This window comes from Rhinopithecus roxellana, chromosome 3 (genome assembly GCF_007565055.1).
Source record: "Rhinopithecus roxellana isolate Shanxi Qingling chromosome 3, ASM756505v1, whole genome shotgun sequence".
Classification (NCBI taxonomy): Eukaryota; Metazoa; Chordata; class Mammalia; order Primates; family Cercopithecidae; genus Rhinopithecus; species Rhinopithecus roxellana.
Genome location: NC_044551.1, coordinates 164447939 through 164591243, shown reverse-complemented (window position 1 = coordinate 164591243; position 143305 = coordinate 164447939). Strand labels below are relative to the sequence as shown.

Sequence of the window (143305 nt, the reverse complement as noted above, 5' to 3'; positions counted from 1 at the left end):
CATTACGTCCTTTGGCAAATCTGTGCATCAGTCAGGATAAGCAAAGCCATGCTTCAATAACAGAGAACCCTTAACTCTTAACGAGGTATAGCAGCAAAGCTTGACTTCTTCCTCATGTTACGTGTTTGCAATAGGTCATCCATGGCTTCTGCTCCATGTCTTATTTATCCAGGACTCAGGCTAAAAAAGCAGCCACCATTTCAACAGTCATTTCAGTCGTCGCCATGGCAGAGGGAAACCGAGAGCTTTGGCAGGTCTTGCCTAAGCAATTAAATGCTTCAGCTCATTTGTCTGACTCATTAGTCGTCCAACCCAAACATGGCGGCTGGGATGTGTGAGCCTATCATGTGTTCAGAGGACGAAGAGCTAAAAATATTTTGTAAGGCAGGGTGCCATAGCTCACACCTATAATCTCAGCACTTTGGGAGGCTGAGGTGGGAGGATTCCTTGAGCCTAGGAGTTTGAGACCAGCCTGGGCAACATGGCAAAACCCTGTATCTATAAAAAATATAAAAATTAGCCAGGCATGGTGGTGCACGCCTGTGGTGCTGGCTACTTTTGGGAGGTTAAAGCAGGAGAATCATCTGAGCCCAGGAGTTCTAGGCTCCTGTGAGCCATTATTGTGCCACTGGACTCCAGCCTGGGCAACAGAGTGAGACCCTGTATATACATATTTTGTAAACAGTTTAATGACAGACAGCACACCCTCTGTGCATCTGAAGCCCTAGGTCCCACTGATCTGTCCGTGATCACTGCCCAGCACGGGCCTTGCTGACGTTATGTTCAGCTACTGCTGAGCAGCAAGAAGGAAGGAAGAGAGGGAGGAATGGAGAGAGGGAGAAAAAAGGTTTTGACATGTAAAAAGTGTTGGAGGTGGTTTTCCAAAGCAGCACTGACAATGGAACACAGTGGAAGTCCCATAAACATGTGCTGAACACAACTGAGTTGACTTTCATTTGTCTCCTGGTTTTGCCTTGTTTTTGGTCGTGCGAAGCCTGGGGTCAGGTGTGTGGTTGGCGCTCGTAGAGCCAACCTGAGCGGTCAGATCACAGGGTTGGCCTGGGTGCCCACAGACAAGCCTGGGTGTCAGGGGACACCTCGGTGCTAGGTTGGGTGCCAGGGCTGCGCTTCCCTCCCCTGCCCTTGGTAAAGGTACGGGCACCACTGCAGCTGAATCCCGGTGAACCAGGGCATGCCTCGTCCTGCACACCGTTGCATTCACTCGCTGTGTTCTGGAAAGTTCTGTCTGAGCCAGTATCTACTTCCTGCCTCTAACCAGCCCCTCTGGATGACACAAGGCCTATGACCTTGCTTTTGTTTTGGTTTTATCCTTGAATTAGTTTTGACTTGTTGCATGCAAGTCTCAAAACAGTTTACAAGAAAGAATGAGGATGGTTCCAGGTACGGTTGGATCCAGGGGTCTGAAGCCATGCTCTGCTTCTCGATTTGGCTTTCTTCTCTGTTAGCCTCATCCTCAGACTGGCTCCTCCCCACTTGGAAGCCGTGACCTGTGAGTCCAGGCCTCTGCCTAGAGCATAAAAAGGGTTCAGTAAATACCCATATAATAAATGAAATACATGTGCAGTAAATGACGGCCCCCGGCACTCCAGGTTTATATCCTAATGGCTCAGCAACTTCAGGGAAAAGAGAGAAACTTTCCAAACCCAAGTCCTTAGGGCCCACTCTGATTAGTCTGGCTTTGGTTTGGCTCATATATTTGTCAGCATAGGCTAGACTTTGCTATGGTAACACATAAATCCTGAGATCTCAGTGACTTAACATTATAAAATGTTACCGCTCATGTCACAGTCCAGCGTCAGGGGGATGGGAGCCCTTCTTCAAGTAGCGACTAACATGTCTGGGCTTCTCCCATTTTGTGACCCTAACATCTTCAGTGCCAGGCCTCGAGGCTATCCCAGAAAGGCAAAGGAGACAATGTCACACCTGGGAGATATCACGAGGTGCAGGCCGGAAAGTGGCATGAGTCACTTCTGCCCATATTCCATGGGCCACAGCTGGCTCAGGGGGACAAGCATGTGGCTTGGGAAACCCCTCGTGTTGTATTTTGCTGTAGGCCACATGGCACGCTCTGAGCTGATCACTGAGACCAGGACGTCCTTGCTGTTATTGACCAGACCGAGGCTTCCTGCTCACCCCTAAAGTCCAGGGAGTGGCTCAGCCCCATCAGACTGCATGAGCTGCCCGTGGGGGAGGGCTGCACCCCTGCGGGAAAATCAGGGCACCTTTCCCAGAGAGGGGAATGGCTGTTGGGTGAGCAGAAATAACGCTGACCACTAGTCCCCAGGTGACGCTTCTGGCCTCCCCCTTAACCCCATCAGGGCCAGCATATATACACTGAGCACCTCTGCAGGGTCGGGCTGGCAAAAGGGCCCTGAGCAACTTTGGCTTTATTTAAACTATTCCCAAGTAACTTCCAGGTGCCAGTATCCATCAAAATCTAATTTAGTGAGAATATTCAAGAATTGTTTTCATAACACAGACTCTAGACAGATCCAAGACTTGCCATAATGTGCTCGATACCCTTAGAGGAATATGTATTTTCACAGCTTACAGAAACCGATTATAAAACTCATACACAGGCTGGGTGCGGTGGCTCACGCCTGTAATCCCAGCACTTTTGGAAGCTGAGGCAGGTGGATCACCTGAAGTCAGGAATTCGAGACCAGCCTGGCCAATATGGCGAAACCCCATCTCTACTAAAAATACAAAAATTAGCTGGGCGTGGTGGTGGGTGCCTGTAATCCCAGCTACTCAGGAGACTGAGGCAGAAAAATCACTTGAACCCGGGAGGCGGAAGTTGCAGTGAGCTGAGATCGCGCCACTGCACTCTAACCTGGGCGACAAGAGTGAAACTCCATCTCAAAAAAAAAAAAAAAAAATGAGCAAAGGACATTTTTCCAAAGAAGACATGCAGATGGTGAACAATCACATGACAGGATGCTCAGCATCACTAATCACTGGGGAATGTGTGATAGTCGATTTTGCATTTCCATAAAGAAGTAACTGAGGGCTGGACGCGGTGGCTCACACCTGTAATCCCAGCACTTTGGGAGTCTGAGGCGGGTGGATCACGAGGTCAGGGGATGGAGACCATCCTGGCTAACACGATGAAACCCCGTCTCTACTAAAAATACCAACAATTAGCCGGGCGTGGTGGCGGCGCCTGTAGTCCCAGCTACTTGGGAGGCTGAGGCAGGAGAATGGCGTGAACCCAGGAGGCGGAGCTTGCAGTGAGCTGAGATCGTGCCACTGCACTCCAGCCTGGGTGACAGAGCGAGACTCCGTCTCAAAATTAAAACAAAACAACAACAACAGCAACAACAAAAAAACCAGAAAAACAGAACAAGGCAAAAGCCATGGGTGTGGCTTCTGAGATGAGGCTGTAAGGCAGTGGCTCCTCCTCACTGGCTCCTGGTCTTACCCACTGTCCCTGTCTTACCCACTGTCCCCCTTTTACCCACTTCACTGGCTCACTCGGATGAAGCCAGCAGCCATGCTGTGAGCTACCCTGCGGAGAGGCCAATGTGCTAAGAAACTGAGCATGGCCTGTGGCCAACAACCAGCAAGGAACTGAGCTTCTCAGTCTGACGGTCTGTAAGTTTTGCCAACAACCATGTGAGCGGGCCTGGAAGCAGATCCCTCCCCAGTCGAGCCACCGAGCCTTGGGATCATTGGTTACACAGCAGGAGATAGCTAAGACGACCTCGGGGAGTATGAAAAGCTTGTGTGGTTTTTCCTGAAATGAAAATACTTTTATTTATTTATTTATTTATTTATTTATTTATTTATTTATTTATTTATTTTTGAGACGGAGTCTTGCTCTGTCACCCAGGCTGGAGTGCTGTGGCCGGATCTCAGCTCACTGCAAGCTCCGCCTACCGGGTTCACGCCATTCTCCTGCCTCAGCCTCCCAGGTAGCTGGGACTACAGGTGCCGCCACCTCGCCCGGCTAGTTTTTTTGTAGATTTTAGTAGAGACGGGGTTTCACCGTGCCACCGCGCCCGGCCTATTTTTTTTTTTTTTTTTTTTTTTGAGGCGGAGGCTCACTCTGTCACCCAGGCTGGAGTGCAGTGGCGCGATCTCGGCTCACTGCAAGCTCCACCTCCTAGGTTCACGTCATTCTCCTGCCTCAGCCTCCCGAGTAGCTGGGACTACAGGTGCCCGCCACCGCGCCCGGCTAATTTTCTTTTTGTATTTTTAGTAGAGACGGGGTTTCACTGTGTTAGCCAGGATGGTCTCGATATCCTGACCTCGTGAGAAAATACTTTTAAATATTACGTGTTGAGAAGATGTGCTCTAGACGAGAGGGGACAAAGTGATCAATCACAAGCCAAAATCAACCTGCAGGTGGGTTTGCTGTGGGTTTCCCCTCCGTGGATGTGGGATGGCCGACACCGCGTGTCCCCTCCTGTGGACGTGGGATGGCCGACACCGCGTGTCCCCTCCGTGGACGTGGGATGGCCGACACCGCGTGTCCCCTCCGTGGACGTGGGATGGCCGACACCGCGTGTCCCCTCCGTGGACATGGGATGGCCGACACAGCGTGTCCCCTCCGTGGACGTGGGATGGCCGACACAGTGTTTCTTTTTTTTTGAGAGGCAGTCTCGCTCTGTCGCCCAGGCTGGACTGCAGTGACACAATCTCAGGCTCACTGCAAGCTCCCCCTCCCAGGTTCACGCCATTCTCCTGCCTCAGTCTCCCGAGTAGCTGAGACTACAGGTGCCTGCCACCACACTGAGCTAAAGTTTTGTATTTTTTAGTAGAGATGGGGTTTCACCATGTTATTCAGGACGGTCTTGACCTCCTGACCTCGTGACCCGCTCGCCTTGGCCTCCCAAAGTGCTGGGGTTACAGGCGTGAGCCACTGTGCCCGGCCCAGTATTTCAAAACATTTTGCACCAGCATTTAGAACTCAGGAGAATCACATGCACACTGAGATTGCTGGCCTCCCTTAACAAGCTAGAAGCTGGGCAGCTGCGATCCTCATTCCTGCAGGGCAGCTACCAGCGGAGGTTGATTGCGCTGTGCTGAATTCAGGCAGGCGCTCTCTGTTTGTCAGAAAACACGCTGCTCTGGGCCAGGCACAGCAGCTCACGCCTGGAATCCCAGCACTCTGGGAGGCTGAGGCAGGTGGATCACCTGAGGTCGGAGTTCGAGACCAGCCTGGCCAACATGGCGAAACCCTGTTTCTACTAAAAATACAAAAATTAGCTGGGAATGGTGGCGGACGCCTGTAATCCCAGCTACTCAGGCGACTGAGGCAAGAGAACTGCTTGGAGCCGGGAGGTGGAGGTTGCAGTGAGCCGAGATTACACCATTGAACTGCAGCCTGGGCGACAGAATGTGACTCCATCTCAAAAAACAAAACAAAACAAAACAGAACAAAAAACACTGCTCCTTATGGTGCAGAAGCCAAATGCCAGCTGCAACATATTGCATTTCTACCACTTCTTATGATAGAGTTAAAAGAATGTTAAGATACAGTGAAACACTGTTGCCACGCCTCCATCAAAGGACAGTGAAGACTGACAGAGTCCAAAGTCCAGACAGAGCCCAGCGGGATGGCTCATCTCTACTCCATGAGGTGTCTGCTGAGGCTGGAATGCCCAGGGCGGGGTCTTCATTCATCTGTTTGGTGCTTTGGCTAGGACTGCTCCAATTGCCAGGGGTGGCTCAGCTGAAGCCTCGGTTCCCACTGTTGGTTGAATTCTTTGATCCTCCTCATAGTCTCAGGACGTTTTCCGTCTCCCAGTGGCCTTTGTGGAATCTTTCCAGCAGGGAGCCAGACTGCTTACATCTTCCTTCTGACCTCACAGCTCTCGAGGGTGCAAAAGTGGAAACTGCCAGGCCTTCTCAAGGCTTAGGACTGCAACTGGCCCCGTGTCACTCCTGACTCATTCTGTCGGTTAAGGCAGGCAACACAGGCTCAGCGCATATTCTAGAAGAGAGGACTACATGAGGGTGTGCATGTTGAGAGGCATGACTCACTGGGGACAATCGAGGTTGCAAAATGTGTCCGTGCTTCCCAGGAACACTTACAAATATGCTATTGGGGAACATCCTAGATTTTTTCACTTCAAAATTAAAAGAAGGGAGAGAAGCTGACCCCAGAGAACAGGAAAACATGGAGCTACTTGGATTACACATTGAGAAGGTGAAAAATGGTCTGGAAGCTGCCACAGGGGCTATAATATTCCCAAATGAATATAAACCGCTTTTGCATAATATCACAATAAGTGGGCAAGGCAAGCACACAACCACATCAACTCCAAAGAGTCCCTCTCTGGCTCCCCTGGGACACAATTGCTGTTTTTTATTTATTTATTTATTTTGACAGAGTCTTGCTCTGTCGCCCAGGCTGGAGTGCAGTGTCACGATCTTGGCTCACTACAAGCTCCACCTCCCGGTTCAAGTGATTCTCCTGCCCGAGCCTACTGAGTAGCTGGGATTATAGGTGCGTGCCACCAGGCCCAGCTAATTTTTGTATAATTAGTAGAGACGGGGTTTCACCATATTGGCCAGGCTGGTCTCAAACTCCTGACCTCGTGATCTGCCTGCCTTGGGTTCCCAAAGTGCTGAGATTACAGGCATGAGCCACTGTGCTCGGCCTTTTTTTTTTTTTTTTTTTTTTAGACAGAGCCTCCCTCTGTTGCCCAGGCTGGAGTAGTGTCGCAGAGCCTCCCTCTGTTGCCCAGGCTGGAGTAGTGTCGCAATCTCGGCTCACTGCAACCTCCACCTCCTGGGCTCAAGCGATTCTCCTGCCTCAGCCTCCTGCGTAGCTGGGATTAGAGGTGCATACTATCAATCCTGGCTAATTTTTGTATTTTTGGTAGAGACGGGGTTTCACCATGTTGGCCAGGCTGGTGTCGAACTCCTGACCTCAAGTTATCTGCCCACCTTGGCCTCCCGAAGTGCTGGGATTACAGGCATGAGCCACTTCACCCAGCCCATGATTGCTTCTCAACCCAGTGACAACTTAACCTTCCTTGTTCTTCCCATCTCCTTGGTAAACGATATGAAGAATCATCAAACTTCCCTGCTTCCTGATGGCACCCAGTTCAGAACCCACTTACACTCCTGAAAACCCTCCTCGGCTCACCCAGCATGAGCCCACATCCTAGAGGCCTCTCCCAACTCAGCCCTTCGTCTGTGTGCACTCCCTAGTGGCAGCCAAGCTTCAGTGAGGGAATGGTCCTGGTGGTCCTCTGCTGGGGCAACCTGTGTTCATACAATCTTCACTCATCGACTTTTACAGTCTGACCCACACTTCCTCCTTTCTTCCCAAGGCTTCAAGCTGCCCCCTCCCAGGGTCCAACTCCATTTCCAGCACTCAGGCCCCACAGGACTAGCCTAGATACACAGACCTCCCAGGATGGGCAAGCACTGTCTTAGCACTGGCCAGAGGGGCAGCTTCCGAAGGCCCGACCTCAGCACATGCGAAGGGAAGAGTGCCCAGTCGGACCTGGAAGCCTTCTGGGTACGCACCCCTGTCTGAGGGGCACACCTGCCCACTCTCAGGGTAGGCTGCACTGGGGAATTGACCGACCTCACCTGCTGGGTCGAGGTCAGCCTCTTCACTCGTGTCCCCAGTGAGGGACAGGGCCCAGCCCTGATCAGGGATATTCTGGTGGGAGGTCAGCTCTGAAGAAGTCACGGGAAAAGAATGCTAAACTCAGGGAAGCAAAAGGCAGAACTGAGGGTGGAGGTCAAACCCCATCCCTGATCAGAAGAGAGGACAGGATCAATGGGAAAAGTAGGAACAAGCTGAAGCCCCACAGGTCACTCTGGACATCATGGCTGAGGCCACCCCCTGTGCCCGCCATGGGCAGATGCTTTATTCTCTTTCTTTTTTTTTTTTTTTTGCCCCGCCTCACTCTGCCCCGTCCTGCCCCGCCCCGCCCTGTCATGCTCCGCCCTGCTTCACTTCTTTTCTTTTCCTTTTTTTTTTTTTTAGATGGAGTCTCACTCTTGTTGCCCAGGCTGGAGGGCAGTGGCGCGATCTCAGCTCACGGAAACCTCCACCTCCCGGGTTCAAGCAATTATTCCGAGTAGGTGGGATTACAGGCACTCGCCACCACGTCTGGTGAATTTTGGTATCTTTAGTAGAGATGAGGTTTCACCATCTTGGCCAGGCTGGTCTCAAACACCTGACCTCATGATCCACCCGCCTCGGCCTCCCAAAGTGCTGGGATTACAAGCGTGAGCCACTGCACCCGGCCTCTTTTCCTTTCTTTTTGACAGAGTTTTGCTCTTGTTGCCAAGGCTGGAGTGCGATGGTGCTGTCTTGGCTCAATGCAGCCTCCACCTCCCAGAGTCCGACTCCATTTCCAGTGATTCTCCTGTCTCAGCCTCCCAAGTAGTTGGGATTACAGGCACATGCCGCCACCACACCTGGCTAATTTTTGTGTTTTTAGTAGAGATGAGGTTTCACCATGTTGGCCAGGCTGGTCTCAAACTCCTGACTTCGTGATCCGCCCGCCTCGGCCTCCCAAAGTGCTGGGATTACAGGTGTGAGCCACCACGCCAGGCCTTTTTCTTTTTCTTTCTTTCTTTCTTTTTTTCTTCTTTTTAAATAGAGACAGGGTTTTGCCATGTTGGCCAGGCTGGTCTCAATCTCCTGGACTCAAGCAATCCATCCCCCTCAGCCTCCCAAAGTGCTGGGATTTCAGGTGTAAGCCACTGTACCCACCTGGCAGATGTTTATAAATGCCCCCACAAGCCTCTGTTTCGGGGGTCTCAAGACCACCCTCGAGTTTGATATTTCACTAGAAGAGCTCACAAGACTCAATAGCAGGCTATATTCACAGCTAACCTTTATGACAGAGAAGGATACAAAGTCAAGGTGACAGTGAAAAGATATGCCCAGGAAGTCCAGAGAGGCCAGCACAGGCTCCAAGCCTTTCCTCCCTTGGGGTCACACAGGACACACTTTTCTCCACAGCAGATTGCTGGAGGGACACAGGAAAAATGTCTCTGCCCAGGGAAGCCCACGCAGGTCTCAGGATCCCAGGCTCCCGCAGTGGGCTCTGCACATAGGCACCTCCTGCTGTGGCAGCCAAAACTCAGGACCCCTGAGGTGAGGCCAGATACATCTGCTTTCTTGGTATTTGCATGAAACAATCCTGATGGCTGGGTGCGGTGGCTCACGCCTGTAATCCCAGCACTTTGGGAGGCCAAGGCAGGTGGATCACGAGGTCAGGAGATCAAGACCATCCTGGCTAACATGGTGAAACTCCGTCTCTACTAAAAACTACAAAAAAAATTTGCCAGGCATGGTGGTGGGCGCCTGTAGTCCCAGCTACTCAGGAGGCTGAGGCAGGAGAATGGCATGAACCTGGGAGGCGGAGGTTGCTGTGAGCCCAGACCGTGCCACTGCACTCCAGCCTGGGTGACAGCGTGAGACTCTGTCTCAAAAAAAAAAAAAAAAAAAAAATCCTGACATGTGCTGACAAACTAATACCATTCAGCCATGTCCACCGATCTGGACATACACAAAAGCATCGAATTTGGAGGGCCACATACCCAAGGTTGTCCCAGGGTCAATCTTAGCTCCAGGCCCCCGTGGAAGCACACAAGGGTTGAGCAACCCCACGTGCTGTGTTAAGTCCTTCCTCACAGCATCACAACAAGCTTGCTAGGAAGAGTATTGGCCTATTTACAGATGAGGAAGCTGAGGCTCAGGAACACAAAGTGACAGGTGTGGCCAGGTGCAGTGGCTCACACCTGTAATCTCAGCACTTTGGGAGGCTGAGGCTGGTGGATCACGAGGTCAGGAGATCGAGACCATCCTGGCTAACATGGTGAAACTCCATCTCTACTAAAAATACAAAAAATTAGCCGTGCATGGTGGCAGGTGCCTGTAGTCCCAGCTACTCGGGAAGCTGAGGCAGGAGAATGGCGTGAACCCGGGAGGCAGAGCTTGCAGTGAGCTGAGATCGCGCCACTGCACTCCAGCCTGGGTGACAGCGCGAGACTCCGTCTCAAAAACAAAACAAAAACAACAAAGTGACAGGTGTGACTTGAACCTAGGGCCGGAGGGGAGGGCGCATAACAGCTAAGAGCACGGACTTGGAGGACAGAGAAGTCTGGTTCCTGGTGTAGGTGCTGCTCTGAATCCCACTATTGCCACAGGCAATTTCAGCTCGTCTGTATAACAAAAATAAAAATAATGACTTATCTCAGAGGACTGTTACTAGAAATGCGTGAAATAGTTCAGTGAGGCCGGGCGCGGTGGCTCATGCCTGTAATCCCAGCACTTTGGGAGGCCGAGGCAGGCAGATCACCTGAGGTCAACATGGGGAAACCCCATCTATACTAAAAATACAAAAATATTAGCCCGGCGTGGTGGTGTGTGTCTGTAATCCCAGTTACTCAGGAGGCTGAGGGAGGAGAATCACTTGAACCTGGGAGGCGGAGGTTGCAGTGAACCAAGATGGCGCCACTGCCCTCCAGCCTGGGCGACAGAGCGAGACTCCGTCAAAAAAAAGAAAGAAGTAAGAAGGAAGAAGAAAGGAAGGAAGGGAGGGAGGGAGGAAGGAAGGGATGGATGAACGGTGCAGTAGAGGTGCTTAGTGCAGTACATAGCACACTGTGTGTGAGTGACGCATGCATATGAGCTATCAGGATTGTGGCGATGGTGATGTGATAAGGAGAAAGGAGTGAGGAGGTGAAACTGCTCACCAGGGCATCTTTTATGCCCTGGTGAGGTGGCAAGATGTGCACCTTCACTCCAAGGGGACTGCCCCAGCTCAGTTTGGGGCAGCCTGGCCTTCCAGCCCCCAGAGCCCCTCCCCACTATGTCGGGAACAGCAGATGAGGTCTGGAGAGGTGATCATGGCAGCCACCTTGAGACAGGTCCAGGCCATGGGTCCTGGCTTGTTGGCACGTCAGCTCTGATGGGGTCCACAAGGAAGGGAAGCTGAGGGTTTGGTAGGCGGAAGAGCAGCTTGAAGGGCTCAGCCTGTGCACGTGGGGTGTCTGGGCCTGGGGAACCCTGGGCCCCCATTGGTCTGTTCTCCTGTGCCCAAGAGGGGAATCAGTTCTCAGGGCCTGCAAACTGTTCTAAGGCCCGGGCCTGGGCTTTGGAAGTGTGTCCCCAGGTGTTTATTGGGGGCAGGACTCCAATAAGATCCTCTGCATGGCTCACCCAGAAGGGGTGGCAGTTCACTGAGAAGCCAGGTTGGTGCCACCATCCAGCCTGCAGAGGGGCAGCTCGACTCAGGCAAAGGGAGTGGGGGATGTCTACACCTGGCTCTGCCTCCCGTGGGTGGTCACGGTGGGTCTCTGGGCCTCAGTAACCTCATTTGTAAATTGGGGCCGTGTTTCAGTGAAAAGCAGAGGATGCAGATGGCCAGTGGAGGCCACGTCAGCCCACAGACTTGTGTTAACTGGCCCTCATGGAGCATGCTCACATTCTGAACTAGTTGCCACATTTTAACATCAGAAGGCATTTACTTAATACCTGAATTTCCAGCCTCTCTTTAAAGATGGGGTGGGGCCGGCTCTGTGGTCTGGCCACGTGTTCCACAAAGCCACAGGTGGGTGGTGCTGGGCAGCACCCACCCCTGCAGATAAGCTCCTCCTTTCCCAGTTGGCCACAGCCCCAGCGGCTACTGATTCTCCAGCACAGGCCACCATGGTGACTCTCCCCACGGGAGTCAGAAGAGCCAGGTCGCACCCAAGCCTCCCCAGCTCCAGTCAAGGCTCCACCAAGTCCCAGCCATGCCCTGATCATGCACAAGGCAAGTCCCCCTCCCACCATCCATCTGTGGACATGTGCAGAATGGGTGGGGGTTGGGAGGGGGTGACTGCAGAGGCCCTGAGTGGGGCCATGCCGCTGGGTCCTCACCTTTCTCCTTCATGCCCAGGGTGGGGATAATGGAGCCCTCAAGGCAACCTGAGAGAGGTTGGGCAGCCTGCCCCTTGGCCTGGGGTTTGTAGCCAGAGTGATGAGCACTTGGAAATGACAGATACAGGGGGACAGGTGGGCCAGGGATGGGCAGGAAGGAGCCTTCCTCACTGTCAGAGTCAGGTGGCCTCAGGGACCTCCCTGGAGGGGAGGGCTCCCCATCAGAAAGCTGGCAGGGTGGGGCCTCACCTGTCATCCTTGGGCACTGGGGACCCAGAATGTGGAGTGCTTAGCTGCACCGAATCTGTGCGGCTCTGGGGCCCCTCTGGGAGGAGAAACAGAAGCCGGGGGCAGATGGGTCAGCATGGCCAGGGTCCCAGTCCTCTGGCCCTTGAACTTGGCCTTTCCCAGACAGCCCTTCTTGGTATCCCAGCCTGGAATCCCTTCCCTTATCTTTCTTTGGCACGCCCCTTCAAGACACAGTGGACAAATTTTCTCCTTCCAGACGTTTCCGTTGACCCACAGGCTGAATAAATCCCTTTCTTCTGGGTGCCCTGTGTCTTGGATCCTTGGACGTTCCCCACTCTGCTCCTGGCTGGCTGCTCTGTATTGTGATAAAATATTCACATGACCACGTTTCCACCAGGGATCCCGGAGGCAAGGGCCACCCACTGTGTCCCCAGTACCTACGCCTGGGCCTGGCACACAGAAGTGTCAAGTACTTCTCATCCATGGCTCACGGGGTGGGGCCGGCATGTCCTCCTTGAGCCGCCCATGTCCCTGTGCTCCTTGCGCAAGCTGCAGGCCCACCCCCAGGAGCGAGGCCCTGTGGCGTCAGGGCCCATGTGCAGCGGGCCCAGGGGACAGGAGGGGTCTGCCTGACCTCAGAGGGGTGTGTGCGGGACGAGTGTGAGGTCATGCTTGTTTACGAGGCTCTGACACAGCACCGTCATTTCCTCCCTCTTGGGCTGCACAGCCCTCCTCCCGGCTCAGCCAGCCTCTGACTTACTCACTGGCTTCCCGCACCATTGCTCTGGACGCCCATGTCTCCTGGCACATGGGGTCAGAGCTGTTTGTCATTTGCAATCAGGAGCGTCAGGGAAGTACTTTGGCCTGAGGCTGAGAGACCCTCCCAGCAGCTGTCTTACAGCCCCACTGCAGCTCAGCGTCTCTGCGGGACGGGGACAGACTTGTGGAGAGCCCACCCCAGGGCGCTCCCAAAAGGAAATGGCTGGAGAGACAGAGTGGGGATGGCCGGCCCTGGTGGCCCTATCCCGCCCTTAGTGCTCATGGGCCTCTCAGAGAAGGGCCCACGGGGCCCAGGGAAGGGGGTCCCAAGGAATGAGTGCCAGAGGGGCCTCAGAGAGAGGGTGGGAGGGCCGTCAACCTAGATGCAGGGAAACAGTGGGGTGCTGGGGAGACCCCTCCCATGGCCCAGGTTGGAGAAGGGCCAGCTGGCAGGTGTCAGCACAGGGACGGGGTGGAGCGAGAGGGCCCTGGAGTTTTCCGATGAAAGTGGGAGGGAGCCCAATTCTACTCCTTTCCCCTGGGTTCTGCCGTTTGCAACCAAGTGGAGTCCTGACTCCTTCAACCTGCTGGAACTAGAGTCTGAGGCCCAGGAGATGGCTAGGCAGGCAGCAGGCAGCACAAAGGCACGAGTGCTGTCCCTTTTGGTGCAGGCACGGCCACTTTGTGGTTCCTGGCAAAAAGTCTGACAGGTCCTCATACCTCAAGAACGAGTTCTTTTGTCTGCCAGGGTCAGAGACTAAGCCAGGCCATGTTAAAAAATAAGACATTTGCCAGGCGCGGTTGCTCACGCCTATAATCCCAGCACTTTGGGAGGCCGAGGCGGGTGGATCACGAGGTCAAGAGATTGAGACCATCCTGGCCAACAAGGTGAAACCCCATCTCTACTAAAAAAAAAAAAAAAATACAAAAACTTAGCCGGATGTGGTGGGGTGTGTCTGTAGTCCCAGCTGCTCAGGAGGCTGAGGCAGGAGAATGGCGTGAACCCGGGAGGCGGAGCTTGCAGTGAGCTAAGATCGCACCACTGCACTCCAGCCTGGGCAACAGAGTGAGACTCTGTCTCAAAAAAAAAAAAAAAAAAGATATTTACTGCAAAGATAGCATAGGGAATTCTAGTTATTCTCTGGCTCTTGATTTATTTATTTATTTATTTATTTTTAGATAAAGTTTACAAACAGTAAAATGCACAAATCTTCTTCTTCTTCTTCTTTTTTTTTTGAGACAGGGTCTGGCTCTACTTGCCCAGGCTAGAGTGCAGTGCTGGGATCTCGGCTCACTGCAACCTCCATCTCCTGGGCTCACGCCATCCTCTCACCTCAGCCTCCCAAGTAGCTGGGACTACAGGTGCATGCCACCACGTCAGCTAATTTTTTGTATTTTTTTTGTACAGACAGGGTTTTGGCATGTTGCCCAGGCTGGCCTTGAACTCCCGAACTCACGCAATCTGCCTGCATTGTCCTCCCAGAGTGCTAGAATTATAGGCATGAGCCACTGCGTCTGATCCCTGAATAAATCTTAAGTACACAGGTGGTGAATTTTCTTTTCTTGTCTTTTCTTGTCTTGTTTTTTCTTTTTGAGATGGAGTCTCACTCTGTCACCCAGGCTGGAGTGCAGTGGTGCTATCTCTGCTCACTGTAACTTCTACCTCTTGGGTTCAAGCAATTATTCTGCCTCAACCTCCCAAGAAGCTGGGACTACAGGCGTGAGCCACCATGCCCGGCTAATTTTTTGTATTTTTCATGGAGACGGGGTTTCACCATGTTAGCCAGGATGGTCTCGATCTCCTGACCTCGAGATCCGCCCACCTCGGCCTCCCAAAGTGTTAAGATTACAGGCGTGAGCCACTGAGCCCAGACAATTCTTGTATATTTAGTAGAGACAGGGTTTCACCATATTGGCCAGGCTGGTCTCCTGACCTTAAGTGATCTGCCTGCCTCGGCCAACCAAAGTGCTGGGATTACAGGCGTGAGCCACCGCGCCCGGCCTCCTTCCTCTTTCTATCTAGGCACTGGACATGATGGCTGGAGTCCCAGCAGCTGCCTTGGGACCCTGAGGATGCCACCTGCTGAGCATGGTGGAGTAGGAAGGTAGAAGGAGCCTGGCAACACATAACCACCACCCTGCCTGTGGCCTGCCTAAACCCAGACTGCACTTACATGAGGTCCAAACGCACTTGTCTTGTTTAAGCTACTGTCATTTCCTGAATATAATTTTCAGCTGGGAAGAGTAACAAAGGCGCCAGCTCACCCCACTGCACGGATAGGATGGTTCTGTGGAGTTTTTCGCACTACGTGCCACTTGCCCAGCACGTACTGCCTGCTGCGGGCCAACCCGAGGAGAGAAGAAGAGGGCTGCACAGGAGGCCAGGGCCCATGCTATCCAGCCACGTAACCCCCATGAGGATGCATGCAGCATCAGCCATGCCGTTTTAGGCACCCTCAGGCTGTCCAAGACACCTGTCATCTTTAGGGGGTTGCCCTAGACATCGTAAACCTAACCTTCTTGGGACCTAAAGGCCACAGGTGTCTTCAAATCAAGACCCTCCTTTGCCCAGATTCTGGCCAGTCAGCCTCTGAACCAAGATCAGTGCCTCTAGTTCTGCAGTGGGCCTCTCCCTCTCCAAATCCCAGACTCATTTCGGTGTGACTGGCATTCCCAGCAGGGGAACAGTTGCCCATGACTGTAGGTCCAGCCCTGAGGCCCAGGACAGCAGGCTTGGCCATCTGCAGCCAGAGCTGCTGGGGCCAGGAATCTTGGCCCCTGGCAGAATGGGGACTGCCCTACGTGTGCTCTTCCAGCTTCCTATGTCTTGCTTTCAGTGCTCAAAACCACCAGACAGAGACGCCTTTCCACTAAAGCCTGAGTGGCTGGGGGCTGCTGTCTCCTTCCCAACCCTACCTGCCGCACAGACACCTTTGGCTGGACGATCGTTCCATTCTGCACCTGCACAGAGATACTGCCCCCTTCTAATTGTGGTGTTGACCCTTACTGAGAAAGTTTCTTCTCTCTTGCCAGGTGTTTCCCAGCAGCGCTGACCCTACCCTCCACTTCTCAGTGACAGCTCCTGCTTCATCCAGCTTCCTGCATGCCCTGCTTCCCGCCATGGCCCACGTGTGGGAGGCAAGGGGCCCTCAGGAATCTCTGGGATGGCCGTAGCATAAAATCACATCACACTGACTTAAATAGCAAAAGGAATGTATTCAATCATGTACCTGAAAAGCCCAGGGGAGACTTCAGTGAGGCTTGTTCCAGCTGCTCTGACAACTACCACGGAGAACCCAGCGCTTTTCTCTCTGCTCTTCCTTCCGTGCTGACAGCGTCCTCCTGGTTTTCCTTTGGGGAACGGTCCTCTCCCCTGTGGTTCAAAAGAGGCCGACCTCACAAACTGCAGAGGTGAGGGCTCCACTCACCAGCACCTCCCCACCCCCGCTGAGGGCCCCAGCCTGGGACCAAACTGGCCTACAGGAGCCCTGGGCCAGGAGAGGAGGCCGTGGAAGGCATAGTAAGGGGTAGGACCTGCAGGCCAGAGGACCTCAGGCACAGAGTTTCCGGGAGTAGGCCTTCACGGAGGGGCGAAGGTGAAAGAGAGTGTTTCCTATGAGGGCGCAACCTAAGCAAAGACATGGGGGAGTGAGACACAAGGTGGGATGCAGGGACAAGCTACAGAGACACTGCTGCCAGGAAGGACGGGACAGGGCCCATGAGGGGGGCCACCAGGAACCAGACGGTGTCAGCAGGGAGGTGCTCACAAGCCCCAGCTTCAGCAAGCACACCTGGATCTTTCTCACGGCAGGCTGTGTCCTGACCACGTGGCCTTTGCTGCAGCTTCTCCTTCCTCCCAAGGGACCCCGTCTCTCCCTCCAGCCCTGCCAGCACTGCTCCCGCCAGCCCTGCTCCCATTGCCCTGGACTGGTCCAGCTGCTCGGCTGTGCTCCAGACCATGTCTGGAAGTCATTAGCAGACAGTGGGGGCCTCCTGCTGTCTGCACCCAGCCAGGAAAGCAAACAGAGCTGGGGGTGGGGGGGCATGAAAGGGTCCCCGGTCTTGGTCCCGAGGAGACAGCTGGGAAAGGCAAAGGGGGGTAGGGGCTGTGAGACTCACACTTTGGGCAGGGAACTGAGAAGACGTGCAGATTTGGGGGCTGTGGTATCTTTGCAGAGGAGAAAGGGACCTGCACTGGGCTCAGCTGGCAAGTGATAGGAGGCAGCAGTGACAAACGTGCCAGCAAGTCACCGTGGCCACAGCTCTGTCCTCACAGAGGAGGACACGGGGGCTTAGAGAGGTGAAAGGGTGCCTCGGGAGCCCTTGATGGGGATAATGCAGGGTTCCCCTGGGCTTTCTGGGACCCTCCTCTGACCACTATGGTAACACGGGGGCACTGGGAGAGGTGAACCCCCAAGGCTGGAGTGGAGAGGCAGCTGCACAAGCAGCACCCTGCTGAAGACAAGGAGGAATGTGGAGGCCTGGCCCAGGGTGGGTGGAGGCTGGGGGTACACCTCGGATCCTCGTACTGCTCTGAGAAACAGCGCTGCTTGGACTCCCTCATTAACCAAGAAATCTGAGGGTTCTGGTTGTCAGACTGAACTTGTGTCTACAGGAATAAGCAGAGATGGGGTGGGAGTCAGGCTCTGGCATTGCTTGGGGGGCCAGTCGAGGCAGGTGCCTTGTACCCATGGCTTACTGAATTGTCACCACCACCTGGGGTAGCATTAGCCCATTTTACAGATAGGAGATTGTGGCTCGGAAACAAAGTCACCTATGCAAAGTCACAATCTGAGGACTGCAGCCACCTGGGCCCTCAGGCTCCCTCAGGGCTGGATAAATGGGAGGGGCAGCAGTCAGGTGTGTTCCTGAGAATGAGCAGGAAGGGGTCGGGCCAGCCCGCAGGGCCTTCACCCCGTAGGAAGCCCACTCCCACCTATCTCCCTCCCCGCTGGCACATTCTCGGGGTAGGGATCTTGTTCCCGGCCCCGCAGGGGGACCTTTCCTGGCGCCTTCTTATTTAAGGTCAGGGGCACAGGCTTGCAGCTGGAAGGACCAGGTGCTGGAACTCTGCTGAACAAAGTTGCTTTTCTTCCGCCAGGAAAAGAGTGAGGGAGTGAGGGCCAGGCCGGGGGCTCCCCACCAGGGAAGGAGGGGCTTGGCCCAGCCAGCGGCTCCACCAGAAGAAAGCAAAGAGTTCTCAGACCGGGGCCTTCTCTGTTTCAGGGCCTACAAGTTCCAAGATTTGAACTGGTCTCTGTGTTCATCTTCAGTATTTTGGCAAGAACTGGCTTCCGGTTTTCAGGGTGGGAAGCTCCCCACATGTCACCAAGACGGCTCCAAGGCTCTTGAGCCACCTCCCCGGCTCACAGGTACCACCCTGAGGACAGAAACATCACGCTGCCATTAAAAAAGATATAATAATGCCGGGCGCGGTGGCTCACACCTGTAATCCCAGCACTTTGGGAGGCTGAGGCGGGCGGATCACGAGGTCAGGAGACCGAGACCATCCTGGCTAACACGGTGAAACCCCGTCTCTACTAAAAATGCAAAAAAAGTAGCCGGGCGTGGTGGCGGCGCCTGTAGTCCCAGCTACTCGGGAGGCTGAGGCAGGAGAATGGCGTGAACCCAGGAGGTGGAGCTTGCAGTGAGCCGAGATCGCACCACTGCACTCCAGCCTGCACGACAGAGCGAGACTCCGTCTCAAAAATATATATATATATAGAGAGAGAGAGAGAGAGAATATATATAGTGTGTATATATAATATATATAGTATATGTAGTGTATATATTATATATAGTATATATATTTTGTGTATATACATAGTGTATATATATTTCATATATACGCAATAAAAAAGCAATTTAAAAAGATAAGTTTCAGGTGGTGTTATCTGGAATTTTACCTGAAAGAGAGAGCAGAGAAACCGTTCAGAAGTATCTTTATGTATAAACAGGCCAATCTCTCCTTTGCAGACTTGGCAGCCCGCCAGCCCCCACAGGTCCAGGGTTTGAAGCTCCACTGAGAGTCATCAGGCTTGGTTGGAGCCAGGTACTCCCGACCCCCGCCTCTACCCTCCTTCCCAGCCCCACACATTCCTCAGGCGACATGTGCTTACTGAGCACCCACCGTGGGCCCGGCACTGGTCTAGAATCTGGGACTATAGCAGTGGATAGAACGGACAAAACGTCCCACCCTCGGAGAGCTGAGGCTCCAGTGAGGGGGGCAGACATAAGCACCCACCGTGTGCCAAGGGTGCAGGAAGGAGGGAGGTGTGACGACCAGGGTCAGGGCTGCAGGATGTACAGTGTTCAGTGTTTGGGGAAAGTCTCCAACATGGGAGCAAAGACCTGAAGCAGTGACGGAGAAGCCTGCAGGATCCCAGGGGCGGAAAGAGAGCTCCAGGCTGAGTGGGGAGAAGCCTGGCATGGAGAAGAAACACGCAGGGGCCAGCCGTTCTGTGCAGCTGCAGCAAAGCCACTGAACAGGAGGGTGGCCGGGCAGTGGGAGAGGGCACTGAGCTTGCAGCTCTGAGCAGACGCCGGACAACACCTGGAGTCCAAGTCTGCATGTGGAGAACACTCTTGGAGTGGGTTGAATTGTGACCCTCTCACTCCCGAAAAAGATACGTCCACGTCTCAGAACCTTTGAATGTGACCTTACTTGAAAAAAGAGCCCGTGCAGCTGTAGTAAATTTAATAATCTCAAGATGAGAGCATCCTGGGTGATCCAGGCAGGCCCTAAATGCAAGCATGTGTCCTTACAGGAGACACAGAGGAGAGACACAGGGAGGAGAGGAGACCCTCACGGACCACCGAGGTAACGACGGAAGTTATGCATCCACAAGTCAAGGAACACCTGAGCCGCCAGAAACTGGGAGAGACAAGGAGGGATTCTCCCCTAGGCCCTTGCTGACGCCTTGAGTTGGGACTTCTGGCTTTGCAGAACAGTGTGAAGATAAGTGGGTGTGGCCATTGGGTCACCCATTTGAAGCAGCTTGTTACGGCAGCCACTGGAAATTAACACCCACTGCAAGGGGTGAGGGTGTAGGTGGGGAAACCAGCATGGGGGGCGCACTGAAGACACGGCCACCCAGCTGACTCCCGAGTTCATCAGGCCTGCCATGGTCGGCATTTGTTATGTTTACTCACCACCTGGATGTTTTAAAAAAATGTGCCTCCCTGTTTTCATTTAAATAAACTTATTTTAAAATGCAGCATTACATCACTAAGTTAAATATAAAACTAGATTCATTTCCCATACATAGAAGGGAATCATGAACATTAATTCAACGAAAACAAAACTTACTCCACTCTAATGACATGTCCTGCTGCCTGCCAAGGTTTCTGAGTCTGTGGCCTCTTCTTTGAGTCTAAAACATAAAACAGGGCTAGTGTCAGGTAGGTGTCAATGGCAAACTGGCATCAGAGAGAGCTTCTCCTGCCATTTAACTCCACGCCCCTATATCCCCTAAGGTCAGCATCGCTCCCCTTTGCAGGGCCCGCACTTAGACAGCATAGCCCTCAAGGTGAACGTCCCCAAGCGCTGGCTGGCCCAGCCAGAGTAACTCTGCATGACACCAGCACATATAGAGTGGTGTTGGTGCTGTAAATCCAGCAAGCAAAGTTCAGACTGAGGCGTGGGGAATAGAGTTTTCATGATGGGATGAGGTGGGGTCAGGGAGGGATTTGCTGCCCTACGGAGGTTGGAAGAAGGCGGCTGGCTACCTTGTGTCAGGAAACTTGGGGGGTCAGGGTAGGGGAAGCCGCAGGAGCCAGGCTGGGACCCAGTGTTGACCCCTGTGAAGAAATGGTTGAAATTGGTGTGAGCTTTCCGTTAGGACAGTGGAGACAGTCCTATGATGAGCCCAGTTTGTTTGGTAGTTTTAAATGCTGAGAGAGAAAGTGAAGTGCACAAATATTTAGTCACAGATTGATTTGGCCCTGCATGGTTCTTAAGTCACACGCACTAACTCTGACTTGAATTTCTCAATCCACAGAGTCAAAAAAGCACGGAGCCTCAGAGAGATTCCTGTGACCCCAGCAGGACAGCCCTGGAGCCCTGCACTCTCCCTTGGGGCTTTTCTGAACTCTCCCCACACCTTGGCAGAGTGTTTTATTCAGCTCTCCACCAAAGAAGGAAAATCTGTGATATCTGAGAACATGGATGAATCCGGAGGGCATTATGCTAAGTGAAATAAGCCACTCGGAAGGGCAAATATTGCTGGATTCCACTCACGTAAGGTGTCTAAAATAGTCAAACTCATAGAAGTAGAGAAAAGAACCGTGGTTGCCAGTGACTGGGGCTGGGGAAACTGGGGAATTGTTTCTCAGTGGTTTACAAAGTTCTGTTACGCAAGATGGGTAAGATCTAGAGATCACTATGACTTAGTGCCCAGAGCTTATGATTCAGAATTATACACTTTAAAATATGTTAGTCAAAAAAATCAGCCAGGTGTGGTAGCACGCGCCTGTAGTCCCAGCTACTCGGGAAGCTGAGGCAGGAGAATCGCTTGAACCTGGGAGGCGGAGATCACAGTGAGCCGAGATGGCGCCACTGCACTCCAGCCTGGAGACAGAGTGAGATTCCCTCTCAATAAATAAATAAATACATATATACATAAATAAATAAATAAAATATGTTAGGAGGGTGGCTCTCGTGTTGGGTTCTTACAAAAATAAAAATAAAAGAACGCAAGGAAAATTTCAGAGGTGATGGATGTGTTTAGTACCTTGGCTGTGATGGTATCCCAGGTGTGTTTATATCTTACTCAAACTCACCAAGATGAATACATCAAATGTGTGCAATTTTTGTATATCAGTAATACCTCAACAAAGCTTTAACACAAGCCAAACTCTCCTCCACTTACCATATTTGAATGTGCTCCAGGAAACAGATCCTCAAAACAGTCTCTGGGATTTGTTTGCCCACGTATTTGAGGAACACACAGATCACACCTCTTTGCCAGAGAGAAATGGGACATGGGACATCTGGCCTGCGGTGGCATCATGATGACTCAAAAGATGGCTGGTATAGCAAGAGATAAGGAGGCCAAACCTTTGGAACAGCAACTGGCTGTCACCCTAGTTGCTATGGCAACCATGGCCCAGGGAATAGTATCTACCCTACAGCATCATTTTCCTAAATGTGGCCCCATTCACAGGCCAGTGTCATCCACTGCTTATGTTGGTCAGAAATGAGGCAAGTGCAGAAATTGATTCAGTTTGGAAACATCTGTAGTATTTTGGTACAGCTGCAACATCTCAGTGCATCGAAGAGCATCACCAGTGTTCTCATCTTATTGCGTGAGACGCAGACCTGTTTGGGCTTTGTCGGGCTCACATAGGGAGTCTCCCGCGGTGCAGGCCAGCCCTCGTCACACACAACGGGACTGTGGTGTTACTACCTCTGAGGTCTTAAGATCAGTCTTTACTGTGACCCCACAGTATTTAAAATACAGAACCCATTTCTTTCTTTGAAAGATAATTTAAGCTTAACACTGACTTACGGAATAAATTGTTGGAGTGGCTACAATGAAGCATGAGAGATGAATTGTGAAAAGATAGCATCACTTGCTTCATTCCAGATACAAATTCAAAATGAATTCACTTTAAAATCTCTGCAGTCATTTCTGTCAACACATTTCTGTATGGCTAGCTTCTGCACCATTAAAATTACTGAAACAAGAATAGGAAAACGGAGATATGTATTATCCCTGAGGGTAGTGCTGTGCCGATTCAGGCTAGGTTAGAGAAGTTAACAAGCAAGGAGCAAACTCATAGCATCATCTCTTATAGTCACCAGAAATGGGAATCACTGTTGGACTCCTTTTTGTTTACAGTTGCAAAATAACAAAAAGTTACTAATACAACTATGATTATTTATATTAATCACCTAATGTATGCTTTCAGTGAATATATCATTTTTGTGATTTTTAACCATTTTTTTAATATGCTGTTTGTTCTAGTTATATTTATGGAAAAGTTACTTTATATATGTCTAATCTAATATTTTATCTGTCTTGTATTTACCTGTCTTGTTTTAAAATTTTTTTAGTAGTTCTTTTTTTTTTTTTTTGAGACGGAGTCTTACTCTGTTCCCCAGATTGCAGTGCAATGGCGCGATCTCAGTTCACTGCAAGCTCCGCCTCCCGGGTTCAAACAATTCTCCTGCCTCAGCCTCCCGAGTAGCTGGGATTACAGGCATGCGCCACCATGCCCGGCTAATTTTTGTATTTTTAGTAGAGACGGGATTTCACCATGTTGGTCAGGCTGGTCTCAAACTTCTGACCTCGTGATCTGCCAGCCTCAGCCTCCCAAAGTGTTGGGATTACAGGCGTGAGCCACTGTGCCCGGCCTAGAATTTTTTTTTTTTTTTTTTTTTTTTTTTTGAGACGGAGTCTTGCTCTGTCATCCAGGCTAGAGTGTGGTGGCCTGATCTGGCTCACTGCAAGCTCTGCCACCCGGGTTCACACCATTCTCCTGCCTCAGCCTCCTGAGTAGCTGGGATGACAGGTGCCCGCCACCATGCCTGGCTAATTTTTTGAACTTTTAGTAGAGACGGGGTTTCACCGTGTTAGCCAGGATGGTCTCGATCTCCTGACCTTGTGATCCACCCACCTCGGGCTCCCAAAGTGCTGGGATTACAGGCGTGAGCCACTGCGCCCGGCCGGACTTTTTTTTAAATGACCTTCCCCCACAGAAAGCCTGAGCAGTGCCATGCTAGAGTGTCCCCAGGAATAGGCAGAAACTGACAGCTGAGCACATCCAGGTGCACACACAGGGGGAGGACGGGAAAGCGCCACGGCAGCCTTGATGGTGGTTTCATCTCCCCGGCAGCAGGGCACATGTGGCTGAACACCACGCCCAGGGCCTGACTGCAAAGGTGCAGAGTTGCAGTGACAGTTGAATGCTCAGTGTTGCTGGGGTCCATTGCACACAAGAAAGACATAGGACCCTGAGACTTGGGAGAGGGACAGGTCAGATAGCCACAAATGAGATGGAGAACCCTGAATCCTGACTCCCTGAGTCTCTCTGGACAGCAGAGGCAGTCCTCCAGCCCAGGGAACTGGCCTCCCCGACGGAAGAGCCTTTCCATGATTCCGTGATTCTGCCTGTGCATACCTGCCCCCGCCCGGAGCCGCTGTGCCCACAGTGCGAACTACATCGTGCCACAGCCAGACAGAGAGGCAGAGTCCCTGACTGCAGAGGACAGAGCCGGGACCCCCAAGGAGTTCTGTGACCTTGCCAATCCAGACCATCAGGAGCCCAGAGACTATGGTGAGTGGATGGGAGAAGGGAGGATGGATTCCAATGCATTTGGCCAAGGGGATGAAATGTGAGATTCAGTCAGCCCACAGTCATCGACATGGATGCATCCTATGATCCTGCTGGATTTGATGTGCCTGCCGGAGAGGAGGGAGAGATGCTGTCGGTCTGTGGGTTGGCTGATGGAAGCTTTCAAGGAACATGGCTGAAATGTTGGAATATCCTGGGACACTAAGGAGTCTGGAGGCCTAGGAACATACGCATTTGGGGGACTTCCTCCACTGTGGATGCCCTTGGGTGGGTATTCACAGAAGCTGCCAATATCATCATGCTGTGCCCACTTCAAGTGACTCACCCACACAACTTGCCTCCAGACCACCTGGCCCCCACATTTCCAATCTCATTTCTTCCAGATCCTGCCCAGGCAATCAAGCTGTTTGCCACTGCCCAGGCTGGGTATTTGTAGTGAGATTTTTGCCCCAGGTCTCCCAGCAAAGCAAAGGCTTGGGCAGCCAGGTTTTAACCTGTTCTTTCTCTCCTGTGCCACCACTCACTTTTTTTCCCTGCTATCACATGTGAAAAACATGGGTGGTGGCTAACATTTTTGGTTTCCAGTAGGACCAAACCAAGGAGCCAAACCCACCCCAAAATGACACTACGGCTCAGGGTTTAGCAAACTGTGAACCCAATTTGCTCTGCCACCTGATGTTGTAAATAAAGTTTTATTGACACACAACCACACTCATTTGCGTATGGATTGTCCAAGGCCACAGCCAAGTTGAGTTGCAACAAAGACGACATGAATCACAAAACTTCAATATTTACTATTCGATACTTTCTGGAAAAAGTCGCCCAACCCCAGCCGTAGCTATCAGGAATTATTGTGCCCCTCTTTGGGGACATAAAGTTTTACCTGAATGAACTGGGTGCTGAGGAGAAAAGGGGTGAGCTGTTTTGGCGCTCTTCCATCTACCCTTCCCCACCCACCCTCCGCCTTTCTCCATCCTGTTCTGTATTCCAGGAGGCTGGTTATGGGCCACGTGGAAGGGCTCTCTTTGCCTCTCACTTCAAGTGGGGTTCAGCCCAAGGGAGGTATTTAGCAGAAGACTGAAGGGAGAGAGAAGAAGAAAATCCTTCCTGCAGGGCCTCCTGCATCCCACAGCCGAAGCTCACAGCTTCTATCAGAAAAACTTCACATAGCCCTTTCAGCCTCAGAGTTCCAGAAACTTCTCTCTCCCATTGTTCCTTCTGGCCTAGAAACAGTAATGGTTCCCTGCTATTACTAGCACCAGAGTACTGCCTGTGTTCTCCCCACACCCTGTCCACACCTTCACAAAGGGTCTTCTACTAAAATCTTCTCAAACTACCTATTTTGAGGGTGCCACCTGTATCCTGCAGGATATAAAATGTAACTCTGCTTATTTTTTTCTGTAACTAATTTTTTCTGGAGATAAGAGTCTCACTCTGTTGCCCAGGCTCAAGTGCAGTGACTTAATCATAACTCACTGCAACCTCAAACTCCTGACTGAAGCAATTCTCCTGCCTCAGTCTCCTGAGTAGCTGGGACTACAGGCATGTGCCACCATGCCCAGCTCACTTTTTATTTTTTGTTTTTGTAGAGATGAGATCTTGCTATGTTGCCCAGATTGATCTCAAACTCCTAGGCTCAAGTAATTCTCCTGCCTCAGCCTCCCAGTGTGCTGAGATTACAGGCATGAGTCACCATAACTAAGCCTACAACTAAGTTTAATTTGAATTTTGTGCCCCATTCCACCAGGATGGAGTCCAATTTTAGTTTTCTGGTTATCTCCATTAGTTCAGGGTTTCACGCACACATGCATCACACACCTCTGCCCCTGCCTTCTCTAGAGTGACCCCACAACTGATCTGTGGGGTACAGTCCCAGCTTACTTCTGTTGTCTTGGCACAGTTAGAAACAACACCCCTCTTCACTCTCAGAGTCCCTGGTTTGGACAGCAAATTATGCGGTGACTGTATGTAGAAAGTGCTAGGTTGTTCTGGGGGGACGATCTTGTTCTCTGTTCATCATATCCAGCTAGCACCAGCCACACTGGCCCTTATGTAGTCTGGCCCTGAGTTTTCAGTCCTCAAAGTTTCCAGCAGCCTCCTCCTCCTCTCCTGACCACAGAGCCTGCCCCATTCTGTCCTCCTCAACTTCTTCTGCCTCCTCAGCTCCAGACACTTGGCATATCTCGGTGAACAAGACAGAAAAGAAAAAAATAAAATAAAATAAAACCCTGCTTGCAAGGAGTTTTCTTCTTTTATATTTTCTAAAAGATGTTTTTAGGCTATGAACTTTCCTCTGAATACCACTGTGTATGCATCCCACATCTTACAGATTTTAATATATATGTTCTTACACAGTTTCAGTTCTTTTCTTTTTTTTTTTTTTTTTCGGAGACGGAGTCTCGCTCTATCGCCCAGGCTGGAGTGCAGTGGCGTGATCTCGGCTCACTGCAAGCTCTGCCTCCCGGGTTCACACCATTCCGCTCCCTCAGTCTCCCAAGTAGCTGGGACTACAGGCGCCCGCCACCATGCCTGGCTAATTTTTTGTATTTTTAGTAAAGACGGGGTTTCACTGTGTTAGCCAGGATGGTCTCGATCTCCTGACCTTGTGATCAGTCTGCCTCGGCCTCCCAAAGTGCTGGGATTACAGGTGTGAGCCACCACACCCAGCCCACAGTTTCAGTTCTAAGGTCCTCTTCTGCTCTAGGATAATTTTTTTTTTCTTTTTCCTTTTTTTGTTTTGAGACTGAGTTTCGCTCTTGTTGCCCAGGCTGGAGTGCAATGGCGTGATCTCTATTCACTGCAAACTCCGTCTCCCCGGTTCAAGTTATTCTCCTGCCTCAGCCTCCTGAGTAGCTGGGACTACACCAGGTACCCGCCACCACACCCGGCTAATTTTGTATTTTTAGTAGAGATGGGGTTTCACCATGTTAGCCAGGATGGTCTCCATCTCCTGATCTTGTGATCCACCCACCTCTGCCTCCCAAAGTGCTGGGATTACAGGCGTGAGCCACCGTGCCTGGCCAAGATTTTTTTTTTTTTTTTTAACTATCCTCTTATTGTAACCAGAAAAGTATTTTTGCTTGGTTTCTATTTTTTTGAAAATACTTAAATTTATTATACAATTTTATGAACATTCCTGTTACCTTCTCTTCTGTCATCCTCACAAGTTATTGAGCTAGAGTATAATTCCCATTTCACATGTGAGTCAACATGTCTGGAGAGAGCTAGCAATGAAGAGCCTTGGGGTCAGAATAGAGATCCAAACCCTAACCCGGCAGGCTCAGAGCAGTCCTGTTCCCTGCCATGAGAGGGTTCCAGGTATGGAGGCCATGCCTGGGAGTCCACAGAAATGGAGTTCTCTGGGGGAAACACCTCCTGGGCAGCTGCTTCTCAGCCCTGGCCTGAGTTTTGCACCGTCTCAGTGGTTGGTAGCAGAGGAACGAGGCTGTGCAGTCAGGGATGTGCAGTTGCCCTGTCAGGCCTGATAAGTCACCTGATTGCCTCTGCCCAACCCCACTCCTCAGATCCCAGGGGCAGCCCTGGCCCCCCCTGCTTGTCCCTTCCTCTAGGAGGGAGGTTAGTAAGGCCCTGCTCACCCAACCGGGGTCCTCCCAGAAGGAGCCGGAAACAGGGTGGAAGCTTGGCTAAGGTCTGGTGATAGAAGCTGTGGCTTGGCCTGCAAGGGGTACTCCAGGGGCACCAGGCAGGGTCTGGGCGTCAGTCAAGTAGCCAGGTTGAATTAGATGATTGCTTTCTTTTTTTTTTTTTTTTTCTTTTGAGACAGAGTCTCGCTCTGTAGGTGACTGCTTTCAATGGAGCAGTCAGGAAGGCTTCTCTGGAGTAGGGACAAGAGCCACGTGGGATGGGAGGAAGCCTTCAGTCTGGGGAAACAGCAAGGGCCAAGGCCTGAAAGAGAAGCAGCGGTTTCTTGTGCCATCCACTCGCCCTGCCGTAGAGAATGGAGCTCACATACCGCTTGTGGCCCTGGAGATCACCCATGCCTGGCCTCCAGCTCGCCCTTTGTGTGTGCACACATGCAGACACACACAGGAAACCTCTCACACCATGACTGCCCAGGATACGCTGGGCCCCTCTGAACGCATCCCTAACTAAGTGGGCCCTGGGCAAGTTTAGGGGGTGCTGGAGCTCGTGCCAGACCCCAGAGTGCAGCCCCCACTGCAGGGCAAGAGTCTGTACCAGCTGGTAGCCACCTCAAGGGCCCTCGACCTGCCGGATGAGCCACACGAGGCGCCAAGCCTCTTGGGCCCCTCTCCCATCTGTCCAGTGGGTGGATTGGTCCAAAGGTCTGAGACTCTCTGTAGCCACTGTCTGACTCACTCGTGCTCCGAAAACCACCAGCACACAGCTCCTTTTCCTCCTCTGATGACAAGACAATTTCCCAAAATCCCTTTCAGCTGGGAGGGGTGACAGAAAGGCCATCTGGCCAACACCCATCCTTGCAGCCAGTGATCATTTATTTCCCAGCTGTGTGTTCTGAAGAAAATAATGAAGGCTCCGAATGTCACCGCAAAGGGTGGCTTTGCAGCTGTTCTTGGCAGTGACCCTGCTGCAGAACCCCCACTGATGGAGTGCCCTTCCCGGCTTCAGCCGCACCCGTCTGACTCCCCCAGGGACACTTGAGTTTAGCTCACGGGGAAGCAGAAGCAGCCGCCTCTCCCTATGGACAGCCTGCCCCTCCCTAAGCTGTGGCTCTGGGACCCTCTCTGGCCTGGCCCCTGCCCTGCCTGTAGGCTTCCTCACTGTCCTCTGAGCATGCACGCTGTGCCACGTGGTCTGCAGAGCCTGTTCTCTTCTGTCCTCGTGACTACCCGGGAGCTAGGCTTTCCAAGCCCCGTTTTGCAGATGAGGAAATCAAGGCACCAGGAGATGAGGAGGCTTTGCCCAAAGTCACAGGCCAGCAGGAGCAGGCACCCGAGTGCAGATCAGGCCTCTGGGCCTGGGTTCCTCTGCATCCTCCCCTTATCCCCACCCTCCACCTCTTCCCATCTAGGTGCCCCGACTCTGACCAGCCTCCAGCCCAGCTCCCTCTTTAAGCCCCAGATACCTATCCGACTGCCCATGTACCTCTCCACTGCAGAATGGGGTGTCCACTGGCACCTATTCAATCAGGCGCAACCAGGTTCCTCACCTCCCCAGCCTGCTGCTGTCTTTGTTCTGAAAGCCAGCCTCAGCGCTCCTGGTGCCCTCCAGGGCTGGATCCATGGGGCATGCCACGCTTCCTTCCCTTCCTCCCCTCACCAGCAGCTCTAGGACCCTGTTTGTGCTCCCCCGAAGCCTCCCGCCCACCCAGGTTCCCACTGCCCCAGGGATCTTCCTAAAGTGCAGGTTCCTCCAGGTCAGTTCTGTCTAAGGCCCTCCGCTGAGCCTCCCACAATGGAGGGCATGGGGAGGCACCGCCCAGCCCGCCCTGTCTGTGGGCCCCACACCCTAGGCTCCCGGGCTCCACCCGCAGCACCCCGAGGTTCCTGCTTCAACCCATGGGGCTCCCCTCCCCACACTCTTCCCTTTCGCCTGGCCCTGCCTGCTCTGACGTCCCTCCCCCTGGCCCAGGCAGACTCTTACACATTTGTTATGGACAAAAGGTTTTTTATAGGCTGGGTGCGGTGGCTCAAGGCCTGGCGTAGTGTCTCATGCCTGCAATCCCAGCATTTTGGGAGGCTCAGGTGGACAGATCATGAGGTCAGGAGTTCGAGACCAGCCTGGCCTACATAGTGAAATCCCATCTCTACTAAAAATACAAAAAATTAGCTGAGTGTGGTGGCGGGCACCTATAATCCCAGCTACTCGGGATGGTGAGGCAGGAGAGTCGTTTGAACACGGGAGGTGGAGGCTGCAGTGAGCTGAGATTGCACCATTGCACTCCAGCCTGGGCAACAGTGCAAGACTCTGTCTCAAAAAAAAAAGTTTTTACAGCCCATCATCCATGCCTTGGTCTGTTAACAGCATCTCAGATTTGTCTTGGAGATGTCCAGTCCACCCCACCCCACCCCACAATGGGTCCGAAGCCCAGACCTGTAGTGACCATACAGAGATTGGCTCAGGGATGCATGATTCCCCACACAACCTAAGGAAATCCCAGTCCTTCCTCTGAACCTTTGGAGACGGGTGCTCGCTGTCCACTGGGGTTGCTAAGTCAGTAGGATACAAGCCTGGAACTTCCAGGGCCACCAGGCAAAGAAAGCTGACCTAAAGCAGAACAGAGAAAAGCAGAGCTGAGTGACAGAGGGAAGAGGAGCCTTCAGTATCTGAGTGCCTGGATCCAGCCGTGCCTGCGCCTGCCCCATGAATTTTTCTGTTATGTGAACTAATTAAGTCCCCTTTTGACTTGCACCACTTTGAGTTTTTCTCCCAGTTGCACAGCATCAAGACTGGCTCCAGTGACCCTCTACTCCTAGGCATGGTGGCTGGCACCAGGAAGAAATACCTGGACAGAAGCCCCTGGACCCACTCTCGGGAACAGGACATTTCCTTTCTTTTTGGCTTCAGCTGATTTGAGGTGAGCTCTGCTCCACAGGCTTGAGGCCTGTGCTGGGAGGGACTCCAGGTGACACTCAGAGTCAGGGGACAGAAGCCAGGAGGAGAAGGCAGGAGCGGGCCACGAGAGCCTTGTGCTCAGTGGGGATCTTGGAGTCCATCACTGTGATCCATCGAGGCACCGCAGTCACACACTACAAGGATTTTCTTTTTTTTTTTTTCACTCTGTCGCCCAGGCTGGGGTGCAGTGGGGTGATCTTGGCTCACTGCAAGCTCCGCCTCCTGGGTTCCCGCCATTCTCCTGCCTCAGCCTCCCGAGTAGCTGGGACTACAGGTGCCCGCCACCACATCTGGCTAACTTTTTTGTAGTTTTAGTAGAGACAGGTTTCACTGCGTTAGCCAGAATGGTCTCATCTCCTGACCTCGTGATCTGCCCACCTCGGCCGCCCAAAAAGCTGGGATTACAGGCGTGAGCGACGGTGCCCAGCCAGGGATCTCCTTGTTGGCCAATGAGAGAACAGTGTGGCACCCAAAATGGTTTTCCAGGCAGCAGGTATAGAGGTACCTGGCATGAAGTCTCATGACAGTCAGGATCTAGGACCCCCGAGTGGGCAGTCACTGTGACCTGCCTACGTTTAGGGTCAGTGGGAGCCAAGACAGGGTTGGCGAGTCCCTTTCAGGAAAGTGGCCCCTGCCATCAGGATCTCTGCTGTGACTCCATCTATGCACTGGGACCACTTGGACATGCCAGACTGGAAGGCTAGGAGTCTGGAAGCTGGCTTGTTTTCAGTTATATTTGCTCACCAACATCTGCAGACTCATGAGAAAGTCCAAATCATTTCACTCCACTGATTGAGATCATGATGTGGGGCAGTTTGCACCCCTAGAGGACACAGAGTCCCTTGTTCTCCCTGCCCTGACTTCTCTGCCAAGGAGAGACTAGCCAGACAGGCTGGTGCCAGGAGGCCCGTGACCCCAACTCAGCAGGCTGGGCAAAAATGGGGGAGGCACCAGGGACTCCTGAGAAGAGCTGGTGGTGGGAGGGGAGGTCCAGCTCATTACGCTTCTGTAGGTGTGGTCCTGTCCAGCCTGTGAGGGCTCCAGGACAAAGGCCTGGCACATGCCTCCACGGCCCCCTGGACTCACAGCATTCCCCCTGCCCTGCTTAGAGGCCTGCCACTAGCCATTTTGCAGGCAGGACAGGAAAACCACGCTGCTTCTCGCAGGCAAGGGGCCAGCCTTTCTGCTTCCAGGAGCACCATGGTCAAGAAGCCTTTCCTCCAGATTCAGAGGTTCCCAGTTTTTTTTGGTTGAAGGATGATGAAAATGTTTCTGGAATTGATGGTGGTGATGGTTGCACAACTCTGGTCATATACTAGATGACACCGAATTGTATACTTAATTTTTCCCCACTTTTACTGTGGCATAATTGACAAATGAAAATTGTGCATATTTGTGGTGTACCGTGTGATGTTTTGCTACAGATAGACATTGTGAGATGACCACCACCAACCAACATCTCCATCACTTCACGTCGTTATTGGGGTTTGTGGTGTTTCGCTTTGTTTTTGTGGTGAAGGCATTAGCAATTTTCCAGTATACACATGCTGTACCTGAGGTCTCCAGCACACATTTCCCCCCTAACAAAACTGTACCCTCTCACCAGCACTCCCTATTTTGTACACTTTAAGTGGGTGAGTTGTATGTATGTGAATTCTATCTCAATAAAGCTGCTCAAAATAAAACAAAAACACAATGAGGATTACGCAATACAACAGCGTTGCTGTAGTCCTCTTTTTCTGCTCAGTAATACAGCCTGTGTCTGAGTCTCAGGGCTGCATGACATTTCCTCGTGGGCATGTTCCATTCTTCACATAACCCGTCCCTATTGATGGATGTGGGTTATCTTCAATGTTCGCTAAGTATAAACAGCACCAGGCGAACATCTTGAATATTTTTTGCCTGGTTGTTCATTATCCCATTAGAACATGTGTCAGAAAATAGACATTTTAAGGTCTTTCATACATACTGCCAAATTTCTCTCTAGAAAGTTGTACTCCCAGCACTTTGGGAGGCCAAGGTGGGAGGATCACTTGAGGCCAGGAGTTCGAGACCAGCTTGGCCAACATAGTGAAATCCTGTCTCTACTAAAAATACAAAAATTAGCCAGGCATGGTGGTGCATGCCTGTAATCCCAGCATGAGAATCTCTCGAGCCTGGGAGGCGGAGGTTGCAGTGAGCTGAGATCGCGCCACCGCACTCCAGGCTGGATGACAGAGTGAGACTCCGTCTGAAAAAAAAAAAAAGTTGTACCGATGGATACTCTCCCCAGCAGTGTATGGGAGTGCCGGCTGCCTCCGTCTGATGGAAGAGGAGAATGCCAGAGGCTAGAAGCTGCAGGGAGTCAAAGCTTGGCCCTGGCCAGCCCAACTATGGGGCCAGGACTGTCCCCACCCTGCAGCCGCCTCTTGCGTGCACTGGCACTTCTGCCCGTCCCTCCCTTGTCTTCACATCTCCTGCCACTCTGGGCTGTGGGCCCTGGGCTACTGCTTTTCCAGCAGCATGTGGTCCCCACACAGTCTCAGTGCCTGCTCCCGGCCAGGCAGGAAATGGATGTTCATGGGAGCACAGTTACATAGGGTTTGCAGGCTGTAAAGACACTTGCTACCCTCAGACCATCCCAAGATGGGAGAGCGAATGGCATGGGGAAGTTGTGAATGTTCTCATGGATTACATATTTTACAAGTCTTAGAAACATACTAGCCATGTGTAGATGCTGTTTGTACACTGATTTCAACCAACAAGCTGTAAAAAGATATTTTTGAGACAATCAAGGAAGTAGGAATAGGAAGTGAGTGTTAGATACTATTAAGGTATTATGAGTTTTGTTTGCTGTAATACTGGTATTGTGGTCATAAGAGTCTTTACTTTAAAATCCACACCATGAATTACAGGCATACCTGGAAGATACTTTGTGTTTGGTTCCAGACCATCACAATCAAGTGAATATCGTAATAAAGTGAGTCACACAAGTTTTTTGGTTTCCTAGTGTATATAAAAGTCATGTTTAAGCCAGGCACATTGGCTCACGTCTATAATCCTAGCACTTTGGGAGGCCGAGGTGAGTGGATCATCTGAGGTCAGGAGTTCGAGACCAACCTGGCCAAAATGGTGAAACCCCGTCTCTACTAAAAATACAAAACTTAGCCAGGCGTGGTGACGCATGCCTGTAGTCCCAGCTACTCAGGAGGCTGAGGCAGGAGAATCCCTTGAACCCAGGAGGTGGAGGTTGTAGTGAGCCTCTCGAGATCACACCACTGCACTCCAGCCTGGGCAAAACAGTGAAACTCTGTCTCAAAACAACAACAACAACAACAAAAGTCATGTTTACACTATGGTCTATTATTATTATTATTTTGAGACAGAGTCTTGCTCTATTGCCCTGGCTGGAATGCAGTGGCTCCATCTCAGCTCACTGCAACACCGCCTCCCAGGTTCAAGGGATTCTCCTGCCTCAGCCTCCTGAGTAGCTGGGACTACAGGCGCACGCCGCCATGCCTGGCTAATTTTGTATTTTTAGTAGAGACGGGGTTTCACCATGTTGGTCAGGCTGGTCTCGAACTCTTGATCTTGTGATCAGCCCGCCTTGGTCTCCCAAAGTGCTGGGATTATAGGCATGAGCCACTGTGCCCAATCTACTATAGTCTATTAAGTGCGCAATAGCATTGTGTGTAAAAAATGCACATATCTCAATCTTAAAATACTTTATTGCTAAAAGATGCTAACATAGAGACACTAAGTAAGTACGTGCTGTTGAAAAAATGGCGCCGATAGACTTGCTAAATGCAGGGTTGCCACAAAACTTCAATTTAGTGAAAAATTCAATATTTGAAAAATGGAATAAGGCAAAGTACAATAAAATGAGGTATGCCTGTATTAGCAAATCAAACCATATCAGGATTTGGTCCAGCAAAACAAAACAAAGCAAAAACTGTAGGGATAGATGGAGCAAGACAGGCCAAATGTTGATAATAGCTGACTCTGGGTCATGAGTACATGGGGGTTCGTCAGATTATTTTTGTGTATTGCTTGAAATTTTTCAAAACAAAAATATATGTGTGTATATATATCCTTTAAGATCAGAAAGATTTTCTGAAGATAACACTATTGAGAAAAGAAAGTCAAAAAGTGGTTTCCATTTACAAGAAAAGGAAGATGAGTTTTGTAAATAGGTCTAATTATTTCCAAACATAAGCAACACGTTGCCACATCCTCAGAATGGGGAAGCCCCATTTTATTGACTTGTCTTGTCTATGAATACATCTGGGAGGTGTTTTCCCTCCTAGAGTCATAACGAGCTCCCTTTATGTCAGCTCAGGCTGCGTAAAGAAAATCTCCACCCCTAACAACAGTGCCACTCACTGATGTGAAGGGATGGAGCAGACGCCAGTGAGCACTCATGGCTTCTCCAGCAACGGGCTTCCTGGTGCCTCATGGGCTGTGAGACCTGCACTCTCAGTGCTCCATGGCAAATTAAAGTTATGGTATCGGTCATTGCACAGATTGTGTAAACAGGTGGTAGTGCTACCAGCATCCCATGAGAAACCTCAAGGAACTTCACAAAGATCAGTGCTGAAAGACCATATCACAGGAAGGCTTCCCGGAAGGCAAGGGCCCACCTCCACCGTGCAGGGTGCATGAAGACAAGGAATGCCTAAGTGACTGGGCAGGCTGCTTGGAAAACCTCTAAACACTGCCAGGCCCAGGGCAGCAAAGGCCAGAGGAGAGGGTAAATGGTGCAGAAGTCCCTGGGGACAAGGGTCAACCTCGCCAGGCAAGCCAAGGCCCCCATCCAAGCAAGGAACAAAAAGCCCTAGAAGGCTGGGCATGGTGGCTCATGCCTGTAATCCCAGCACTTTGGGAGGCCGAGGCAGGCTGATCACTTGGACTCAGGAGTTTGAGACCAGCCTGAGCAACATGGTGAGACCCTATCTCTACCAAAAACACAAAAATTAGATGGATGTGGTGGTGTGTGCCTGTGGTCCCAGCTACTGGGGAAGCTGAGATGGGAGGACCGCTTGAGCCTGGGAGGTGGAGGTTGCAGCGAGCCAAGATCATACCACTGCACTCCAGCCTGGGTGACAGAGAAGTCTAGGCAAGCGTGGCTGCAGGAAGGGCTGGATCCAGACACACAGATCTTCTTTCCTGTTTTATCCCCACTCTCAGAGTCTCTCCACTTGGATCAAGTTGAAACCCCACAAGCAAAACCCCAGTCTTGCATTCTAACACCTTAGTAACTGTGTGGGAAAGAGATCTTCTCTTTTCTGAAGAGTCCAGCAAAACTCCTCCGGGATGACACATGCTGGTTCTCATCAGGCTGATTCAGGTCCCTGGTCCAGCCTGGAGCCAGACTGTGTTGATCGGCAGCCCCTCACGATCCAGCGGGCTGAGTGCAGAGAAGGGGTGATTCCACAGAAGAAGTCAGGGTGCTGTCCCCAGTGGAGAGGGAAACAGGCACAGATGACCCCCGCCACCCCCCCCCCACCTGTTGGTCACTCCAGAAGGTACCATTGCTGGCTCACTTAGTGGACACCCTCCCTAAGCCTCCTACCTGCACCAGCAGAGGCTGGGAGAGTCTCATGTCCCACCCAGCTGTCTAGACGCACAGGGAAACGAGGCCGTGCAGCAGGCAGGGAGTGGCTCCAGGCATGCTCTGGGGTCTGGTCCATGCCCCTTGGTGCTGGGCTGACGCTTGCTTGGGATGCCGCTCATTGCCTGTCTGCATGGCTCACCCGAAACCCGCTGTCTGGAGAGAGACACCAGAAGTGTCCTGGGTCCCAAGCCTTCAACCTCTGTCCCTGTCATGAGTTCTAAGAATTATAGCCAAATGCCACTGCGAGACTCAGAGGAGACATTCACCACCACACTCAAAGTGCTCCCTACTCCTCCTACCCACCCCCAAGCCCTGGATCTGTAGGACTTCTGCAGTATGTGGTGCCGCTGGCTCAGCTGCCTACAGGCCAGGCAGGAACCCCAGGCAGGTAGCACAGCCAGCACCCATTCTAGGCAGTGGGACAGGAAGAATTTGGAGGCAACCCCCTTGAAGAAAAAGCCACAGTCAGTACTTAGCAACTGCTGGACTTCTCACACTGGTCCTGAGACACTGGGAGTCCAAACTTCCGGTCCGGAGACACTGGGGGAGTGCAACCTTGGAGCTGTTTTTTTTTGGTTTTGTTTTGTTTTTTAAGACAGTCTCACGCTGTTGTGCAGGCTAGAGTACGGTGATGTGATCTTGGCTCACTGCTACCTCTGCCTCCCGGGTTCAAGTAATTCTCTGCCTCAGCCTCCTGAGTAGCTGGGATTACAGCTGCCTGCCAGCACCACCAGCTAATTTTTTGTATTTTTAGTAGAGATGGGTTTCACCATCTTGGCCAGGCTGTTCTTGAACTCCTGACCTCGTGATCCACCTGCCTCGGCCTCCCAAAGTGCTGGGATTACAGGCGTGAGCCACTGTGCCTGGGCCCAAACTTGGGCCTTTCTTACTCTCAGCTTATTAGACAAGAATGCAAGGAAACAGGTGGCAGCCAGAGTGACAACTGCTCCGGTTTGTCCAGGACTGAGGGGCTCCCTGGGACGTGGGAATTTCAGTGCTAGAACCAGGACGGTCCTGGACAGACACAGACAGCTGGTGCCCCAAGGTTGCAGCCTTGGACAGAGTGATTGAGGAGCACTCCTGGAAGGGAGCATGCAGGTGTAAGGGGCTGCCCAGCTGGAGCAAGGCCACTCCTAGACCTGAAGGGGCTGGACCCCAAGAGTGTAGCAGGGGGAGAGAAAACCAGACAGAACCTGAGGCCCATGGAAGAGATTCAGTCGCCTCCTGGAGGGCAAATATCCTGACCTCACTCCCTATCCTTCCTGGACCTCCTGTTGGGTGTCATTCGTTAGCCAAAGCCCCACCAGAAGCCAGAGGGCCCTGGACCCCTGATGAAGCCAGATTCACAGGGCACAGAGAAGGACGAGTGGGTGGAGAGGGGATCTGCAGGGGTGCAGGGTAAACATTGGCACAGAGGCAAAGTTAGGTCAAGAGAGCCAAAAGTAGGCCCCTCAGAAGACTGCAAACCTGCCAGGCCAGGGCCCACCCCTCCACAATCACCATGGTGGCTTGAGTGAGTGGCCCAGGTGATTCTGGGCTCCCAGGCCTGCATAGAGCAGCCCCTCTGGGGCATGTGCTCTGGGAAGCCTGGAGTTCCTCATACTCGGGGCTGCTTCCCCCGGGGCTCCTGGCCAGGGCTGCTGTAACCCCAGAGCACACAGGCATCTTCCTGGGAAATCATACAGACGCGGCCCTTTGCTGGCCACAGTACCCCTTGTGCAGCCAGCGCCCCCCACCTAGGCTGCTGTCCTGGAGGACTCTGGGCACCGGGCTGCTCGGGAACCCTGCTGGTTTCCTGAGCCAGGTTCTCAGGGCTTCCCACTGAGTGTGTGAACTCCTCACCGCCTGCCAACGGCAGCCACAAACAGGTCCATCCCATACAGCCCCCAAGCGGCACAGGGCAGACACCCTCTACTGAGGGTTGAACTCCATGGCCAGGCCTGGGTTGAGCACTGGCATTAAAGAAAGGAGCCACAGACCACAGCCCACAAGGCCAAATCCCAATCCTGGCCTGTTTTTCTATGCCCACCCAGCCAGCCAAGAGTGGTTTCATATTTTTAAAGGATTGTGAAAGACAAATCAAAAACAAAAACAAAAAAATGCACAAAGAAGAATATGCAACAGGGAAGAGATCTAATGTAGCCCACAGTGTTGAAACTCTTTACCTAATGAATCCCTGTCATCCACTCTGCTGGGCCACTGCCCAGCCTTCAAGCCCCAGGCAAGTGCTCCAGGGCTGGCTTCCGCTGGGGTTCTGTAGGGAGAAGTCCCCATCAACAGAAGAGGCTCCATGGGGCAGAGGGTCCAACGTGACCACAAGTGCCGCCCTCCCACCCTCGGCACATCTGAGCCACTGGGCCTTCCTCAGCCCTCGGTCAGGGCCGGGCTGCAAACCTCTGCCCCCAGGAGCACGTGGCTTTGGCCTTTCAGGAAAGGCCTATTTATAGAATAGGCAAATAAACACAATTTGAAACACCTACCTTTAATTATTCAAAAGAGGCTCTTACAGGCTTCCTACCCCCTCCACACTGCGCCCTCGCCTCACACTGGTCTCCACTCAGTGACCAGCCTCCTGCCTTTTTTTTTTTGGTGCCAGGAAGAGTCTTAAATGGGGTACATGACCTCAGTCCCCACTGAGAGGTGAAGCCGGCTGGACTTCCTGGGTCGAGTGGGGACTTAGAGAACTTCCCTGTCTTACAAGAGGTTTATAAAATGCACCAATCAGCGCTCTGTAAAACGCACCAATCAGTGCTCTGTAAAATGCACCAATCAATCAGCAGAATTCTAAAAGTAGCCAATCCGGGAAGGATTGAGAAAAGGGTATTCTGATAGGACAAAAACAGAACATGGGTGGGGACAAATAAGGGAATAAAAGCTGCCACCCTCTCCGCACCAGCCCGCAGCGGCCACCGGCTTGGGTCCCCTGTTGCCCAACTGGCACTCACCTTCCTTCCTTACATTACCTGCTTGGATCCTGTGGGCGTTTGGTTCTAGGCAAGGTGTGTGCAGGATCGGCACTGCTCACTCCCTGTGCCTTTTTTCTTTTCTTTCTTTTTTTCCTTTTTTTTTTTTTTTTTTTTTAAGACAATCTCACTCTGTCACTCTGTCACGTAGGTTGGAGTGAAGAGGTGTGACCTGGGCTCACTTCAATCTCCACCTCCCAGGTACAAGTGATTCTCCTGCCTCAGCCTCTCGGGTAGCTGGGACTAAAGGCACCCACCACCACGCCTGGCTGATTTTTTTTGTATTTTTAGTAGAGATGGAGTTTCACCATGTTGGCCAGGCTGGTTTTGAACTCCTAACCTCAAGTGATCCTCCCGCCTAGGCCTCCCAAAATGCTAGGATTACAGGTGTGAACCAGTGTGCCCAGCCTGGCCTGCTTTTCTTACCTGGCCTTTGCTTCAGCTGGCCTTACACCCAGCGTGCCCTTCCCTGCCCAATTTGCAGCTGAATGCCTTCCAACTTATAAAATTCAGTTAGAATTGGAATGTCACTCCCTATTTTCTGTGTGTGTGTTTGTCTGCTAGACTATGAGCCATAAGCTCCTCAAGGGTGGAAACTGGGTTGGTTTCCTCTCTACACGCCCGGCCTAGCACAGGGCAGGCACATGTAAGTGCTGAGGACATTTGGAAAATAAATGAACAGCCATACTTTACCTCCCCACACAGCCCGTGGATGTGAGGCCTCTCCCTGCTCCTGCAGGGACCCCAGCATGTGGATGTGAGGCCTTTCCCTGGACCCGTGGGGACCCCAGCATGTGGATGTGAGGCCTCTCCCTGGACCCCAGCATGTACCTTTTTGTCCCTGAGAAGCTACTTTGCCTGAAATAACTGAGTGATTGGCATGTGGTGAGCGTAAGTAGGGCCACACAGGTGAGGAAAGGCAGGTGTTACCTTCATCAGCTGTCTTCCCCGTCCATGTGGCTGCCACAACAGGACACCGCAGACTGGGGGACCTGTAAACAACAAGGTTATTGCTTACAGTTCTGGAGGCTGGGAAGTCCAAGATCAAGGCACCAGCAGATCTGGCGCCTCATCAGGGCTCATTTCCTGGTTCATGGGTGGTGCTTTCTCACTGCATCCCAAGGGACAAGGCAGCTCTCCAGGGTCCCTTAGGTAAGGGCACGAACCCCTTCACGAGGGCTCAGTCTTTACGACTGAAGCACGTCCCGAAAGGCCCTGTATCCTAATAGCATCATCTTGGGGGCTAGGATTTCAACATATGAATCTGGGGGGACACAAGCATTCAGTCCACAGCCCCAGCCCCTTTGTCTCAGCCAGAGAGTTAACAGGAACGGAGCGACAGGGGGTAGCCTGCCGCCCACCCACCACCGCTGTCTCACGGCCAATGCTTGGTGCAGTATCAGATTAGTGCTCGTCTCGCACAAACCCCCACCGTCACCTGGCCAAGCAGAGTGGAAAGCCCAAGTTTTCCAGGATGCCATGGCACAGAGGTGCATCAGGGACAGTGCTGATGACCCTGGGCAAGATCCCAGCTTTGCAGCACAATTTGAAGTTCTTTCTAACCAGAAGTCAAATTCCAGCTACAAAACAATGTTTGCAGAATGACTGTACCGTTGTTTAAATACTTTAAATACTGACTATAGGTGCAGAGGATAACATTTGGTGGTGGGTAAAAAGTTGAGTCATTAGCCCTTTAAAAACATTTTTATCCTCTCTTTCCTGAAATGAACATGTATTTCTTTTGTAAGAAAAAAGTTGGCCAGGTGCAGTGGTTCAGGCTCTGTGTGGTGGCTCACGCCTGGAATTCCAGCACTTTGGGAGGCCAAGACGGGTGGATTGCCTGAGCTTAGGAATTAGAGATCAGCCTGGGCAACATGGTGAAACCTAGTGTCTACTAAAATACAAAAAAATCAGCTGGGTATGGTTGCAGGCACCTGTATTCCCAGCTACTCAGGAGGCTGAGGCATGAGAATTGCTTGAATCGGGAAGGCAGGAAGGCAGAGGTTACAGGAAGGCAGAGGTTGCAGTGAGCGGAGATCCTGCCACTGCACTCCACTCTGGGCAACAAAGTGAAACTTTGTCTCAAAAGAAAAAAGAAAAAAGTTATAAAATGTATAAGTAGCCCTATTAAAAAAAAACAAAACCTACAATCATAAAAGAATACACGAGTTCAGCTTTGTGGCAAACCTCCTCCAGAGTTCCCACAGGAGAGAGAAAGAAGGTGAAACAGATCCCTGTCACCCAGGAACTTGAGAGAGAGGACACTGCGTAGCCCGGCCTGCCCTGATAACAGGGATGGGGTGTGGCCCTCTCTCACCTCAGCCCTGGGATGGTGGTGGGGGCTGGTGGTGAAGCCATCTCGGGGACAAAACCTGAGCTACATGACCCTGCCCCTTTCCAGGCCCCAGACAAGCTTCTTTTCCTTAGAAGGATTCCTGCCTTGGTTTCCTGCCTGGCTCTCCCCCTCTGGCTGTCTTGAATCCTGGCCCCAGATCAGTTTTCTCAGATTTTCCCTAACCGGGGATTTTGTGTGCGTGTGTGTGACCTACTCATACCCCATCCACCCTATCCCAGCCTCTCAAGATGGGCGGGGGTGGAGCGGTGTGGCTTCCTGCCCCATGCCAGGTCTGGCCCTTAGCCCTGCTATTCCCAGTGCCCCATCATCTTAAGTTTGAGCTGAGGATCGGCCTCCCTGAGGCAGGACACTCTGTCTGAGTCATGACACCTGTGATGTGTCCTCTGGGCTCCCTGAACCCCACCCACTGCCCACTGTGGGCACCACTCAGAGATTCCCCTAGGATTTCCCTCCCCACGCCATGGAGAGATCCAGTGCAGTACTCCCAGCTGCAGGCCTCAGCGCCCTGCACCCCCAGCCCCCTGGGCCCTCTGCTGAAGTTCAGGAGGCCCTATGGTCCCTGGGCTGGGCTGTGTCTCTGGGCCACACTGAGATATGCCTGGCATTTCTACATCTGGAAGGGCAAAAGGAGATCAGGAAGAACAGGTGACCACCCCAGGTCACCCTGCAGCCATAGCCCAGCCAGATTCAGGCAGAGCTGGGCTGGTGGAAACTGGTAGAGAGGACCCTGATGCCAGCATGAGAGTTGGTGAAAGTCCAGCCTGGACCCCACGGGAGTTGGAAGAGGCCCTCGCCCTACCACGGGCCCCATAACCCTCCCCAGACCGTAGTGGGATTGTCACAGGGAAAAGCAGCTGAACAGGGCCTGTGGCCAGGGGATGGCAGGTGCATTCCTCATCTACCTGGACAGCCATGGGACCCAGCTGGGCAGTTTGTGTTGGGGGTAGAGCCTGGGGGAGGGGAGAAGATCTCTGGGCTGTTCGGGAGAAACCAGATCAATGAGCAAATCTCCCAACTATCAAGTGCTTGCAAAAGCTGCTTAGGTGAAGCAGCCAGGTCTTTGGCTCACTTGCTGGCCAGAAAGGTTGAGGCACTCCTGGAAAGTGTGGCTGGGGCCGGCCGTGGAGAGCAGCATGAGCAGTGGACACTGGAACTGTGAGGAGCAGACTCCACACCCGGCTCCCCCTGCAAGCACAGGTATGGGGTCCAGCTGAGAGAAGCACCTAGGCATGGCCCTGCATCTTCCCTCCTTCAAAAGGGCCAAGCCTGGGCCCTCTGATCCAGACCAGGCCTCCTTTCCCGGCTGCCACCGGCTTCCTGCCTAACCATTCCCCCGGGCCTCAGACTTTAGTTCCAGCATGATCAAAGAGTCAGGACTCTACTTGGTTGCAAATGACAGAAGTCCCTTGAGAGTACCCCAAGCAAAGATGAGAATTTATTGAGCTCTGATACTGAGAAGTCCAGGAATAAATCCTGGTTTCAGATCTAGCTGGATCCAGGGGCTCTGATGTGTATCATCTCCATCCTCGATCCATCTGCCTTGCTCCAATTGCTCCACTCTTCAATGGCCTCTCTCCACCCCACTGCAAAAGTGATGAGAAGGTCCCCAGCATCATCAGGACATCCTCCTACCGGCCACACCACTCAGGAGAGGATAAGCCATCCTTTCTATTTAAAAAATATTTTTCTGTAGAGACAAGGTCTTAATATGTTGTCTGGGCTGATCAAGCAGGTCCTCCCGCCTCCTGAGTAGCTGAGGCTACAGGCACATGCCATCACACCTGGGTTTTTGTTTTGTTTTGAGACAGTTGCTCTGTCACCCAGGCTGGAGTGTAGTGGTGCAATTTCGGCTCACTTCAGCCTCCACCTCCCAGTTTCAAGCCATTCATGTGCCTCAGCCTCTCGAGTAGCTGGAACTACAGATGCACATTACCACACCCAGCTGATTTTTGTGTTTTTAGTAGAAACGGGTTTTGCTGTGTTGCCAGGCTGGTCTCGAACTCCTGGGCTCAAGCAAGCCCAAAAGATCTCAAACTTTTGCCCCCGCAAAGTGCTGGGATTACAGGCATGGGCCATTGCGCCCAGCGCACCAGGCTGCTTGTTTTTTTCTTTTTTTTTTTTTTTTTTTTACTTTTTGTAAAGATGGGTCTCCCTGTTGTTGCCCAGGCTGGTTTCCAACTTCTGGCCTCAGGTAATTCTCCCGCCTCGGCCTCCCAAGGTGCTGGGATGAAGAGCCAAGCCACTGTGCCAGGCCAAGCTCATCTTTTCTGCTAGTTTCCCTCATGTGCTGAAGCAAGTTGTCAACATCCCAGCCTGGGCCACATGCTGACCTCTGAACCACTGCCCAGGCTATGTGGCCAGGCCCAGGCCATCAACCTCCCAAATGACTCTCAGAGGGCTGGTGCTCCAAGCAGGAGTGATGCTCAGCCAGCAGCTGCTACAGATGCATCCCGGGGGGTGGTAGTGTGCACTCGTGCCATTCCTCACCATGGAGCTGTGACTCCTCCAGGAGGATAAAGGGCAGATTTGGACCCTGTTAGGACCCCAGGACTCCTGGGTTCTTGGTGCTAGCAAGACAAGGCGATGACATCACCCTGTCCCCACCTCAGTTACAACAGTGGAGGCCAGTCTGGGCCAAACAACCTGATCTCCACATTCAAGTTCTAGCCCTCACCCAGGGGACCTTTGCACCGTCTGCAGCTCCCTCCTTCCTGGCTTCGCTAGGCTCTGGACCACCTGCACCAGTGCAGCCCTGCCCAGTCCCAGGCAGAGCCTGGCACCCTCTCTGCTGCTGGCCCAGCCCCCTCCCTGTATCCTACCTGGAATTTTTAGCTCTCTGTGTAACCACGAGCTTAGTGTCTGATTCCCTTTCACTTGTAAGTGTCAGGAGAGCAGGGCCAGAACTGTTCTCTTTCATCAATAAGTCTCTAGCACCCACACCCTGACAGGCGTGAAGTGGGTACTTAGCAATGAGAGAAGGAAGGAAGGAAAGCCAGCCTGCATAGTGGAGGGTTGCCGGCAAACGCGGCGGCTCCTGAATCGCTCTGAGATATCCCAACAACACGACTCGCCCAAGCCCCCTCCTACACTGTCGTGGAGTCTGTTTTCTCAGCCCTCCAATGGCACAACCTCCTTCCCCCGGGGCTTGCAGAGTCGCGGTGAAATTAAGTCAGAAGAATGCTCTAGACGAGATGTAAAAATCTTTTTTTTTTTTTTTTTTTTTTCCACGACTGAGGAGGATCTGTTTAGAATTTCAGAATTTTCTTTTAAGAAAAAGAACAAAAAAACAACAAAAAAAAAACATCTTCAAAGTGCGCAAACGTTAGGCCGGTTCTCGTGGCCTTCCTCGGGAGACGAGGGGCCCAGAGTGCAGGGGGAAGGGGAGGGACGGCCGGGAACCAGGGCGGAGAAACGCGGGCCTTGGTGCCTCACTGGAGGGTCGGATTCCGACCCCAGGCGTGGGAACCCCCGGGACCCTCGCGGGCCTGCATCGCAGGACAGAGCTCCGGGAGCAGCTGGGCGCGGGTGGGGTCAGGGCTTCCTGGGGCGCCTCCAGCTTTGTTCACAACCTGCGGAACCCTCGCCTCCAAGTTTGGGCTCTGCGGTAAATCCCAGGTTCGAATCCTACCACTACCGCGGCGGTCAGGTTTTGGCAGAGTCCTTTTCTGCCTCCAGGAGCGTCCGTTTTCTCACCTTTCCGCCAAGCCCAGGAGTTCTCTCCATGCAGGGTGAGGACCAGGCTCAGAGTTTTGTGAGCTCTGAAACAAGCCTGTCACCCAGATGGGAGCGCGGCAGGGACAGCGGCTCACGCGGGTTTCCTGAGCTGGTGAATGGTGCCGGACCCCCTGCTCTGCGCCTTACACAGACCGTCTGACTTCTCAGCACCCCCGAGAGGGAACCTCCCTGGGTAGCCCGTTTCACAGATGGGAAAGCGGAGGCACAGCGCGATCGGGCCCTGCCCGGCTTCCACGCCTACTCAGTGGCTGAGTCGGGGTCCAAACTCGGGCGGTCGGTTGCCCTAAGCCCCGCTCCGGGATCTGCGCCCGGCGCCCTCGCCTTACAGTCTGAACGCGCGCCTGGGAGCCGCCCCTCGGCCCCCTCCCTGGCTCCTGGGGGCCGGGTCCCGCCGTTGTCACGACAACCGGGGGCCAATGGGAGCAGGCAGGCGGGGAGGCCCCGCCCCGTCCCCGCCCCGCTGGGAGGGCTCCGGGTTATAAGCGCTGGCGGCCGAGCTGGAGCCCGCGGAGCGCACGGAGCCCACGGAGTCGCCCCAGCGTCCGAACAGGCAGCGCCCCGGAGCCGCGGAGGAACCCGAGAAGCAGCCACGATGTGCGGTGAGTGCCGCGCCCGCCCGACTCGCCTCCTCCTCGCCGCCCGCGGGTCCTGGCGCCGCAGCCTCCGCCCGCGAGCAGGCGCCGAGGACCTGGCTGGGGGCGCCGATCTGCCCCGGGCCCCACCGAGGGGCTGTGGTCGGCCGGGCCTGCTGCCCCACAGCCGCGTTCCCGAGTGGCTGTCTCGGAGGTGTGGGCGGGGGATGCCCAACCCGACTCCCGGTCTCGGACACAGTGAGGGGGACCGAGGCCCGCTCCCCACGGAGGGGAGGGACTTGGTCCTGTCCGGCCTGGACCCCGTAACAGAGGGGTCCCCACCCCATGCCGACCGAGGCCGCTGTCCTCCACGTCTCCCAGTCGCCCACAAAGGCGGCCACGGGCAGGCCGGCGCATCCCGGGTGCGGGGCGCCCATCCCGGTCAGCCCGCCGCGCCTACCGGGGAGAGGAGAGGCGACCCCGCCCCGCCGTCCCCGCAGCCCGCGGGTCGCCCCCGCGGCGTCAGTGCGCTCAGGCAGGGCCTGCGCGCCCTCCTCGCGACCCCAAAGGAACCTCTGGTCCCTAGAAGGGTTGGTGCCGTGTTGCCCCCTCTTCGCGCGGGAAAGAGGCAGCCACTGCCGGAGCCTCGGCCCGGAGCCACGAGAGGGAGTCCGGGGCGGGGAGCGGGGCCGGGCGTCCGATTCCCGCGGCGTCCCGCGCTGTCCTGCGTGGCTGCGGGACCGTGGGGAGGGCGGCCGCGGCCCGGAGCGCACATCTGCAATTCTTTACTCTCCTGGCTGGGCCGCCTCCGCTGGCCGGGAGAGCGCCGGGAACTTCTGCTGGGACAAAAGGTCACTGTGCTCTTATTTTTTTTTCCTTGAATAGGATTCGGTTACCCATTCCAGCCGCCTGTGGCTGGAGGACCTGGAGGAACTTCTGAAGCCATGAAAGGCCTCTCTCTGACTTTGCTGAGGGCCGGGGTGGGGTGCGCCCGCGGTGAGCCCTGGCGGAGGTCTGTGCAGGCCTTGTGTCCGAGGCCAGCCGCTCAGCAGAAGGGAACCATCTACGGTGGAGCGGGCAGCCTGCTTCGGGTTGCAGCCTCACCCAGGCTGAACAGGCATCCGTTGAAATTCCTGAGCCCTCAGCTAAAATCTCATACTCCCAGACGCCATTCGCCATGTGTAGAGCTACCTTTGGGTGTTTCTGGGGACAGAGATGAGGCAAAGGTGGCAGTTTTGTCAGATGTCCAAGCCCTGCGGGTTCCAAACCTCTCAGTGTGGCTTTCAAGACCCTTGACCAAAGCTGGTGGCCTTGGAACGAGACTTGTGCAGGAGACCCTTGAACCAGGAGGGTCTGCCCCCCAGCACCAGAGGCTCTCCTTCCCCTTACTTTTTGGATGCTCCTCTGCCCCCACTGCCACCCCTGCCTGTCATCCTCCTTCTTACTGGCATCTGGTTTTTTCCCAAGTCTCTCTGAGCTTTGGGGGGGGGGGGGGGCTCTACCTCCTCCAGCTCACAAAATCACAAGTGTGTTTGTTCTGCTTCTTAAAGGGTCACACACACGTTGTCTCCTAGGGAAAGGTTGAGCTTGGGGTGTGACCACCTGTATCCTCAGATCTTCTGGTACTGACTTGTGGTTGTATGTGAGAAGGAGCTTGAGGTCCCCAGAGGACACCCAGGGCTCAGGAGTGGCTGTGGTCCATGGGGATGCCCACTCGGAGCCAGAATCAAAGAGTGCATGCTGGGTTCGGTGCCTTCTCAGAATTCTCAGATTTGCTGATTTGGGGCTGGGGGCAGGGTGGGGGAAGTGGGGAGGGCACAGCTCAGCAGGAAGTCGTGGAATCCCTGCATGGGAAAGTTATTTCCTTTTCAGGAACATCAGGAGAAAGTTTCAACTTGGTGCTAATGTGTCCTTAACATCTCTGACACTTGCTAAGTATCCTTTGCACAGGAGAAGCCATTCCTGGCTCAGAGCAGGCAGCAGCAGCTGGCTAGAATTGAGTACATTGGTCTGTTTTGGGGGTTGATGGTCTGAGTATGTCTGACAAGTGATACTGATTTTCCTTTTATGGTGGTTTTCTTTTGGCATGAATTCATTTCAATTTTTGAAAATTTAATCAATTTCTACAGAAAAAAAAAGTAGTGATTATGCTGTTAGTACAGGGATACCGCAAGAATCGTGAAGATGCTCCTAGAAAGAACCAGATAAGCTCTTCACTTTATGCTGGGGAAGCTGAGGCCCTGCGAAGGCTGTGCGCACCTGGCGTCTGAGCAGTCCTCGGGGCTCAGATCTCTTGGGCCGTTCCCACAGGGGCGGAGACCTAAGGCGCTTCCTTATCACTTGGCGATGACACTGCTGAGATTATGTCTTGCTGTCCTTTATCCTGCTGCTTCTTTCATGGGAAGCCAAGACTCGGCAGTAGTTGATCCTCTGCAAACAGCAGATGATTCTCAAAAACGTTCAGTGCACTGAGAATTTAGCTGAAATGACACTCTGAAAGTTGCTGGCATTTTGCTGACTTTCTGCGACAGAAAATTTACAATATTTCCTCCCTCTCTCTCTCCTTTCCTTCTCTCCTTCCTTTTTCATTCAGTGGAAATGCCCTGTGTTTTCCAGGCCTTGGGGGACTCGAAGATCCCATGGGTGTGGTCCTCCCCTCAAAGAAGGGGCAGGTGAGCCGCAGGGCCAGTCCAGAGACTGGTCACCAGTAGGGACGGGATGCCGATCAGGGCAGTGCTGCTGTGGAGGGAGGAACTTGAGCACGGGCTACAGCCTGGTAAAGTACTGGCTGAACCGGGAAGGCAAACATCTTTTTGTTTGGGTCACGGGGTTTTAACCTTTTCCTATATTAGTTACCAACGTACAAAACTGGGGGATTTCACATAAGTAGGTGGGAGTTTTGGCTTCTCTTGATAAAATCTGAAGATGAGCAACCCTGAGTCCTTATTTCCAAATAGGGCCTGGGTGACCCCTTGGGTGATGGACGCAAACTCCCCTTTTCTCCCAGTCCTTCCCAGCTGCTTCACTCACTGATGGGACTCTGCACAACAGAGGCAGGAGCTGACTTTCCTAGGAAGAAGGGGAGGGACCCGGGGCAGTGCCACAAGGGCCCAGACATAAGCACAAGCCCTGCAGAGAGGAGGGGGGTGGCGGGCACGCTGGGCTGGGGCACAGCATGAGCCAGGGTATGGCAGGAGGGAAGAGGCATGCATGGGGATTTGGCAGGAAGGATTTGTGCTTCCCATCCACAAATTTGTAAACCGTCCCTGTGCTTCCCATACTGCATAGTAATCCGTGAGGGAGAAAAAAAAAAAAAAAACCCACAATCACTGTGAAGAATTGGAGAATCTTTAGTTCTTGCCAGAAGGTGAAGCCCTTGCCTTGACATCACCATCTTTTGTCCTGGTTGGTGCGGTGGTCTCCATTGGCTGCTGTAACAAATGACCGCAAACTTGCTGATTTGAAACAACAGAAATGTATTCTCTCACAGTGCTGGAGGCCACAGGTCCAGAATCGGTTTTACTGGGCCAGATCAAGGTACCTCCAGGGCTGTGTATTCTCTCACAGTTCTGGAGACCACAAGTCCAGAATCGGTTTTACTGGGCCAGATCAAGGTACCTCCAGGGCTGTGTATTCTCTCACAGTTCTGGAGACCACAAGTCCAGAATCGGTTTTACTGGGCCAGATCAAGGTACCTCTAGGGCTGCGCCTCCTCCAGAGGCTCCAGGGAGAATGCGTCCCCGGCCTCTCCCAGCTCCTGGGGCTGCGCGTTCCTTGGCTTTGTGGCCAGGTTGCTCCAGTCTCTATGCTGGCTGCAGCCCTCCACTCTCTCCTCAGGAGTTTCCCAAGTTCAGAAAAACCTTCTATTTATACCTTTATGGTGTAGCGTCAGTAAACAGTGCTTTTCAATTGAGAGATTATTTTTGTATCTAGCAAAATTAGTTTATTAAGACATTAATTTGAGATTATAAATTTGAGAGAAAATTTTGAAAATGAATTCCACAATAAAACAATTGAACTATTTAGGTATTTTGTTTTTATTTTTAGAGGCAGAGTCTCACTCTGTTACCCAGGCAGGGATGCAGTGGGGCAGTCATGGCTCACTGCATCCTTGAACTCCTGGGCTCAAGCCATCCTCCCACTTTGGCCTCCCAAAGTGCTAGGATTACAGGCATGAGCCACTGTACTTGTCCCCTTCTTTTCTTAAAATTTTTTTTCTTTTAATTAAATTCTAGAGTATATGTCACTTCCCCCTTTGTTTTCGGTGAAACTGTAAGAATGAAAGGGACACTAGCAACTTTTCTGTTAAAAAATAGAAATGGCTGGGCACGGGGACTCATGCATGTAATCCCAGCACTTTCAGAGGCCAAGGCGGGCAGATCATGAGGTCAGGAGATCGAGACCATCCTGACCAACACGGTGAAACCCTGTGTCTACTAAAATACAAAAAATTAGCCAGGCATGGTGGCGCACACCTGTAGTCCCGGCTACTTGGGAGGCTGAGGCAGAAGAATTGCTTGAACCCGGGAGGCAGAGGTTGCAGTGAGCTGAGATCACACCACTGCACTCCATCCTGGTGACAGAGCAAGACTCTGTCTCGAAAAAAGAAAAAAAAAGAAAAAGAAACGTCCTGTCTGGGTGACCGCAGGAAGCAGAGTCTATTATCCCATGGATTCCAATGGTGAGGTTACTTTAACCCCTGGGGTCTGGAAGAGGCCTGGGGCAGGCTAGGGCTGTCTCCAGGGGAGCCAAGTCCCCTTTTTACCCTGAGCCAGGTGCCGGGTCTGCTCAGGGCCCCCGCCAGGCCCGCAGGTTCCTCTGCCTTTCTGTAAGAGCCTGGCGTGGGATCACATGCATGCGTAGCACCTCCAGCTTTGATCTTGTTTCTGCGAGGAGGTGGCAGGAATTGTCATCCCCACCTCACCAAGTGACCTTTCCTAGTGTATGAGAATGAGGGCTGGATGGTCAGAGAGGCCACAGCTCCTCAGCAGCCCTAGCCCAAGGCTCAGGGGACTCCCCACACCTGTGGGCCTCACCCAGGAGAGTGGACCTGTCCCTCTTCCCCCAACACACACAGGCAGGCCCAGGCACACACGTGCACACGCTTGGGAATTTCATGAGACTCATTGAGGCAGACATTCAACTTGGCCATACTCTTCTGTTGAGACAGGAAGTAATGCAGTTTGGGACCTGGGATATTATTTAATCTCTAGGAGGCTCATGGACTATAAAGGTCAGTCCCTTCAGTTCTGAGAAGCACCAGATGGTGGGAGAAAGACAGGCTCTGTGAGGGGACAGTCCCGGCCTGGGTGGGTGGTGACATAGCTCCCCAGAGCCAGCCTCTCCTGTGTGGAGCACTGGCTGGGCCTCTCCCTGGAACGGTCTCCTCACTTGCAGTGAGGGCTGGGCTTTCGTTGGGAAGCCTATGCTTGGAAAGTTGGAGAGATTTTTCAAAATAGCATCACCAGAATCAGAACATGGGCCCAACCTGGCTGCTGCGAAGTGGAGTCTTCCCCACCCCCCAGGCCGCAAACCCTTCCTCCCTCCACCACCACCCCGCCCACCCCCCAACCCCCCCCACTCCCCGCCGTCAGCACTCCAGGGGGTGTAGAGAAAATCCCAGGAATTCAGTGCCCTGGTGTGGCTGACCTTCTGGCTGGGTGTCCAGGGAATGTCACCTCCCTGCGCTGGTCATTGTCGTTATCTGTCACTTGGGGGTTGAACCCTGAGCTTTGGAGGCCCCTGCCTGTGTGCTCCGTCATGGTGTCTTTGCTCCTGACTTCCTGTGTGATCTCTCGGGCCTTGTACAGAGGAAGTACTGGAAGCCCCAGGTCATAGCAGTGAGCCGGGGCAAAGGGTCTACAATCTCCTCTCGGAGGGCTCATGGCAGGTCCTTCTGGAATCCCCTTGAGTTTTTCTCCGTCCCTCTCCTTTCGGGACCTTTCCCGGTTCATTTTGTGTATCAGTTTTGAGGATAGGGCCCTGAAAGACTGTCTGGAAGCTCTGGGTGGGTGACCACAGGGGACATGATCAAGCTGGGTGGTGGGGCCAGGGCAGCCTCTGCCCCCAGGCCGGGCCTTTCTCCAAGCCACCTGGGCTCTCCTGCCGGTGGGAAGGATGCTTGGCCCAGGGCCATCTTTGCAGAGGTTACAAAGTGCTCCCTTTATTTAAAAAGAACTCCAGGCTGCTATATCTCAGACTTTCCATGAAGCCTGATTTTCAGGCCCTCCTGCCTTCAGCTCTCCTGGCCTCTCAATCACAACCCTCTGCAGGTTCCTGGGAACCTGAAGGCACCTCCGTGTCCAGCCCCTCTGGGCGCTCAGCATCCGCCACCTGGCTGAGTCCATCCCTTGTCAGTTCCGTATGAGAAATAAGACTGCTCCTAGGTTTGCTAGGCCTGATGTCTGTTCCCTCTCAGTTCTGCAAGGAGATTTCCAAGCTAAGAAGAGTAACACAGAAAGGGGAGGACTTTCCCCCAAAGAAGTTTGGTGTCATTTGCTGCCCCATTCTCAGCTCACTTAAAATCCTGTCACCTGCCAGTGATGCCTACACCACGGGCAGCCCTGGGAGTCAAGGCCAGGAAAGAGCAGTAGATCAAGGCAGGAAGCGACAGAGGCCTTGGAAAGGGGGCGGAAAGATGGAAAAGGGGTTCAGAGGAGGGAAAGATCTTCATTTGGGATAGGGGGTTGGAAGAGGCATCACATGTGCATAGGCTTGGGGATCCGAGGGGTGCATGCACTGGGCTGAGGGCACGCTGCGGGAGTGGGACCCAGAGGGCAGACACTGCAGGATGGCATGGGAAGCAAGGCAGGCTCAGGCCAGACAGCAGGAGGGGTTGACTTCAGGCAGTGGTCCCCCGGGGCAGAGAGGACGAGAGAGGGACGTAGCTGGAACGTGCCTCACCATGGTCACCGAGGCCCTGGCGGAGAGGGGGCTGAATAGGAAGAAAAAGGTGGAGTTGGAAGCTGGACTGCCCCGTGGTGGGGTTCGGCTCTCAGGGGGCAGCACCTGTCCTGGACCCATCTGGTGCTAGGCGGGCATCTCTGCCGAAGCCAGGGACCCTCTGTGTGAGTTATGGCTCTCTCCTTGAGATAGGTTTCTATGCTGATTGTGGGGAGGTGGGGGTAGAAGTGGTGAGCCCAGGCTTGCAGTCAGGCAGACCTGGCTGTGAATTACTCAAGTCTTTGGAGGTGGAGCCTCAGATGCCATCTCTATCCCTGGGAACCACAGTTTCTTGGCACAGGATGTCGTGAGGATTAGAGGAGGTGAGGTTTGGGAAGGGTTGGCATGTGGGGAGCCCCTGTAGATGGTGGTCTACCCTGCAGGCCACGCAGCAGGGTGCTGGGGGCCTTCCCTGGGCCCTGGCTCATTTGATTAGAAGGCTGTCCTCATGCCAGTTCTGGGATCCTCATGGTGCATGGGGCCGGGGGTGTTGTGCGGGGGGACGTAAGCCTCTCTGTTTGAATATCTTGGGGTTAACTGAGAGCTCTGGTGGCGCCGTGCTCCCATTGTAAGGGGCTGGCACTTAGGGACCTCCTGCCTTTGTGTCCCTCTTGTCCTTGCTGTGGGTCCCAGCGTGCAGAGCTGCTTGTGCTTGGCAGACCGTGGCTGTCTCAGGCGCAGCGCAAAGGCTACCTTCTCTGGCATGCCTCCACCTGTTCATTTATTCGTTCACTCAACATGGATTTATTGAGCACCTGAGATGTGCCAGGCCCCGGGCCAGGTGCTCAGGACTCAGCAGTGGATGAGACAGATGTGGTCCCATCCTCCCGAAGGTTACAATCCAGCGGGGAGCCGAAGAAAAACACAAGGAAGCAAGTGCTGTGTCGAAAAACCAGGGCTATGTGGCTGGAAAAGGCGGCGGGAAAGGCTCGCATAGGGAACCTGTCTGCTAAAACCTGCAGAATGGGTCAGAGCCGCCTTTGCAAAGAGCTAGCAAGAGCCAGCTTTGCAAAGAGCTGTCTACTCCCACCCCAGCGGGAAGCCCTTTCCCCACTCCTCTGCGGGCTTGGGAGGTCCCTGTGCATCCCTGTCCTTCTCTGGAGCCCTCAGTGAGGCCCCCGATGGGTCCATCCCGGTAGCTTGCAGCACCCAGTACAGCAATGCGGCCTCGTGGGCCTGAGAACTATTTACAGATGAATTAAATCTTGATCAAGCCACAGCCAAGTAACACATTTGGTTTAACCATTATTTCCCCAGGCAGAAGGCCAAGATGAAATGACAGTAAATGGTACTATTTCCCCTTGATTTTATTGAATGATAATCTCTCAAGGGATAACTTCTCAAGCTCCTTGCCCTGTGGCAGGCACTATTGTAGCCATCACCCTTGTTTCACTGACAGGGAACCTGAGGTCCGAAAGTTCAGTGACTTGCTGGAGGCTGCACCAAAATCAAGGGGTGGAGCTGGGGTTCGAGGTGGGTTCCGGCACTGGCAATGGCCTCTGTGCTTCTGGCTGTGCCTTGGCTGGTGAATGGCAGTGGCAGGGAGGAAGCCAACCCAGGTGGGTGGCCCTGAGCTGGTGTTTTTAAGGCTGGGGCATGTGCTCAGGTTGCCCCTTCTTATAGCCCTCGTATGGCTGTTGTTCTTCAGGGGAGTGGAACTGGGGACCAGCTAAGTCAGGTGGGCCCGGCCCCGCTGGAGAGGTCGACGGGCAAGAGGGCCTGGCCAGGTCAGGGCTGGCATCCCCTGCAGAGGGAAGGGCCGTTGTGGTCCTGGTGCTTCAGACATGCCAGGAGGGTTAGAGCACTGGTGGAAAGCAGAACCAGACAGAGGCCCGGCCTGGCTGGGGGTCCCAGGTGCTGCGTGATCACTCCTCCTGTCCCCAGAAGCTCTCGGGTCCCCCTCACCGGAATGCCTGTGCCCCAGGAAATCAAGGTGAACCAGGCAGGTCTGTGTTGTGTACACCACTATCCAAACAGCTGGTCCATGTCAACCCTCAGGCCTTGGCTAGGACATCTCCCCGTGGATGGAATGAAGTCTTGGCCTATTTAGACATTCTCTGGCATCTAGATAATGGTGATGTTCTCTCCACCACCTCATTCATGTAGGAGCACATGGTCACGTATGATACTGGCACACGGTGAAACGTCTTAACCATATAAAGAGGACACGTGCAGTGGAAAGGAAGTTTCTGCTCGACGTCCAGTGACCTCAGAGGCTACCACTGATGGCCCTCTGGCCGTGGTGCCCTTCTAGAAATGCTCCATGCTCCTCCCCCAACCCTTGCATAATTTACTCATGTTCTGCAAGCTTCTTTTCCTCTTGGCACATCTTGGAGATTTACATTGCCTTCCAAGAGAATGCCAGCTTTCCCTTGCTCTGTTGAGAGCTTTCTCCAAAAGGCCGTGCTGTGTGGCTGCACTGTCTCTTGCCTGGCCCCTGCCAGACATCAGGCTGTCGCTAGTCTTTGACAACCACAAGAGCCCTGAGCAGCTATCCTCATACGTGTGCACACGCATCTCCGCGAAGACATCTGCTGGATACCTTCCTAGAAGCCCAACAGCTCTGGTCCACAGATGCGAACATTTTTAATTTTGAGAGATTGCCAAATTGCCTTCCAAAGAGAGTATGCGGATTTAAACTCTCACTGTCAAACTGTTTGATCTTTACCGACCTCATAGGTTTTAAAAAATGGATTCTCACTGTAGCTCTTATTTATGGATGGAAGGAATTCCAAAAGGGAATTCTGATGTAAACAGCAGGAGAAATTCCTGGGAAAGGAGCTTCATTTTATTTTGTGTTTTATTTTTAAATAATAAGAGCACAGTGTGAATGCTGTTTTATTCACTTGAGTGCAGTAGAGTGCAGGGAGGATCCAGCCAAGAGGATGAGCTGCAAAAGGAAAGAAACAGAGCTTCCTTCATGAAAGAAATGACTGAAGAGATGTCACTATGCAAGAGGGCTCATGGGGAAAATGAGATTTATGAGTTCTTGCGCAAAGATGGTGAAAACCACTCCTTGGCAACTTTTCTCACTGCAGTGAACTCCCATGCTGTGCCTGAGTGGCCACCGGGCCTCCCGACTGGGTACAGACCCAGCTGGTGGTCCTGAGGACAAGGACCCCTTACACCCCTGCTGGTGTCCAGTAGGCTGTCGTGGGTCCAAAAGTCAGAGGCGCCTTGCGGAGCCTGCCGAACGTTCTCGCCTGACATGCGTGCAGCAGTGAAGCCTGACTGGGAGGCGGGGAGCTGCAGGGGGGAGTTGCAGAGCTGACTCATGAAGCACTCAGGAACATCACTCAGATGCAAAACCTTTTCAGAGTTGGCAGTGGGTACATTTCTGAACCTTTGTGTCATCTGTGATGTCTGTCTGCCCTTAGGGTGGTACAGGTATAATTCTAGAACATTCCCAGCCCAGGATGCCAGGAAAGTTTAGTGTAAAAGACTCCAACAAAGATTTTGGGTTGTTCCCTCCCTTGCTTAACTGTGGTCTTTACATTGACCAGAATTGGACCATGTGCCCACAGGGAATTTTCTGGTTGTTTGTTTCTTTCTTTCTTTCTTTTTTGTTTTTTGTTTTTGAGATGGAGTCTCTCTCTGTCACCCAGGCTGGAGTGCAGTGGCACGATCTCAGCTCACTGCAACCACTGCCTCCCAAGTTCAAGAGATTCTCCTGCCTCAGCCTCCCGAGTATCTGGGATTACAGGCGTGCACCACCACACCCAGCTAATTTTTCTATTTTTTTAGTTCAGACAGGGTTTCATCATGTTGGCCAGGCTGGTCTCGAACTCCTGACCTCGTGATTTGCCCGGCTTGGCCTCCCAAAGTGCTAGGATTACAGGCATGAGCCACTGTGCCAGCCTCTGGTTGTTTTTAGAAGAATTAATGTTATGGAAAGTTTCACCGAGGCTGGGCACTGTGGCTTATGCCTGTAATCCCAGCACTTTGTGAGGCCAAGGCTGTGGGGATAACTTGGGCCTGGGAGTTCCAGGTTGCAGTGAGCTGAGATCACACCTCTGCACTCCAGCCTAGGCAACAGAGTGAGACCCTGTCTCAAAAAAAAAAAAAAAAAAAAAGGTTTCACCTAAGCATGAATGGTGATAATTGCACAACTCTGAATATACTAAACCACTGAATTGCATGCTTTAGATGGGAGTATGCTATGGTACATGACTTATATCTCAAGAAAGCTGTTAAAAATTTTTAATTGACATTCAAAGATGTATTACTCCATTTTCATGCTGCTGTTAAAGACATGCCCAAGACTGGGCAATTTACAAAAGAAAAAGGTTTAATGGACTCATAGTTCCACATGGCTGGGGAGGCCTCACAATCATGACAGAAGGTGAAAGGCACATCTCACACGGCGGCAGACAAGAGAAGAGAGTTTGTGCAGGGAAGCTCCCTTTTATAAAACCATCAGATCTCGTGAGACTTACTCACTTTCACGAGAACAGCATGGGAAAGATCTGCCCCTGTGATTCCATTACCTCCTAGCACTGGGGAATTGTAGGAGCTGCAATTCAAGATGAGATTTGGGTGGGGACACAGTGAAACCATATCAAAAAGTAACTATCTTTTTAAAAAATAAGGTGACAAAAGTACCTCCCGTGCCCAGATGTTTGGGGGCTGTCGTGTGAGCCTCTGGAACCATAAATAGCAGCAGCAGCCCTGTGCGACTCTCACTGGGGGCACTTCAGCCCTGCCGCATAAGGGCCTGAACTGCACACACAGACCTTACATTCAACTCCTCTCACCTGACCTAAAGACGGCAAGGAGAACAAAAATAGCCTACTGAGAAAATTGCCCTTGGCAGATTTTAAAAGAAATCGCCTATAACTGCTCAGAAAGCACAGTGTACATATTTTTATATATAAATCCCCTCCTTAGTACATGTGTGCAAACATATCCTGTGTACAGTCGCTTTCAGGAAGCATGTTAAGTATAATTTATAGTACTATTTAATTTTATTGCCTATTTTTGACTGTTTATAGATTAATTAAGTTTATATGATGGGACCTCGCTCACAGTTCAGGAATATAACATTCATTTCATTGAGGTTTAATCATTTATTCAGATGTAGCGTATTGACATGAATCTGATCTTTCAACGACCAGAGATGTTCCAGGTGGTTTCGTGTATAATCACGGTCAACTCTCCGTTATCTGTGGGCAGGTTGTCCTCTCTGAGGTTCACCTCTGGAAACATTTCAGTCCTGATCAGATCTTTCTCTCATCCCAGCAAAACGTAGTTGGGAAAATAAACCTTCTTGTAACCCTCGTGGCCTCCATCCCCGGGCGCTGGCCAGTGGGTAGGAATGTTTAAGTCCTAAGTTGGGGATTCTTGGTTCCACTCTGGCTCTGGACGAGTCACAGGCTCCCCTGGGGCTCTGGTCCAGAAGTTAAGAGGAGGGCCATGGACTAGCCTTAGAGGCTATTTCAAGCATAGGATGACTCTGGGACCTGGTGGCCCAGTGCCTAGTCCACAGGGCGTTCTCGGTAAGGCAAGTTGCTTTTGTGGTCTGAGAGTTTGTGTTCGCCCATCATTGTCTGCTGAAATCCTCACCCGCATGGCGATGTCAGTAGGAGGTGGGGCCTTGGGGAGGTGAATAGGTCATGGGGACAGGGGCCTCATAAATGGGATGGGTGCCCTTATTTAAAAACTGTGGGGCCGGGTGCAGGGGTTCACGCCTGTAATCCCAACACTTTGGGAGACCAAGGAGGGTGGATCACGAGGTCAGGAGATCAAGACCATCCTGGCTAACACGGTGAAACCCCGTCTCTACTAAAAATACAAAAAAAATTAGCTGGGCATGGTGGCTCACGCCTGTCATCCCAGCACTTTGGGAGGCCGAGGCGGGCAGATCACGAGGTCAGGAGATCGAGACCATCCTGGCTAACGTGGTGAAACCCTGTCTCTACTAAAAATACAAAAAATATTAGCTGGGCATGGTGTCGGGTGCCTGTAGTCCCAGCTACTCGGGAGGCTGAGGCAGGAGAATGGTGTGAACCGGGGAGACGGAGCTTGCAGTGAGCCGAGATTGCACCACTGCACTCCAGCCCAGGCGACAGAGCGAGATTCCATCTCAAAAAAATAAAACCTCCAGATAGACCCCCGCCCCTTCCACCATATGAGGTTGGAATGAAAAGTCACTGTGAGGAATGGGCCCTCACCAGACACTGAGTCTGCCGGCACCTTGGTCTTGGACTTCTCAGCCTCCAGAACTGTGAGAATAAATGTCTGTGGCTTATGACCCAGGCAGTCTGTGGTATTTTGTTACAGCAGCCCAAGCCAACTAGGACAGTTACTGTGAATATGCCTGAAACCCAGTGACATTTCTATGACCCACACTGTTGCCTCCTCCATGGATATGAATACACACTTATCACATATTCTGTTCCACATGTGAACAGGACTGGGTGCCAACACACAGTGAGGAACACAAAGATAGAAGCACCAGCCTGTGCCCTTGGTGGGGACTGTGGGTATCCCATGATGTGAGAGCACTGAGGTGGCCAGAGCCAGGAGCACACCTGCCCAGGGTGGGGGCTGGAGCTGAGCTTTGAGGTGGGCAGGTTTTCCTAAGTGGTGGGAGAGAGGATGAAGGGACAGAGCAATGACGGGATGGGGATGGGGCGTGCACAGGGCAGGAGAGAGGAGATCAAGGATCTGTCATCACAAACGAGGAGTGCAGGAATCTGGAAGGCAGAACCAACACCACAACGGCTAACTTTCTATTTGGAAAAATATTATCTTGAAATACGAATACAGAAAGTCAAGTGGAACAAAATCTTCTTGACTCATAGGCCTACCTTGAACATAAGGATTCTGCAGGGGCCAAGGGGCATGAGATGGTTTTATTCTTGCTGTCATAAAGGTAGTGCTTTTTTTATTTTGAGACAGAGTCTAGCTCTGTTGCCAGACTGGAGTGCTGTGGCACGATCTCGGCTCACTGCAACCTCCAGCTCCCTGGTTCAAGCAATTCTTCTGCCTTGGCCTCCCGAGTAGCTGGGATTAGAGGCACGCGCCACCACGCCCAGCTAATTTTTGCATTTTTAGTAGAGATGGGGTTTCACCATGTTGGCCAGGCTGGTCTTGAACTCCTGACCTCAGGTGATCCACTCATCTCGGCCTCCCAAAGTGCTGGGATGACAGGCGTGAGCCACCGCGCCCGGGCTCACATAGTGCTTATTTAAGGCCCAGCTCCAGCCTTACGGAGAGGGGGACCGTGGAAGCAAAGACCCCAGTGCCTGTCCCATCTGCCTCAGGGGCTGCCGTCACTTCCTGTGGCACTCCTAGATGTGTGCGCTGCAAATCGGGGAGTGCGTGGAGGTGGGGTCTTCTGGATGTCCCAAGGTAGCTGAGTTTCATGGCTGCCTTTTCTCTTATGGACATTGCCACACTGAAAGCTGCCTCCTGCAAGTGCAGCATAGGATGAGTTCTCAGCAGTGAAACTGCCAGCCCGAGACATGTGACATAGACTTTCTGGGGTCACAGGGGGAAGAAAGGGTGCGCCGTTCTTCAGCTGTGCCCGGGGAGGGGCACACCCACCTCCGCAAGCCCCTGGGAGTTCTTTGTGATGCCACCTTGGTGCATCCCCACAAGCGTCTTCTTCCAAACATGAGCTGAGTATTTTACAAATGCACCATTTTTTTTCTCTTGGAACAGGAATCTTTGCCTACATGAACTACAGAGTCCCCCGGACCAGGAAGGAGATCTTTGAAACCCTCATCAAGGGCCTGCAGCGGCTGGAGTACAGAGGCTATGACTCGGCAGGTGGGTCTGCGGCCGCCCTCCTCGTGGCTGGGGACGGGGCTCCGCTGCTCTGGTCTCACCCATTTCCTCTGTAGGGGGGTGTACAACCTGAGCATTTTTCTGCTACTTTTTAACGTCTCTTTTCAATATAAAAATAACACTTGTCCGTTAAAGAAATTAGAAAACTGTAGACAAATAGAAAGAAAGAACAAGGGTGAAAAACCCCAGAAAAACCCGTTCATCAGAAGTCCCCCCGTCAGGAAGCAGAGAGGGTACAAAGCCGCAGTCATGCCGCGTGAGTACGTCCTGGACAGCTGCTCTGCAGCGCGGTGACGGACTTGAACAACACTATATTGTGCACATACAAATTTGCCAAAAGGGTAGTTTTTTTATTATCGCTCAGGCTGGAGTGCAGTTCTGAGAAACTGGCTCACTGCAGTCTCAGACTCCTGGGCTCAGGCGACCCTCAGCCTCCTCAGCAGCTGGGACTACAGGCGCACACCACCACACCCGGTTAATTTTTTGATTTTGTAGAGATGAGGTCTCACTGTGTTGCCCAGCGTAGCCTCAAGCGATCCTCCTGCCTCTGCCTCCCAAAGTACTGAGGCTATAGGTGTGAGCCAGCGAGCTCAGCCAAGAGGGTAGAGCGTGTGCTAAGTCCTCTTATCACACACGAAACAATACATAAAGAGGGCAGGAGGAGACGCTTGGAGGTGACAGGTTGATGGCATAGACTGCGGTGATGGTTTCCCGGGGGCACGTGGGCCTCCAAGCTCATCAGGTGTAACCGTTGAGTGTGCACAGCTTTGTGCTTGTCAGGCCTACCTCAGTGAAGTGCCTTCATTAAAAAAGGACCCGACCCCCAGTCGTTGGTTCCCCCCTCTGGTCGCTCTTGTCTGTTGGGGTGATCTGTGGTGGAGAGGGGAAGAGGTGTTGTACGTCGATATTTGCATATTTACAAAAAATATGCAATTTTGTAATTTTATATTCTTCTCTTTTCACTTAGCATTTCTATGACCCTAAACTCTTTCATTCTTTTTTTCTTTTTGAGATGGAGTCTCGCTCTGTCACCCAGGCTGGAGTGCAGTGACGCTATCTCGGCTCACTGCAAACTCCACCTCCCGGGTACAAGTGATTCTCCTGCCTCCACCTCCTGAGTAGCTGGGATTACGGGCGCCCACCACCACACCTGGCTAATTTTTGTACTTTTAGTAGAATCGGCGTTTCACCATGTTGGCCACGATGGTCTTGATCTCTTGACCTCGTGATCCACCTGCTTTGGCCTCCCAAAGTGCTGGGATTACAGGCGTGAGCCTCCACGCCTGGCCGATCCTAAAGTCTTTCTAAGTAGCTTTCTAAGTGGCTACACAGTGCTCCATGGGGTGGCTGTCCCAGAGTTCAGGCTTCCACTCACTACAGAGGTGATGTTTAGTCTGTTGACCCTGTTTAATTATGCAGCCTGAGGAGAAGGGGGGAATCCCGATTATTTTAGATCCCTGTCGACTCTTATGATAGACGATGGGAGGAACACGGACTAACGCAGTGGAGATGCCAATGAAAATGTCACAATGTGAGGAGCCCTTGGGATGAATGCCCTGCCTGGGCCCATTGCCATCAGCCAAGGGCCTGGTAGCGCCTGCAGTGGGGAAGTGTCCCGAGGGGCTCACCCCAGGCAGGAGCGGGGCTGGGGGCAGCTATGGCCCGAGAGGAGGCAGGAGCTTCCCCACTTGCTGTTAAGCCTCTTTCAAACTAGATTTCCTGAAAACTGCCCAGCTCTCCAACCTGCCGTAAACGGACAGCCCGGGGCATGCAGCCCTGGCCCCGTGGAGCACCTGTGCCAAGTGTGTGAGAAAAAGCTTAAGTTCCAATATAACAAATAATGTCTACATCACAGGTGTGGCAATCGATGGGAATAATGATGACGTCAAAGAAAGACACATTCAGCTGGTCAAGAAAAGGGGCAAAGTCAAGGCTCTCGATGAAGAACTCTACAGTAAGTGGAGGGCCTTGGAGTGGGAGGAGCCAGTGCAGCACCAGTCTAGGACCGTATTCCAACAGCGTCGGACACTGGAGATTTTCACTTGTCCCAGCTCAGATACACAAAAGGAGGGTTAAGCCCATGCTGTAAAACCGGGCTTTGCAGGGTGTGGGATGGTTTATTTTAGGTGGTGGCAGCACGGGGATAATTTTTTTTAAGTGTTAATAGTTATATATAGTAGTTATTTTAATTCTGGCAAATGATACTGCTTTTCTGTTTATGGTAGGGCTATATCATTTTCTTTTTAAAGCAAGTTTATTTCTGTGAAGAAGAGAGCTAAGCTACAGACAAGTAGTAAATAATCCTCAGCATGGGCGGTTTGTGGGCCTGCGTGGACTCCCGGGGTGGGAGCTGGCGGGGAGGTGCCGTCGGTGTGGGTGATGTGACTTGGGTAACGACACCAGGTTACCCTCACAGTCCTGGGCCAAGGCTTGTGGTTCAAGTGTGGCAAACTGATTTTCCTTTCATTTAGAACAAGACAGCATGGACTTAAAAGTGGAGTTTGAGACACACTTTGGCATTGCCCACACGCGCTGGGCCACCCACGGGGTCCCCAGTGCTGTCAATAGCCACCCCCAGCGCTCGGACAAAGGCAACGGTATGTGGCATGCTTCCCCATCCCCACGGTTCCACCTCACCCTGAGCTGTGTCAGGGCCAGTGCCCGCCAAAGCAGGTTCCACGCCCACCTCTGACTTCTCAGCCTGCTTCGTCTTCCCAAGAGAATGCAGATGACCCCTCTCCCAGAGATCTGCCAGTGGCCTAGAACTCAGTCAGGAGGCAGGCAGCCTGGTCCAGGGTGCTGCTGGCCTCCCAGGAGTGCACAGGAAAACCATGGCACTTAACCAGGAGAGCTGCTGGCTCCTTGGAACCCAGCCCATGAGTGGAATGAGGCCGCGTGAGGGACTGAGGGGTCTGGGCACTCTTCCTCCCCAAACGATGGAAATGTTGCAGAAGGCTGTGCCCTTCAGGGAAGGATGGGTTCTGTCCTTATGCAGCTAAACCCATCTCTTCCCCGCGGAATAGTCCAGGTGAGGGCAGGGGCTGTACTGGTCTTGATTGGTGCCTGATGTACCGTGGGCCCCAGCAGGAGACCTCAGCAGCCAGGGGCTTAGGGTTTGGAGAAGTAGGGGCTGCAGCCAAAAGCCAAGGGCTCTTCCCAGGTGGAGAGCCCTCAACTCAGCTTGCTTCATGTTTTTAAAAATTGAGAATCACTGTGCATAAAAGTCCAGACTTCTGGCATCCCTTGACAAACTAGAGGATCTGGAAACACTGAGCTGATGGTGAATTGGAGCACCACGGATTGGCAGAGGGCCAAGGTCGCTGCAACTGCTGTCCTTGGTGGGTTTTAGGCTCTCCTGTTCACCCAGTCACCCCCTCAGGCCAGCTCAGAGGTCTGTGTCACTTGCTTGGGGCCCCAGAATGGTTCTCCACGTGTGATTCTTTTAAATGACACCCTTGCCCCCTCTCATGGGGGAAAGACTGGTAGGTCTGTACCTCCTGGTGGCTGCCCTCAGGGGTCTGTGGTCAGCCCCAGGGCGCCGGGTCCCCTGCAGTGGGATGCAGTAGGCATGGAGTGGGAGAGAGGATCTAATCCCTGTCTCCTCCCAGGCCTCCAAGGGCAGGCCGGAGTCTAAGATATAACCTGGGCCTTCCAGGGGGTCCCCCACTCTAGGTGCGTTCTGGTCTGGTCACAACCCCCTGAAGCCCCCAACCTGGACATGCCAAGGGAGGGTGTACAGCATAGAGAGTGATTTCTGAAGTCAGCCGGAACCCCCCAACCCAAGACATCCTGTGGCATCGTGTAAGTTCGTGACAAGCTTAATGTTAGATAGGACCAAATACATCGGAGCTGTTACTGGGAGCTTATTAGCAAGCACTAAGCCTTGACACTTGACAAGTCCCTCTGCGGTTAATCCTGGTGGAAGTCAGGCCACAGGAGAGTAGCACCAGCCTGCTTGGTGCCTCCTACCCACTGCAGATCGGTGGTTCACCAAGGCAGTGTAACTGGGCGGGATGGGCAGGCACCCCCACCATCCACAGAAAGTGCAGTGGTGCTGCTTCTCCCCAGAGCACTCTGCAGGGCGTCAGCAGCGCACCCTGCCCAATTTGGAAGGGAAGGTGTCCCCCAGAGAATGGAAGGAGAGCCCCGTCCACCCCGCTCAGCAGAGCAGCCTGGTGGTATCACAGGGGCCAGGGCTACTCATGCATGCATACACGTGGTCAGAGTCTTGAGGGAGTGAGGTTTTTGCTGGGGCCTGTTCCTTGGTTCTGGCTCACCCCCTGAACCATGGGGCATTTCATCACTGAGGCACACACCCTATATCCAGGAGGAGGACAGCAGACCCCATGGTGCTGAGGACCTAGAATGTACATCTGGCCAGAGCCCAGGTCAGATGCGGAAGCTGGTCCCTGGAGCAGTCATGCTGGCCGAGAAAACACTGCACCCAGACCAAGTGCCCTGAGGTGTTGCCACTTCAGCCACAGTGTTCTGCCCTCCTGAGTGATAACATGAACCTCGTTGGAAAATCCCCCACTTCGGTGCAGACAGTGATTCTCTCTGTGTCCCCAAAGCAGGGAGGCTCCAAGGAGACCCACCCACACCCAAACTTGGACACTCCAGCCCTGACTCAGGATGAGTAATTGAAAAGGAAACAACAGGGCAATAAGCAAAGATTTATAAAATTTCTTTGACAATTCAGCAGTGATAGCTGAAGAGCATGCTTTTAAGGAAGTCTGAACACCCAGCAACTGCACTGAACACCAAGCAGCTACACTGCACACCCAGCAGCTACACTGCACACCCAGCAACTACACTGAACACCCAGCAACCACACTGAACACCCAGCAACTACACTGCACACCCAGCAACTACACTGCACACCCAGCAACCACACTGCACACCCAGCAGCTACACTGCACACCCAGCAGCTACACTGCACACCCAGCAACCACACTGCACACCCAGCAACCACACTGAACACCCAGCAACCACACTGAACACCCAGCAACCACACTGCACACCCAGCAACCACACTGCACACCCAGCAACCACACTGAACACCCAGCAACTACACTGCACACCCAGCAACCACACTGAACACCCAGCAACCACACTGAACACCCAGCAACTACACTGCACACCCAGCAACTACACTGCACACCCAGCAACCACACTGAACACCAAGCAGCTACACTGCACACCCAGCAACTACACTGCACACCCAGCAGCTACACTGCACACCCAGCAGCTACACTGAACACCAAGCAGCTACACTGCACACCCAGCAACTACACTGCATACTCAGCAGCTACACTGCACACCCAGCAACTACACTGAACACCCAGCGGCTACACTGCACAAGGAAATGACACAAAGATTTTGCAAAGACAACATGGATTCTAGGAAACAAATTAATGATAGGATCATAGACTGAGATGAAAGAAAGTGTGATAGAATTAAGAGAATAATGTAAAGAAACAATATCACCGGCCAGGCACGGTGGCTCACGCCTGTAATCCCAGCACTTTGGGAGGCCGAGGCGGGTGGATCACAAGGTCAGGAGATGGAGACCATCCTGGCTAACACAGTGAAACCCCGTCTCTACTAAAAATACAAAAAATTAGCCTGGCATGGTGGCGGGCGCCTGTAGTCCCAGCTGCTGGGGAGGCTGAGGCAGGAGAATGGCGTGAACCCGGGAGGTGGAGCTTGTAGTGAGCCGAGATGGCGCCACTGCACTCCAGCCTGGGCGACAGAGTGAGACTCTGCCTCAAAAAAAAAAAAAAAAAAAAAAAGAATATCACCAAAGATATTAAACAAAATGGAGAAGGGGATGGATGTGGAGCCAGTTAATATGGGTAACTGGTGTGCACAAGAAGCGATCAGAACACAGAGCAGTAAAAATTAAATAAATAAAAAGAATAGAGCTGAGCTGTGGTCAGCACATCTGTTGAAACTGGGCTTTTCTTATTTAAGCCCTCCCATTTTTGAGTGTGACCTCACATAAACAACCAATACGATTTTTTTAAATAGAGGAAATCATGGTGAGAATAAAGAAAAAGTATAATGGAAAAGATTTTTAAAAATGCTGTGGGAGAAATCTTTCCTGAGCTAAAGGAAAACTTGAGTTGGAGATTCAAAGAAGGGATCAAAAATACTCAATAGGCCGGGCGCGGTGGCTCAAGCCTGTAATTCCAGCACTTTGGGAGGCCGAGGTGAGTGGATCACCTGAGGTCAGGAGTTCGAGACCAGCCTGGCCAACATGTGGAAACCCCGTCTCTACTAAACCCCGTTTCTACTAACAAAATACAAAGATTAGCCAGGCATGGTGGCGGGCACCTGTAATTCCAGCTACTCGGGAGCCTGAGGCAGGAGAATCGCTTGAACCCGGGGAGGCTGTGGTTGCAGTGAGCCAAGGTCTTGTCACTGCATTCCAGCCTGGGTGACAGAGTGAGATTCCGTCTCAAAAAATAATAATAATAAATAAGATTTCACAGGGATGCTTTGAAAAAAAAAGTGGTCAATATTTATGAAGCGTATCCAACATCTAGACACCTCCTGGTGGAATTATTGAACCTCAAGGGCAATAGGGAATCTTTCTGTCCTCTGGGAGGAGAGGGAAATGGGGCTACTTGCCCAGAAAAATTATCGGGCTGGCCTTGGACCCTTCCCTCAAGGTACTCATACCCCCACTCTTTATTGAGAAAATGCAGTGGGGTGGAGGCAGACATCCCTCACCGCAGCCCACCCCGTTCCGGCCCCTCCAGGGTCAGCGGGAGTGCTACCTGTGCAGGAAACCACCCGTGAGTGCAGCAGGCCTGGGGGAGGTGGGAGAAGCTGCAGCCGGCAGATCCCGCTGTGCAGGAATGTGGCTGAGCCTGGGGATGCCAGAACTTCTGGGATTTTTCCCCCAAGGAAACTAGGATTTTAAAGTGAACCCTCAGAATTTTAAAAACTCAAATACTTTTACAACACAGTGTGGGTCCAACAAAGCACGGGGCTGGACTGTTCTTTGCGACCTCTTTGTGCCTAAAGCCAGTTGAGACTGCCTGGAATCATTTCTGGAACGAAGCGTTCATCATCCCCATGGGACACGAACCCCAAAGCCTGTTGGATACAATAGTAGCACACGGGAGAGTTCGCTGCACAGTCAGGCTGGTGGCTGCCAGTCACTGAACGAAGGAGGTGTATCTCCTCGGGTTTCCATTGTAGCAGCCGCTGCCCTAGACATCCCTGGTACTAATACCCGGTTCCATTGTAGCAGACGTCAGTGCTAATCACTGTAAACAAAGCGTGCTTAACAGAAGTCTTGAGGCCTGGAGTTTGCTGAGAGTTCTCAACCTTGAAATCATCTCTCTTCACATCTGACGTGAACTTCCTTCCCAATAGCATTCCTCTCCTAACTTTTTTTTCAGAATTTGTTGTCATCCACAATGGGATCATCACAAATTACAAAGATCTGAGGAAATTTCTGGTAAGATGCTTCCCCTAGGTGATGTCTCAATCTGGTGGGATTGGTCTCCCCAGAAACTTGACAACCAGCTCATTCCCTTGCGGAAACCAGTGGGAACTGAGCCTCATACTCAGCCACGTCACCATGTTGAGCAGGAACCTCTGCCTCGGCTGAGCCAGGCCCTGCAGATTTCGTTTGAGGAGATAACAGGGCATTAGCGTTTATCTCAAGGGCCACTGCAGATTCCCAGAACCAAAATAACAGGAACTTTGTTTTATTAAACTGTCTGCATATATAACACAGCGACTTGTATACCAGCGGAGTTGGGGCAGAAAGTTAGAGAGTGAATGTCTAAAGTTTGAAAGGCTTTGTGGTGTTAGTTGGGATGTGGGTGGATTTGACTCAATGTATTTTATCATTTTGACTGCTGTTATTTTGCAATGTCCAGATTAGTGGCAAGGGCGAGCTTCTGAGGTGGGGTGATCTCAGGGCCTCCCGGAGTGACTCAGAGGTATTTGGCTGTGTGATGCTGGCAAACATTTTTCGTCCCTTCCCAGTTTTCCTTGTTCTCGATTTAAGTCACTCCAAGGGCAGATCACCAGGGAGGAGAGGGAGTTGGCCAGGCAGGCATTGTGCAATGACCAATCTCTCACACTGTGCCGACTGCATATTCCAGGAAAGCAAAGGCTATGAGTTTGAGTCAGAAACAGATACAGAGACCATCGCCAAGCTGATTAAATATGTGTTCGACAACAGAGAAACTGAGGACATTACGTTTTCAACACTGGTCGAGAGAGTCATTCAGCAGTTGGTGAGTTACAAATCCCATCTGACTCATTCCTTCGTTCTTTCATTAAAAACATTTTTTTCAAGCAGCAAGTGCCAAGGAATCCTTCATTTTTTGTAAACGCTTATAGACAAACTTGCACAAAGTCCTGAGGATAAAGGACAGCTCATGTACAGCGCCTCACCTCAAGATGTGACACTCTTGTAGAACTGGAAGACGCTCTGTGGTTTGGGAAGTGAACATCAAATAGAAAGTGACCTGCTTCACTGTGACCCCTCTGAAATTGTGCCTGGCATTAGAATCCGTGGCTTTTTATGATGCCCACATGAACTTGGTGGTGGTGTGCAGGGAGGGTTGTGGGTGCAGAGAGGGTTGTGGTACCAAGGGAGGAGGTATTTTTAGTTTTTTTTTATTTTGAGACAGAGTCTCAGTCTGTTGCACAGGCTGGAGTGCAGTGGAGTGATCTCGGCTCACTGCAACCGCCGCCTTCCGGATTCAAGCCATTCTCCTGCCTCAGCCTCTGGCGTGGCTGAGACTCCAGGCACGCGCCACCACACCTGGCTAATTTTTGTATTTTTAGTAGAGATGGGTTTTCACTCTGTTGACCACGCTGGTCTTGAACTCCTGACTTCAAGTGATCCACCTGCCTTGGCCTCCCAAAATGTTGGAATTAACAGGCGTGAGCCACCGTGCCTGGCCTGTTTTTGTGATAGGCGATATCAGAGCATGTCTGTATGTGGAACGGAATGGCCCAAAAGAGGGAGAGAGAGAGAGAGAGAGATTGGGGACATTGCAGAGGACAGGGCCCAGGGAGCAGAAGCCCCTGAGAAGGGAGCACACACTGGGAGTATTGTCCAAGGGGAGACCCTTACACAGAGGAGGAGGTGGAGCAGACACAGGCCCATGTGGGACAAGGGAGGACGAGAGGGGTCCAGGCCTCTCAGAGTCCATCCTCTCAGACAGCAGTGCCACCCAATAGCTCCCCCAGGGCTGAGGCCACCTGGACACTGGCCCAGAGTCCGGAACATCTGTCAGGCACCACCCTGTAGTTTAAAATGTATCATTCTTGAGCAGGTGGTTTCAGAGTCTGATTTAGAAAGTAAGTCTACAGTTGAAACCCTTTTTGTCCTCTAATTCCCGTTATTGGAGGTCCATCATTTAGAGGACGTGTTTATAAATAACAGCCTATCCCACATTTGATGTGCTGGATAATGTGCAGTGAGCCAGTTAGGTATTACAGCATGCTGTTTCTTCTTTTCCATTTTTATTTTGAAATTTCAGAAATACCTCACTCATAATGACACTTTTAAACTTAAGACTTTTCCTACCTGGGACAGTACAGGGTTCTTTTTGGCAGAGAATGAGCAGTGTTTTCTATTCAGTCCGATTTTGTGGTTGACAGAAGCACCAGGGTCTGCCTGAAGCCCCCTGGTTTGTGGCGGTTTGAAAGCCCCGCTGAGGCCTGGGGACGCCGACTCAGGTTCCTCTGGTCTTGTAGCTGAGTTGGCAACCTGGACCCAGCACACTGACCACACAGGGCCTGGGGCTGCCCGTGGCTCCCACACTTGGAGGATTTCATGTGGAAATTCAGATTTGCAGCTGGTTATATATAACTGAGCTCTGCTAGGGTTGTGGTAAGTGAGTACAGGCTGGTCAGGACATAGGGGAGGAATTTACACCAAGAATTTAAGTCGGAAAACCATCTGGATTCTTGTGTTAGGAGAATTGGATTCTAGTTCTGACTTTGCACAGACTCACCAGCTGAGACCCAGAGGGCGAGTGACAGAAATGTTCACGGAAGTGATAATAGCAGTAACGATAATAACAACCTGGCCTTCTCTCGGGCCCCGTGTGCCAGGCTCAGTGCATTGGCCTATCATCACAGAAGCCACACCAGGTGGCACTGTTGTCACTTCCTTCACAGATGAGGAAAATGGGACCAAAGAAGGCTAAAGGGTTAGCCCAGTTAAGGGATGGAGCCAGGACTTGAACCCAGGCCCTACCGTGTGTTGAGTGAAAGTGCAGTTCACAGGGGCTGAGTAGGTGCTGTCCCTGAGCAGGGCAGGGCAGCCTGGCCCCAGCTATCATCTCCTGTGACTCTCACTGCCCCTGTCCGCCCAGCTGGCACCCCTGCCATGCTCCCTGTGGGCCTGGGCAAGCATGCTGCACGTTACTCACCGTGGAATTCACACTTCCGGTTCGTGGTACTTCCCATGGCCCCGTCTGTTTTGCTTTTCCTCGTGATGTCACCCCAGATGCGCTGTTCTGCCCTCAGCTCCCTGACGGACCCCAGGAACCTCCCACCGTGAAGAGGGGCCCAGGGGGACCCTGGCTGTGGCCAGGCCGCAGAGCGTGGCTGCTAGAACGAGTTGACCCTCACTGTTTGTGTGTTTTCAGGAAGGTGCGTTCGCGTTGGTTTTCAAGAGCATCCACTACCCAGGAGAAGCTGTTGCCACACGGTGAGGCGGAACACACCGGCACTTCCCATAAGAAAGAAATAAAATAAAATCACTTAGCTGGAGGGAGAAGGGAGAAGTAGGGCCTCTGGCAGGCTGGAAGGCGCTTGTGGTATCTAAAGGACAACTGTGGTTCAGTCCCGGGGACCGTATTCCCCCCGCCCCCCCAGTGGCTGGTGGTGCTACACTTCTGAATTTAAAAAAAAAAGTTGGATTTGTATTTGAAATCTCCACAGATTTTTAGAGGTGGGCAACAGATTCCACTTATAAGTACATTTGTACAAACGGGGCAGATCCAGGTTTTGTGGGGCTTGAAGCCTGTACAATATGGGGTCCCCCTTTAAGAAAAAGCATGCAAAATTATGAACATGAAACTAGGGAGCAAAGTGAATATGGATTTAGATCCAGTACAGAAGAGGCCTTGAAGGCCCAGAGCTCAAGCTTCACCTTCACAAAGGAGCATCCCAGGAATCAGCTCAGAGAGCCTGGTTGCCCCCATGTGTCCCTCTGTTACGTGGGCCCCCAGTGCTGCACGGATTTACAGAAGCAGATTAAGTGCCATCCTGTTTATATTCAGATGGGTTGATCATCCATCCATCCATCCATCCATCCATCCATCCATCCATCCATCCAACTATGCAACTAATACTTGCTGTGCACTTACTGTGTGCTGGGCCCTGGGGACTTAGTGGCATCTGACCTGGTCCCTGCCTTGCAGGGCTGAACGGTTGTGCAGGAGGGCAGAGAAGGGCAGAGGATGGTGATGCTCTATGCTGGACCCCAGCACAGGACATCACCTTACCTGGCAGGGGGCAGTGGCAGGTAGCCCCAGGCAGGGGGCTGCCTGGGTCAGGCAGGCAGTGGGAAGAGGAACCAGCATGAGCATAGGCAAGGGGCCCAGAGGGAGTGGGACCTCCAAGGATCCCCGTTGGCAAGGTGGGGGCGTGGTGCAAGGCATTGGTGGGACGGAGGCATTCCAGGCTCAGTGTGTGTCTACTGACACCTGCTGTGTACCAGGCACGGGAGGTAGTGGTGAGCAAGGTGGTAATGGACACCGCTCCAGGGCCTCAAAGGCTGTGGGGAGTGGAGGGGCGGACAGAGGCCGGCTCTAAATGGCCTCATTGCCCTGTGGGCTGCGGACTTCTTCTGAAGCCCAGGGGAGCCATCTGGAATGAACCTGTGGCCTGGGAGACTGGGCCGGAGAGGGTGAGGCTGTCTCTCCCAGACTGGCATAGTATCTCAGCAGGGAACAACAGGAGTTAATCATCATTTTTTAAACCTTTTCTAAGACTGGAACTAATTTGCCATTTGGAATTTAATTCCTTCAATTCATAAAATTATAAAATACCAGTTGGTTCGTATCAAATTTAGAAGCCCTTTTTAAAATCCAATTTTATTGTGATTTACTATTCTAATGAGCTCCGAAGAAGGTAGCGTGAAGAAGCAATAAAGCCTTATTTTTCAAAATTGCCTGTAGCTGAGGGCTCTGCAACCTCCAGGACGGTCTTCGGGTTGTCTTGGGAGAATTATGTCTCAAGGTCTAGAGAAACAGCAGAGCTCAGTCTACAGCAATAAAATTTGGTGGAGTCATTTGCCAAGAAAATTAGATAACCACCTACTTTCTCACTGCCATTATTGTAAACTATTTACGCTAGTTCCCCACTGGCCCCAGAACTATGTCTCAGATTTGCTTTAGACAATAAATGATTAAAATATTCAAAGTGTTCATAGCATCTTCCTCAAAGCCCCAGACTTTGTCCCCCACTTTGAGAAGTCCTAAGTGGGGTGGAAACAGGCCAACGTGACTGGAAAACAAGGTCTGTGATTGTTGAAGAAAAATTTAGGAACTGCGTTGAGTTAGGCTAACAGATGATGGATGTATGTGGGCTGGATTCAAGCGGATAAGCAAGCACTTCATTAGTTCATTGATCTAAGTTAGCAAGAAATCGCTTAAGGTGAGATGTTACCGGATTGTATTCTAATTCATGTGTTTGCAACAGCTCTCTTAAATTGTCTTATTACAGTGTTTGTCTGTGCTTTTTTCTTATTAGTAAATTAACGTCTAGAGGGGAAAAGGCACACATCCTTTAGTAACTACTGCAATTTTACCTGCCTGGTTTCTAAGAACTGCAGGTTTAGAGTGTATGCATTACCAGAGTGAGCCACTTATTTCCGTGCACACCCACGGTAAATTTTATTTGCATGTTGTAATTTATAAGAATGAGCAAAGGATGAGATTTTGGAAGCAGGATGTCATTTAAATCATGAGATCTTTTTATTTATTTATTTATTTAGACATGGAGTCTCGCTTTGTCACCCAGGCCGGAGTGCAGTGGCGTGATCTCAGCTCACTGCAACCTCTGCCTCCCGGGTTCAAGTGATTCTCTTGTCTCAACCTCCCAAGTAACTGGAATTACAGGCGCCTGCCACCATGCCCGGCTAATTTTTGTATTTTTAGTAGAGACAGGGTTCCAATATGTTGGCCAGGCTGATCTCGAATCCTGATCTCGTGATCCGCCCGCCTCAGCCTCCCAAAGTGCTGGGATTACAGGCGTGAGCCACCGTGCCCAGCCAAATCATGAGCTCTTAATCACATTCACCCCTAGAAGTTGTGAATCAGAAGGAAATACCTACAGCTCTTTCCTGAAGATCCCCTGCCGAGGGGCTCAGAGAGCCGGCTGCAGTGGCTGAGACAGTGACGCCCGGACAGGAGGCCTGAGTGAGGGCCCCTCACATTGGCCAGCTGGAGACTCCCTGAGATTTTGCCTGTGACAGTCATTGTCCCCTTTATGATGAAGTCTACATGGTACAGGGTGACGATTCTAAACTTCATCCGTGGGGTGTCACTTAGGCAGAGACAACCACCCAAGAAATCGCCTTATGTCACCTACAAAGGAGAGAATATACAAAAGTCAGTCCGACCAGTGCCCACTAATGCCAGAGAACTGGGCTGGGGAAGGGAAGGAACAACAGGGGGTCTTTGGGCAGATGGTGGGTGCAGAGCCCTATCGTTAGAGGGATGTGCTGCGGCCTTGGCTGGGTGGAGACCCAGAGTGCCCCGTGGCCCACCAGCGCCTCGTCCGCTGCCAAACGCTCAGCCTCAGCCATCTAACCGTGTGGGTTGGTTACACGTGGGGACTTGACTGGACTGGAGGAGGCCCGGCCTAGGAGGGTGGGAGTGGGACAGGTTATCAGGCTTACTGGGCAGGGGGGTGATGCCAAGTCAGGGACCTGAGACTCAGGAGCTGGCCTTTCCATCCTGTGCTCCAGGCATCCATCCTGTGGGACCTAAACAGGATCCTCCGCCCCTGGGAAAGGGCTGGATTTGGGGATCCTACCTCAGATGCTGGGCAGACACCCAGCCCTGGGTGTCAAAGGCGATGGGTAATGGGATGCCTCCTTCTCCCTACAGGAGAGGCAGCCCCCTTCTCATCGGAGTCCGGAGCAAATACAAGCTCTCCACAGAACAGATCCCTATCTTATACAGGACGTGTAAGTTTCTCAAGAAGTACTGGAATGGCACAGCAGCTGCCTGGCGTCGCAGGACTCGGCAGCTGCTCTGGCACAGGGCACAGTCAGCTCCCCTCTGAGGCAAGGAAGCCCCACTCTGAGCCAGACCCGACAGGCGCACAGCTCCAGGTCTAAAAGGTTTTTGTGCAACTGAGACTTGGCTCCATTTTTTAAAGCTTTTTATTATGGACGTGAATTTATCATGATTTTGTATATTGTCAAACATACACAGAAGTGCCGTTGTATGACAGCAACTGGGCTTTGATTTGAGTGCTTCTTTGGTTTGTTTTTGTTTGCATTCCTCTCACACTGTAGCCATTTAAATGCTTCTGCAGTGGTACTGTGCTATTTGGGGATCTTTTACGCGATTTGGCTGACACAGCCAAAGCTAAAAATTGCAAATTTCTCCCACACATATTCAGAGGGGAAATTGGTTCCTTGCTGCATGTTATGTAAACAAAACATCCCAGTGGGATTTGCAACCCATTCCTCCATTTGCTAGGCACTCTGGAGAATGTGAAGAATATCTGTAAGACACGGATGAAGAGGCTGGACAGCTCCGCCTGCCTGCACGCTGTGGGCGACAAGGCTGTGGAATTCTTCTTTGCTTCTGATGCGAGGTAACGGAGCCTTCTTCTCTTCCCTTCCTGGGATTATGTAATCAAAGAATGCCTGTCTAAGTACTGCCGGTTCTTACTCATCCTTCCATGTGAGCTGTCGTGGTTCAGCACGTCGCAGGGCCAAGGAAGAGTTCAGCCATCCCTGGCCCTGGGCTTGGAGTCCTTGTCCTAGGGGCACCTGCATGACTGGTAGGCAGCCCTGGTGGCCAAAGGCCAGACACACTGGTGGGCACAATGCTTCGAGCCTGCACAAAATGAATGGGTTAGTTGCCAATGTTGTGAAATTTGGAGATTTCACAGAAAAATCTGAATCTCTAGCTTCTCTGGAAGAACTACCAGATCTGGGCACGCCGTGCAGCCCCCTCTCGGGTGGCAGGTGTCTGGATCTGCTCAGAGGCTGCCCCCTTTAGATGAGACAAGTGTGTCTAGACCTTGGTCCCTCCCACGCGCCTCCCTGCCTTTGCCTGGGTTGAGACCATTTGTGAAAGACAGAGCGAAGACATAGGGAGTTTTTCAATTGATTCTGAAGTCCATGCTCTCATCAGTCCACCAAATGATGATTTTGAAATTTGAGAAATTCTGCTTTATACTCATTTCAGGGGAAAAAAAAAAGCTATACACACAGGCACACACACACACACACAGAGAGAGAGAGAGAGAGAGAGAGAGAGAGAGAGAGAGAGAGAGAGAGAGAGGGAGAGAGAGAGAACCAAAGCACTTTCCTGCCATTTGAAGTAGAAAAACCACTATAATAACCTCTGGTACCTTCTTCAGAGACCCAAAGGCTTGGGCGTTTGTTATGTTTCCATTTGTGATGGGTTTTCTCTTTCCGACCAGTATCTAATGGGGCCGTGCTGTGAGGCGGGGAGGACACCAGGTCAGGTCTCCTGGGAAACCGGAGTGACAGGGAGGCAAGGCCTGGTTAAACGCACAGCCAGCATCATACTTAACACTGAGGTTGGGGCAGCGTTTCCAAATGGTGCTCCTTAGAACACGCCGAGAATACCCGCGAGACGCTGGTGTTATTTCAGTGATTCTAAAACCCAGAGAATTGTCGATTTTGGCATTGTACCATTAGAATTTGTTGAAGCTTTTATTTCTTAGAAGTTTGTCAAATAATTGTGATCTTAGCGATAAATAGTAACTTATATTCAATGAAATATGATAGGTGTTTCTTTTTTTATTTTTATTTATTTATTTATTTTGTCTCGCTCTGTCACCCAGACTGGAGTGCAGTGGCACAGTCTCGGCTCACTGCAACCTGCGCCTCTGGGTTCAAGCGATTCTCCTGCCTCAGTCTCCCAAGTAGCTGGGACTACAGGCGCCCCCCTACCACGCCTGGCTAAGTTTTTGTATTTTTAGTAGAGACGGGGTTTCACTGTGTTGGCCAGGATGGTCTCCATCTCCTGACCTCATGATGCACCCACCTCAGCCTCCCAAAGCGCTGGGATTACAGGCGTGAGCCAGCATGCCCTGCCAGATGTTTCTTTTCTTTTTTTTTTTTTTTTAAAAAAGGCATGAATGCCTGAAAGGAGAGGAAATAATTATTTGTAGGGAATACTATCTATTATACATTTTTAAATCCAGCCAAAAGGCTGTTAGAACTGATAGTACTAGCAGCTGGGAGTAAAGGTGTGGAAATCCTATATCCTGGCGTTAGCCACTAAGCTGTATATGGTTCGAGTGGGACCATGTCCACCCTGTTCTCAGGTGTCACCTCACATGACCAGGCACGAGGCAGTCAGCAAACGTTAAGTGAACCAAAAAAGCAATACTGTTCACCATAGCTGGAAAAAAAATGCTTTAATTAAATTCCTTAGAGTAAATTTTAACAAAAATACTCCAGAACATATTTGGAGAAAACTACAGAAATTTACCATGAGGAAGTAAGAGATTTGAATATAGGAAGAGATTCCACATTCTTCAGTAGGAAGGCTTAATATTCTCATTTTTTTTTTTTTTTTTTTTTTTTTGAGACAGGGTCTCAAAAAAGTTGCCCAGGCTGTCCTCAAACTAACTCCTGAACTCAAGGGATCCTCCTGCCTCAGCTTCCAGAATAGCTATTTTCAAAAATTACAAGTTGTTTTTTTAAAAATATTGACTCTTTCCCAAATTAATGTGTGAATTCTGTGTTGTAATTCAGACCCTCCAGATTCTTTTTTTTTTTTTTTTTTTTTTTTTGAGATGGAGTCTGGCTCTGTCACCCAGGCTGGAGTGCAGTGGCACAATCTCGGCTCACTACAAGCTCCGCCTCCCAGGTTCACGCCATTCTCCTGCCTCAGTCTCCTGAGTTGCTGGGACTACAGGCATCCGCCACCACGCCCAGCTAATTTTTTGTATTTTTAGTGGAGATGGGGTTTCACCATGTTAGCCAGGATGGTCTCGATCTCCTGACCTCGTCATCCACCCGCCCCAGCCTCCCAAAGTGCTGAGATTACAGGTGTGAGCCACCGCGCCCGACTCGACCCTCCAGATTCTTTTATTTATATCTTTGGAACTTCAGGAAGTGATTCTGTCACATGTAAGGTAGAGACAAGAAAGACAACATAATGCTGAGAAAGAGGAATGGTGGGTGGCCCTCCCAGATGTGAGTGCGCTGTCCAGCTTTTGGGCAATGGTGGCCAGTGTGTGCAGGGCATGGTATGAGGGCCTCGCCAGGATCCCATCCAATAATCACGACCGACCTCTGGGGAAGGCACAACTCTTTCCTGTTTACAGAGGCGGAACTTGAGACAGGAACTCCAGGGGGTGATGTGTGTTGCCCACGGGCACAGGACTGGCAAGAGACAGAGGCCCTGAGTGCACCTCAGACCTAACTCGTGGGCCAGTGGTCTTAATGACTAGATTACATTACTACTCATTTTGGACATAAAATAATTATATTTAAACAAACATATGTACTTGCACACATAAATATAAACACACATGCATCATGCATTGTTGGTTGGCTAATGCTACAATGTAAGCAGTGTTGATCTCTTGGAGATAGGATGGGGCCATTTTCACTTCTTGTCACTCCATATTTCTACTTTTTATACAAAAAAAGTATACTTTTAGACAGAGTTTTGTATAAAACTGTATACTTTTATGCAAAACTCTGTATACATTTATGCAAAGTATACAAAGTTATTTGTACACATTTATACAACGTATACAAAGTTATTGGTACACTTTTATACAACGTATACAAAGTTATTTGTATATGCAAAGTTTTGTTTAAAATATTTTTTCCAGTACAGTGGCTTGCCATCCTTTCTGTTTCTTCTCTAGGATCTGGCTGGATATACCTCTCTTAGAGCCTTAGGCCTTGATAGTTTCCCTCCTTACCTTTGCACCAGGAGTTAAGTGTTCATTTTCAGGCATTCACATGTGGGTGTGGCTCTTGATAGAATGAGAGTGGGTTTTTTATGTTTTTTTTTCTTTTCTTTTCTTTTTTTTGAGACGGAGTCTTATTCTGTCACCCAGGCTGGAGTGCAGTGGCACAATCTCAGCCCACTACAACCTCCACCTCCTGGGTTCAAGTGATTCTCTTGCCTCCCGAATAGCTGGGATTACAGGTGTGCGCCACCACACCCAGCTAATTTTTGTATTTTTAGTAGAGTCAGGGTTTTGCCATGTTGGCCAGGCTGGTCTCAAACTCCTGACCTCAGGTGATCTGCCCGCCTCGGCCTCCCAAAGTGCTGGGATTACAGGTGTGAGCCAGGGCACCTGGCCAAGAGTGTTTTCTCCAGTAATCCTTCAAGCACGACCTGATGGTTTATACCACAACTATATACCATTAATTACTTTTCTTTTTCATTTAGCAACTTTTCAAACTTAAAATTATTTAAAAAGACAGTTTGTATTATGATCTCAAGGGGAAAAAAATCATTATTCCTTTCCATACAGAGAAAATTATAAAAATAAACACAATGACCCTATGTTTCTTTGGTAAGCATAGCTTGTAGATTACCGTTAGGGCTCCTTTGTGTACATGTATGCGCCTGTGTAAGAAACCAGGTCTTGGCTGGGCGCGGTGGCTCACGCCTGTAATCCCAGCACTTTGGGAGGCCGAGGCGGGTGGATCACGAGGTCAGGAGATGGAGACCATCCTGGCTAACACAGTGAAACCTCGTCTCTACTAAAAAAGACAAAGTAGCCGGGTGTGGTGGCGGCGCCTGTAGTCCCAGCTACTCAGGAGGCTGAGGCAGGAGAATGGCGTGAACCTGGGAGGCGGAGGTTGCAGTGAGCCGAGATTGCACCCCTGCACTCCAGCCTGGACGACAGAGCGAGACTCCGTCTCAAAAAAAAAAAAAAAAGGGAAACTAGGTCTTTTGTCCTGATGAGTTTCCCGTTGTCTGGGATTTGCTGAGTGCACCCCCTGGTGTTATTTACCGTCTTCCTCTGTTTCCTGTACACTGGAGTTTACGAGTGTTAAAAGCTCAATCTTATTCAGGTTTGATTTTTTTTGGCAAGACTACATAGTTGGTGGTGTGTCCTTCCATCAGGAGGCAGATAATGTCTCACCATCTCTCTTTTTGTGCTGAGAGCCGTCAGGGGTTTGAGTGTTGCCAGCCTTATCCACCCATGATAAAGCTTCGTCCAGCTTTTCACCTTCTGGTTTCAACAGCAATGGATGGTCCTTGATTAGAGCTATTAATAATTAGGAGTTCATAAATTGATTATTCTAATTCTATTATTTCTTCATTACTAGCTGTATCACTTCTTAGAGAAACTTGCCTTCATACAGTGTGTGGTTGTCCTGAAAGACACATTGTTTAGAAAGGCAAGATGAATGCTTTATTCTTTCCCTTCACGACTCAGAATAATGTGTTGGTTCTCGAGTATCCTCCAGAGGTGACATTGTTGGGATCCTGATTTGAAGAAACCAGTTATAAAAAGACAACCATGATTATTGGAGAAACGTGAACGTGCTGAATATTTGATGATATAAAGGAACAACTATTAATTTTAGATATGATTATGGTATTATAGTAGGTTAAAATAGTTTTAGAGCTATATGGTAAAGTGTTTCAGAAGAAATGATACAATGTCTGGGACTGGCATCAAAATAATTCCGTGGGGACGGGAGGGAAGAGTGGAGAAGAGGAAGATTCACCTGCAAATCAGTGTTTTCCGTGTGGTGTCTCTGTCCCTCCTGAAATGCCAACGATGTGGCCCCCACGCTTGGGAACCAGCAGGGGCTGCTGCCTCGTAACTGCTCAGGGCAGGGCACTGATGCCCGTTTCCCTTCCCCCAGCGCCATCATAGAGCACACCAACCGCGTCATCTTCCTGGAGGATGACGACATTGCCGCAGCGGCTGATGGGAAACTCTCCATTCACCGGGTCAAGCGCTCGGCCAGTGATGACCCATCTCGAGCCATCCAGACCTTGCAGATGGAACTGCAGCAAATCATGAAAGGTAGGTGTCCTCTGGAGCCCGTGTGCGGCAGCCTCGGGAGCCGGTGCGTCTGGTGGAGCTCCTGACACTCTCTGCCTGGCCCTAGTAGAGGCTACAGCCCTCCTGCCCTCTGTGGTCACCAGGGTGGGGCTGCAGGTAGCCTGTGGCTTGCACAGGTGAGGGGACGTGGGGAGGCTGTCCTGGTGCCTCCAAGCGGGGGCTCCTGTCTGCAGCCAGGCGCCAGCTCTTCCCTACTGGAACTGAGCCCGGTGTGTCCGCTGCTTTCCTTCACCGACTCCGGGGATCACATTCCCACCTGCAGGCATCGTTTCTCCTCTGGGTGGAAGTCTGCAGGTCTGGGGGGTTGGGGGTACACCTTCTCCCTACAAGCAGAGCCTCTCTGTCTGTACCCACTTCCATCCCCTACAACCTCTACCCCACAGGGTAGCCTAAGCAAACTTTTAAGAACATCATTCAGCCCCCGTGATCCTCCCATGGCTCAAGGCCCTCCAGTGGTTTCCTACTGTTGTTAGAATAAAATCCAAACTCCCTGCCGCAGCCCACAAACCCCTACATTCCCGCCAGAGCTAAAGCCTGGCCCCACCACACCCAACCCTCTATCCCACTGTGCCCCGCCACAGCCCCTGCATTCGCTGTTCTTCTCATAGGACTGGTTCCTTTCATTGCCTCCAGCTCCCCTGAAATGTCACCCCCTCAGAGAGTCCCTCTCTGCTCCTGTATCTGCCATGGTCCTTCCCCAACCCCTCCCCTACGGTGGCCACCCCTTATTCCCCTCACTTGCTTCATTTGCTCGTCGCACACGTGCCAGGTCATGGACGACAGGCTGGGAGCACTGGCGTGTTGGCGTCATGAGTGTGCGTATCCCCGAGAACACGGCCTGCCCCACCTGTGGGCACCTCCAGAGCATCAGGTGTAGCTGCTGCATCGGGGCTTGAACACCTGCAGCCTCACTGTCCCATCAGCACCATCCAGTCCCCCTCAAACCAGAGCCCCGGAAATGCCTGTGTGGCTGGAAAGGTTTTTATTACAGAAACTAGGAGGGTATTTATTAGAAGGAAAATTGCCTGTTTCTTTGGGCCTGCTTAGCCGTACTTTCCTAGCTGGGTGGCTTTTTGGGAGGGAAGCACTTTACTTTCTTTTGGCCTTGCTAAGGGAGCATGGCCCAAAGGGACCAGCCAGGCCATTTGTTACTTGCATGCCTGGGGCAAATCCCTCCCTTCCTCAAGCTCCAGGGTCCAATATGTAAATTGGAGAGAGCCCTGGTCCCTGACCTGCTTCCCTCTGACGGTAGTGAGTGTCAGGCAGGATAATCCCTGGGGATGCCTTTGGGAATCTGCAGTAAGCTTTGCAGGAGTTGCTATCACTACTGCATAATGAAAAACAGTGAAATATAATGAAATTAAAACTGACCAGACATTTATCTGACCAGGTAACTTCAGCGCATTTATGCAGAAGGAGATCTTTGAGCAGCCAGAATCCGTTTTCAATACTATGAGAGGTCGGGTGAATTTTGAGACCAATACAGGTAATTCCTGCACTCAGTGGGGAGGCTCCGCCTGTGCCTAGTCTCAGGGAATGCGGTGACTGTGTCACCTCAACGTTAACACCCTGCTGTGTGCCCTGCAGTGCTCCTGGGGGGCCTGAAGGACCACTTGAAGGAGATCCGACGATGCCGAAGGCTCATCGTGATTGGCTGTGGGACCAGCTACCATGCTGCCGTGGCTGTAAGTGGGACACATGCGTGTGGGGAATCCACAGCAGTCTAGGACCAGACACTGGCCTTCAGTCTGATCACTCATTTGGCCTTCTGAATGTGGCTAAGCCCTCGGACCCATTCCCATGAGCTAGCGTGAGAAATGACACGGAGCCCTTTTATCTTCGAGGTGGCCTGTGGGTGACCAAAGTCCCCTCGCCACCTGGACAGTGAGGTTCCGTGTCAGATACTGACCCTAGAAGCCCAGCTGCCCCATGTCCCTGTCACGCCTGTGACTGACTTTAGTCTCCATGCTTGTTGGCTTCAGACACGGCAAGTTTTGGAGGAACTGACCGAGCTTCCTGTGATGGTTGAACTTGCCAGCGATTTTCTGGACAGGAACACACCTGTGTTCAGGGATGACGTGTGCTTTTTCATCAGCCAATCAGGTAAGGGACACAGGCATTGTGGCCAGCCTTGCATCAGGTCAGCTCTGAGCTCTCTCCTCTTCTCCGTAAATTCAATTAATTCCTCTGCATGGCTACCCTGTGCTGCGAACCCGCTCTTGCAGCGGTCATTTAACCCTTAGAGCCGCGGATTGCTGTCACCATTGTATGGGGAGGGCAAGAGATGTCTAAGGCCATGCAGCCAGGGGGTGACAGAGCTGGGATTGGGCTGGAAATGACGCACATTTGTTTTTCCCCTGCCTCATGGCTTCTCCCTCTTCTTGCCTATCCAAGACTTCAAGGAGCACTTACCAAGGTGCTCATAAATGTTTGCTGATTTATGTTAATAGAAAAAACATCTCCTTTAACATTCTGTTAGGTTGAGAGTCACGTAGAGGACCCAGTGTGGGCTCTGTGCCCGTATCCAAGCCGAGCGGCCTGTGGCTTGCAGTGCCCACGCTGCCCAGCAGGGGGAGGTGTGGGGAGAGGTGCTCCCTTTCAGGACCAAGGAAGGTCCCCTGAGCTAAATGCACCCCGTCTGGTGCCATCCCAACACTTGACATGTGCTCCAGCGGCCTCAGGGAGGTGATCCAGGGCCATAGGCTTGGAGTCTCCTTGAGCTCGTGGAGGACTTTTGAAATGTTTTAATTACGGATAATTCCAAACCTTTATAAAAGTAGAGTTTTCATATAATGAATATCCCAGCCTCATCCAGCCCGTCTTGTGCCGGTCTGACACACTTATACTAACCCCTCTTCTCCTTAGGGTTACTTTGATGCCAATCCCAGGCATCATGATATTCATCCACATAAATACTTCAGGTTGTATGATTAAAATGATAAAAGAAAAACATATAACCACAGTGTTACTGCCACAACTAAAATACTGATTGTAATGCCCCATCATCTACTGGGACTTTTAGTACTGCTGCCATTTTCAGTTTTAAATACCATTTCCATTTTGTTGGCAAGCGAAGAAAAACCAGTACAGATGCACCGACCATCCGTCCCCCCACCTTACGACCCAGGACCTGCCGTCACATTCACCTTTGGGTTTATGATCCCACCAGAGCCTGAAACTGTTTTATAAATTGGTGGGAGACATTAACAAAAGAACAGAGGTGGACCTAATAGGAAAATAATGCAGTGGCAGGTTCCGAAATTCTGTATGTATAGAAGTCAGCCCTTTAATGAGATTGGAAAAACACTATCAAACCCTGGGGCGTGGGTGAAAAAAGATAGAACCCTGTTTCCCCCACCCTCGCCGCAGTACCCCGTGACACTGCAGTGCCATAACCCAGGGCTCTGAAGAAAGAAAAAACAGAGGAGAATTGGGCCACCTAGTACCGGGCGGCCCCTGCCTGCCCTGCAAAGCTGGGACAGACACAGCCAAGAGCCGTGGCCCTGCAGACAGAACAGCCTCCCTACTCTTGAGGATTTCAACAGTTTTGATTTTATAATCTGGCTTATGCTGAATTTAATTTGAGTTCGGAGCTGTGGCCCTGCAGACAGAACAGCCTCCTGACTCTTGAGGATTTCAACAGTTTTGATTTTACAGTCTGGCTTATGCTGTAATTTAATTTGAGTTTGTTAGGACTTACAGACATAGGGAGTTTGTGCTGGTTTATGCATGAAGCTGTTTAGCTTTATTCTGAAAACAATCTGAGTCCACACTGAGAGGCTTGCGAGAAGTGTCCTTTCAAACAATCTAGTGAGAAACACCACTTGGGGACATTCCTGCTTTTCAAATGTTCAATCTGTTCCATCTGAGCACGTTCTGAATAAGGCAGCTTATTCAGCTGCAGAAAGGGTGCTGGGAGCCAGGCCCACCTGTCACCGGCTGTACGGCTTTGATCAGAGCACCGGTTTCCTCCTGTCGTGAGCCCTCATCCTCAAGAGGAAAACGGGGACGATGGTCCTCACGGGGTTGTCACGAGATTTAAATGAAAAAGTGCTTGCCACATACATAGTAACAAATCTTGAATGTAAGAATCCACGGAAAAGGCTGTTGAGCGTGCGTTTTCCTTTCTGAACACCTGGCTGTGTCTTAGACACCGATTTCCGTGTTAGAGCGGAGGTGAAGGAGGAAGGGGTTTGGGGTGGGGCTGAGGCCGGCGGAGCGCGGCACTGAGAGGGCCCCTGTGCGGCAGGCGAGACCGCGGACACCCTCCTGGCGCTGCGCTACTGTAAGGACCGCGGAGCCCTGACCGTGGGCGTCACCAACACCGTGGGCAGCTCCATGTCTCGCGAGACCGACTGCGGCATCCACATCAATGCAGGGCCGGAGATCGGCGTGGCCAGCACCAAGGTAGGAGCCAGGGGCGCCGCTCCCGGGGAGAGCCTGGCCGAGGCAGGTGCACCAGAGGCCGCAAGGTCCCGGAGGCCGCTCTCCTTAGGCCTGGACGTGCTGGGCAATTGCGCCCTGCTCTGCCCGCGCCACCGCCTTTCTTTCCCCTTCCCACCTCACCCCTTCTCCCCCGTCCCTTCCTTTCCCCTCCCCTCTTGGGTTCCCATATCTTCATTTAGTCTCATTTTATTCCCATGTTCCTGTGTTTCGTTCATGTCGTCTTGTGGCTCTTTGAGCACCTTGGAGACCCCATTTTAAAGCCCTTTGGGCCTGACATGGGGCTCCCACCTGGAATCCCAGCACTGTGGGAGGCCGAGGCCGGAGCATCCCTTGAGCCCAGGAGTTCCAGACCGCCCCGGGCAACCCTGTCCCTTCAAAAGTAAAACTTAGGCCAGGTGCGGTGGCTACCGCCTGTAATCCCAGCACTTTGGGAGGCCGACGCGGGCGGATCACCTGAGGTTGGGAGTTTGAGACCAGCCTGGCCAACATGGTGAAACCCCATCTCTACTAAAAATACAAAAATTAGTCGGGTGTGGTGGCTCATACCTGTAATCCCAGCTACTTGGGAGGCTGAGGCAGGAGAATCGCTTGAACCTGGGAGGTGGAGGTTGCAGTGAGCTGAGATTGTGCCACTGCACTGCAGCCTGGGTGACAGGGCAAGACTTTGTCTCAAAAACAAAATATAAATAAATAAAACCTAAAAATTAACTGGGCAGGGTGGTGGCTCCTGTAAATTAACTGGGCAGGGTGGTGGCGCCTGTAGTCCCAGTTACTCAGGAGGCTGAGGTGGGAGAATCAGTTGAGGAGGTAGAGGCTGCAGTGAGCCGTGATCTCGCCACTGCACTCTGGCGTGAGCAACAGGTAGACCCTGTCTCAAAAAGTAAAATAAAGTTGACTTAAAAGTGAAAATAAGATCCTTGCCACCTCCTTCTTTGTGCACAGGCTTATACCAGTCAGTTCATCTCTCTGGTGATGTTTGGTTTGATGATGTCTGAAGACCGAATTTCACTACAAAACAGGAGGCAAGAGATCATCCGTGGCTTGAAATCTTTACCTGGTATGTTCTAGAATTAGCTTTCCATGTTTTCAGATCTAGTGGACTGTTGCCGGCCACTCTCTGTTGACTCTCGCCTGTACAGGATGTTGTTCATTTCTCCCTCCTCCTAAAACTTTCTAGCCACCCCAGCTCCCTCCTGGAGCCCTTGCTGCCTCTGTCCTCGTCCTGCTCGGCCCCTGCCCTGACTCCCTGCCTCCCTGCCTCCCTGGTCCTCAGTGGTGCTCAGCGCTTTCTCACCTCAGGGCCTTCGAACTGGCTGTTTCCTCTGCTGAACCATCTTCCTCCTGCTCTGCATACAGCCGACAGCTTCTCATCTCCGAAACCTCAGCTCAAATGTCACCTCCTGAGACCCTCCCTGGCCACGCTAACAGAGGCCCCAACCCTAGCACTCTGTGAAACGTTAGCCTGTTTACTTTCTTTATAACACACCTCATGACCGGAAATTGCCTGTTAACTGTTGATTGGCCTGTCTCCCCCAGCTAACATGTCAGCTCGGCGAACACACGGCCCTGTCTGCCAGAGCCGCCGCTGGATAGCTGGTATCCAGCACAGGCAGGCATACAGTAGGTGCTCAGTAAGTACCTGAGAAAGAGCAAATGGCCTCAGGCCCTTCCTATGCCAGGCGCTCCTTGGCAGTCCCACCACACTTTCCCCATTTGCTGGGTGCAGCAGTCCCAGCTGTTGTAGCTGGTGAGATACAATGTCTGTTGCACTAAATCATGACCTCCTTGGGGACCATGGCCTCCCTTTTCTTCATTCATCCACCACACATATATTAAGAACCAGTGCCATGCCCTGCCCTATGTGCCATCCCTGCCGTGCCAACATAAGCAGCGGCTCACCTCCTTCAGTCACTCACATGCCAGAGTAGGAGACAGACCTCTGTGCAGGCCTGAGAGGTAGAGATGAGTCGAGCCTTGCCCCCGGCTGGCGTGGAGTGCTCACTGCGGACAGGACATCACGGGGCTTCTGGGGGGGTGCCCTCCCAGAGACAGAGTGGGCACTGGAGCCTCCCTGGGAGCCGGGGCCAAACCCCAGAGCAGGCAGTGGGGGAAGGGCCACCATAGAGAATGGTCAAGTCCAGGCCCTCGGGGCCTGACACTGGCCGAGACAGCATGCTGAAGGTTTATTTCTGAGAAAAGCATTCTTCCTTTAAGCCAGGTCATAACCATGCAAAACAAGATCCAATTCTGATGTCTAAGTCAGCAGTTCTCCAAATGTGGTCTGCAGGTCCTGGGTGTCTACAAAGCCCTTTAAGCAAAACTGTTCACATAGTAATATAGCAATATATTTTTTATAGCAAATCTCTTTTTTTTTTTTTTTGCCTGTATCCACATTTGCAAAGGCAGTGGTGGCTGTGCCTGGCACCCAGCACACTAGAAGGCCTACTGGTCATTGTGTCCTTCACCAGCACACAGCCAGTTTCCCTTAAGAATGGCCTTGACATCCAGGCGCGGTGGCTCACGCCTATAATCCCAGCACTTTGGGGGCCCTAGGCAGGCAGATCACGAGGTCAGGAGATAGAGACCATCCTGGCTAACACAGTGAAACCCTGTCTCTACTAAAAATACAAAAAATGAGCCGGGCGTGGTGGCGGGCGCCTGTAGTCCCAGCTACTGGGGAGGCTGAGGCAGGAGAATGGCGTGAACCCGGGAGGCGGAGCTTGCAGTGAGCCGAGATCACGCCACTGCACTCCAGCCTGGGCGACAAGCGAGACTCTGTCTCAAAAAAAAAAAAAAAAAAAAAAGGAATGTCCTTGATGAGGTGGTAAAAATTATTAGTCTGTAAATTGCAACTCTTTTTAGTATTCTTTATAATGAAATGGAGAGTATGCATAAAGCCTTTCTACTGTGGCCGGGTGCGGTGGCTCACGCCTGTAACCCCAGCACTTTGAGAGGTCAAGGTGGGCAGATCACCTGAGGTCAGGAGTTCGAGACCAGCCTGACCAACACAGTGAAACCCCATCTCTACTGAAAATAGCCAGGCATGGAGGTGCGTGCCTTTAATCCCAGCTACTTGGGAGGCTGAGTCAGGAGAATTACTTGAACCTGGGAAGTGGAGGTTGCAATGAGCTGAGACCGTGCCTTTGCACTCCAGTCTGGGCAACAAGAGCAAAACTCCATCTGGGGGGGTGGGGAAAGGCCTTTCTGCTGTACAGTGAGGAATGGTGCTTGTCTCAAGAGAAGCAGCCATGCCATTGAATAGCAAGCTGATTTTGGTGTTCGGTAGACATTTTCTCGAAATGAACAATCAGCAGACGCACCAGTAGAAGCGACCCACGGTATTTGTTGCCAATGATAAACTTTGAGCTCCCAAGCAAAACTCTGAGTGTTAGAAAACACCTCTGTTACCATGAGCTTGACCAGTTCCCAACATTTAAAGACTTCTGTGGCCGGGCGCGGTGGCTCAAGCCTGTAATCCCAGCACTTTGGGAGGCCGAGACGGGCGGATCACGAGGTCAGGAGATCCTGGCTAACACGGTGAAACCCCATCTCTACTAAAAATACAGAACTAGCCGGGCGAGGTGGCGGGCGCCTGTAGTCCCAGCTACTCGGGAGGCTGAGGCAGGAGAATGGCGTAAACCCGGGAGGCGGAGCTTGCAGTGAGCTGAGATCTGGCCACTGCACTCCACTCCAGGCGACAGAGCGAGACTCCGCCTCAAAAAAAAAAAAAAAAAAAAAAAAGACTTCTGTAGGGCCGGGCACGGTGGCTTATGCCTGTAATCCCAGCACTTGGGGAGGCCGAGGCAGGTGGATCACAAGGTCAGGAGTTCAAGACCAGCCTATCCAAGATGGTGAAACCCTGTCTCTACTAAAAATACAAAAAACAAAAAAAAAAATTAGCTGGGCGTGGTGGCGGGCATCTGTAATCCCAGCTACTCAGGAGGCTGAGGCAGGAGAATCACCTGAAACTGGGCAGCAGAGGTTGCAGTGAGCCAAGATCGCACCACTGTACCCCAGGCTGGATGACAGAGTGAGACTGTCTCCAAAAAAAAAAAAGAAAAAAATACTTCTTTGATAAGATCAAGGTGACTTCAACAAGGTGATTTTAAAAAAAATTTTATAATAAAATGTGTCCATTTTAAGAAGATTTACATACCTTTGTGGCCAGTTCATGATGTCACAAAATTATGCACTTGTAAATGTTCCATTTAAAAGCACAAGACAGAACAATAAATTTTAACATAACAAAGTAGAAAAAGTTTATTGATAGGATTTCAGATTCTATATTGGCACCTACCCTTTCAAGAACCTACTGTTTCTCGAGTTTGGTGTACTGTGGTGTCAAAGAACAACATTCGCAATTATCTGAAAAATAATTTAAATACTCCTTGCTTTTCCAACTACGAATCTGTATTTGTAGGCTGAATTTTATTTTTATACTTCAACCAAAAGAACATATCACCACAGATTGAATGTGAAAGCAGATGTGAGAGTCAACAGTCTTTTATTAAAAAAGCAGACACTAGAAAGTTTTGCAAGAACGAAAAACAGTGCCACTCTTCTCACTAATTCTTGTTGAAAATGTAGTAATGTAATAGATTTAGCGTTGTTATTTTAAAGTGAATACTTTTAAATTTCTCATTGTTATTTCCTTCCTTCCTTCCTTCCGTCTTTTTTTTTTTTTTTTCTGACAGAGTCTGGCTCTGTCGCCTAGGCTGGAGTGCAGTGGCAGAATCTCAGCTCACTGCAAGCTCCACCTCCTGGGTTCACGCCATTCTCCACTCAGCCTCCCAAGTAGCTGGGACTACAGGCGCCCGCCAACACGCCTGGCTAATTTTTTGTATTTTTAGTAGAGATGAGGTTTCACCGTGTTAGTCAGGATGGTCTCTATCTCCTGACCTCATGATCTGCCCGCCTCGGCCTCCCAAGGTGCTGGGATTACAGGCGTGAGCCACCATGCCCGGCCCTCACTGTTATTTTCTAATCTGGTAAATGTTGACAGATTTAACACAAAAACAAAGGCTCTTACGGATATGCAGTGATTTGAGGGACTTGCAATAATTTTCAAGAGCGTAAAGGAGTCCTGAGACCAAACAGTTTGAGAACTGGTGGTCCCACTTACAGGGGCGTTGTCTTGAGACACAGCAGGAAACAGGGGTGTTAACTGGTGGTGTCAGCTCTGTCTCCAGTGGGTGAGTTTGCCTCTCTGAGCCTCAGTTGTCTTACCTGTAACATGGAGTGAGAAATGATACTTCCCTGCCTGCCTTGTTGGTGCTCAAGAAAGTACTTGCACAGTACAAATCCCCACCCTGACAAAATCCTGGCCAGGAGCCCAAGTTATTTCTTTGCTGTAATCTACGTTTTAAATGAGTGCAAGGAAGCAAAATGTACTAAGTGATGTGGGTTTCAAAACCTCCTCCTCTTAAACCTCAGCATTTGTTTTCATGAATATCGCTCTAAAATCGGCATGACTGGTTTTCTCCCTCTCCTCCATGCATGGCCCAGAGCTGATCAAGGAAGTGCTGTCACTGGAGGAGAAGATCCACGACTTAGCCCTGGAGCTGTACACGCAGAGGTCACTGCTGGTGATGGGGCGGGGCTACAACTACGCCACCTGCCTGGAGGGAGCCCTGGTGAGCCCCCACCCCGGCCCCCACCCCCAGGAGGACAGGCACAGGAGACCTGGAGGAACCAGCGGGAAGGAGGGCAGGGCGTTGGGCTTGGGGAGGGCCAGGTCTAAGGACCCCTTGACCACTCTTGTGAGCTTGTGCTAAGCACCAGCTCTCCACCAGGTTTCTAGCCCTGGGCACACAGAGATGGGTGAGGCAGGTGCCTGTCCCCAGGGAGCTCCCAGTCTACTGAGGAGAAAGGGACAGGGCACCTGGCGTGTGCCCCTTCAGCTGTCCAGCCACTGCCAGGGCCCAATTGGAACAGCTCGCTTAGACCTCATGAGCTTCTTAGGAGCGGCTGGCGGTTGCTATTCACCTCTCATCCAGGAGGAAACAAAGCCTCCAAAAGCTTAACTATCTCACTCAAGATGACGTAGAGGACCCGAATCAGACCTGAGTCCATGGGGACCGAGTCCATGGGGCTTTTGCTTTTTTCCGCCACCACCAAAACTGCGAGGGGGGTTCTCCGCAGAGTTTCCTTGTTACCCCTCAAACTTCCAAGGGGAGTTTGAGATCCTGCAGGAATAAACTTTGAGGGCCCTGCTTTTTCAAAAATTGGTGACAGGCCGTTTGCCCCCTGCAGCAATAAAAATCCACACCAGCAAGGAGAAAGCTGATGGGGCAGGGAAAAGGTGCCAGGACCACAGGGCTGCCCAGAGGGTGGGCAGAGGACCGGGCCAGGGTGCTGCATCTCGGGTTTGCCCTCTCACTGTCAGTGTGCCGTGCACAGAGCAGATGCTCAGCCCAGGTAACAAGGACAGCGCTCCAGGTGAGGCTGCACTGACCATCAAGTGAGGGCATTAACCATGGCCCAGCTGGGCTGCCGTCCTCTCCCATCTCCTCCCCACCACCCCCATTTGAAAGACAATGCTAGGCTGGTGCAGTGGCCCATGCCTGTAATCCAAGCACTTTGCAAGGCCAAGGCAGTCAGATCATTTGAGGTCAGGAGTTCGAGACCAGTCTAGACAACATGGTGAAAGCCCATCTCTACTAAAAATACAAAACTTAGCTGGGTATGGTGGTGCACGCCTGTAATCCCAGCTACATGGGAGGCTGATGGAGAATCGCTTGATCCCAAGAGGAGGAGGTTGCAGTGAGCCAAGATCGTGCCACTGGACTCCAGCCTGGGCGACAGAATGAGACTCCCATCTCAAAAAAGAAAGAGAGAAAGGAAAGAAGGAAGGAAGGAAGGAGGGATGGAGGGAGGGAAAGAAAGAAAGAAAGAAAAGAAAGAAAGAAGAAAGACAATGCCAGTTGCAAGTGCTCACCGGCAACATTCAGAATTGATTTTCTTGGTCTTGGTGGAAGCCGAGGACAGGCAGGTGCTGCTTCTTGGGCTGCAGTAGAGGTAAGGCCTGGGGTGCACTGACAGCCCCCAGATGACTCTGCCTCATGGGTGGGGAGCTCAGCTGCAGTGGCTGAATGTACTGGTGAAAGGTGCACATTTCAGCCATGCCGCCACATGAGTCTGGTGGCTGCTGGCACGAGCCAATGGTCCTCTGGTCACTGGGAGGCCGGCACTGCAGCTGTCTGCAGCTTCCAGAGTGGAGCCACACTCCTTACAGCGTTGCCCTGACCCAAATCAATAGTGCTGGCGGGGAGTCAAGAGATGATTTATTCGACTGTCTCACCATTTCAGTGATGTGGATCTGTGGTAACTGAATAGAGACGGATCTACCTGAATATAGGAAAAAATTAATGCAAATACCCGTTTGTGCGATTTTGCGTGGAACCACTCTTTAGAAGTTCTTAATGGGCGAATGCTTAATCAGATCATTAATCGAAAGTATAGCTAAGCAGAATATAATACCGTCGTGATAAATGTGGCTGGCTCGGGAGGAGGAGAGGGCGAGCTAGGCTGACTCCGACTTGTCTGTCCTAAGGGGTGGCTGTGCGTGGCACTGGAGAGAGACAGAGCAGCAGTGCTGGGGGCTGGTGTGGGGACACAGAGGTTGCGTCCTGGGCTGGTGCATGCCCTGGATGGTAGCCAGGCCTCTCCCCAGGCCCTTGCTGGGTGTCCTCAGTGCTGTCAACCACTCCGGGCGTCTGTCTGCCTTGCAACCCTTGGCTCTCTGCCTTCCGGAGTCATCCTTCCCCTGGTTCCCCTTCTTCCCCTCTGGCTGATCTGCTCCTGCCCCATCTGCCCAGAGTGACTCTGATCTCACCTCCTCTTTCCAGAAAATTAAAGAGATCACCTACATGCACTCAGAAGGCATCCTGGCTGGGGAGCTGAAGCACGGGCCCCTGGCACTGATTGACAAGCAGATGCCGGTCATCATGGTCATCATGAAGGATCCTTGCTTTGCCAAATGCCAGAATGCCCTGCAGCAAGTCACGGCCCGCCAGGTGAGGGCTCTCCACTGGACTGGGCCAGCTCTCTCCTGCTTTTCTGCACGCATGCCCACCTCACCACTGTCTGCCAGTACCAGCGATGGATGGTCTGGCCAGCGAGTGGCTGTGAGCGCACACCCTCCCCGGGCCCCCTTGTGAGGAGTACACACCCTTGGAAAGGAACTGGTCAGCCTGCAGCTGTCCCACACAGCTCTTTGGCGGGGCCCAGGTCCCACACTGCCGTGAGCAGCGCCAGATGCTGGCCTGGAGCTCAGGGGAGGGGCTCCTGGTGGAGATCCCCGGGGCAGGGTTTCCCCCGGTTCTGCAGCCAGGCAGCTCTGATGTGAACTACCTGGAGTTAGGCCAGATCTCACAGGGCAGGGGCACGGCTTTCCAAAGACTGCCCTTGATTCAGGCACCTGTTGCAAGCCAGGGAACCACCTGCATTTCTGAGCAACTGACTATGAATCCAGGGATTCCCACTCTCCCTTCAAGTTCAATAATTTTCTAGAATGACTCAGAGAGCTCAGGAAATCACTATCGTATTACAGTTTTCTTATAAAAATCACAGCCAACCCCAAACAAGGGACCCATAGTTTGAGGGCCCCAAATGTGAAGTTTGTGTCCTCAGGATGTGTCACCCTCCGGGCACGTCACTGTGTCTCCAGGGAGCTCCCCCGAGCTGCCAGCTTCAGTGTCCGGAGTTTGTATTGTGGTTTTATTAAATAGGCAGGACAGAGTGAACCACTGGCCATGTGATTGAACTCAGTGGGCAGCCCCACTTTTGTCCTTGGAGGTCGGGAGATCAGGCTGACAGGCTCATGTCTCAAAGCCCCACCACTCTAATCATGTGGCTGGCTTTCTGGCAGGGTGAGACCCCATCCTGGGACTATCTGCAGGCCCACCACGAATCGTCACCTTAGCATACAGTCAGGTATAGTCCAAGGGACCTCCCATAAATAACGAAGACGCTTCTGTCACATGGGAAGGTTCAGAGGGTGGGAGCTCCCTTCCTGGAACCGGCCACAAAGACCAACCAAATGCTTTGTGCACAGCAGCTGCCCTGAGGTAGGAGGGCAGAGTTCATGAAGTTTCAGGGAGATGAAATCCAACAAGGTGCCCCATCCAGATGTCACCACCCCTGGCTCAGCACAGAGGTCAATGTGAGGGGATAAAACACAACTGCATCATTTCCCCACTTAAAACCCTCCCATACCTTCCTGTCAAGCCACAGGTAAGCCTTCCCTGGTAAGGAGATCGCCATCCTGCTGCATCATTTGGCACCCCCATTTGTGCCTTGCCAAGAGCAGGGCAGACTCACTCCTAAGTCTAGAGGGGCTCATGGTCTAGTGGTGGAAAACAAAAACCTGCCTTTTTGTCCTGCGTTATCTGGCCCTTTCCTCCTGCTTCAGTGAGTTCCAGGCACTCCAGCTTTCCTTCTGTTTCCCACTCATGCTGCGCCCACACCCGCCTCCAGGTCTTGCGCTGGCTGTTCCTGCTGTCTGGAATGCTCTTCCCACAGAATGCTCTGCCGAGAGTTGGCCTCATCATTTAGGGCTCAATCCAGATGTCTCCTGTTTTTGAGAGAGCCTCGGAGACCTCACCCATCTCCCAATCACATTATCCTGTTTTCTTGCCTTGGTGGCATGTCTGTGGAATTGATCTTTATTTCTTGGTGTCCTTGTCTAGGTGTCTGTTTTCTACCACTAGACTACGAGCCCCGCTAGACTTAGGAGTGAGTCTGCCCTGCTCTCGGCAAGGCACAAATGGGTGCCGCATGATGCAGCAGGGTGGCGATCTCCTTGTCAGGGAAGGGGAAGAAACCCACCAAAAAGCCTCAGATACTTTATCCTTTCCAAGCATTTGTGTCCCACACGTACCGCCTCACCCGGGATTCCAGCAAATGCAAAAGAGGACTGTTCTCATCACAGTCCTGTAGCTTCCAGATCCTCCGCATGCGTCCAGGATTGCTGCTTTCAGAGATGATCTATTTTATGATCCCATTTCTCTGCTCCAGGGTCGCCCCATTATACTGTGCTCCAAGGACGATATTGAAAGTTCCAAGTTTGCGTATAAGACCATCGAGTTGCCTCACACTGTGGACTGCCTCCAGGGCATCCTGAGCGTGATTCCGCTGCAGCTGCTGTCCTTCCACCTGGCTGTGCTCCGAGGATATGACGTACGTCTGAAAACTGCACCTAACAGCAGAGAGGAGAGACATAGCCCCAAAGTTCCTTTGTGTTCTTTAAATACTTAAATAGTCATAGAATAAATAATTTTATTTAAAGTAGCTTTCTTTTTCTTTTCTTTTTTTTTTTTTTTGAGACGGCATCTCGCTCTGTTGCCCAGGCTGGAGTGCAGTGGCACAATCTTGGCTCACTACAAGCTCTACCTCCCAGGTTCACGCCATTCTCCTGCCTCAGCCTCCCGAGTAGCTGGGACTACAGGCGCCCGCCACCACGCCTGGCTAATTTTTTTTGTATTTTTAGTAGAGACAGGGTTTCACTGTGTTAGCCAGGATGGTCTTGATCTCCTGACCTTGTGATCTGCCCACCTCGGCCTCCCAAAGTGCTGGGATTACAGGTGTGAGCCACCACGCCTGGCCTGAAATAGCTTTCTTTTTAAAGTAGCTTATACCACCTCCTGCCCCCCAAAACAAGCTGGAAACTGTAAAATGTATAGAGAAGATCATGGCACTAAACTATAACCTGGCCAGCTGAGGCAGCTCACACCTGTAATCCCAACACTTTGGGAGGTCAAGGTGGAAGTATTGCCAGGAGTTTGAGACCAATTTGGGCAATATAGCAAGACCCTGCCTCTATAAAGAAAATTTTAAAAATTAGCCTGATGTATGTACCTGGAGTCCCAGCTCTTGTGGGGCTGAGGTGGAAGGATCACTTGAGCTCAGGAGTTCAAGGCTTCAGTGAGCTCGGATCACGCCACTGCACAGGGTGGGCAGCAGGAATGAGACTCTGTTTCAAAACAAAAAACCAGAAACAACCTCATCACCCAGAGGCAATGTCAATTAGCAAATGTAGTGTTTTAGTCCAGGTTTTTCCTGTGCATGTGTTTTTAAAAAAAATATTATTTAATATTATGTCAAGGATAAAATGTTTGCATTTTCCTTCTATTGTTATATTGCAAGTATTTTCTTACATCTTTATGAGCTTGTTATATGTAGCATTTAATCATTACATAATATTACACCACAATCTTATAATATGATTTTCTTAATGTTTACTTAGCCAATCTTCTACTATTTAAGCTGTTCCCAGTTTTTTGTCTTCATAAATAACACAGCAGTGAACGTATTTGTACGTACAATGTTGCCCCACATTTAAGATTTGTCCTGGCCGGGCGCGGTGGCTCACGCCTGTACTCCCAGCACTTTGGGAGGCCGAGGTGGGTGGATCACAAGGTCAGGAGATCGAGACCATCCTGGCTAAAATGGTGAAATCCCGTCTCTACCAAAAATACAAAAAATTAGCTGGGCTTGGCGGCGGGAGCCTGTAGTCCCAGCTACTCGGGAGGCTGAGGCAGGAGAATGGAGTGAACCCAGGAGGCGGAGCTTGCAGTGAGCCGAGATCGCGCCACTGCACTCCAGCCTGGGTGACAGAGCGAGACTTCTGTCTCAAAAAAAAAAAAAAAAGATTTATCCTTAATATAACAAATGAGCTATGATCTAACATTTTGGACTCCTAACATATATTGCCACATTATGTTCCAGAAAAGAACCAATTTATTATCTCACAGCAAGTGAGAACACACAGTTCATAGAACAAAGAAATAGAAGTTTTATTACAATTTTATTTTGAAGCTTTTAAAGATACATAACAATACAAAGAATATAATGAATACCTGAATATGTACATATCATCCAGAGCTGACATTTGCTAACATGTTTTCATATGTGTTTCAACTTTTAAAATATCTAAATGTAGTAAGACATTGCAGATACCAGATACAGTAGAAGCCTACTTTTTTTTTTTTTTTTTTTTTTCTGAGACGGAATCTCGCTCTGTCACCCAGGCTGGAGTGCAGTGGCACAATCTCGGCTCACTGCCACCTCTGCCTCCTGGGTTCAAGTGATTCTCTGCCTCAGCCTCCTGAGTAGGTGGGACTACAGGTGCGCACCACCATTCCCAGCTAATTTTTTTGTATTTTTAGGAGGGACAGGGTTTCACCATGTTTGTCAGGCTGGTCTTGAACTCCTGACCTGATGATCCACCTGCCTCGGCCTCCCAAAGTGCTGGGATTGCAGGCGTGAGCCACCGCACCCGGCCCAGTAGAAGCCTACTTATGAACCATTCCTATATTTCCTTCCCACTCCACCCTAAATTAGTCACATGGAATTCATATATATTTTTACAAGAAAAATGAATTTTTAACAGTATACATCAAGTTACCTGTGTTTAAAAGCATGAACCATATTCTTTAAATCATGTTAACAGATCATGACACACATCAGGTACACAATAAATGTTTATTGAGGGACTAAACCTTAAACAGTTAAATGAAGCTTCTGGACTAAGGAAGCTGCTTCCAAGATGCAGGTCTCTACGTTGGTGACTATGGTGAAGGTCTGTCTCCTTGTTTTTAAGTACTCTGAAAATTGTCTTTGAGAGGTAGCATGTTCCTGAGATCTTCAGGGTCCTGAACAGCCACTTTTTTTCGTTTTAGGTTGACTTCCCCAGAAATCTGGCCAAGTCTGTAACTGTGGAATGAGGATGAGACCGTGACAAGACCATCACCACCTTTCCTCTGATTCCAGACCTGTCCTAACAGCAGGGATGCTACATGGGAAGAGAAGTGGGCATCCCACATATTCTGCGTGCTCCTGTAGAATTTGACAGCTTCCACGTGCCTTCTACCCAAGTGCTTTTGCTTACAGCAGATATTGTTTCTCTGTGTCCTGAAGTCGCCAGAGGAGAAGGGAATCATTGTTTACACATGGGGACCAGAGGAGACTTCTCCACTACTGTGCAATAGAGATACAGCTCTCTTCAGAGTAACTGTGAACCTTTTATAACCAACACTAGAGTTAGTTTTAAAAGACAAAATATTTATAATGACGATTGTATAGCTTTAAGTTATTTTTCTAGTATGTGGCTTTCTGTAGCCGTGGTCACGCCCAAACTGTTCATCCAGCTACCCCTGCGCTGTGTCCTGGCTTGCTTCTGGCAGGTGGCATTCATCTCAGACGTGAGCACAAGGCATTGGCCCTCCGGACTCCTTTCTCCTTTTCTTTCCTGTCTAGGCTGCTTCTGAATCCTGTTACGTGACATCCATGAAGCCCCTCAGCACCCATCTGTGCTTCCTATAAGTCCAGTTGAAATCTCAACCTCCTTCCACACTTTTTTCTCGTGTGTGGCCCAGATCCTTCCCCGTCTCCAACTTCTGTTGAATCTGATCACAGCTCTTTTTAGGTCCAGGCAGCATTTTGGTCCCTGCTCCTTGCCCATATAGTAAAACAGCTTGAAATATACCATGCAAGAGAGTAGTTTCAAGTGGGTGACTCTGCTCTCGATTTAAAAGCGTGCACAATCAGAGTACTATGCAATTTTACGACAATAAAGAACATACCATTTTTTGTGTGTGTTTGCATTTTGTTAACCTCATTCTTTTTGTGTACTTTGGATTTTGAGGACTGTGCAGGAGCTCGGCCGTGTTTGGAGGGGCAGCCCTGTTTGTTAGTAACCATTGGCCTCTTCCTCAGGTCCACCTGAGACCTATGGGTTTCTAGTAGGAAAACGAGGGCTGTTTTCTAGGATACAACAAATGCAAGAGATCTGGGACTCAGCAGAGGGGCCACTGAACCTGGAAGGGGTTGGCCAGAACCTGGAGACAGCACAGAGGGCTGAAACTCTCTCACAGAGGGCTGAAAATTTTTCCCCAATTAACCTGTTACAGTCCCTGGTTTCATTAATACAATCAGACAAGAAGATTGAAAGCCAGAGAGTTCAAAGTTTTGTGAAGTCGGAACTTAGGCTCCCTACGTAAGTGCTATCACACACACCCTGAATGATGTCTTCATGACAACTGATGTGTGTCGCACTCGTATCTCATTAAATTCTGTTCAGGATTACCTACGGGCTACTCAGCAAATTTCCATCCCCTCCTCTGCCCTCACGTGTATCACAGGGGCTGGAAACGTGGGAACTACATTTCCAGGTTGTCCACCAGTGAGAGGCATTCATGGGAAACCTGGAAGACAGCTGAGTGGCAGAAACCATTTTGTGTTTCTCTCTGGCAGAAGCAGATAGAAATGTGGCTTCAGCAAATGGAGGGTTCTGCTATGGCCCTTGGGTGCTGCCCAAAACGCACCCACCTCAGCATCCCAGGCAGCAGTGACCATGAGCAGAGGTTTCCTGTGGCTCCTCTAAAATCCCAACTCTGGAGAGCTGGCAGGAACCAGGCGCTGCAGGGGCTTTTCCTGACTTCTGTCCTCCACGCCCTGGGTCAGTCCCAGGGAAATGGCTAGAATGGTTTCTGTCCTACTCATCAATCCATGACCAATACAACTTCCAAGATTAGGAGACTACAAACCAGCCAGAACATTTTTCTCCGGACAAGACCTAGAAAGCGTCTTTCATCCTTATGCCCAAGAGGCGACGGCCATTCTGACTTTCGTGCTAATTATTCCCTTGCTTTTCTTTATAGTTCCACCTGTGTATCTATCCCCAAATACCCTGTCTAGTTCGAAAGTGGAGGGCGAGCGCACACTGGTTGTGCAAGGAGAGGGCGGCACTGCCTCCGCTGGACGGAGGCTCCCGGAGGTGAGCAGATCAGTCTCCAGGTCGTGGTCTGACTCCCACTTCTCTGGGAACTGACAAGGCCCCTCCTGGGGAAGTCATGAGCAAGGTCTCGAGGGAGTCTTGGGCTCAGCACAGTCAGGCACCTGGCAGGGCCAAGGTGGGGACCATGCAGCAGAAGTATGGTCAGAGGGAGGGGGCTGCCCTGTATTTCCTGCTTCTAAGCTCACCATGGCCTGCCTTCAGCTCTCTGTGGGGGGAAAGCTGGGAGCTTCTGTGAGTGTTGTGTGTCCTCAGCAGAGGATGGGAGCGCCCCTCATTGGCACCTGGCCAAGCCAAGTACTGCAGAGAACCTAGACCCTAGGTCTTCATCTTCGGTGAGCTGTAGGGGAGGACTGGGGTGCGGCTTCTTAGCCAGGGCCACTCAAAATCTAGGAGTGCCCCAAGGTCATGGCCGTGGGAACCGTGAATCCAGGGCCCCTGAACACCCTCCTATCCTCCCAGTCGCTCCATCTGCCTCCTAAACAGGCTTTGGGAGGAAGGCCCAGGTGTCTCCTCAAGGTGAAGAGCTACTGATGTCAACTCCCTGCAGGGAGCTGAGCTGGGGCCGTGGCTACTGCCTTCCCTGAAAATGGGCAGGAGCCACCTGCAGGGAGTCTGTTAGCCTGGTCTCAGGTTTGACTCCTGACTTAATTTCTAACAGGGGAGGCTGCTGTCCTGTAACTCTGGGGGAGGGGTTTCATTTGCTCCACCTGTAGGGAGAACGGTGCTCTCACCTCACATGACACTTGGCCCTTTTTGCATTATGGTGACCACTGATGACCGTATACCTGGCCATCGAGTGACTGGCTGTACTGTCTCACAGGTCAGAGTGGGGCCGGAAACAACTGGGCCAGGGGGCACTACACAGAAGGCGCGGAGCTGATGGAGTCAGTGATGGACGTTGTCAGAAAGGAGGCTGAGAGCTGTGACTGCCTGCAGGGTTTCCAGCTGACCCACTCCCTGGGTGGGGGGACGGGGTCTGGGATGGGTACCCTTCTGCTCAGTAAGATCCAGGAGGAGTACCCAGACAGGATCATAAACACATTCAGCATCCTGCCCTCGCCCAAGGTGTCAGACACGGTGGTGGAGCCCTATAATGCCACCCTCTCGGTCCACCAGCTCATAGAAAATGCAGACGAGACCTTCTGTATAGACAACGAAGCGTTATACGACATCTTTTCCAGGACCCTGAAACTGCCCACGCCCACCTATGGTGACCTGAACCACCTGGTGTCTGCCACCATGAGCGGAGTCACCACGTGCCTGCGCTTCCCAGGCCAGCTGAATGCTGACCTGCGGAAGCTGGCCGTGAACATGGTCCTGTTTCCCCGGCTGCATTTCTTCATGCCTGGCTTTGCCCCATTGACCAGCCGGGGCAGCCAGCAGTACCGGGCCCTGACGGTGGCTGAGCTTATGCAGCAGATGTTTGATGCTAGGAATATGATGGCCGCGTGTGACCCCCACCATGGCCGCTACCTAACGGCGGCTGCCATTTTCAGGGGTCGCATGCCCATGAGGGAGGTGGATGAACAAATGTTCAACATTCAAAATAAGAACAGCAGCTACTTCGCTGACTGGCTCCCCCACAACGTCAAAACGGCTGTCTGTGACATCCCATCCCGGGGGCTAAAAATGTCAGCCACCTTCATTGGGAACAACACGGCCATCCAGGAACTCTTCAAGCGTGTCTCAGAGGAGTTTACCGCAATGTTCTGGCGCAAGGCCTTCCTCCATTGGTATACCGGCGAGGGGATGGATGAGATGGAATTTACCGAGGCGGAGAGCAACATGAACGACCTGGTTTCTGAGTATCAACAGTATCAGGATGCCAAGGCCGAGGAGGAGGAGGAGTTTGAGGAGTATGCGGAGGCCTAGAACTTTCCTTTTCTAGGTAAAGGGGGGAAGCAGTGTGGATTCTTTACTGTGTTCTGACTGCCATGTGTCACTATGCACTTGTTCGTGTCTTCACCTCTCCTCCTGCTGCATTTTAAAGCATTTTTATAGTATACGATTTTGCCTAATAAAGTATTCTCATAGCATCTGGCTTCACCTCCAACTTTTCTATGGGCCCTCCTCCGGCTACGGCTGCCAGGTGCGCACGGTTCTGCAAGGCTGAAGCTGTTTGGGTTTGTCGCGTGCCAAGGAACAAGCATTCCAGTGGCTCCAGGAGGGGTCGGCATGGGCTGTGGACATGGCAGGCAGACTTCATATGAACCTGGGGATGCCCTGGGCCTTGGGCGGCTATGTGGTGGAAAACCTGTTCTGAAGGCAAGCCTTGGCTTATCCCATGTTCCCCTTCTAGGGGACCAGCTGGCCCTCTGTTTCTGGAACTTTAAAAGTGGTCAGTGACCCTGGTGGACAATGTCCCCAAAGTCCCATCTCAGGGTAGGAATGTGGTCAGACAGCTGGCTCTGAACCAGCAATGAAGGGTGGGCAAGTAGGACCCCAGCCACTCCATCACCATGACGGCCTGGCTGTGTTTGTGTGGCCTCATTCTCTTGAGGGGGGCATGGGATATCTGGCAGGGACTGGTGGGCAGAAAACAAGCCCAGCATATACTCACATGCACTGACCCTTGTGCAGAAGGGGAGTAGGTCCTGGGGGCCATAGATGGTGGCTGCTGGGCCTGTGTGCTCGGGGCAGTCTCTCCAGAGGCACAGATGGGGTTTCTGAACAGGACCTGAGGAGACGGGCAGCTGCTCACAATGCTGCTTCCCCCAACTGGCAGCCAGTGAGAAAAACGCCTGAGTGGAGGTCTGACCTGCCCCAGTCTGGAGGGCTGATGCTCTCTGGAAAGGTGGCTAATGCGTACTGTCTGCTGTCTCCCTGTCCCCCACTCCAAAACTTCAGGGCAAAAATAACCCAAGATTGTCAGGATGAGACTGGTGAGGGTGGCACCTTTGGGGATAGGCCCTTTAGCCTGGCAGAGTCTCCTCCCCAGGCTTCTCTGGGAGCCTGGACTTCAAAGCCTGCTTTGGGGAAACTGTCAAATAAGAGATGTGTGTGTGAGCTGGGTGCCAGGCAGCATGCATGGACGGTGCTCTTCTACCTGGCTCTTGTAGAACTTGTCCATGGCCTATGTGATGGTCTCTTGGTAATTCCGACTTCCACCCCATCACACAGATAAGATGAAGCCAGCATAGCCTGGGGGTGGGCCGATGTATAAGTTCTACCCCAGATCCCCTGGGCATACCCACCTGCTTCCGACATGTCGGGGAAACAGGTGAGGCCCCTTTTTGTTCTCTGAATGTTGGCAATGGTCTATTCCAGCCAAATGGGAATGGGCAGGCAGGAGAGTACCTCATCTTGAAAGAAGTGGCTCCTGGAAGCAGCTGGGAGGGGGCAGAGGTCCCCCATACTCCCCCCAAACCTGTTCTCGGAGCAGGAAAAAGGGCCTCTGTGACAGCCCTGCTCAGTGGCTCTCACTCTGAGGGGTGTCCTTGCCCAGCCCAGGTGCGCACCCATCTGAGATGGCCTTGCATGGACCTGGTTGGGAAAGTTCAGCTGCAGCAACCACTGGAACCTGCCCACACCTAGTGTCTCTACTCACGCGTGGGGCTAGATGTTCCTCCCTCCTGTAGTGGTACAGCCAGAGTGGCAGAGGGGGCAAGTCACTGCTGCAGTTCCCACGTGGGTCTGAGTGGGGGTCAGCCTGGGTGCACATGTATTTCCCAATTACCTGGTTCCATCTGGGGGCTTCATGAACAGGAGTGGTGCTTTTCCAGGCCTCTTTTGCATATACCAGCTACAGGCCCAGGTTTCCCAAGTTTCTGGAGCCTCTCTTCCAGCCTGGCAAGTGTGGCGTGTTGTAAGGGAAGGACATCAAGCCTACAGGCAGCAGAACCTGTCTGGGTATGTTCTCTACCCCTGGAAGCCCTGGTTGTTTACCTCTTTGGGTGAGAGTCGGCTTAGGATCTCGACATTCTTGAAGGACTTCAGAACTATACAGACAGCGGCTCAGGAGGCAGCAGGGGCTGGGACTGGCAGGTAACCAGTGTAGTGGGGGTTGTAGGGCTGTTTGGTCTTGCAGGGAATTCAGGGAGGCTTGGATGTGCTGAAGCTATAGACGAGCTTGGGCTTGGATATGGAAACAGCATAGAGCGGCCCTTCAGCACGCTGGGCTCTGAGTAGATGCACCTGGTCCACCTACAGGTGTTCCCCACCTAGAGCACAGCTGTGGATAGAAGCCGGGAAAGCTGTGGAGGGAAGAGGAGGAGGAGGGAGTCTCAGGGCAGCCCCAGCAGCCAGGCAGGGCCTCTGCAAGTGAGAGGCAGATCCAGCCTGTTGGCCACTTAGCAGCTGCTTGGCCAGCGGCAAACCACCTGACCTCTGTTCACCAGTAAATGGGTGTTGCAGAAGGACTTTCCTTCTGGGACTTCTGAAGCTCGAAGGGGCAGCACACACCACGTGCTGAGAAAGCACCGAACTCAGGCAAGCTTCTCCAAGAGCACCTCATCAGATTAGCATCCAACCTGTACAGGACACCATCGAATCTCCCCATCCCTCCTTCCAGCTGAAGAAACCAACCCGTACAGGACACCATCAAATCTCCCCATCCCTCGTTCCAGCTGAAGAAACCAACCTGTACAGGACACCATCAAATCTCCCCATCCCTCGTTCCAGCCGAAGAAACCAACCTGTACAGGACACCATCAAATCTCCCCATCCCTCATTCCAACTGAAGAAAAGGGAGTTTCTGTCCTAGGGGAGCGAGCACAGGCATATCTATGCAGTGGGCACACGGCCCAGGTTGGGGGAAGGCCCTCGGATACATGCTGGTTTCACCAGTCGTCTGTGGGTTGGGTTTGGCCTGGACCCCTGTACCCCAGGAGGCCAGTAGCCCCCTGCATGGGACAGGACTAGGAGGTGGGTGGGAGGGCTGAGCTTTGAGGGAAGCCATTATTTGGCCTCACGGGAAGTGGTGCAGGTGGTTGTTGGTGGCTCAGTTTTGCAGGACCTGGGTGATCACCCAAGGAGTGAAAATTGCCTTTTTGAGAAATTGCCAAAACTGATGCAAGCTCATCAGTTGAAAAGGTGAGTAATGCTGACAGGCGGCTTCACCTGCCCCTTCCCCACAAGTAACTGGTGTTCAGAGGTGGATTTGGTTCCTTCCCAGCCTTTCCCCTTTGCATGTAGCTGTGTGCACGTACTTTTGTGTGTACACACACATTCCCTGGAGGAGTTATTTTTATTTTTTCATTTGGGGGGATAGCTACTGAGGCAGCCTGACACTTGCTTATCTTGTCTTTTAAGTGTGGAGTTCTCTATGGAGTGGGCATCGGGGACTTACTAGCTGGCCTCTGCCAGCTATTTGGCTGCCCCAGTTTCCGCCCTTCACAGACATGCTAGCCACCTGATGTGACATTCAGTGGCCTTGTTTGCAGCTAGTATGATGAGACAAGTGGATCAGGTACGTTATGAAACTGAGAAAGCACACAACATGCAGAGGGAAAGGAATAATGACCATGTGTGTACTGCTCTGCTAAAGTCCATGTCACGTGACTGAGATGACAAACATTTTTTCACCTAACATTTGGGCCCTGAGACAGGGCATTTATGTTTTACTTTTTATTTATAACAGAGTTAGAAGAAATACTACCAGGCTTTCTTTTCTGTTTTCCCCAACTCCCACTTTACCCCTCAAGTTTACTTACCTCAGAGAGAAAGCGGAGCTCGCCTGGTTAATGAAAGCCTGAAAAGATTTCAGCTAGGTCACTGTGTAAAGGTCATACTGCTTCTGTCTCCTTGTGTCATTTGCTCAGCTCAAGTATTTCGTAGCTCCCTGTATACACTTGCTGTATTACCCTCCTAGCCTGCTTTCTTGGTTTGATACATGCCTGAGAGCATGTGGGAGCACTTAAGGTCTAGGGTCATGGGAGGACTGGTCTGCCACCCCAGCTCATCTCTCCAGCTCAGCCTGCATGCATGCCTTCCTCCATCTGATTCCAGAGTAGGGGATGGGAGGTCTCACACTGACCTCAATCTCAGCCTGCATGCATGCCTTCCTCCATCTGATTCCAGAACAGGGGGTGGGAGGTCTCACACTGACCTCAAGTTTATGGACTTTTTCCACCTCTGCTTTCCCATATCTACAACTTTTTACACCTCTGCTTTATCCATATCCACAACTTCTTTATCATCCTAAACTGAAACACCATACCCATAAATAAGTCTTTGACTAGAAGACTGATGCATTTGACTCTAAAAAATTAAAACTTTATAGGCGAGAAAAATGCCTCAAAGTCAAAAGTCAACAGACTGGGGAAATAGATCTGCAACATACATGACACACAAAAAGCTAATTTGGGTTTATATATATATGTATATATGTGTATGTATATATATGTGTGTGTGTGTATATATCCTAAATTATTAAAAGACCAACAGCCAAATTGAAAAATGGACAAGGGATGTAAAGAAACAGTTCAAAGAAATATGTAGATTTTTAAATATTTGCTAATTTTTTTACTGTGGTAAAATATGTATAACAGAAAATTTAAGTACATTAAGTACAAATACGTTGTTGTGCAACTATCACCACTATCCATTCCAAACCTGTCATCACCCCAAAGTGAAACTCTGTATCCACAGAACAATAGCTCCCCTTTCCCTTCCCCCCTGTTCCCTGGAAACCACATCCTACTCTCTGTGTTTATGAATTTAACTGCTCTAGGTACGCTATAAAAGTGGAAAGCATAGAGTATTTGCATTTTTTGGTGTTAATCTTTTCAAGCTTTATGTTGTAGCATGTATTAGAATGCCTTTCCTTTTTAAGGCTGAATAATATATCATTGTGTGTATTGATCATATTTGCTCATCCATTCATCTGTCATGGACATTTGGGCTTTTTCTACCCTTTGGCTCTTGTGAATGCTGCTATAAACATGGGTGTGCAAATTCCCACTTTCAGTTTCTTGGCGTATATACCCAGATGTGGAATTACTAGATCATATGGTGATTACTGTTTTCCACAGTGGCTGTGGCATCTTACTTTCCCACCAGCAGTGTGCAGGAGTCCTGACTTCTCCACATCCAGCATTTGCTGTTTTCTGGGGCTTTGTTGTTTTGGTTTGCTAGTGGTGGTTTTTTTGATGGCAGCTACGCTTGTATGTGTCAGTTGGTATTGCGTTGTGGTTTGGATTTACATTTTTCTCATGATGAGTGATGCTGCGCAGTTTATTCTATGCTTACTGGTCATTTATATATCTTCTTTAAAGAAATGTGTATTTTAAAACCTTTGCTCATGTTTAAATTTGATTGTTTTGTTGTTGTTGTTTATGAGGTCTTCATATAGCCTGGTTATTACTTATCAAATATATAATGTGTGGATATTTTCTTTCCCTTCGTGAATTTATTTTCAACCTATTGATTGTATCTTCAGATACATAAAAGCTTTTCACTTTGATGAAGTTCTTTTTATGTATTTTTGTTGTTGTTGTTGTCTGTGCTTTCACTGTCATATCCAGAAAATTATTGCCAGATTCTACGTTATGAAACATATTTCCTGTGTTTTCTTCTAAGGGTTTTATAGTTTTAGCTCTTACAATTAGATGTTTGGTCCATTTTAAATTAAGTTTTTTATATGGTGTAAAGTAAGGGTCCAGCTTTATTGGTTTCCGTGTAAATATTCATTTTTAACACCATTAAAAAATATATTGTCCTTTCCCCATTGAATAGTTTTGACTCCCTTGTTAAAAATCATGACCATATTTTTTGGTTCTTTTTTTCTATTGCATTGGTCTTTATGTCTGTCTTTATGCTGGTACAACATCATTTTGGGTACTGATGTATTACAGTAAGTTTGAAACCAGGAGGTGTTAGTCCTCTAACATTGTTAGTTTTTAAGATTGATTTGGCTACTTGGGTTTTTTTTGAGATTTCATCTGATTTTTAGAATAGGTTTTTCTATTTTTTCAAATATTGGAATTTTTATAGTGATTTTATTGAATCTGTAGATGACTATAGATAACAATGGCATCTTGACAAGGTTTTGTCTTCCAATCCATAAACACATGATGTCTTTTCATTTATTTATGTCATCATTAATACTTTTCTGCAATGTTTATAGTTTTTGCTATGCAAGTTTTTCATTTCCTTGGTTAAGTTGGTTTCTAAGTATTTTATTTTTTGACGCTATCATAAATGATACTGTTGTCTTGATTTCTTCTTCAGATAGTTTGTTATTGTAGAAATACAACTGATTTTTGTCTGTTGATTTTGTATCCTGTAGTTTTGCTGAATGTTATTTATTGCATCTGATAGTTTATCTCACAGAAACGAAAAGATTTTTAATATATAAGATTATGTCATCTGCGAACAGAAAATTTTACTTTTTTAAAAATCGGAATATCTTTTATTATTTTACTTGCCTTATTGTTTTAGCTAACCAGAACCTTCAGTACTATATTAAATAGAAGTAGTAAAAGCAGGCATCCTTGTTTTTGCTCTTAGGGTAAAAGCTTTCAGTCTTTCATTATAATGTTAGCTGTGTTCGCTGGGTGTTTTTTTTTAATATAACATTATGTTAAGGTGTTTTATTCCTTTTTATAGTTTATTACGTATATTTTATCATGCATGTGGGTTGAATTTTGACAAATGCTTTTTCTTTGATTAAGATACACATGAGGGTTTTTTCTTCTTTATGTTAACGTGATATTACACTGATTCTCACGTGTTGGAACATACTTTTATTTCAGGAGTCAATTATACTCATTCATAGTGTATAATCCTTTTAATGTACAGCTAAATTTGAATTGCTGGTATTTTGTTGAGGATTTTTGCATCAGCATTTGTAAGGGATGTTTGTTTGTAGTTTTCTTATGGTGCCTTTGTCTGGCTTGGTGTCAGGGTAATACTAGCCTCATAGAATAAGTTAGAAAATGTTACCTCCTCTTCAATGTGGCAGTGCCTGGGATAGGTGCTCAGCTGCTGAATGGCCACAGCCCGTGTGTTCTTTCTGTAGTATGTGTCTCATTCGGAGGCTCAGCTGCTGACACAGGCCGAACTTGGACATAAAGTTCTTCCTCACCAGTCTGTTTCAAAGGACCTTGACCATGCCCCAGCACACTTTGACCCTTTCGGTATTGATTTTCAACTGCGGGTTTTCTACTCCTTGAAAGCATAACAAACAAAAGAAACTCTTTTTCAGTGAATTCTGAAACATAATTACCTTACCAGTCATGCCAGATGAATCTCATTAAGCTCTTTTGTTTAAGTTAATGCTAATTCATAAGAGAAAGTATCCTAAATTCTGACTTTAACAAATAGGAAAGATCAAGGACTTGTCTAATTCAACTCACAAAATTGAGCCACATTTCACCTCCACTTGTTCAGCTAACTGGAAGCTTCGGTGCCTTTTTTCAAATGGCATGGGCTCACTTTGTGTCTGTGTCACATTTAGGTAATTCCAGCAATATTTCAAAATTTATCACTGTATTTGTTATGGTGCTCCATGGTCAGTGACCTTTGACGTTACTGCTGTGTTCTGGGCACCATGAGCCGCATCCATGTACGATGGCATGCTTAACTGACACATGTTGTATGGACTCTGACTGCCTCCCCAACTGGCTGTTTCCCCATCTCTCTTCCTCTCCTTGGGCCTCCCTATTTTCTGAGACTCAACAATATGAAAATTAGGCCAATTAATAATCCTACAAGCCAATTAATAATCCTACGGTAGCCTGTACCTGTTCCTGTAAAAGGAAGAGTCTCATGCATTTCTCACTTAAAATCTAACACTAGAAATGATGAAGCTTAGTGAGGAAGGCATGTCAAAAGATGAGACGGGCTGAAAGCTAGGCCTCTTGGACAAAACAGAGAGCCAAATTGTGAACGCAAAGGCCAAGTTCTTGAAGGACGTTAATCCAGTGAGCACACTGTGGTAAGAAAGTGAAACAGTGTTGTTGTTGGTATGGAGAATTTAATGGTCCGGATAGAAGGCCCAACCAGCCAGAATAATCCTTTACGCCAAATCCTAATTCAGAGGAAGACCTTGACTCTCTTCAGTTCTATAAAGGCTGAGAGAAGTGTGGAAGCTGCAAAAGAAACATTTGAAGCTAGCAGAGGTTGGTTCATGAGGTTTAAGGAAAGAAGCCCTCTTCATAGCATAAGAGTGCAAGGTGAAGCGGGAAGTGTGATGGAGAAGCTGCAGCAAGTTACTCAGAAGATCTAGCTCAGATCATTGATAAAGGTAGCCACACTACACAATCGATTTTCAGTGTAGATGAATCAGCCTTCTGCTGGAAATGCATGTTATCTAGGACTTTCACAGTTAGAGAGAAGAAGTCAGTGCCTGGCTTCAAAGCTTCAAAGGACAGGCTAAGTCTCATGACAGGTTAATGCATCTGGCGACTTTAAGTTAAAGCCAATTTGCCCTTACGATTCCGAAAATTCCAGGGCCCTTAAAACTTATGCTAAACCTACTCTGCCTGTGCCCTACAAATGGAACAACAAAGCCTGAATGACAGCACATCTATTTATACTATGGTTTACTCAATATTTTAGCTCACTGTTGATACCTACTGCTCAGAGAAAAAGATTTCTTTCAAAATGTTAGTACTCCTTGACACCTAAGAGCTCTGATGGAGACATACAAGGAAATCAACTTTGTGTCCATGCTTACTAATACAAGGTCATTCTGCAGCTCAGGGGTGAAGGAGTCATTTCAACTTCCAAGTCTTATTATTTAAGAAACACATTTCATAGGATTGTCACTGTCATCATGATTCCTCTGATAGATTTGGGCAAAGTAAACTAAAAACCTTATGGAAGGGACTCACCATTCTAGATGCCATTGAGAACATTCATGATTCATGGGAGGGGTCAAAATATCAACATTAACAAGAGTTTGGAAGAGGTTGATTAAAATCGTCATGAATAACTTTAAGCAGTTCAAGACTTCAGTGGAAGAAATAACTGCAGATGTGGTAGAAAGAGCAAAAGAACTAGACTTAGAAGGGGAGCCTGAAGATGTGACTGAATTGCTGCATCTCATGACCAAACTTGATGAAATGAGGACTTGCTTTTTATGGATGAGAAAAAAAAGTGGGTTTTCTCTTTGTTGTTGTTGTTGCTTTGTTGTGTTTTGGGGGGATGAAATCTCCTCCTAGTGAAGATACTATGAACATTGTTGAAACGACAATAAAGGATTTGGAATATTCAATAAACTTAGTTGACAAAGAAGCAGCAGGCTTTGAGAGGACTGACTCTATTTTGAAAGAAGTTTTACTGTGGGTAAAATGCTATCAAACAGCATCACATGCCACAGAGAAATTTTTCATGATAGGAAGAGTCAATTGATGTGGCAAACTTCACTGCTGTCTTATTTTAAGAAATTGCTGGCCAGGCGCGGTGGCTTATGCCTATAATCCCAGAAATTTGGGAGGCTGAGGCCGGTGGATCACCTGAGGTCGGGAGTTTGAGACCAGCCTGGCGACATGGTGAAACCCCGTCTCTACTAAAAATATAAAAATTAGCCAGGCATGGTGTTGGGGCCTATAATCCCAGCTACTTGGGAGGCTGAGGCAAGAGAAATCACTTGAACCCCGGAGGCAGAGGTTGCAGTGAGCCAAGATCCTGCCATTGCACTCCAGCCTGGGCAACAGACTGAGACTCCATCTCAGAAAAAAAAAGAAAAAGAAATTGCCACAGCCACCCCAACCTTCAGTACCCAGCACCCTGATCTGTTGGCAGCAATCAACAGAGAGACAGGACCCCCATCACCAAGGAGATTATAACTTGCTGAAGGCTCAGATGATCAGTAGCATTTTTATCGATAAATTATTTTAAATTAAGGCATGTACATTGGCGTTTATAGACATATTGAAATTGTACCCTTAATAGACCACAATATAGTGTTAACATGACTTTCATGCACTGCAAAACCAAAACATTTGTGTGACTCACTTTATTGCAATGTCTGCTTTATTTCGGTAGTCTGGAACTGAACTCACAATATTTCCAAGCTGTGCCTGTAAATAGGACAGAGATATAGTGAGTCATTAATGGTCAAGAAATCTGATGATAGTAAACTAGCCTCAAGATTGAGGAAAAACTTTCCAGAAGAATTTGGGACCGTTATGGTCCTAACTCATGCATGCAATACTAACCTGCATGCCTACTTATGCCAAGAAATATCTTAAGAGATAGAGATGCAGCAATGAACAAAACAGTCTCTGCTCTCATGGAGCTTGCACAGGACAGAGTGAGAGTGGGAGTGGCAGCAACCAATGAAGAAATCTGGAAGTATGTATACATGATAGGTCAGATTGTAAGAAGTGCTTTAAAGAAGAACAAAGTAGAATAAGAAAATAGAGAGTGAGAAGGTGCCATTTGAAGTTAAATGGTCAGAAAAGAGCCTTCTTATGACAGGGTAATAATGAAGCAAAGGCCTGGATAAGAGAGGTAAGCCATGCTGATACCTGTAGAGAAAGCATTCCAGGCAAAGGGGACCGCACATGCAGAGGCCCTGGGGCAGAAGCACATCTGCCTGGTTTCTCTGAAGATTGCAATAATAGAGGGGAGCCTGATGGGAATAGAGATCAGAGAAGTGTCAGGGGACAAGATGGTTTAAGACTTTCCTAGCCATGGAAGGTTTTAAGCAGATGGAAAACATTATTTGCCTTACGCTTTAAAACACTTACTCTGGATCACCTGAGGTCAGGAGTTCATGACCAGCCTGGCCAACATGGCGAAACCCCATCTCTATTAAAAATACAAAAATTAGCTGGGCTTGATGGTGCATGCCTGTAGTCCCAGCTACTCGGGAGGCTGAGGCAGGAGAATTGCGTGAATGCAGGAGATAGAGGTTGCAGTAAGCCCAGATCGCGCCACTGCACTCCAGCCTGGGTGACAGAGGAGACTCTGTCTCAAAATAAATAAATAAATAAAGACTTACTCTGGTTGCTCAGTGAAGAACAAAGTGCAGGGAGCAAGAAAGAGTAAGTGGGAGAGAAGTCAGGAGGCTATTTTGATAATCCTTGAAAGCAATGATGTAAAGTGAAGCAAGGTGCACACAATGGTTGTGGCAAGGGGAGCTCAGATTCTGAACACAGTTCAACAGTGTATGCTGATATGAGGTGTCAGAGACAAAGAGGCGTCAGGGCAAGTTTCCTGGCCTAATAGCTGATACGCCGGAGGTGCTATTTACTGAGACAGAGAAGACTGAGGAGTGTTGGGCCCAGGGGTTGAAGGTGGAGGATCAAGAATTTCCTTATGGATGTGTGATAGTTGAGTTGTCTGTTAATCTTCCAAGTGGTGATCATTAGCAGTTAATTAGATATGAGCCTAAATTTTAGAGGAGAGGTAGGAGCTGGAAATATGCGTTCATCGACCGTGCACACGTACATGGAATTTAATGCCATCGGGCTTCCTGAGATCACAGAGCCATGAGCGCACCTAGAAAAACGGTTGAGAACTGAGACCCAGGATACTCCCTTGTTAAAAGGTAAATTTTCGTTTTACATTTTGAATTTACAGAAATGATGACACAGTAGCCAGCTGCTGAAACTCTGCTTGGTTCAGAGTAAAACAAAATTTTATCGAATCACCAAATGCCATTTAAAATTCAGAATACTTGCAGACATCCCAAATATCTTAATAAAGATGAAAGCTAAGTTCAGATTGGTGGCCTAGACTCTGCCTTCCCTGATCGTCTATTCAAAAATAACAATAATGATAATAATAAGAAGAAAATATTTATGGATCACTAGATGTGTTGCAATACACTCAAAGGTAGATTCATTTCTTTTCTACTATACCACTGTAACTATCAGTCTATAAAATAGTTTTATTAGAAAGGCACAGTCACAATAGCAGCTTATAAATACAGGGCAAGGAGCCTGGTGTGGGGAGGCTGAGAAATAATTGAGAGAACAAGTAGATATGAAGCTAACAAATAATACTGTCAACCAGAATTAGGCAGATAAGCCAGAGGCTACACAAGTGGCAGGTCAGGACAGGTAGACACAGAAGCCAGGAGTGAGAGGCGGGAGGTCCAAAGTGCAATAAAACACTCAAGCACCAGTCAATCCGTGGGAGCTGACAGCGGGAGGGGCATCCAGGTAGAGGGGAGGGAATGGAGGTGTGAACAGGAGGCAGGAGGGCACAAGCTATTTGATACGTTTGGAGAGTGAGGTGCTTTTTTGAGGCTGAGAAAATAACTGGAAGTCAGAATCTGGAGGACTGGGTAGACCATGTTAAACAGCAAGCACCTGATTCTGCACGTGTTGGAAGCCAGTGCAGGGCTTCTAAGCAAGGCAGCGACATGATCACATTGCATTTTAGAAAGGGTATAAATTAGGCATGGCCACAGGCAGGAAGACCTGAGGGATCTCTTACAGTGAGGGATAAGGGTCTAAACAACAAGGTGGCCATGAACATGCAAAGAAAGAAGACTGAAGAGACTTTAGAAGGCAGGCTCCACGGGACGTGAGTGAAGGGGTTTGGGAGACTCACAGCTTTCTACTGTGAAGTCAAGGATATCAGAAACTATTGGAATAAAAGAAACAGTCCTAGGGCTGGGGGTAGGTGGATGAATGCGGTTCCATTTTGAACAGGAGGAGAAAATTCAGGTAATTCATTTTGACTGATAAAGCAAAATAATTTGAAGCTGAACATTATAGAAGCAACAACAATTTGTATGATGCTGGGTTGTAGGAAACAGGCCCACGAAAGCACAGTATTTCCTGTTTCTCTTCTGATTCAATAAATAATAAGAATATTTTCTGTCAAGGTTTTTGATAACTTGTTGTTTCAATTAGTCAAAAGGAGACAAGATAAATTTGAACTTAAAAGCATAGGAAAATCAGTTGTCTTTTTAGAAAAAGTGACTCAGTATTTCCTATGGTTTTAAATCATCCTTCAAATAATGGGCTATGAGACAAATGAGATCCTACTTATTTATCTAGCCTTTTCCTTGATAGATTAAAAACTATACCAAAATCTTACTATACTGCAAAGACACTAATTCACTCAATTGAGAATCCACAACATATAAACATATAAATCAAGAGAATTTTAAAAACAATCATTGTGTTCAACATGGGAAGATTATTCCAAATTTTTCTACATATTTTAGAACAATTTCACAGTTAAAAACCCTGTACTTTATAAAATCATTATCCAGTATTTAATAAAGTATATCTATAACAATATTGACGTTGGAACTTAACAGTTTGCAAGGCACTTTTGATACATCACATTTAAAGGAAGGCAGCAATGAGTTCAGTACATTCACGGAGATTAGAAAACAGTAGTTTTTGAAGATTGCATTCGTTCATGTAAGTCCAAAAGTTTGAACTATTTCCTACCCCTACTATAGGTTTAAGCCTATTCATTGTTATTCATTGTGATTCGGTATTTAAATAAATCATGAAGGTACAGCACACCCCATGAAAGCACTGAGGTGCCGTAAGGCTGCAACGCCAGAGGCGGCAGGTTGTAATTTAGTTCAATCATGCATTTATTATGAGAACTCTGACAAGCTTCAGTTCTAAACTAAGCTTGGAAACACAAAGAAACTCTGTGAAAAATACTACACATCCACACGGACACACACACACACACACAATCACTCCTCTCTTTTCAGCCTGGCATAGAAGATGTAAGTGTACCAACAAATGATCTCCAACGAGCCGATGAAACAGAAAATTCAAACAAATGCCTGGGTAGGAGTTGTAACTTCGGCAAACTGCCTCTCAGATCTGCCTCGTAAACCCATACTTATTTTTCACAACTAACTCACATAGCACCTCCTCGGTGACACCTTTCCTTTTCTGCCCACCAGATATACCTGCTGACCCAGTGTATCCTCTCGCCCAGAACGCAGGGCATCTTTTACAGGGGGCTCTATCTACAGGGGGCTCTATGCTTTGACAGGAACTGAGGACCTACAGGCAGCAGTTTTTCAATTCATGTTTGTGGTTCTCATTACAATTTCCTGCCTCAGGCACCCAGCAGGTGGTAATAAATGCTGATTGAACACTAAAACCTTGGAATGCTACATAATTATTCTAAAGGATAGTCGTTTTTAAAAACATTTCGGAAGTTCTTTTGAAACTGACTTTTTAAGATTATGAAAATATCTCAGTGGTAAGTCTTTGGTTTTCCAAGTTCGATCTTATTTGATGTTAGAAACTGTCCAAGCTGAGCGTGTATCTCTGTGCCTTTTGTTCTCTCTCCCCTAATGCCAAGGAAGGGTTTCTTCTATTTACTAGGCCAAATGTTCCACAAACGAATGTGTTAATGAATGAACAAATTAATAAATGACATGAATGGGAGATCAAACTGCATAAAAGCATATTTATTCAAAAATGAGAGGTGACGACTGCTAACATGTCATAACTAGACTCTGTCCCGACCTCAGCAAGCCACAACTTTGACAATAAAGAGGAAAGAGGATCAAGCCCTAAATACCACAGGTGCACTAAGACCTTCCAGAACATGCCCGAAGAAGACGCCCTCGCAGAGGAGAGATGATGATGCACAGGCCTGCTCAGAGATGCCTGAGAATTTGACTGGGACGGAAGGGATGAAACGAGGTTTGAAAGGAAGTAGAAATTGTTAAACTCCTGACCAGGAGATAACTGCCGTCCTTCTCTTATATCTGCCCCTACTTTGAGCTCCAAATAACTCAGAACTAAAGTGCCTTGAGCAGAGGCTCTGGTGACTGCCCAAAAGTGGCCTTCATGGGCACCACTTCCCACTCTGCTGCCCTGCCTCACTTTCCCCCTAGCCCTAACCGGATGGATGACAGATGTCATTCCCTGGTTCCCTAACACTCAATTCTAGCCCCTCAGTTTTCTAGCAAGCATCCAGCTTCGCTGTGTCTAGCCTTTCAGGAGTCAGACCTCAGAAGTACACTGTGGCGGAAATTCAGAGGCAGGGAGGAGAGAAGGAAAGAAGACCCTGAGCTGGATCCATACACATCGTCGCAATTCACCCACACCACAGTCCTGTAAGGTATGTGCCACTGTACTCAGAAAACTGAGGCTCAAAGAGATTGAGCAACTTATCTAAGACCTCGCAGGTCCTGAGAGCAGAGCCTGGATTCCAAACACCTGGGAGACTCTGAAATCCATGTTAGCTCTTCTACACATGAGCCCAAAACGCAGCTGTACACCAGCAAGGCTGACTTCCTTTTGAGGCTTATCACTAACTCTGAATAGAAGAATCCTCAAAGTGCTTTATAAGCAGTAGCAGCATCATGGGAATAAGTGACAAGTTCCCAGCATTACTGCTGTAGATGCACCTGAACTTTTTCTCCATACATGGAGTCAAGAATAAGGAAAAAGGATCTAAAGGGGAAGGAGAGAAGTAAAACGGCACTGAGCCTTACACTTGTTGACCAGAACAGATAATGTTGGGATTGTCCTTACTTTTTTCCAGATAAATCCAATAAAGACGTCTGTTTCTGTTACCTAAAACCAACTCAAAAAGTTTGCTCCCCCCCACCTTGAGTGGCTTTGTATAGAGCCCACAATTGAACATTGGTTCCTATGGCAAAGATTCATTTCAAGGCTTTTATAGTATTATTCAAAGCAAGTTTGATTTCAGCCTTGGCAACCGTGGGCAGAATGTCGGCAGTGCTCCCCGTATTAGCTATTGGAGGGAAAACGCTGTGAAACTCTAAAGGCCTTGATTATTGGGCCAGTGAAACATTATGCCCTGATCAGATGGAGCAAAGCTTCCTTTGGCAGGGTTAGTGAGCCACCTTCCGAGGGTACCAGTGAAGCTTTCGCCTGCTGTTTCAGATAAATGACTTTCATTTCACTGTTGGCTTGTGCTTGATAAGGTTATTACATTGATTCCAGTTGTTTGCAATGCCCTGAAGGCCTTGAAGGCAAATAATGTGGTAGCATCCAGTGTCCTCCTAATACACTATTACTTTTCTAAGGAAGGTTCTTGTCATAATACCCTAGATATCAACAGAAAATATTCCACTTCTTATCGTATATTAATTTTGCTCTGGAATAAGTAAATGTAACTAACTCCCAGAATGCTAGTGAGGATGTTACACTGATGTTTATTTGTGTGTCTTAATCTGTAGATAAACACCAGGGTCTCTTTAATTCATGTTTCCAAGTTTCTGGCCACAGCAGTACGAGTATCAAAACATCTATTCTCAATTCGGAGTTGAGATTTCTAATAAGAATTCTATTTTCTCCACAATCAAAAAATAGCATCAGGAAAAGTCAACACCTAAAAATACAGATCATTGAAAAGTAGATCCTTCTGCCCTTAACAGAAACAAACTGTAAAATCTGAAGTTAAAATTATTCCTTGTACCAGCCTCCTAATTTACCCGGAGTTAACAGAAAAGTTATAGCAGTGCATGAAGCTCTGAGGCTTTGATGGGTGTAGACACAGACATCCAGACCTGTCATTTCACACTGGGTGGAATACCAGTCATGGAAATCCCACAGGGAAAAATAATTTCTGAAGGTATCTGGTCTTGTGGATTATAAAATTAAACTTTCTTATCATTGAACCTAAACCGAAATAAGCTTCCTATATAAAGAAGGTTTCTTTTTTTTATTTTATAAATATTTTTTATTATACTTCAAGTTCTAGGGAGATATACCTAATGTAAATGCCGAGTTAACGGGCGCAGCACACCATGTTACATGTATACATACGTAACAAACCTGCACTTTGTGCACAAGTTTCTTTCAAGAGTTAAGACCGCCTTCTGTCATCCCCCTTCACACACACACACACACACACACACACACACACACAGAGAGAGAGAGAAAAAGAGAGAGAGAGAGAGAATTGAGAGCATAAGCCCTTTTCTCCCTTAGACTGATTTTTTTTTACTGTTATTTTCAGCCACTTTGTTAATGGTGGGGTTAAAGGGCAGGATAGACGTAACATCCATTTTACATACATGTTGCAACATCAGAGATGCTGGCTTTCATTAAAAACACCAGATCTAAGTTCCTTCTAAAATATATTTTAAAAAATCAGTACACTTGGCACTCTGGAAATGCTGAGATTTTATCAAGAATGCTGGTTATTCGTTCTGAGTCAATTGAATATTATCTTCAATATAAACTATGATTTACTGTTCCTATCTTACCTGTACATATTCAAAGTGAGTGATTTCTCATGTTTAGCAAATTGTTCTTTAGGTAATTTGTTCTTTAGGTTTTTTGTACAAAAGTACAAAATAGTTTCCACAGCAAACTTTCCGGTATTTGTTATTTTGAAGCTACATATTTTGGAGTAAACTTGGGTTTTGTGGCCATGTCAGGCTTGAGTAGGATAGCAAATGTATAAATTGAGTTCTCTAATCATAATCTCAATATATGAATTCTTACTAATTAAAATACTTTGCACCAGCAAAAAAAATGTTTTTCACATATGTTTTTGGAAGGTAGTTAAATAACTCTATATAAAATTAAGTGCACTTTCCGCTCCTTTCTTCAGTGACTAGAAAACTTCCATACTTTTAAAATAATCAAATAATAATTTTAGAGAGCAACAGCCCTCAGCGCTTTGCTGGTGCTTATCACACTCCTTTCTTCATGCCACTCTTAGCTCTGCTCGTTCCTTCTCGTCTGGAAGACAGTAAGAGAATGTGGGTGGGCCGGCCCTTCTGTGTAGTTCCCCTTTCCACATGTCCCTTCCAAAAAGCCAGCCAAGCACACAACCAAGAAACATGCAACAAAACACAGACGGCGAGTGGCAGCTTCACCTGAGATTACGTGGTTTTCGAGTCAGTAACAAAACGCTGCTTGGCTTCATAGTAGAAAGGCAACAATTCTTCAAAAAAACCAAGAAGGTCACAACCTCGATAAGGTCTCTCATTACCTTCCTCCTCTCATCTCTTTTTTCTCCACACTGTCTCCTATAGTCTGCAGCAAAACACACCAAACACACAGCAGACAGGACGGCCGGGCGCGGGGGCTCCCGCCTGGAACCCCAGTACTTTGGGAGGCCGAGGTGGGCGGATCGCGAGGTCAGGAGATCCAGACCATCCTGGCAAACATGGTGAAACCCCGTCTCCACTAAAAATACAAAAAATGAGCCGGGCGTGGTGGCGGCGCCTGTGGTTCCAGCTACTCGGGAGGCTGAGGCGGGAGAATGGCGGGAACCCGGAGGGCGGAGCTTGCAGGGAGCGGGAGAATGGCGGGAACCCGGGGGGCGGAGCTTGCAGGGAGCGGGAGAATGGCCGGAACCCGGGAGGCGGAGCTTGCAGTGAACCAAGATGGCGTCGCTCACTCCAGCCTGGGCGGCAGCGAGACTCCGTCTCAAAAAAAAAAAAAGAATGGTTTGAAAGCGATTGATGTTTGTAAATAAATCCACAGCAGGATTCAAGCTGAAGAGGTGAACGCGTCAGCCTGGTGGGACAGTTCTCAGCGTGTGGAAACACAGGTAAAGTCTAGCCTATGTCACATTGAAAACAATGCCAGTGCATTCTTCCATGTTAAGGTTTTTTTTAAAGCCAAAGTGTGTTCCTTGCTGTGCTGACCGCAAGCAAGTTTTAAGAGTTTTGAAAGTCTGGCAAAAATAGAAAAAAAAACTGTAGCGGCATTGAACTGCACAATGTAAGCCTTGGGCATGCACAAATTTTCAAAACAAAGGAAGGAAATCATCCCTCTCTACAATGTGGTTAGACTGATTTTTAAGAAATAAAATGTAAGAAATCAGAAAAGCAAATATTTGGCACCTACGTGTCCAATATCTGGCACTGTGCAGAGTAGAAGAGTGAAAGAAAGAATGAAGAACAAAGTGGTTATTTTGCTTCAGGAGTTTACTATCTATAGTTAGAAACCAATATAAATATTTTGAGTATGTTTCAAAGAAAGAGCAAAAGCAGACTGGGTGTGGTGGCTTGTACCTGTCATAATAACATTTTGGGAGGCTGAGGTGGGGAGGTTGCTTGAGCTCATGAATTTGATACCAGCCTGAGAAATATAGTAAAACTTCATCTCTATAAAAAAAATTGAAAAGAGGCAGAGCAAAAACAAATATGAAAGAAAACATTAGAAATCAGAGCTTGGGCAAAGAGTTCAATGTGAGCAAAGCAGCTCTGCCTTGGGGGACTTCTGGAGCATCCCAGCTTCCTGTAGAGGTCCCACCACATGGCCCTTTCCCGTCCCTGGGAACCATCTTCTGTATCATGCCAGGATTTTCCCCCAAAATTCTCAACCTAATTTATTCAGCCAAAACATATGTATTTTTTGAATCCTTACTAAGAGCAAGGCACTATTCTACATAATGAAAATACGGCAGTGATATAAAACAAAAATATTTATCCTCATGCAAATAACATTCCAGTGAGAAAAGACAGATCATTAGTAAAATGAATATGTAAAATGTATAATATGCCAGAAGGTAATAAGCGGCACAGAGAAAAATTAAGCATGGAAGGGAGCCAAGCAATGCTGGGAGTGGGTAGATGTGAAGATAAAATGCTCAAGGAGCGGGTAGGAGGCAGAAGAATGGCCTTTCTACATGTCCATATCCCTATATGGCAAAAGGGACTTGTTGATATGATTAAGTTACAGATCGTGAGATGAGGAGATTCTTCTGGATTACTCACGTTGGCCCAATGTCATCACAAGAGTACTTAAGGCCGGGCGCAGTGGCTCAAGCCTGTAATCCCAGCACTTTGGGAGGCCGAGATGGGCGGATCACAAGGTCAGGAGATCGAGACCATCCTGGCTAACACGCTGAAACCCTGTCTCTACTAAAAAATACAAAAAAACTAGCTGGGTGAGGTGGCGGGCACCTGTAGTCCCAGCTACTCGGGAGGCTGAGGCAGGAGAATGGCGTAAACCTGGGAGGCGGAGCTTGCAGTGAGCTGAGATCCGGCCACTGCACTCCAGCCTGGGAGACAGAGCTAGACTCCGTCTCCAAAAAAAAAAAAAAAAAAAAAGAGTACTTAAAAGCAAAAGAGGGAGGCAGGAGAGTCAGAGGCAAGAGGCATGACAGCTGGAGTCAGAATGATGCAGTTGCTGGCTGGAAGGGGCCAGGAGCCAAGGGACGCAGGCATCCTCTCAAAGCTGGAGAAGGTAAGAAAGTGGCCTCTCTCCCCTAGAGAGAGTGTGTGTTCTTTTAGGCTACTAGATGTGTGCTAATTTATTCCAGCAGTCATAGGAAACTTATACAGAAGGTCTCACTGAGAAGATGACATTTGAACAAAGATTCCAAGGAGGCGAGGGCACCAGCTATGCAGATATGTGGGGAAGAGCAGTCCAGGAAGAAAAGGCCAGCAAACAGCAGAGTGCACGCCTAGCCCAGGTACATGAGGTAGAGAACACTGGGAGTCAGAAAGCTAACAGGAGACAGGTTGGAGAGAGGGACTGGGTGGGTCAACTCACACTCAGCCTCACTGGCTATTGTAAGGACTTTGGGTTATTCTGACACACAGAGTATAGGAGAGTCTATGAATATTTATAGAAATTTTGAATGTTTACAAGATGAATAAAAGTGGTATGCTAGTAAACCTATTGGTTGGGTAGGGGGGAAGCCCAGATTTATAGAATTTGCTGATTTCCATTGTGTAAATATTTCTACTGATGGTTTGACAAACACTTCACAAAATTCCTGGGTACTAATTATCGGCTCCAGTAGAGCGCTGCATGTATGACACCTCATTTGCCAATTCCACACTAGATTCTACTAGGGACAAGCAGTTTGAGAGTCAACTAGTGGCAGAAATAAGGAAGTCCTCAATAAAAATCAGCATTTACTTTTGACAGATGCGAGATTCTGGAACTTATTTCTCTTTATCTGCTCTGCCTGGTAATTAAATTATGATTTTAAAAGAAATGGTTTTAATTCCTTATCAGAATGCTGCCACCAAATAAATAAAATACATATTTTAACTGTATGCAATCTTGTCTGTATTATACTGTTGTCAACAAAAACATTATCAGGGGCCACCTTCACGAAACGAGATATGTGATAGAAGCTGGAGTTGTTGGAATGAAAAAAAGTCAAATTTTACTTTGGATTAATCAGAGGGAAGAAAGCAGATGGATAGGAAAGGAGAAGCAGGCTTAGCCAAGTTGAAGAAAGAGGCTGAACTCAAGAGGCAGTGGGAGAATAGGATCATAGTTTGAAGAGAGCTACGAGGCTGTTTAATCCAGGTGAGGATCATAATCCCAGGAGACCCAATCCCAAACACCATAACCGTGAATCTTGAAATCCTGAAAGATCAAAATTCCTAAAGTCTAAATTCTTTTTTAAATAGAGACAGGGAGAATTGGTCCATTCTCATGCTTCTAATAAAGACATACACGAGGCTGGGTAATTTATAAAAGAAAGAGGTTTAATTGACTCACAGTTCAGCATGATTGGGAAGGCTTCAGAAAACTTACAATCATGGTGAATGAGAAAAAGAAGCAAGGCACCTTCTTCACAAGGCAGCAGGAGGTGCTGAGCAAAGGGGGAAAAGTCTCTTATAAAACCATCAGATCTCGCTCACTGTCATGAGAACAGCATGGGGGTCGTTGCCCCCATGACTCAATTACTTCCCACTGGGTTCCTCCCACCACATGTAGGGATTATGGAAACTACAATTCAAGGTGAGATTTGGGTGGGGACACAGCCAAACCATATCATTCTGCCCCCAGCCCCTCCCAAATCTCATGTCCTTACATTTTAAAACAATCAGTCCCCCAAAGTCTTAGCACATTCCAGCATTAACCCAAATGTCCAAGTCCAAAGTCTTATCTTAGACAAGGCAAGGTCCTTCTGCCTATGAACTTGTAAACTCAAAAGCAAGTTAGTTGTATTCATAGATACAATGAATACATAGATACATAGATACAATGAGGATAGGCGTTGGTAAATACACCTGTTCCAAATGGGAGAAACTGGCCAAAATGAAGGGATGGCAGGCCCCATGCAAGTCCAAAATTCAATGGGTCAGTCAAATCTTGAGGCTCTGAAATGATCTCCTTTGACTTCATGTCTCACATCCAGGTCATACTGAAGCAAGAGGTGGGTTCTCAAGTCCTTGGGCAGCTCCACCCCTGTTGCTTTGCAGGGTACGGGCCCCTCTTGACTGCTTTCACAGGCTAGTGCTGTCTGTGGCTTTCCCAGGCATATGGTGCAAGCTGTCAGTGGATCTACCATTCTGGAGTCTGGAGGATGGTGGCCCTCTTCTCTCAGCTCCACTCGGCAGAGCCCCAGTGGGGACTCTGTGGGGGCTCTGACCCCACATTTCCCTTCTGCACTCACTGCCCTAGCAGAGGTTCCCCATGAGGGTTCTGTCTCTGTCACAAATTTCTGCCTGAACACCCAGGCATTTCCATGCAGCCTCTGAAATCTAGGCATAGATTCCCAAACCTCAGTTCTTGACTTCTGTGCACCCACAGGCCCAACACCTCATGTAAGCTGCCAAGGCTTGGGGCTTGTCCCCTCTGAATTCATGGCCTGAGCTGTACATTGACCCTTTTAGCCATGATTGGGACACAGGGCACCAAGTCCTGAGACTGCATAGAGCAGCAAGGTCCTGCACCCGGCCCATGAAACCGTTTTTTCCTCCTAGGCATCCTGGCCTGTGATGGTTTGGGCTGCCGTGAAGGTCTCTGACATGCCCTGAAGACATTTTCCCATTGTCTTGGTGATTAACATTCAGCTCCTTGTTACTTATGCAAATTTCTGCAGCCAGCTTGAATTTCTCTCCAGAAAATGGGTTTTTCTTTTCTATCTCATTGTCAAGCTGCAAAATTTTTTAAACTTTTATGCTTTGCTTCCTCTTGAATGCTTTGCTACTTAGGAACTTCTTCCACCAGATACCCTAAACCACCTCTCTCAAGTTCAAAGTTCCACAGATTTCTAGGGCAGGGGCAAAATGCCATCAGTCTTTTTGCATAGCAAGAGTCACCTTTACTCCAGTACCCAACAAGTTCCTAATCTCCATCTGAGACCACCTCAACCTGGACTTCATTGTCCATGTCACTATCAGCATTTTCATCAAAACCATTCAGCAAGTCTCTAGGAAGTTCCAAACTTTCCCACATTTCTTTTGTCTTCTTCTGAACCCCCAAGCTGTTCAACCTCAGCCTGTTACCCAGTTCCAAAGTCACTTCCACATTTTTGGGTATCCTTATAGCAACACCCCACTACCTTAGTACCAATTTACTGTATCAGTCCATTCTCATGCAGCTAATAAAGACATACCCAAGCTTGGGTAATTTATAAAGGAAAGAGGTTTAATTGACTCACAGTTCATCATGGCTGGCGAGGTCTCAGGAAACTTACAATCATGGCAGAATGCGAAGGGGAAGCAAGTCACCTTCACAAGGCAGCAGGAAGGAGAAGTGCAAGAAAAGGGGGAAAAGCTCGTTCTAAAATCATCAGATCTTTTGAGAACTCACTATCATGAGAACAGCATGGGGGTAACTGCCTCCATGATTAATTACCTCCCACTGGGTCCCCATCATGGTATGTGATGATTATGGAAACTACAATTCAAGATGAGATCTGGTTGGGGACACAGCCAGACCATATCACAGGGTCTCACTTTATTGCCCCAGCTGGTTTCAAACTCCTGGGCTCAAGTGATCCTCCAGCCTTGGCCTCCCAAAGTGCTGGGATTACAGGCATGAGCCACTGTGCCCAGTCCTAGAGTCTAAATTCTTAACATGTAAAATCCAGAAAATCACAGTCACAGGATAGTTGTACCACATTAGTTGCATCGTGTTAGATATAACTGTTGCTATGTTTTCTCTTTATTTGGAAATTATGTATGGTTTGAGGGAGTCCATATGGGTGTCAAATCTACAAGGGGTGGACTTGTGGACTTAATTTCAGGTGTCAACTTGACTGTATTAAGGAATCCCTGGAAAGCTGGGAAAGCATTATTTTGGGTACGTTTGTGAGGGTTTCCTCAGAAGACATCAGTGTGTGGGTCTGAGCGTGGGGAAGATCTGCTGTCAATGTTTTGAATGTCTTGAATATCATAGAAGAAGTGAACATGAAAGTAAAAAATGCACAAAATCTTGTCTGCCAAATTATGTGATCATGTACAAAGCCCCTCTACATGTAGCCCCTTGCTTGCCCTCACAAAATGCCTTTCGTCAAATAATAAAAAGAGTTCAACAGTGGCCTTCTGAGCCAGATACCTCCTGGCACAGAGCTTTCTCCAGTGCTACAAGACATCTTAAATCATGAACTAGTCTTGATTAGGGATTTGACGTCAAAAAGATAAACGTGTTTATTCACCACTAAGTCGAACATAACAAAACGGTGCGTGTTTCACTTTGGCTGATGGACGGCACTTTCAAAACTGCCCCCAGTGGGTTTTTCTTAATCAGCCTTCTACAGTTTATGCCCTCCCGGATTACAAAATTCTGTAATTTAATCTGCGTGTTTATGGTTTAATAACTGGATAAGTGACGTACTTTATAAAAGCTTACTTGAAGATTTGATGGGCTTTGCAGAAGAAAATAGATTTCAATTGGGTCCCCAAATTCTAATGACAAGTTTTTAATTAGGTGTGATCAAGGCTTCTAAAGGTGAATTGCAAGTTTTTAACCAGTAAAGTTTGTATCTTCCAGTTCATTTGCCAGAAAATTCAGGTGAGTGGATTGGCCAGGCCATATGGCAATGATGAAAATTTTAGTTTAAAAATGTGTCATTTGTCTGTATTGGCATTCCTTCCACCTGATAAAATTCCAGGAGCTTTTGATAAATTAAAACCACAATTGCCTGAGGAAACCAGAAAAATTACGGACTGATTTGAAAATAATGATGTTCAAGGTAGGATAAGAAATCATCTAGGCAACAGTGTTGCTGTTCAATCAAGAGTATTGTTTCTGCCAAATGTGTGGCCTGTATACGAGGGCCTGCAAAATGGATTTCCACATACTCAAAACAATAGAGAAGAATGGCATAGAAGATTGGAAAATGTAATAGGAAATGCTCATGTCATTGTGTATCAAATTATAGAAGAATTTCAAAAAGAGCAGTGCCACATAGAAAATGAATGTGAACTTATTTTATGAGGAGAGTCAAATCCTAAAAACAAAAAAGGCAACTATTCATTGTGATGTAAGACTTCAAAATATAGTTAATGATCATGAAAGTCAGCCAGCAATTATGAACTCTGCAATTTCCCATAATCTATCCTTGTAATATACTCTTTATATGTAAATTTTCTTTTTAGTTGTTTCTTTTTCCATTTTTTCCACTATTTTAAATTGTCAGCATTATTTTTTACAACTTGCTATGCTATGTATTTCATCTTCATATCATTTCCAATACTGGAGGTATAAATTTTGCAAAGACTTTTAGAGAGTTCTAATTTGTTTTATGGGTTTTTTTTTCTTTTTCTTTTCTTTTCTTTTTTTTTTTTTGCACATTTGACTCCACAGGAGTGCATTACCACAACACGGACTTTGTGTGTAAGCATTGTATATGTACATAAAAGCATTAAGGCTTCCTCAGTAAATGAGGAGATACCCTTTTTGCACATTGGTGTCTGGGAAAGAGAACATTTCTCAGGATCTCAGCTCTTTGACTGCATATTGGATGGTGACCCTTCCCAGCTTTTGATGAATCTGGTCAAAAGACGTAGGTTGTCAGTTACAGCATTTCAGATGACCTCAGTTATAAAGCTGAGTGCACTCAGTTACCAACCATGCTTTTATACATTTTGCTTTTTGACCCATCTCTGGATGAGTACAACTCATCTGCTCATTACCATTGTACCTTTAAGACTCTCGTTAGTATACCTGAGTGTTTATGCTTGCAAATATATGTATGTTATTATTGCCTATTGATTGTGTAAAGTGGCCTAGGAAGTATTCTGTTGTGTTTGTATACATTTCTCAAATAAATCCTATCTGAAAAATATAAATAAATGCTTTTTTGTTTGTTTTGTTTGTTTGTTTAGATAGAGTCTCACTCTGTCACCCAGGATGGTGTGATCTCATCTCACTGTAACCTCCACCTCCTGGGTTCAAGCAGCTCTCCTGCCACAGCCTCCTGAGTAGCTGGGATGACAGGCACCCGCCACCATGCTCAGCTAATTTTTGTATTTTTAGTAGAGATGGGGTTTCTCCATGTTGGCCAGGCTGGTCTTGAACTCCTAACCTCAAGTGATCTGCCCGCCTAATAAATGTTTTTTAAAGAATGTGTTAATAACTTTTCCAGAATTGTATTTTCAGAATTCTGTTTCTTGAGAATTGTAATTTTCAGGATTTTAGACTGTAGAGATTTAGATCTTTTGGGACTTCAACATTTGGGATTATGATGCTCAGGATTGTGTCTTCCTGGGCTGTGGCCCAAACCCGTGTGGTCCAACACTCTATTTCACATGAGAGGAAAGCAAACTATGTGCACAGATGCAACGAAGGCTTAAATAGGCGTCATGTATAGGTTATATCCCAGGAAAACAGGATTAAGATGATACATAGCGACCTTTTTCCCAGTGAAAAAGGTCCACATTGCTTTCCTTGTGTGGAACTAAACACAGTTTCTGAATCAATGTAAGTGAATGCAAATCAGCATGTTCACTTAACTGTTGCTCCTTTATTAAAGGAGATAGAAGGGAGGTGATTGGAAGAGATGATGGCCCAGGACCCAGGACCTGGGGAAGCTGCAGTGGGTGAAGGGGAGAAACAGAGGAGCAGGGGCTGGAGAAAGGGTGGGGAGTCATCGACTACCCTCCTTGCTCCTGGCGTCTGGTGTTTGGAGCTCAGAGGTCTTCTCTAGGGCCTCAGAGAAGCTTCCACGTCTGTCCATTTCTCTTTCCCACCCCTGCTTGTATCACAAGTAAAGAAATTATTGACAACTGAGTCCCTGACTAGATGGCAGGATTTTAGGGACCCTTCACCTTGTCCGAACTTCATATGGCCAGGCCATATGGCAATGATGAAAATTTTAGTTTAAAAATATATGACACTTTAGAAATGCATTGAGATAAGTTTAAACAGTGTTTACTTTTAATTGGTGTGCTTTCTTTCATCTCACGGTAATAAGCTGTGGTTTACTTTATCGGCTGAATACTCACTATGCAGTCCTTTGTAAAATTTTGAAGGTCTGCAGTAATGTGATTATTGAGCTTTGACAGAATACACAGAAGATCCCAGGAACCGCAAACTAATCCATCCACTATGCAGCATCTAAAGTGTTTGCAAAAAAAAAAAAAAAAAAAAAAAAAAAAAAAAAAAAACACCACTGAACAATTGACTTGTAGCAAAGCTATTAGGTTAGTGCAAAATTAATTGTGATTTTGCCATTGAAAGTAATGAAAATAATTGAAAGAATAGGTGTTCTAGTGTTCTAGCTGGACACTCTACAATGCATGCCACAACCATGGATCAATGATGTACTGAAAACCTAGAAAACCTAAACCAACTGAGGATCACTGCTGTGCATTATTCCCATGGCATCATAATGTGGCAAACTGAAACCAAGCACCTGTAACAAGGGATTTTCAGAGGGAATGAAAACATATTGGTTAAAGCAAACAAAACTGGCAATTTTCAATTTGCTCAAATCGAACTATTCACATACTTTGTATGCTTCTCTACAAAATCCAGAACTTTTGATAGAATCACCCTTAGGTAAAACTCTAAAGTGAACAGCGTCTGATCAATAGGCCACAATTCCTTTTCCCGTCTGTATCAGAGACCGTGTGTGTGAATCCATCACGTGATCTAATACGATTTGGCCAGTTGGAAAAGGTCTCTTTAAAGAACTAACACTCAGGCTGGGATCTAGAGCAAAGCACTGTAAACTTGAATGTGCAAATGAATCACCTGGGGACCCTGGCAACATGCAGATTCTGATTCATTGGATCTAGGGTGGTGCCTGAGTTCTAGCAAGCTCCCAGGGATGCTTATGTGACTGCCTTGGACACCAGTTACAATAGCAAGAATATAAGCAGATACGAGTCAACAAAGCAGGAGTGAATGCATCACGGCCCAGGCAGCCCTGGACCAGGCCAGCTCAGGGATCTGAGAAAAGAGTAACTGGACTGAGGTGTATAAGTGCTGCCATGAGAGGTGAGGCTGAGAAGGTGGATAAGATCTAGGTCAATGTGTTAAGTTCCTACTAAATGCAAGGCCAGGCTTTGCATAAACAGAAATAAGGCAAATCTAGTCCTTGCATCTTTAGAGCTTGCGGTCTAGCAGAATTACCTCATGGGTAGAAAATCATTAAAGATTTTTAAACGAAGGAGAGACATGATCTAATTGAAATTTTTGAAGAACCTCTCTGAGTGTGCCATAGAGAAGGTATTGGAGAGGCAAAACGTTGGAAAGAGGAGTATATGTTTGCAGACCAGGTGAAAGATGGGGATGACAGAAGTGGATTTTTTTAGCACATACTTTGAAGGGGAAATAACAGGACTTGGTTGTAAGTTGTGATGGTAGGGGGTGGCAGGAAGAAGACAGCATCAAGGATGATGATGCTTTCTGGAAGAAGCAAATGGGTAAATGGAGACAATTTTTATGAAGAATGGTAAGGCTGAAGAAGAAATAAACTAACAAAAGGGAAATGATTGAGGAAGCAACATACATTTGGGGGCAGAACTCAAGAGTTGCGAGTTCTGATTTTAGGAATGCCTGTGAAAATTCCAGTGGAGATTTCAAGATGGCAGGTGCACATAATGTTTTGGAGCTTGGGAGGAGAGGTCTGTAGGAGTCATATGCATATAAATGGTATCTAAAGCCATAGGAAGTAATAAAACCTTGTCTAGAGTCTCTGTAGGCAGGGGTGTCCAATCTTTTGGCTTGCCTGGGTTGCATTGGAAGAAGAATTGTCTTGGGCCACACATAAAATATACTAACATTAACAATAGCTGATGAGCTAAAAAAAAAAAATCATTAAAAAATCTCATAATGCTTGAAGAATGTTTACAAATTTGTGTTGGGCTGCATTCAAAGCTGTCCTGGGCCACATGTGGCCCACAGGCCACAGGTTGGACAAACTTAGTATGGAATAAGAACAGAAGAGGACCCAGGATTTAGGAACTTCAACATTTAAAGTTTGGGCAAAGAGTTTGGAGCTGATAAGAAAATAGTTCAAGCTAGAGGAAGAGGTCAGAAGTCTACTCTACTGAATGTTCCTGAGACCCCACTGGACTTATATATTACATAATATGTACAATATATGTTATTTGGGTGATGGATACCCTAATAGCTTTGAACTGACTACTCTGCATGGAACCTGTATCCCATAAATTTTATATAAACAAAAGTAAATAAATAGAAGGAAGGAAGAGAGAAAGAGAGGGAAGGAAGGAAGAGAGAAAGAGAAGGAAGGAAGGAAGAGAAAAAGAGGGAAGGAAGAAAGAAAGGAAAGGAAAGAAAGGAAAGGAGGAAGGAAGGAGGGAGAAAGAGAAAGAAAGAAAGAAGAAAGAAAGCAAGCAGGGAGGGAGGGAGGAAGAAAGAGAAAGAAAGAAAGAGAAAGAAAGAAAAAAGGAAAGAAAGAGGGTGGGGAGGGAGGGAGGGAGAGTATTCGTGAAGTTTATGAATCACCAATTCTGGGGGCACTAAATTGTGTCCCCCCAGATTCCTATGTTGAAGAACTGATCCCCACTGCCTCAGAGGGGACTGATTTAGAGAAGGCCTTCAAAAAGGTAAGTGAGGTCAAATAAAGCCATATGGGTGGCTAAACCAATATGGCAGTTGTCCATCTAAAAAGAGTGAGACAAAGGCAACACAGCCTGAGGACACAGCAGGAAGGGAGCCATCTGCAAGGCAGCAGTTCTCAGAAGAAGGCAAACCTGCTGACATTCCATCCTGGATTTCCAGTCTTCAGAGCTGTGAGAAGATAAACCACTCAACCTATGGCAGCTTGTGAGGGAAGCCCCTAGCAGTCTTATACAGTGACCTTAGCGCAAGCAGTCTAATAGGCTTGGTGAAAGTGAAAGCCAAACTGACCTGAATAAAGAGGGAAAGGAAAATGAGCAAGAGGAGACAGTAAGTGTGGAAAATCCTTGAGGAAAATTACACTTTTTAATAAATTTGGTTGTACATGATACAGTCACCCTGTGAATTCAGTGAGACAGACAGTTATCCACATTTTACATGAAAGAAGGAAAAGGCAGAAAAGAAGTGATTTGCTTGAAGTCACAGAGAAATGGCTGGTAGAACCATGCACCTTGTAGATGGCAGGGCTCCTGACTTCTCATTTCACACCAAAAATGTAGACAGAATTAGATATAATGACAGTTATATTTTTAAACCTTTCAAATAAGAATATCCTTAGATTTTCATTAACAAAGCACAAAGCACGTGATTAGCATCTGAAAATGTTTTATTACATGAACACTAAACACCAAAAGAGGTTTCCATTTTCCTGTGTATTTGAAGGAATTAAACAGCCCTCAGTCACACAGTTGGAGGAAACTCAAACAAGGGAAGGTTTGTTGGAAGTGACGAAATTAGCATGATGAAGTTTACAATACAACGATTTTTGTTTCAAGACTCTGAGGTTTGGTAGGGAGGAAGGGGGAAAGGCAGATGACACCAAATAAGAAGCCTGGTTGGAGAGGGAATGAGAAACATCAATTAGAAAGCTCTTCAAATTCAAACGGACCATTCAAACCATCCTAGACTCGACTCCAATCGGGAAAGACTGCAGGAAATGATCTCCTACTCCCACGAGATGGCTAACATGATTTAGGTAAAAAGCTTTTAGTTTTATGGCTGGGGAGGTAGCAATAAAGAAAATGAACTTCCTGCCAGTGATTCTTTTTCAAGCCCTGCCAATTTCTGTGTCTGGGGAAGCTATAAAGAATGTCCAGCCTCATGTCAAAAGAATTGCCACAGATCTCCAGCTTGCCTGTGTTCAAGCATCCAAACATCCCTAAGCCTGTTCCCAGGCCAGCCTGGAACTGAGAATCCAGGAGAGTCTTTTCTGTTCTGCTGCTGCAGTTACACTATCTGCTTGTTAACATAACCAGAGCCACCAGCAATAGATGCTAGAGAAATATGCAGAGCAAAAAACAACAGCTGATGAAAAGCAGAATCTTTTCTTTTTGGCAGCAATACCAATAGCATGAAGCACGTCCCTTTGGGAGCTTCCCAAACCACTTCAAAAGCGAGTTTTCTGGTGTGGATCAAGAAAGCTAGGCAAATTGCCCCTGAGTGCATAGCCACTGGCCAAGATTTTGATGAGTGTAGGCAGCTCAGGACCCATCCTCAGCCCCGGTGCTGTCTTTCTCAGAGCTCTGTTTAATTCCATCAGGCACGGGCAGCATTTGGAGAAAGCTGCGTTGATTTTTGTGATCTTCAGGCAGCACAGAGGTAGCCAGTTCCGTAGCCTCCCAGCACCATCCTCCTCCTGCCCTGCCCCTTCATGACCTGCCTGGGCTCACTGGACCCAGATTTGCCTTTTGACCCCGTCAAAACCTCACCGTCCTGTGTGTCTGTTTCCCTTTGAACTACACACACTAACTAATTTGGTGAGCCTATTGAGTGAACTTCTTTATACTCATGGTCTAGGGGGCATTGAACACTAAAGGGTTTGCTAGAAATTGTCAAAATTAATTCTGTCTTCTTCCAACTGGACCAAGGCTTTGAGTTAGCAAAACTCTGAGAAATCTGAGTTGATTTTTCATAGTATCTCTTTCTATTCTTTAGGGGCTTTTTTGTTTGTTTTTTACTTATCATGGAGATTTTCCTTAATTTAACCCAAAAGATATACCCATATGACATCTGGGCTAATATGAAAGCGATAGCAGGACAAAGAATTTGAAGACAGACTTTCAGAGCCCCACGAAGTACTTGAAGTTTATCAGTAAGCCCCTCCCCTGTGCTTCCCACCATGTCCCACATTCCATCTCCATTTTAAGCCATGAAGCTTCCAGTGGCATCTCCTCCTGTGAAACCTCCAGTTTGGAGATAAATTATTGATGACTAATGACTTAGAAGAAACTAAGAAAGGATCCTCTAGTGGAGACACAGCATAGAAATGGTGGTCCAGGGTGAGACGGAACTGACTCCAATCCCAGTGCCGCCTGCATCGTTCCAGCTTCTCTTCCTCTCTAGTCTTGTTTACTCCTCTCTAATTTGGGACTAATAACATATACATCAGACTATTGTGAGGGCTGAGTGTAACGATATTCCACATGGTTGCATGTGTCCAGTACTTAACATAGTACCAAGAACAAAGCATGTATCAGTAAGCATGAATAGCCTTCCCAGTGCACACCTGCAAACAGTGGATTTCTGGCCGGTGACAGGCGATGGTTCCCAGCGGTCCTACAGGCCATGGTTTAACTTACCACTAGCCCATCAGTAAGTTTGCTCAGACCACATCACAACTCTTTTGCAAGCCTGGAGCTTGGTAAAAAACAAGGGGGAAAATAATCAATGTCCCTAAGGCAGATGCTGAAAGATTTACCTCGTAACATAATTTTCTCACCAGACTTGTTTCCTGAATGTCCATTTCAATTTTAATTCTGCAAAGAAAATAAAGTTGGTAATAATGAAGGTGATTAAGATGGTATTTGTCCAGGGAATGAATCTCCCCACAGCACACCTAAGAAAGAGATATATGTACAGAAAACAAACACAGTAAAATACCACTTCACAACTATCTGGAGATTTTCCCCAAACACAGAGAAAGCTCTATGGAGCTGAGCTTAAGCCAGAAGAACTCTATTATTTACATGGTCTAATGCCAAAACAGGCCAGAGACCCCTTTCACCTACTTCTCTTTAATCCCAAACCTATGTCTTGGTTTGATCTAAGAGAGAGCCAAACGCCCAGCAGGCGCCAGGGTAGAGAAAAGCAGCCAGCCAGAGAGTGGCCTCCGTGCCAGGGGAGTGTGTCTGAGCTTTGTTTTATTTTTCTTATTTGTCTAGTGGTGTGATTGGTAGAAGAGAGTAGATATGAAGTCTACTGACACAGGATTGGTCTTCAGGCATGTCTTACCAAGCATTTGGGGGAACAGAGGGGTTCCACAAATAAGAGAGCAATGATCAGACTTTTTTCTAAAAGGAGCAGCCACAAGCTACCTTAACTCTCCAACTTGCCCATAAATCTTCACCTAGAGTTAGGAAAATTTCACCATTAGCTGTGGCCCATAAAAGATCCTTCAGCTTTTGACCAACCACAGAGGTCCATCTCCGTGAAGAGAAAGTGAAAGGGAGGTATGGGCAGAAGCTGTGAGCTTTCTGTCCTCTGCAGGCCCCCTGCTGTGTCCTCTACTTCTTATACAAGATGGCCTCCAAGTGATGTTTTCTGACTGACCGTGCCAGGACTGATCCTCATCTCACTATGGAAATGAAAGATTTCAAGGAATTTGTTGCCTGATATGTGGTGCCCTAATCACATATTAATAAAGCTAATATCCAGAAAGAAGGCAGATTTCAAAAGAACGGCTGATAGCATTCTCAGGGACCTAGAAAGTGCATATTGTAGAACAACAGTAAATAGGTCTTGGAATCAGGTAGACTTTAATTCAAACCCCAGCTATGCCACTTACTAACTTACGTGACATTGGGAAAGCCTCTCAAATTTAGTTGTGCAAAATCAGAATAATGTAAGTAGCCAACAAATAGGGTTTAATGGAGGTAATAATGAAGGTGATTAAAATGATAAAATTAAATAACAAATATAAAGTGCTTAGCATTAGCATTTAATAAATTTTATTGTGTGATTTCAAAGCACGTGCTTTTACCTGCTGTGCTATAAAGCTGCATGCGATGGTCAAAGCTAACAGAAGCTTTAGTCAGAGCTAATAGAAGCCTTGTGTATGTAATTATTTAAGAACTCTGTAAATATACATAATAGGGTAGGAATGAGAAAATCTTTTTTTTTTTTTTGAGGCGGAGTCTCGCTCTGTCGCCCGGGCTGGAGTGCAGTGGCCGGATCTCAGCTCACTGCAAGCTCCGCCTCCCGGATTTACGCCATTCTCCTGCCTCAGCCTCCCGAGTAGCTGGGACTACAGGCGCCTGGCACCTCGCCTGGCTATTTTTTTTTGTATTTTTTTAGTAGAGACGAGGTTTCACCGTGTCAGCCAGGATGGTCTCGATCTCCTGACCTCGTGATCCGCCCGTCTCGGCCTCCCAAAGTGCTGGGATTACAGGCTTGAGCCACCGCACCCGGCTGAGAAAATCTTAAGAGGAAATATTCAAGTATGCTTGGTTTTTAGCAAATCCAAATAGATGGTTTTGGCAGCAATCAAGTCATAATTTTAAGTCATGTTATTGGAGCTAGAATTTTATTCAAGGGGCAACTGATTTGATTAGATAAGATGCTGTGGGCTGCATGTTTGCATCAACAAATGCACATGTTGAAACTCTTTAACAGTCGAATGGCGTTAGAAGGAGGACCTTGGGGAGGTAATTTGGTTTCGATGAGGATGGAGTTCCCACGACGGGGTTAACATCCTAATAAAAAGAGAAGGAGACTAGAGGCCTCTTCTCTCAGCCATGTGAAGATACAAGAACACCTGCAAACCAGCAAGAGGGGCCTTCACCAGACACTGGCTCTGCTGGCACAGATTTTAATCTTTGATTTCCCAGAACTGTGAGAAACAAGTATGCACTGTTTAAGCCACTCAGTCTACAGTTGTTTGTAACAGCAGCCCGAGCAGACAAACACATAGGTTTCCTTTTATTTTCAGAATTCGATTTAGCTGTAATCGCCTACCATCCTGAGATGCTGTTTCCTGCCTCCTCCCTCGAAATATAAGCTCTGGGACTATAGCTTCATGGACAAATTCTGAAGAATTTGTCTCTGCTCCTGTGGGATGCTAACCTAACGAATCAAGGAATGTTTGCTCAGTGGAATGAAACATCTAAATGCAGCTCGCCAGCCAATACCTGCAGAGCACACCTCATGGGTTCTAGCTGGCTTGGATTTCTGAGACTACCTCATCCTATTCATCAGACTGTGGACTAAGATTCAGCCAGGAGGCCCAGATTCTAGCATCAGTTTTGCCCTTGGGATACAAATGCACTCCCTGCTTCACTGAACACGAAACCCTGAATATTTGGTCATTACTCTGGCAACTGTCCTCTCTCCCTGTGCCAATTGCCAAGCAACCCAACTCCCAGGCAGTCTTGGCAGTTATGTCTGCTTCGCCTGCTGTAGCAGCCAATGACTTAGTAAGTCAGAACATAGATCTGCTAGTTCCCAGTCCAGGATTTCCTCGTAACTCGTCCATGTATATATTAAACAACTAGGCTTGCTTTTAAAATTCTTTGTCATTTAGCCTCTTCTTAGAACATCATTTTGAGAATCCTGACCTGCCACTATTCCATAATCTTTCTGAAAGTGACACAGCAAGTACGATGCATGCACAGTGCTAACTGCAGCTGATTTCATTTTTCCATCATCTAAAAAGCACATAAGGTAATTTCTAAACCAGCAGTAAAATCTATTTATAAAGAATGCTGATTTGTTTTCTGCACTTTCCAACTCAGAGCTTCAATTTATCTCCTTACCATAAAAAAACCATTACTTTTTTAAACAATCATAGTTAGTATATTTTATAAATGTTTTAATTTTTTAAAAGTCCAACTTGCAAATTGGAGCGTAAATAGCTTTCTTAAAATGGAAGGACACGTGTTAGATCCAGTTTGCTGATTGATGATTTCACTGTGCTTCAAAGCAGACGATTTCACAGTCACTGGGTATATAATGTAATGAGTTTTTATAAGGCAATTGATATCACTAAAAATATAATAAATAAAATTATAGGGAAAAGGAAATCTTCATTCGGACAACGCCAAATTTTTTAACTCATTGCTAAAAGATTATGTTTCTACATGAAAAATTTTACACATTCTTTCTATAAGATAAACCTGATAACACCTTGAAAACAATAGTTATGGAAAAGGAACTGTGGTGATATTTTTTAGAAAATGTGTTCTTGAGTTAGCTGTCTCATGTTATTAGAAGGGAAACAGCACCACCTTGTGTACAAACAAAGAAAGTGAATGAATTTTTAGGGCCCGGTTCAGTGGCTCAGGCCTAAAATCCCAGCACCTTGGGAGACCTGGGCGGAGGGTAACTTGAGCCCGAGAGTTCAAGACCAGCCTGGGCAACACAGTGACAAGCCCATCTTTACCAAAAATTTGCAAAATTTGCTGGGCTTGGTGGCTCATACCTCAGGTCCCAGCTACCTGGAAGGCTGAGGTGGGAGGATCACTTAAACCCAGGAGGTCAAGGCTGCAGTGAGTGTGATCATACCACTGCATTCCAGCCTGGGTGACACAGCAAGACCCTATCTCAAAAAAAATATGTTTTTGTGGCACTTTCTACAAGGAATATAGTATCGTGTTTGTATTTAAACAACATCAGGACAAGCATAGTGGCTTACACCTGTAATCTCAGCTCTTCAGAAGGTGGAAGGCAGGAGGATCACTTGAGGCCAGGAGCTGGAAGACCAGCCTGGGCAGCATAATGAAACCCACATCTCTACAATAATAATAATAGTAATAGTAGTAATAAAAAGCTAGGTGTGCTGGCACACACCTGTAGACCTAGCTACTGCGGAGGCTGAGTGGGAGGATTGCTTTGAGCCCAGGAGTTTGATTGTATTGTGTATTGTGAGCTATGACCGAGCCACTCCATCCAGACAACACGGCAAGACTCGGTCTCTAAACAAAATAAAGGGACATCAGAGCATTGCTTATAGAGATTTACAAATGATCCCAAAATGTCTTTAGGGAGATAACTCAACTAAATATAGCTATATGGACTCTTCCTAAATTCCAAATTTGGGTGGGAAAAATAAATGAGAAGATTTCTTGAACTGTATCAAGACTCAGAAAGACAAAACAAAAACTTCCATTAGGCAGTATCAAGAATGTTCATTAATGCCATTTTTAGTTTATGATACAATAATCTAAAGAGGAAATCCCAGCAACAAGAGGCCAAAGGAAAGGGAAAATAAATGACAGCAATGACCATACTTTCTATATACTTCCAACCTCTTTACCACCACTCAGCAAGACCCACAGCCAACCACTGCTTTCTCTTGTGGACTTACCCTCTACTCTGTGAACATATGAGCCAGAGAACCCTGAGAAGTCCCTGCCCTTCCAGGGGCTCTGCAAGGTCAAAACTCTTTCATAAAAATACACAGGTTTTGTTTACCTTTTCCACTTTCATTCTCTCACAAGTATAACTGGAGTTTCCCAGAGGCGACCTGACATGGGACGTCTCAAGAAATTAAATGGAGAAGCAGAAAGGAGAACCAAGTTTTCTTCTATTCAACCAGACATTAAAGACATACATAAAAATATAAAACAATGTCACCATTCTCACCAACTTTACTGCTTAAAAATAATTTTAAATAAAAATGTGATTTATGTAAACATATAAGTATATTATTTTATTATTTTTTAACTTCTCAGTTTTAATATTTAATATGATAAATATAGATAGATATAATCCAAATAAATAAAAACTCTTTGGGGTCCTTAATAACTTTTACAAATGGTCCTGAAACCAAGAAGTTTGAGGACCGATGCTCTAAAGCTCAGATTCTTTGATGTAGCTTCCACCCAGGTCATTTCTTAAATACTTCATCAATCATTTCCTGTGTCCCTCACCCTGTCCTTGCTGTAAAATTCCATTTTCCTACTCCGGCCCTCCCAGTTATGAGAAAGTTCCCAGGTTGTAGACATGATTTACTAAACTTAACAGCTTTATGATGATAACATGACATCTAAAAATTGTATAAATTTAAGGTAACTTAAAGTTTTGATATTTCTATACTTTTTGAAATGATCACCACAATCAAGCAAATCAGCATATTTATTATCTCTACACATTCACCATCGTGTGTGTGTTGACACTAATTTATGATCTAGTCCTTTAGCAGAACATTGTTCCATGTTGTACATTATATCTCCAGAAATTATTATAACTTGAACTTTGTACAATTTAATCAACGTCACCCCATTTCCCCTCCCTGAGCCCCCGGCAACCACTGTCCTATCCTCTGTTTTTATGAATTTGACTGTTGAATGTTTGGGATAAAGTCCCAAATGTAAAATTGAGAAAATAATACTTTCTTTGTCTACCTCTGGGTTGCAAGGATCTGTGGAGGCTCTGTAAGAATGTGAGGCGATAATGCATATGAAAGCCTTGTACACGAAACATCATCCAAAACTCTTGGAGCCCTTGATGTGAAAATATTAATGTGGCCACAAGAATTAGATAAAGAAGATCCCACCGCAGGCTTCTTTTTGTTTACCCCGCCTACCTTGACAGCTTACGCCCCCTCTACCTTCTCTTTATCCTCCCGTCTTTGTAAGCGAGTTTGTTCCTAGTATTTACTGCATGGATTAAGCCATTTTTAGAGGTAATTTTTGCTGAATATATACTTTCTTGATTTAGTATTTCTTCCCATATTACACCAGACTTAAGGCAGCTAATTTAAATTATATTTTTTCTTTATGTACTTTATACAAACATTCATGGATGGGGGGGAGATACTTAAATACCATGCCTTTCTTCCAAATGAGTAACAAGAACATTCAGACCCCTTCATTCCGTCCTTTCAAGGTCTAACGTTCTTGAAGGGGCGATACTTGTAGCATTTGCCACATAAATGCCAGGTTGTGTCTTTCCACATCGGGGCTGATCATTACCTAGATCTGTAGTTGCCAGCCATGAAGAAAAACAGGTGTGCACCGTGGTCATTGATGGAACAGATGTAAACTCATCAATTTAGTATACTGAGGTTTTCGGTGAATGTGGCTTCCCATCCGCGTGCTTTTCCTATACAACCAGCGGCGTCCCGGCAGAGGAGTCACTGTGGACTTCCCTAGAGCGTTGTCAACTGCTATCCCTCCCGCGGTGAATCACAGGTCGGCCTCAGGTGCGCGCAGCACACACCCGGAGCAGCCGCGGGTTTATTTATATATTTATTTCCGGGACGGATCCATTCCGGGCTTGGGGGAGGGGGAGCAGTGGCCGAGCCTGCGGGGCTGTCCCGGCACTGGCTGGGGTCGCACAGTGGCCACTTGCTCCTTTTCCCGTGAGCCCCCGCTCCCCAGGCGCGGCCGGGGCTGGTGGGGGGAGCAGGGACGCTGGGGATGGGGGGCCGGGAGAAGCTGGGGGCGCGGCCACCAGGCTGTCCAAGGACAGGGCCCTGCCGCCGCCTTCTTCCAGCCGGACCCTGGAAGGGTCTACAAAGGTGTCAGGTTCAAGTCCTCCAATAGGCCCATTTTTAAAAAGTGCTTTCAAGTTTCCGTTTTTTTCAGGAGGGGAGGGCAAGAGCAGCTTTTTCTATTCAAATTCTTTTCCTTGTGTGTAGACACCAAAAGGAAACTCGGCACTGGGCATGTTCGGATGTGAATGCTTTTGCTGATAAGCAACAGCCTCCGGAACGAAAGCCTCAGAATAGTCGTCTCCCCCGCCCCCCGCAGAAGCGGCGAATGGTATCTGCCAAACAGATGACAACGTACCTCGGACTGAATCCCACGGACAGCGTTTTGAGCAGAACGCACGGCTCAACTCTTGTAATTACTGTTTATAGCTGGCCGAGCCTGACTAGGAGAGGGCAGACCCGAGAGGAAATCAGTTTCCCGGACCTTTGAGAGGAGATTGTGTGTTAATTAAAGACTAGGACGGGACGGGTACTTCTCAGACATGCTCAAAGTTGTTCTTGAGATCACAGTTCCCACCACGTTTTCTCTGGAGGGAGTGAGTAGATAATTGGGATTTTTTTGTTTTTTGGTCTTGTCTTTCTTTCTTTCTTTTTTTTTTTTTCTTCTTTTTCTTTTTCCTCTCCCCATTTTAGTCATATGGCCTTGAACCCACAGTGAATTGAAGAGAGAAAGAAATGGATATGTCTGACCCCAATTTTTGGACTGTGCTCTCAAACTTTACTTTGCCTCATTTGAGGAGTGGGAACAGGCTTCGGCGAACACAAAGGTAAAAACGCGGGGAACTCTGCCTGGAGAGGGAATGCTTTCACTTCCCAGGGGCCCACAGGCGGAGCTGCCTGTGGGTTTTGTGTATTGGGTGACACTTTGAAAAGTTTCTGCCCTGTTAGGGGAGGGGGCACTGTTTCAGGTATTTCATCGTCCTTGTGGTTTCCTGGGTAACCCTGATAAATGTGCTTCTCGTAGTTTTTCTCCTTTTGAAATGTGGATAATAAGACATTTCCTTGTGAGAGGTGGGGAGAGAAAAAGGGAAGGAGGAGGAGGTACTTTGTCTAAGTCTATCCTTTGATCTGATCATGTTTATCCATTTCATTCACCCAGTCATTGAGGTTTCTGGTACTTCTGGTTGAGCCCTTCAGGTGTTCCTATTAAATATTTGACCTTTATAAGATGCAGATGTACAATGCAAGGATAGCCCAAGTTAGCTATTTCATACTATCTGTGGAGAGGCAGATCTACATAACTTTGTCATTTTGATTTTTCAATGGTTTGCTGACATTTATTACTAATACAGGACTGGCCTTTTCATTTTGTAACATATATTTGACAGAAAAGATGGGGGAAGAAAAAGAATTTTAAAGTCAAGATGAAGCTCATGCCACAAGTGACAGGCAGTTCCAAGAGTTTGCTGACACTTGTTTTGAGGGACTATGATTTTAAAGGAGGCATTTCTCGCCACATTTGTGTCCAGCACAGAAAAGTAGGATTGTTGTGCTTTTAAAGGGGCACACCCTCTGAGTTGTGTTAATACTGATTCTTTGTTTTCCTTCAAAACTTGCCTTGCATGTACATGTGAACATGCATGAGAGCAACTTTGCAGTCAAATAAACAGGATGCAGGCTATCAGATTTGGAGCTTCACAATCTCTATGCTTCAGTGTTCGAAGAACCCAAGTAAATGGTTTGTTCTTTTTGATTATACCTGTAACTTTTTGTAGTATAAATGTGGATGTGTGATACTTTAGAAAACTTAGTTTTTCCTTTTGAAGTTTTTCATGGTGTTTCTTACATTTCAGAAACATCCCGGAATACTCACATACACTGTTTATATACACAGGTGCACACACAAATCACATGTGCACCTGTGTGTATGAGAGAGCCATCTGGCAGGTTTCAAAGTCATATTTGCTTTTTGATGCAGTTTGAAGTATTGAAACTACTAAACTATGTTGGATTCTGAAGTTGTGCCTTTTAAATAACGTGACTGTGTTTTTCTCGTTCTGCCATATAGGGTCAGAGACTCTTTCTTGTAGTATTGCTCATTTTTGTTCAAGTTGTGTCAACCATGC

At 49.0% G+C, this 143305-nt stretch overlaps 2 protein-coding genes across 2 annotated transcripts; both read left to right on the top strand.

The window, feature by feature from the left end:
- The first annotated feature begins 45873 nt into the window (after window positions 1-45873).
- GFPT2 (glutamine-fructose-6-phosphate transaminase 2) lies at window positions 45874-98982 on the top strand. Its single transcript, XM_010375031.2, has 19 exons — window positions 45874-45976; window positions 60557-60664; window positions 62538-62636; window positions 63154-63279; window positions 68095-68153; window positions 68809-68943; window positions 71317-71378; window positions 74788-74867; window positions 75388-75505; window positions 80745-80908; window positions 82338-82433; window positions 82535-82632; window positions 82930-83050; window positions 85197-85354; window positions 86336-86450; window positions 90899-91026; window positions 93241-93408; window positions 95411-95572; window positions 98074-98982. Exons 1-19 carry the CDS (start codon window positions 45970-45972, stop codon window positions 98116-98118), a joined length of 2049 nt encoding a protein of 682 aa, XP_010373333.1. The 5' UTR covers window positions 45874-45969; the 3' UTR covers window positions 98119-98982.
- Window positions 98983-100972: 1990 nt separating this feature from the next.
- On the top strand, window positions 100973-102062 carry LOC104671529 (tubulin beta-8 chain-like). Its single transcript, XM_010375032.2, has one exon. The coding sequence runs from the start codon at window positions 101070-101072 to the stop codon at window positions 102060-102062; it is 993 nt and encodes a 330-aa protein (XP_010373334.2). The 5' UTR covers window positions 100973-101069.
- Window positions 102063-143305: the final 41243 nt, after the last annotated feature.

Coding starts and splice junctions, on each gene's coding strand:
- GFPT2 (XM_010375031.2), top strand. Junction 60,665..62,537: donor CAGAGGCTATGACTCGGCAG/GTGGGTCTGCGG, acceptor TCTACATCACAG/GTGTGGCAATCGATGGGAAT. Junction 68,154..68,808: donor AAGATCTGAGGAAATTTCTG/GTAAGATGCTTC, acceptor TGCATATTCCAG/GAAAGCAAAGGCTATGAGTT.
- LOC104671529 (XM_010375032.2), top strand. CDS start 101,070: ATGGAGTCAGTGATGGACGTTGTCAGAAAGGAGGCTGAGAGCTGTGAC.